The sequence below is a fragment of the Sorex fumeus genome, unplaced genomic scaffold, assembly GCF_029834395.1.
Source record: "Sorex fumeus unplaced genomic scaffold, SorFum_2.1 ptg000009l, whole genome shotgun sequence".
NCBI classification, from domain to species: domain Eukaryota; kingdom Metazoa; phylum Chordata; class Mammalia; order Eulipotyphla; family Soricidae; genus Sorex; species Sorex fumeus.
Genome location: NW_026606066.1, coordinates 5,535,379 through 5,679,557, shown reverse-complemented (window position 1 = coordinate 5,679,557; position 144,179 = coordinate 5,535,379). Strand labels below are relative to the sequence as shown.

The window sequence follows — 144,179 nt, the reverse complement described above, 5'->3', positions numbered from 1 at the left end:
GGTCCAAAATTAACTACAGCTTTGGGTCTCTTTCGAGATTTATTTACCAATCTCTGAAACAAGGTTGGTAATAGGACTTACATGGTGAAGCTAGAATTGGTTCATTGGAGTGACTGCCAGTGTTTTCAGGAGTATTGGGAAGTGGGGGAAGGTAGCCCATCCCAACTCTGAGAAAGCCTGGAGATTTCAGTCACAAAGCCCGCATACTAAAATTTTCAGCAGATTATCTTGGTGAGGTCTGTCCTGAGACAGTGATGTCAGGCTGGGATATGGAGATAAATTTGGATTGTGGAAGGAAGAGTTTGCTGGGGGTTATGCTTGGGTGGGTCCCTGGCTAACCTGCACCCCTCCAATTTACCCCAGTCTGTTCAGTCATGCTTGGATCCAATTTACCCCAGTCTGTTCAGTCATGCATGACACAGAAAGATTGCATTCATCTGGAGAACATAAAGTAACAAAATGGGAAACTAACACCCAAGAGTGGCTTAGATTAGTATCAAGAATTTTGCTCCATGACTTGGAGGCCAGCCACATGTGCTAAGGGAAAAGGGAGCTCAGATAGAGAAGGGAGCACCGAATAAAGGGTGTTGGTAGGATCTTCCCAGGATGGGAGAAGCATGCTGAAAGTAGATTATAGACCAAACATGATTGCCACTCAATGCTTCTCTTGAAAACCACAGCACACAAAAGGAGAGAGAGAGAGAGAGAGAGAGAGAGAGAGAGAGAGAGAGAGAGAGAGAGAACAAAAGGGAATGCCCTGACACAGAGGCAGGGTGGGATAGGGGTATGGGGGAGTGAGAGGAATACTGCGACCCATGGTGGTGAAAAATGGGCACTGGTGGAGGGATGGTACTTGATCATTGTATAACTGAAACCCAAGCACAAAAATTTGTAACTCTATAACTAGACCTCATGGTGTTTCACTAATAAAAACAAGGCTTTCTTTTTTCACAAAATATTTTCACAATATTTATGTAGTTTCACTTATAATTAAGGAAACTATATTGGTTTTCAGGTGTCATCCCAAAATCACAGGAACAGATGAAAATATAAAAGATATATTGTCAAGAAGACAACTTATAACTTGGGAAGTTGCTACTCTGACCAGCACTGATATAGATCAAGTTTTAGAAAGAGTAAGAGAAGTTTAGATTTTTGATCAGTAGATTTAGATGGAGTGATAGCACGGCAGTAGGGCATTTGCCTTGCATGCAGCCAGCCCAGCCGAGCCAGGATCAATTCCTCCGCCCCTCTTGGAGAGCCCAGCAAGCTACTCAGAGTATCTCCTCCGCACTGCAAAGCCTGGCACGCTACCCATAATGTATTGGATATGCCAAACACAATAACAACGTGTCTCACGACGTAAACGTTACTGGGACCGCTCGAGCAAATCGATGAACAACTGGAGGACAGTGCGGTGCAGAGTTAGATGACAAAACAGTCTGAGGATATCTAGAGTTTTTCAGGGAAATTGATCCATATTTATAAGAGTAGGTAATGAGATTACTCAAATATGTGCACACATAATTACACATCACATATACTGTGACTGAAGAATGTGGCTGAAGAATATTTGGAACATGCTCTGTAGTATGGTAATGATGAAGTTTTATTCATCAAGGATTTGATAGTATTTATCAGGACATGGATATTTATAAAATTCTGTCTCCTTTCAATGCAGCATCAAAGAATACAGAAATTTGGGTACACTAAGTAAAGAGTTCATCACCCAAAATATAAGTCTCAGGTGCGTGCATTCTTACTTTTTTAATTAGTACTAAAGAGTCCACCGATTTCCTGAATTGGACGGGAAGAAAAAGGTGTGGGCACAACTTTGCAAAAAGTTGGTTACTTTATTGGTTGGTTACTGGTTACTTTATTACACAAGCATATGTCAAGAAAGATATGAGCTTAATCAGTTTTGATCAACATTTCTTCAGATATATTCTCCAAAATGTTTTCTTGTTATAGCTTTATCCTAGGAACATCCAAAGCAAACCAGAAGATTCTCAAGTTTCTTGTGCCCACAATTCCCTGTTTGTTATTATACAAAAGTGTGTGAGTTTTGTATAAGTATAATGTTGATATTAAGAATAGCCAAGAGTTCAGTGGAGGCTTGTTACTTTTTTCATGTATATTCTAGTGAGTAAAGTGAGTCCAGCAGATCTTATGTCTTCTAAGATCTCTGTGGTTAAACTAAAGTTAGAGATTTCATTGGCAAAATGGATGTTCCTATCGAAGCTGAAAACTCCTATGTCAATTGCCATATGCTGTAAGTTCTTTTGATTATAATAGAGGGTTTTTGAGGAAGATGTAGAAACATGATAAAATAAAAAAATTATAAAATATTATAGTATGAAAATAATTTTTAAATTACATTGATCTCTTAGTCTTTTTAGCTTTAATACAACCATAAAATTTCCATAATTCCAGTGGAAATGTATAGTTAATTAAGACTCCCATGTTACTGCAAAACTAGAATTGTCTCTTTCTACTGCACACACCCCAGGTATATGAATATGCAAAAATCATTTTGAGAGAAGCAAAAACTTGTTGACTGAATGAATGATCTAGTAAATTACTGTACTTCAAAAAAACCTAATAATTAGCTGTGCATAAATATGGAATTTTAAATCTACATCTCTCATCTTACTTATGAATTTAGCATAGAAATATTGCTTCAGGATTGCTATTCAATGGGTGCTTTTATTTTAAGAATGAAATTAGCTGACATTTGTTTGTGCACTTTTCAAATATTTTCTTGTTAGAAAAAAAATTACTATGAAGCTAAAATTTTGTTTCAATTTTCTGTTTTCTGGGAAGCATCAATTAAAGAACAGTTCCACAGCCTTTCACAGAGGGAAGTCAGTTACTTATTGGTTGATTAAATACTTAGATTCAAAACAAAAACTGGACTCTAGCACAGGACAACAATAAATTCATTGGTGTAAAAATTGTGCCTGATTTGCTTGCTCAGCCATTCCTATGTTTGTCAGTCTTTCACATTAGCAATCAGACTTATGGTGCAATGATCTGAATTTGCATAATATACTGAGATGTTTGATTATTCAATATGTTTCACAGACTGGATTGATATAAATATGGTCATTAAATCTATTGTTCCTCCAGATGACTGGTTAAAGAAACTTTGATACATCTACACAATGGAGTACTATGTAGCTCTTAGAAAAGATGAAGTCATGAAATTTACATACAAGTGGTACAATATGGAAAGTATCATGCTAAGCGAAATGGGTTAGAAAGAGAGAGATAGACATAGAAAGATTGCATTCATCTGGGGGATATAAAGTAACAAAATATGAGATTAATACCCAAGAATAGCTGAGATCAGCACCAGGAGGATTACTCCATAGCTTAGTGGCCAGTCGGGCATTCTAGAGGAAAGGGCAGCTCAGATAGAGAAGGGAACAACAAATAAAGGGTGTTTGGAGGGTCCTCCCAGGAGAGGAGATGCATGTCGAAAGTGGACTATGGACTGAACATGTTTGCCACTCAATGCCTCTTTTGCAGACCACAACACCCAAAAGGAGAGAGAGAACACAGGGGATTGCCCTGCCACAGAGGCAGGGGGGGATGGGGGTGGGGGGGATATTATCCATGGTGGTGGAAAATGGGCACTGGTGGAGGGATGGGTATCTGATCATTGTATAATCAAACCCAAGCACAAAAAATTGTAAATCTACAACTGTACCTCATGGTGTTTCACTAATAAAAAAAATTTAAAAAAATGCAAAAAAAATCTATTGTTGCTCAATTGATGTGTATTTGCTTAGTTGGGTTAAGTTGCCTTTTAAGATATTAGATGAATGTTTGATTGCATTGTCTCTTGACCTAAATTTTATGTTAAGTAGTTATTGATTATGTCAGTAAGACTTTAGCCAGAAAGCAGAACAGCAGAGCAGGTACAAATACTATTAGTACAAGTATTCAGAAAGTTGTGAACAGGATGAGAACCCCCTGAGTTTTAATACTTTCCACTGATAGAAGCACTTCTCTATCCCAAGAAAGCCATAGCTTTACTTAGACAAGACCAAAGAGTTTCAGTTAGAATCTATTATCTCTATTATCCAGAACAGTCACATCAATTAAAATCATTTCATTGGAAACTTTAATCTTATCCGCAAAATCTATCCACAACAATACCAATATTAGTGTCAAATAACAAAACTAGGGACTTTAGTTAAAACAAGATAATATATCAGAGAGAAAGAGAAAAAAACAACACAACTTTATTTTCCAGAAGTAACTTCATTCCCCAAACCAGAGACAAAAAATGGGATAGGATACACAGAGGGGGAAATTCTGCCATGAATAATATCTATTTATTTCATTGCTATATATTCTACACTGCTTTAATAAGCCTCTAGCCTGAGAAGCACTCCTTGTCCAAACAAACTAAAGATTTCCTTCTACTACCTATAGAAAGGAAGTAGGCAGCTCAGCCTGGAGAATTTTTTCTGCCTACCATATCAGGGGTTTTCTGTAATCAGCAGGGATCAATGGAAACTTTCCCTTCATGACATAATATGAGAAACTTTTATATACTTCCAATTATATGGAAAGAAGACTAAAATAATCAGAACAATAAAGTTGGGAGAGCTACTAGATTCATTATTAATGTTTATAGCTACAATGATCAAGATTATGTCAAAATGAATTGATTGACATAAAGTGGTAAGTGAAGAGAAAGTTACACAGAATAATGCAAATCACTGAACAAAGAAATGGACATATATTTATATATATACATAAACATATATACATATATATATGCTCAACCAAATTTGACAAAGATGGACAAGCAAGTTCATGGAGGAAATAAACTATCTTCAATAAATTGTGTTAGGAAAATAAATAATCTAAAGTGTGTTACCATAAAACTATGATGTTTAAATTTAATAGTTTAAACAGAATTTGAACTCAAAATTTATCATGAATGTAAACAGAATTTGAACTAAAAATTGATCATACTCTTAAAGATATAATCTAGTACTCTAGAATTTTAATTTAATTTACTTTTACAGGGGCATTTTAGGCAATAGCTAAATGTACTCTGACTCAATTTGCTTAGCATGATACTTTCCATGTATTATCACTTGTATGTAAATTTCATGACTTCATCCTTTCTAACAGCTACACAGTACTCCATTGTGTAGATTTACCAAAGTTTCTTTAACCAGTCATCTGTTCTCCGGCACTCGGGTTTTGTCCAGATTCTGGCTGCTGTAAACAGTGCTGCAATGAACAAACAAGTGCAGATGTCACATCAACTATATATTTTTTCCTCTCCGGGGTATATTCCCAAGACTGGTATTGCTGGGTCAAATGGGAGCTCAATTTCTAATTTTTTGAGAATCGTACATACTGTTTTCCAAAAGGGATTAACCAGTAGGCATTCATTCCACCAGCAGGGAAGGAGGGTCCCTTTTTCACCACATCCGCACCAGCACCAGTTGCTTTTGTTCTTTTGGATGTGGGCCAGTCGCTGTGGTGTGAAATGATATCTCATGATTGTTTTGATCTGCATCTCCCTGATGATTAATGATGTAGAGCATTTTTTCATGTGCTTTTTAGTCATTTGGCTTTCTTCTATGAGAAAGTTTCTGTTCATTTCATTGCCCCATTTTTTGATGGGGTTGGATGTTTTCTTCTTATGGAGTTCAACCAGTACGTTGTATCTTCTTGATATCAACCCCTTGTCAGATGTGTATTGGGTAAATATCCTTTCCCATTCTGTAGACTGTCTTTATATATTGGTCACTGTTTCTTTTGAGGTGCAGAAGCTTCTTAGTTTAAGACAGTCCCATTTGTTTATCTCTGTTTTCAGTTGCTTGGTCAGTGGTGTGACATCTTTGAAGATACCATTAGCTTCAATGTCATGGAGGGTTTTGCCAACTTTGTCTTCAATGTACCTTATGGATTCTGGTGTGATGTTGAGGTCTTTAATGATTTTGATCTTACTTTTGTGCAAGGTGTTAATCAGAGATCTGAGCCCATTTTTTTTTTGCATGTAGCCATCCAGTTTTGCCAGCACAATTTGTTAAAAGAGGTTTTCCTTGCTCCTCTGTACTTTTCATGCCCGGTTATCAAAGATTAGGTGATCATATGCTTGGGAGGAGATGTCAGTATATTCAACCCTGTTCCATTGGTCTGCGGCTTGGCTCTTCCTTTGTTCCAGTACCATGCTGTTTTAATTATTACTGCTTTGTAGTAGAGTTTGAAGTTAGGGAGGTTGATTGCTCCCATTTTCTTTTTCCCAAGAATTGCTTCAGCTATTTGTGGGAGTTTATTGTTCCATATAAATTTCAGGAGTGTTTGCTTCATTTCTTTGAAGAATGTCATGGGTATCCTTATAGGGATTGGATTGAATTTGTACAGTGTTTTGGGAAGTATTGCCAATTTGACAGTGTTAATTCTCCCGATTCATGGACAGGGCATATTTTTCCATTTCTTCTTTTGCAAACCACAGCACCCAAAAGGAGAGAGAGAACAAAAGGGAGTGCCCTGCCTCAGAGGCAGAGTTGGATGGGGGAATGAGGAGTGTGAAGGATACAGGGATTAGTGGTGTTAGAGAATGGGCAGTGGTGGAGGGATGGGTACTCGATCATTGTATAACTGAAACCCAAGCACAAAAGTTTGTAAGTCTACAACTGTACCTCATGGTGTTTCACTAATAAAATTTTTTTTAAAAATTAAAAAAAATAAATGTGCTCTGAGTTTACTCCTGACTTGTGTTCAGGGTACCATGTGAAGTGCCATGGATCAAATGGGTGTTGGCCACATATAAGGCAAGCATCTCTACTCATATAATATCTCTTCAACCCAAATACTATAAAAGTTTTACAAGAACAGAATACCAGTAGGAGAATACTTGAGAATATAGGGTTAGACAGAAAGTTCTTCAGTTTAATAGCAAAACACTATTTCTAAAATCAAAGATTAGTAAAATTAATTTATCAAAATAAAAAAACTACTCTATATCTCTGTGTTAAGAGGTCAAAAACATGCACTGATAAATTTATTTACAAAAATCTATTAATCACTAATGTGAACAATTATCATATTGGAAATAAGGAATTTAAAAATCCACAGAGAAAAGAAAATTATCCAATTAGTAAATAAATTATATTAAACTTCTCAAATGGAATGGTCAGCTGATAAACACAAAAAGTGTTCAAATATGTTTTTAATTAGAGAATGCAAATTAGACAATGAGATAATTTGATAGAGCAAGGAAAACAAAAAATTAAACACCCAAAATGATTTGGGATATTCAGAAAAGCTGTAGGGCGTTTGCCTTGCACGCAGCCAACATGGCCGACCAGAGTTCGATTCCTCCGCCCCTCTCGGAAAGCCCGGCAAGCTACCGAGAGTATTCGATATGCCAGACACAGTAACAACAAAGTCTCCAATGGAGACGTTACTGGGCCCGCTCGAGCAAATTGATGATCAACGGGAGGGCCTTACTTTATGTCATTTATCTTTTACTATATTCATCTATTGCTTTTGGGAATGTAAAATAGTTCAGACACCATGTAAAATAATTTTGTCAATTACTGATAAGGTAATAAACACAATTACTGTATTAAAATGCAATTACTGAATTATGCCTATAATTCATTAAGTTTAGCCTTAATCACTTCACTTAATCACTTAACTTCCCGTTAGTCGTCGATTTGCTCAAGCGGGCGCCAGTAACGTCTCCATTTGTCCCTGTCGCGTGCTAGTGTAGCCCAATGGCATCTCTTCGCTCCGGGAACATGGAGGGCCTCAAACCGATCATTCATGATCTTGACAAAGAAGTCAGACCATCTGGTAGGTGGGCGGCCACGCGGTCTCTTGACATCCCGTGGAATCCAATCAGTAACAGCTCTAGTCCAACGGTCGTCTTTAAATCTCATTACGTGACCAGCCCATCTGATTTTCGACACCTTGGCAAATGAGACAGCCTCCCTGATCCTTGATTGTCGACCGATGTTCGAACTCCGGATTCGTTCTCTCATTTGAGTGAAACGTGATATCGCAAGCATAGCTCTTTCTATTCTTCTTTGGGAGACCTGAATGGCGTTCTCATCTTGTTTGTGTAGGGCCCAGGTCTCTGAGGCATATGTTAATGCAGGAAGAACAGTGGAATCAAAGAGATGTGCCCGGAGCCGGAGGTTCTTCGTCCTCTTAGCTATTTCTTCGACGTTCTTGAAGGCGTTCCAAGCTGCTCTCTTCCTCCTGCGCAGCTCGGGTGCCAGGTCATTTGTCATGTTGACCTCTCGACCTAGGTACACATAGCTGTTGCATTCGGAGATGGTCGTTCCATTGAGAGCGAATGGGGCGTCAGGAACAAGGCTGTTTCTCATAAACATTGTCTTCGTAAGATTCAGCTGTAGTCCGACCTTTCCACATTCACGGTCAAAGTCGTTCAGCATTTGTGCCGCTTGGTTGATGTTTGGTGTTATTAGAATGATGTCATCAGCAAAGCGGAGGTGGTGTAGTTGCCGACCATCTATCTTCACTCCCATGTTTTCCCATTCCAGTCGTCGCATGATGTTCTCGAGGGTGGCACTGAAGAGTTTTGGTGAAATGGTATCACCCTGCCGCACCCCTCTCTTGACATCAACGATCACTTCTTTGTAGAATGGTGAGATCCTGGTAGTGAATCCGCAATAGAGCTCACGGAGGATCCTGATGTATTGGGCTTGAATGCCCTGATTGGCTAGGGCTTCAATGACCGCTTCCGTCTCAACAGAATCAAAGGCCTTCTTTAAATCAATGAACGTTAAGCAGAGCGGCATCTTGAACTCCCGAGAAACCTCAATGAGCTTGGTTATTGTGTGGATAAGGTCGATGGTGCTGAATCCTTTGCGGAACCCTGCTTGCTCACATGGTTGTCCTTCATCTAGTGTTCTGCCAATCCTATTCAGGATGACTCGAGTGAACAACTTGTAGATGACAGACAATAGGCAGATCAGGCGATAGTTGCCAATGTCATGGATGTCTCCCTTCTTGAACAGTAGTACGGTCCTGCTGGTTTTCCACTGGGACGGAACCTTGCATTCAGACAGGTAGCGAGTGAAGAGCCGAGGCAGTGTATTGATGAGTACTGACGGCAGGTTCTTCAGGTGTTCAGGTCTGACCTTGTCTGGGCCAGGTGATGTTTGCTTCTTTACCGACGAAATGGTGTGTCGGATTTCGGAAGGGAGAACGTTGGGAACGACATACCCATCCTGTGGAATTTGGTATGTCGGCAAGTGGACATGGCTATCGAAGAGATTTGAGTAGAAGTCATGGATAATCTTCTCCATTGCCGTTCTGGAGGATGCAATGGATCCATCAGGACGTCGGAGGGCAGTCATCTTGGTCTTATAGTTGGCGAAGGACAGGCGGGCGTTACGAATACTTTTCCCGGCTTCTGCCGCATCTACCAGTACTTCTGCTCTTCTCTCTTTGAGGTCTTCCTTGATCGCATCTCTGCACTGCTTTGCAAGCTCGGACGTTAGCTTGTGGTTGCCTGAGGCATGCGCCAAACCACGCTGGCGAATTAGCTCAAGAGTTTTCGAAGATAGGCGACTTTTTGTGGCTATCTCTCTCTTGGTGTTCCTCGCACATTCATGGAGGTGCTGAACCAGTCGATCGTATTCCTCGTCAATGTTGTCAACAATGGCATCTTCCCATGTTGCCGCAATAGTGCCAAAGAGTTCCCAGTTGTTGGTCATTCTGGGAGTTCTCTTTTTGAACTTTGCAGCCCTTTCTCCCCGCTCTGTGAAGTAGAATTTTGCACGAAGGAGACGGTGGTCCGATCCCGTTCGAAATTTTGGGACAACAGCGACATCAGTCAGGCAAAACCGTCGATTGAATATGATGTGGTCTATTTCGTTGTGGAATCGTCCACCGGGAGACTCCCATGTCCATCGTTTAGATTCTGCCTTCTGGAACTGTGAGTTACCATGAATGGTCTTGGTCTACATGATGAACTCAGACAGTCTCTCACCCTGTTCGTTCCATTCTAGGCCATGGGTCCCGATGTGAAGTTCTTCAGCTGATCTTCTCGGTCCTATCTTGGCATTAAAATCACCCACAATGATCTTGTAGAAGGTGTGGTCTTCTTTATAGAACTTCTCTAGCTCCATGTAGAACTTCTCGATTTCTCTTTCATCATAATGAGATGTTGGTGCGTAGACAACGAAGATAGAAACTGCAGGCAGTGAGCCACATCTATTTAAATGTAAACGTTTAGCCTGAAGTTGAAAAACAAGTCATTCAAAATTAGTGGTTAAGTAAACTGGTATAATCCATATCATGGGATGCTACCATAAAAAAATTAATAAACTATCAACACACAGAACAGCTTGGTTGCATCTCAGGTAATTAAGAAGAGTAGAAAAATGCAAATTCTTAACAGTCACCTATTGTTTGATTCCATTCACAGAACATTTTTTAATTCACAAACCTTTGAGGAATAGAGAACTGATTAAAAGTAGGCAGGGATTAGGGGAGTAGGTAAGAAAAATGTGACTGTACTTTAGAAAGTCTATATGAGATATCCTGTTGTATTATGACTATTCTTTATTTTTGTTATATATGTCAATATTCTATCCTCATTTTGGAAGATGCACCCATAAGGGAAAACTGTATGATGAATACAGGGGATTCCTATGAATTATTATAAATAACTTATGTGTAAAAAATTAATCCAACATAAAGTTTGAGAGAAAATCATGTTAATCATGTTTTGATTTTTCCCTAAGTTTCAACTTCAAAAAATTAAAGGTAATATGAGTCATGAGTATTTATTCTTGGTCATTATTTTAGTTATTCTTTGGTCAGACACATTTTTTACTAAATTTATTAATATAGTAGATATTCAGCATTTTATATATTTCGTTTTTGTTTACTACAAACATACAATGAATTCAGTAATACATGATTCATGTTTTAAGTAAAATTAATAGATTAACACGTTGGAAGTGATCAGATAAACTAATCCATCTAATTTAAATCATAAAGCAAAAATCTACACCTACTTTTTTTTAATCTAGATTTATGAGTCTTCAGTTCTATGACCATATCAATAATTTTCTACTCTACTAAGAAAAGAAAAAGAGTAAGCACACATTAAAGATACTTTAAATATCTGATGTGCTACCATTCTCCTGAGAAAGGAAAAGAAAAAAAAAGATTTGTTTTTTTGTAAATCATTTAGTAGTGACACACGTGTAGTCCTGAGCAAGAAACAACATGGGAGCAATAAGCAATACTAATGGTCCTGCTGGCAGTCATACTCAAAGATGTGTCTACAAGATTGCTGGTCATTTTAACTGTCCTTTTCATTGCCCAGTTAGTTTGAAACTAGAGAGAATATTGACAAGTTGACATAACCTAACTACATTAATATCTTTTAGAGATGAAGTAGGAATTGACTATAGAACTTGTCTGGCAGCAAAGTTCTGCATTACTTGATTCTAAAACCTGTAGTGTTGTTGTGATTTTTGTTTGTTCATTATTTTATGTTCGTTTGAGGTTAAGCTTCCACAGCAGTGCATTTCCCTTTTATTGTCTATGAACTATTTCATAACCAAGAAGACATAAAATCCAAAGAGGAAAGAAACATTCAGAGTACAGAAGACAAGGAAAATGATGCACTCTCCATAAATAAAAATTCAGAGAAGACAGTTGCACCATTACGAAGGCATTGAGTAGAAATTGGGAATTTGTTATGGGAAGTGGCCTAGGAAAGGGGTAGAGGAGAATGAGAGGAAACACTCTGCTTTATCAGATACAGAATATAAATCACAAAACCAATAAGCTCATGCATGACAATGAAGAAAATTAGGGAGCAGGAGCCCCGAGAAGTAAAACCACTGCATGTAGCCTAGAACCCCACTCCGCAGTTTTGACATAGAGTTAAAAAAATATTTGATTTGAATATGATAAAATGGCTCTTATATCAGTCTTGTCACTTTGTTGTAACAATTGTGAGGTTTGAGGAGAGAATCAAAGATTTTCTTCTAAATCCTTTTATTCTAATATCTAGTATGCATGTAGTTATTATAATGTCATCCATATGAGTTAGTGTACAATAAATAAGGAGAGTTGTATGGCATGCATTCCCACTAGCATTCAATTCCTGGCACCATAGAGGGCTCCCTGAGTCCTGGAAAAAATGATCCCTAAACACAGAGCGAGAAGTAATAACCACCAAGTGTGGTCCAAAAAAACCAAAAGCAGAATAAAAGAATCTATGTAATTTTGGGTTTTCTTGCCCAGAATGCTTATATGTATGCATATATTCTTCAAGTTTGCTTAGGATGTGTATCTTTTATTGTTGGCAGCTACTACATAGTATGAAATATGTTATGGATCTTTAAGAAATCATTAGTATGTGGGCTCGAGAGATATTACAGAGGATAAGACACTTGCATTGAATGTGGTAGCCCAGATTCTATCTCTGGCACCCTGTAGAGAACACCAAACCCTGCCAGGAGTAAACTCTGAGTGCAGAACCAAGAGTAAGTCCTGAGCATAGCTGACTGTGGCATAAAAACAAAACAAAACAAGTCATTAGATGGATATATGTGAAAAGACTGTCATTTCCTTCACAGTTTCACTAGACCATGAAAGTAATTCTCAAGTTGTTTCTGAGTTTCACTTTCTGTCATTCACTCAAATAACGAGATCTCTTAATAAAATGCTCTGTTCCTGCTGTAGGTACCAATGACCCCCAACTCTGCTCTGAATTTAGGTGCCACCTTTGGTTCCCGAATCTTATCTTTACAGGATAAATTTTCATCTAAGTATCACATTTCTATATACTCCTTGAAAATGGTTTGTGACTCAGTAAACCCAAAATTGATGAACATAAAACATGGGGAACTTAAGTGGCTTCCACTATCAGATTATTTTTATTGGTCACCTAGCACATTTATATTAGAAATTCTTTACTCTTGTGTTTTTTTTATTTTTTATAATTTTATTTATTGAATCACCGTGAGAGCAGTTACAAAACCTTTGGGTCTAAGTCTCGGTCATACAATGAAACACTTGTACCTTCACCAGTGCCCATTCTGCACCCCCAACAACCCCAGTATACCCCCATCCCACACCCTCCCCCTACCTGTGGGGCAGATGATTTCCACATTACTCGCTCTCTACTTTGATCACATTCAATATTTTGACACCAGACCCACCATTATTTGAGATTTTACCCCAACACTCAGATCTGCTGAAAAGGCAACAGTAGACAATTTGTTTTCTATTGCTGGTTATGAATAACATATGACATTGCATGGCTGCAGTAGTGGCTGCACAATTATGAAATTCTGAGATTTTAACACTTAAATCTGGAGGGATTTCTGTCAAAACCTGCTGACTTCTGATACTTGCTCCTGAATCTCTGGGATCATGGCCATTAAGCAGCTTGATCAGGAGCCAGAGAGTCTGTTCGTGGGCTATGACTTGGGGTCTCGTTAGGGTGGGGAGGACAGGACTGGCTCCACCCCCATCCCATGAGGCCCAAAATGTCTCATCACTGCGGGTCCAAGCCTTACTCTCCAATGGCCTCTGGAGGATGGCGGCCCACCGAGCCACCAAGGGGGAGCAGGCGGAGGGACAGCACCCTTCTCCCCTGAGGTGGCCCGGTGACAGTAACATACTGCATGGTCTGGATACATTTCTGCCAAAAGTCACTGGGTTTCGAGATTTCTTTCTGAGTCTCTGGGATCATGGCCGTTGAGCAGCTTGATCAGGAGTCAGAGAGGCCATTAATGGGCGATGACTTGAGGTCTCGTTGTGGTGTGGAGGACAGGACCGGCTCCACCCCCATCCCACAAGGCCCAACAAGTTTTGTCACTGCGGGCCCAAGCCTGACTGCCCAGTGGCCTCTGGAGGATGACGGCCACCGAGCCCCCAACGGGGAACAGGCCAAGGCATGAAACCTATTCCCACCTGAGTTGGCCCAGCACTGGTAACCTACTGCAGGGACCAGACGCATTTCTGCCAAAAGCTACTGGGTTTCGAGATTTGTTTCTGAGTCTCTGGAATCATGGCCATTAAACAGTTCAATCAGGAACCAGAGAGGCCATGCCTCCAATTATATAGCTGAGCCGGAGGTGGTTTGTGGGTGTGTTTCCTACATACCTAACATTTGGCCATTTACTTTCTTGGTAATCTTTGCCCCAAGTTTTTGGGCTCTGGCCAAAGGCATAGCAGCAATTTTGGGATATCTGGAAGTCTGAAGGCGCCATCAGGCTGCTGATGCACTCTCCTCACATGTACAGATTGACCTGCTGGAGGCATCATACCCCCGTACTCTTGTGTTATTTTTTATTAATTTATATTTTAAACTTTGGGAGCCATATTTGGTGGGGTTCCCAGCTTATTCCTGGCTCTGTGCTCAGATACCACTCCTGCAGTGCAAGACTCAGGGGACATGTTGTAGTACTGAAGATTGAACTTAGGTCAGTCTCATGCAAGACAAGCACCCTGCACGTTATACTATATCTCTGACTCATGTTATTCATTTTAGTGGATTTTATTTGTTTACTTTATAATCAAATCAGTCTACTAGTTTAATAACCAATATTCATTAGAAGTAAGTCATTAATTAAAAGTGGACCCTTATTTTTTTATATTGTCATGACTTGACAATGTAAATTAAATTATGAGATGTATGTTATTCCCTGAAATATATTATGTAGCCTCACAAAATGTTACCCATATCATGATGCTAGAGTGTAAAAAGTGTCACTTGATTAATTAATCTATTTGGCCCAAAATCATGCTCTTATTATTTTTTATGGTATATTTCAAGACAGTGCTTAGGGAGTCCAGGAGAGTTCAATGCTTATGATCAGGGATGCTGGAGAATACCAGGGAAACCCTAGTTGTTCTTGGATTTCATCTGGTTCACCCCAGAAGTGCCAGTAAACTTCAAAGCTACACCTGGTGGTGCTGAGGCATTATACCTTAAATTATCTTACCAGCCCTAAGATAGAGCCATGTCAGTCAAATTATGCAATGTAAATAATAATATACATTCTTATAATATATTTTTAGGCTTTCTTTTCTTATTTTTAAAATCAGCTCCAGTACTTTTCTTTTTCTTTTTCTTCTTTTTTTGGCTTTTTGGGTCACAACTGGCAATGCACAGGGGTTACTCCTGACTCTGCATCCAGAAATTAGTCCTGCCAGTTCTCAGGGGACCATATGGAATGCTGGGAATTGAACCTGGGTCAGCCACGTGCAAGGCAAACGCCCTACCCCTTGTGCTATCACTCAACCCCCCCAGTACTTTTCTTAATTAGAAATATATTTTCTTAGAAAATTTTATCAAATTTTCCATGCATGTTATACACATTCTTGCATTCATTACATCCAGACACCATATTAGCTGCTAAAGATGAATAGAAGAAAGTCCGAAGATTTCACACTTGGCAAGTTGCAAACAGTTGATTCATGTAAAATTCACTGTGATGGGAGCTATGATAGGAGTAAGCTCAAGTAGTAGTAAAGAATACAGTAATAGAGAGGAGAAAATCCTGAAAATGGAGATCATAAAATTTCTAATGAGATTTAATCATCTGAAAAATTTTCAGGACAAGAATAGAGCTCAGAGGTTAGGTGCATGCTACTCCTATATGAGTTTTCACTCCCCAGGAAATCTAAATACACCAAGAAAGAGAGTATAAAAGAGAAATATGCATGAAATTTGTATTAGATTTTATTCTTGTGGTGGTTTAGACAGAATCTTCAGAAAACAAGTTTCTGTTGCATAAAAAGAAAATTTTCTTCTAATTTTTCTTCAATGGGGTGGAGTGATAGCACAGCAGGTAGGGCGTTTGCCTTGCATGCAGCCAACATGGCCAACCTAAGTTCGATTTCTCTGCCCCTCTTGGAGAGCCTGGCAAGCTACCGAAAGTATCGCACCCGCACGGCAGAGCCTGGCAAGCTACCCGTGACATATTCAATATGCCAAACACAGTAACAACAAGTCTCATGATGGAGATGTTACTGGGCCCGCTCGAGCAAATTGATGAACAACAGGAGGTCCGTGACCGTGAACTTTTCTTCAATGTTCTTTCTATGGAAAGATAGATTTTAGAAGATAAATGATAGATCTACTGGTAGATTCATCAATTGGTTTGGTTGATGGATAAATAGGTGATATGCTAGTTCATAAGCCAAGAAGAATTAGAAACAATGACACAAAACAATAAGCACAATTAGCACTCACAATTTAGTCTTTTTTCACTTACTTATCTGTAATATTATTGATTCATCACTGGTACAAAATATTGTGGAATTTCAGAAGTTTAGCTTCATACTAACTTTTACATATTATTCAGCTCATCCATCACCAAAGTCCCAGTGTCATTGCCATAAGACCCTTGTCCTGTTGCTTTTGTGCTTATTTTAAGATCCATCTATTCTATCCCAAAATACATAGCTTAATCTATTTTAATGGTGCTACAACTTCTTAATTCAATCACTTGCCAATGGGCATTTAGGTGGATCATGTTTTAGCTAATGAGAATAATGCTGCTATGAACATAGAAATGCAAATATTTTTTCAACTTACTGCTTTCATTTTCAATTTTTATGGAATATCTTTAACCTTTTCTACAGAAGCTGCAACAATTTGCATTCTTACCAACAGTGTACCAGAATTCCTTTTTTATTTTTCATTTTATTGCCAACAAAATTGGAATGAGTTTGTAGACCTTTCAGATTGGTTTATTTTACTTTATAATATGCATTTTTATTTCTCAAATATACCATATTTAAATTTCTCATATGGGTTCATATTTGTACATGTACAAATAAGTGATGTCACTGACATTTGTTGATCCCAATGTATTTACATAGATCATTCCGCAGGTATGAGGTTACATCTTATTATGATTTCACACCCTACCGAGGACACGAGTTGCCCCCCACAAGCAGCTCTTTGGCATGACCATGGCTCCAGAGGCAAAAGGACTTAATCCAGAGCTCGGCAGTTTATGGCAGAAAATCGAATGGACCATGCATTAAAGATATTCCCCAACAATCAGAATTGCTGAAAAGGCATTGTGAAATACTTTGTTTTCTATAGCTGGTTATGAGAACCATATAATCTCACATGGCTGCAATAGAGGCCTCGCAATTTTGGATTTCTGCAGAGAGTCAGATAATTATGAGATTGGTTCCTGTGCATCAGATATAATGGCTGTGCCAGAGAGCCGCTCGTAGGGGGAAACTCATGACCTTGGTAGGGCGTGAAGGACGAGCCAGTACTGCCCCCCTTCCCATGAGAGTGCAGTTGCCCTGTCACCGCCGGCTCATACCTGGCTTTCCTATAAGCTCTGAGGCGGTGGCCACCTTCTTACCAGGGGTTAAAAAGGCGGAAGGGAGCAACACCCTTTCCCTCCTGGGGAGGCATGGCGCCGTAGTTTAATGCATGGTCCATTCACTTTTCTGCCGCAAGTTGCTGGGCTCTGGACTAAGTCCTCTTGCCTCTGGAGCCATGGTCATGCTAGAGAGCCGCTCGTGGGGGACAACTCGTGACCTCAGTAGGGCGTGAAGGGCAAGCCGGTACCGATCCCCTTCCCATGAGACTGCAGTTGCCCCGTCACCGATGGCTCATACCTGGCTTTCCAAGAAACTCTGAGGTGGTGGCCACCTTGCTGCCAGGCGAGGAAAATGCAGATGGGAGCAACACCCTTTCCCTCCCGGGGAGCCATGGTGCCATAGTTTAACGCATGGTCCATTCGATTTTCTGCCATAAACTGCCGAGCTCTGGATTAAGTCCTTTTGCCTCTGAAGCCATGGTCATGCCAAAGAGCTGCTTGTGGGGGGCAACTCATGTCCTCGGTAGGGTGTGAAGGACATGCCGGTACCACCCCCCTTCCCATGAGACTGCAGTTGCCCAGTCACCGCTGGCTCATACCTGGCTTTCCAAGAAGCTCTGAGGCGGCAGTCACCTTGTATGTGGTCCAGATGCATTTAGCCAAAAGCTGCTGTGTTTTGAGATTTGTTTTTGAGTCTCTGGGATCATGGCCATTAATTAGCTTGATCAGGAGCCAGAGAGGCCATTTGTAGGCAGTGACTCGGGGTCTCACTGGGATGTGGAGGAAAGGGTCAGTTCCACCACCATCTGATAAGACTCCGTGTGTCTTGTCACTGCAGGCCCAAACCTGACTGTCCAGTGACCTTTGGAGGATGGGAGTCACTGGGCTGCCATGGGAAACAGACCAAGGCACGAAACCTATTCCCACCTGGAGTGGCCCAGCACCAGTAACCTACTGCAGGAACAGGACGCATTTCTGCCAAAAGCCTTTGGGTTCCAAGATTCGTTTCTAAGTCTCTAGGATCATGGCCATTAAGCAGTTCGATCAAGAAGCAGGGAGGCTATGCCTCCAAAAATATAGCTGAACCAGAGGTGGTTTGTGAGTGTGTCTCCCACATACCTAACTTTTGGCTGTTTACTTTCTTGGTAAACTTTGCCCCAAGTTTTGGGGGTCCGGCCAAAGGCACAGCAACAATTTTGGGGTATCTGAAAGTCTGACGGTGCCATCAGGTTTCTGATGCACTCGCCTCACAGGTACAGATTGACCTGCTGGCTGCACCATACCCCAATAGTGTGGATTTTTTTAATGTGTCTTTAGACTGTGTGTCTTTGGAGAATTTCCTCTTCAGATCTTTAACACATATCTTAGTTGGGTTGATTGCATAGTTGTTGTTGAGTTGCATAAGTTCTTTATATATATATTGAAAATTAAGCATTTGTTGGATATACAAGATGTAAATATCTCCTACCAATAACAAAGTTGTCTTTTTGTTCTTGTGATTATTTATTTATTTATTTATTTTCCCTTAATTTTATTTTATTTTATTTTATTTTATTTTAAAGTTGTAGATTTACAATTTTTAGTGCTTTGGTTTCAATTATACAATGATCAGATACCCATCCCTCAACCAGTGCCCATTTTCCACCACCATGGATAATATCCCTCCCACCCCAATCCCCCAATCCCCCCTGTCTCTGTGGCAGGGCAATCCCCTGTGTTCTCTCTCTCCTTTTGGGTGTTGTGGTCTGCAAAAGAGGCATTGAGTGGCAAACATGTTCAGTCCATAGTCTACTTTCAACATGCATCTCCCCTCCTGGGAGGATCCTCCAAACATCCTTTATTTGCTGCTCCCTTCTCTATCTGAACTGCCCTTTCCTCTAGGATACACGGCTGGCCTCTAAGTTATGGAGTAATCGTCCTGGTGCTGATCTCAGCTATTCTTGGGTATTAATCTCATACTGTGTTACTTTATATCCCCCAGATGAATGCAATCTTTCTATGTCTATCCCTCTCTTTCTGACTCATTTCGCTTAGCATGATACTTTCCATATTGTACCACTTGTATGTAAAGTTCATGACTTCATCTTTTCTAACAGCTACATAGTACTCCATTGTGTAGATGTACCAAAGTTTCTTTAACCAGTCATCTGTTCTTGGGCATTCAGGTTTCTTCCAGTTTCTGGCTATTGTAAAGAGTACTGCAATGAACAAACAAGTGCAGATGTCACTTCGACTATACATTTTTGCCTCTCTGGGATATATTCCCAGGAGTGGTATTGCTGGGTCAAATGGGAGCTCAATTTCTAATTTTTTGAGAATAGTCCATACTGTTGTCCAGAAGGGCTGAACCAGTGGACATTCCCACCAACAGTGAAGGAGTGTCCCTTTCTCGCCACATCCACGCCAGCATCGGTTGCTTTTGTTCTTTTGAATGTGGGCCAGTCTCTGAGGTGTGAGATGGTATCTCATTGTGGTTTTGATCTGCATCTCCCTGATGATTAATGATGTAGAGCATTTTCTCATGTGCTTTTTTGCCATTCGGATTTCTTCTTTGAGAAAGTTTCTGTTCATTTCATTGCCCCATTTTTGGATGGGGTTGGATGTTTTCTTCTTGTGGAGTTTAACCAGTATTTTGTATATCCTGGATATCAACCCCTTGTCAGATGTGTATTCGGTGAATATCCTTTCCCATTCTGTAGACTGTCTTTGTATTTTGGTCACTGTTTCTTTGGAGGTGCAGAAGCTTCTTAGTTTAAGATAGTCCCATTTATCTATCTCTGTTTTCACTTGCTCGGCCAGTGGCGTGGCATCTTTGAAGATACCATTAGCTTCAATGTCATGGAGGGTTTTGCCAACTTTATCTTCAATGTACCTTATGGTTTCTGGTCTGATGTTGAGGTCTTTAATCCATTTTGATCTTACTTTTGTACAAGGTGTTAGGCAGAGTTCTGAGCCTATTTTTTTGCATGTAGCCGTCCAGTGATGCCAACACAATTTATTAAAGAGGCTCTCCTTACTCCACTTCACATTACTTGCAACTTTATCAAAGATTAGATGACCATATGATTTAGGAGAGATGTCAGTGTATTCAACCCTGTTCCATTGGTCTGCAGTTCTGCCTTTGTTCCAGTACCATGCTGTTTTAATTATTACTGCTTTGTAGTACAGTTTGAAGTTCGGGAGGTTGATTCCTCCCATTTTCTTTTTCCCAAGAATTGCTTTAGCTATTCGTGGGGGCTTATTGTTCCATATAAATTTCAGGAGTGTTTGCTCCATTTCTTTGAAGAATGTCATGGGTATCCTTATAGGGATTGCATTGAATTTATACAATGCTTTCGGTAGTATTGCCATTTTGACAATGTTAAGTCTCCCGACCCATGAGCAGGGGATATCTTTCCATTTCCTCATGTCCTCTTTTATTTCCTGAAGTAGCGTTTTGTAGTTTTCTTTGTACAGGTCCTTTACTTCCTTAGTTAAGCTGATTCCTAGGTACTTGATTTTCTGGGGCACAATTGTGAACGGGATTGTTTTTTTCATGTTGCTTTCTTCTCTCTCACTGTTTGCGTATAGGAAAGCCATGGACTTTTGGGTATTGATTTTATAACCTGCAACTTTACTATACGAGTCTATTGTTTCTAGGAGTTTTTTGGTGGAAGTTATTGGGTTCTCTAAGTAGAGTATCATATCATCTGCGAATAGTGAGAGCTTGATTTCTTCCTTTCCTACCTGAATGCCCTTAATATCTTTTTCCTGCCTAATCGCTATTGCAAGTACTTCCAGTACTATATTGAACAGCAGTGGAGAGAGTGGGCATCCCTGTCTCGTCCCTGATCTTAGAGGGAAGGCTCTCAGTTTTACCCCATTGAGGATGATGCTTGCTGTAGGCTTGTGGTAGATGGCTTTAATTATGTTGAGGAAGGTCCCCTCTATACCCATTTTGGCTAGGGTTTTCATCATAAAGGGGTGCTGGATCTTATCAAATGCTTTCTCTGCATCTATTGATATGATCATATGCGTTTTATCTTTTCTTTTGTTGATATGGTGGATTATGTTGATTGATTTACGAATGTTAAACCATCCTTGAATCCCTGGGATGAATCCTACTTGGTCATGGTGTATGATCTTTTTTTTTTTAATTCTACTTATTTATTTATTTATTTTTTTTTTATCATTTTTTTATTAGTGAAATACCATGAAGTACACTTATAGATTTATAAATTGTTGTGCTTGGGTTTCAGTTATACAATGATCAAGTACCCATCCCTCCACCAGTGCCCATCCTCCCCCGCCACGGGTCCTAGCATCCCTCCCACCCCCCATCCCTCCCCCCCCATCCCACCCTGCCGCTGTGGCAGGGCATTCCCCCTTGTTCTCTCTCTCTTCTTTTGGGTACTGTGTTTTGCCAGAGAGGCATTGAGTGGCAATCATGTTTGGTCTATAGACTACTTTTAGCATGACTCTCCCACCCTGGGAGGGTCTTCACAACACCCTTTATTTGGTGCTCTCTTCTCTATCTGAGCTTCCTTCTCACCTAGAACGTGTGGCTGGCCTTCAAGTCATGGAGCAAAATTCCTGGTACTAATCTGAGCCATTCCTGGGTGTTAGTCTCCCGTTTTGTTGCTTTATGTTCCCCAGATGAATGCAATCTTTCTGTGTCTATCCCGCTCTTTCTGACTCATTTCGCTTAACATGATACTTTCCATGTAGTACCACTTGTATGTAAATTTCATAACTTCATCTTTTCTAACAGCTACATAGTACTCCATTTTGTAAATGTACCAAAGTTTCTTTAACCAGTCATCTGTTCTCGGGCACTCAGGTTTTTTCCAGATTCTGGCTATTGTAAAGAGTGCTGCAATGAACAAACAATTGCAGATGTCACTTCGACTATACCTTTGTGCCTCTCTGGGATATATTCCCAGGAGTGCTATAGCTGGGTCAAATGGGAGATTAAATTCTAATTTTTTGAGAATCGTCCATACTGTTTTCCAAAAGGGTTGGACCAGCCTGCATTCCCACCAGCAGTGAAGGAGGGTTCCTTTCTCGCCACATCCGCGCCAGCACCTGTTGCTTTTGTTCTTGTGGATGTGGGCCAGTCTCTGTGGTGTGAAATGATATCTCATTGTTGTTTTGATCTGCATCTCTCTGATGATTAGTGATGTAGAGCATTTTCTCATGTGCCTTTTTGCCATTCGGATTTCTTCTTTGCGAAAGTTTCTGTTCATTTCCTCGCCCCATTTTTTGATGGGGTTGGGTGATTTCTTCTTGTGTAGTTTAACCAGTACCTTGTATATCCTTGATATCAACCCCTTGTCAGATGTGTATTTGGTGAATATTCTTTCCCATTCTGTAGGCTGTCTTTGTATTTTGGTCACTGTTTCTTTTGAGGTGCAGAAGCTTCTTAGTTTAAGATAGTCCCATTTGTCTATCTCTGTTTTCACTTGCTCGGCCAGTGGCGTGACATCTTTGAAGATACCACTAACTTCAATATCGTGGAGAGTTTTGCCAACTTTGTCTTCAATAAACATTATGGATTCCGGTCTGATGTTGAGGTCATAAATCTATTTCGCTCTTACTTTTGTGCATGGCGTTAGGCAGAGATCTGAGCCCACTTTTTTGCATGTAGCCGTCCAGTTTTGCCAGCACAATTTATTAAAGAGGCTTTCCCTGCTACATTTCACTTTTCTTGCCCCCTTATCGAAGATTAGATGATTATATGTTTGGGAGGAGATGTCAGTATATTCAACTCTGTTCCATTGTCTGCAACTCTGCCTTTGTTCCAGTACCATGCTGTTTTGATTATTACTGCTTTGTAGTAGAGCTTGAAGTTAGGTAGGTTGATTCCTCCCATTTTCTTTTTCCCAAGAATTGCTTTAGCTATTCGTGGGGGCTTATTGTTCCAAATAAATTTCAGGAGTGTTTGCTCCATTTCTTTGAAGAATGTCGTGGGTATCCTTATAGGGATTGCATTGAATTTGTACAGTGCCTTGGGAAGTATTGCCATTTTGACAATGTTGATTCTCCCCATCCATGAACAGGGGATATTTTTCCATTTCCTCATGTCCTCTTTTATTTCCTGAAGTAGCGTTTTGTAGTTTTCTTTGTACAGATCCTTTACTTCCTTAGTTAAGGCGATTCCTAAGTACTTGATTTTCTGGGGCACAATTGTGAATGGAATTGTTTTCTTCATGTCACTTTCTTCTCTTTCATTATTTGCATATAGGAAAGCCATGGATTTTTGGGTATTGATTTTATAGCCTGCCACTTTACTATACAAGCCTATTGTTTCTAGGAGTTTCTTGGTAGAGGTTTTAGGGTTCTCTAAGTATAGTATCATGTCATCTGCGAATAGTGAGAGCTTAATTTCTTCTTTCCCTATCTGGATGCCCTTAATATCTTTTTCTTGCCTAATCGCTATTGCAAGTACTTCCAGTACTATATTGAACAGCAGTGGAGAGAGTGGGCATCCTTGTCTCGTCCCTGACCTTAGGGGGAAGGCTCTCAGTTTTTCCCCATTGAGGATGATGTTTGCTGTAGGTTTGTGGTAGATGGCTTTAACTATATTGAGGAAAGTCCCCTCTATCCCCATTTTGGCAAGGGTTTTCATCATGAATGGGTGCTGGATCTTGTCAAATGCTTTTTCTGCATCTATTGATATGATCATATGATTTTTATCTTTTCTTTTGTTGATATGATGGATTATGTTGATTGATTTCCGAATGTTGAACCATCCTTGCATCCCTGGGATGAATCCTACTTGGTCATGGTGTATGATCTTTTTGATGAGTTGTTGAATTCTATTGGCTAGTATTTTGTTGAGAATCTTCGCATCTGTGTTCATCAGGGATATTGGCCTGTAATTTTCTTTTCTTGTGGTGTCTTTGTTTCCTTTTGGTATTAGAGAGATATGGGCTTCATAGAAACTGTTTGGGAGAGTTTCCGTTTTTTCAGTTTCCTGGAAAAGCTTGAGAAGAACTGGCAATAGGTCCTCTTTAAATGTTTGGAAAAATTCGCTAGTAAATCCATCTGGACCTGGGCTTTTGTTTTTGGGAAGACTTTTGATTACAGTTTCAATTTCCTTGATGTGAATAGGTCTATTCAGGTACTCTATATCTTCTTGCTTCAGCTTTGGGAGATGATAGGAATCCAGGAATTTATCCATTTCTTCTAGGTTCTCTTGTTTCGTGGCATACAGACTTTCAAAGTAGTCTCTGATGATCTCTTGAATTTCTTTAGTTTCTGTTGTGATATCCCCATTCTTATTTCTGATTCGATTTATTAAGGCTCTCTCTCTCTGTTTCTTTGTGAGTGTTGCTAGTGGTTTATCTATCTTATTTATTTTCTCGAAGAACCAGACCTACCCCTGGTGTGTGGCCCCGGGACTTCCATCTCTCCCTTCGGGACCTCAGGCATCCCGGCAGACGCCTGGAGAAATGCAGCCATGAGCGGCTGCCGTCCCCTCCCCGGTAGTCACGCGGCGCTCCTCTCTTCTCAAACCTAGGTCAGACCTACCTCTGGTGTGTGGCCCCGGGACTTCCATCTCTACCTTCGGGACCTCAGGCATCCCGGCAGACGCCTGGAGAAATGCAGCCGTGAGCGGATGCCGTCCCCTCCCCGGTAGTCACGCGGCGCTCCTCTCGTCTCAAACCCAGGTCAGACCTACCCCTGGTGTGTGGCCCTGGGACTTCCATCTCTCCCTTCGGGACCTCAGGCATCCCGGCAGACGCCTGGAGAAACGCAGCCGTGAGCAGCTGCCGTCCCCTCCCCGGTAGTCACGCGGCGCTCCTCTCGTCTCAAACCCAGGTCAGACCTACCCCTGGTGTGTGGCCCCGGGACTTCCATCTCTCCCTTCGGGACCTCAGGCATCCCGGCAGATGCCTGGAGAAACGCAGCCGTGAGCGGCTGCCGTCCCCTCTTCACTACTCATGCGGTGCTCATCTCATCTCAAACCCAGTTTTCCGTAGAGGTGTGGCCTCTTCAGAAGTGGGCGTGGCTTCAGAGTAGGCATGGCTTCAGAGTGGGCGTGGCCTATTTTCCGGCCGGCTGCTTAAGCGGCCGCAACTTTTTTACTAATTCAAAGGAACCTAGTTCCCAAGGAATTTAGTCCCCAACTTACTCAGCAATATGAAGAAACAAAGAAAATCCCCACCTCAAGTGGAGGACAACAAAAACAATCCAGAACAGTCTGTCGATACAGCTCACCTAAGAGATCTCTCTGACACAGAATTCAGATATGAAGTCATCAAGATGTTCAATCAACTCAATGAAACGGTCAGACAGACAGCCAGTAACACCACAGAAAAAATCGACAAATTACGCGAAGAAATGAGAGCAGAAATGTCACGATTAAAAGACTCCATAGATGAAATGAGAAACTCAGTTTCTTCTCTTAAAAATAGAATGACCGCAGCTGAAGAGAGAATCAGTGAGCTGGAAGATCAGCTGCAACAAACCAACACGCAACAACAAACAGTGGCAAGGGACCTCAAAATGGCTCTACAGAGAATCAGAGTCCTAGCAGATGATTCCAAGAGGAACAATATTAGAATCATGGGACTACCTGAACCTCAGGGAAACAATCCCAATGAAAAAAACACCGTCAAACAAATCATTGCTGAAAAATTCCCAGAGCTCTGCAATGCAGCCATTCAGGTTCAAGAAGCCCGAAGGGTGCCAGCTAAAAGAGACCCCAACAAAAACACTCCAAGGCATATCATAGTTAGAATGATTGATGCTGCCGATAGAGACGCAATACTGCAAGCAGCAAGGGCAAAGAAGGAAATCACATACAATGGAGCACCCCTTAGATTCACAGCAGACCTATCAGAGGAAACCCTGCAAGCCCGAAGGCAGTGGCAAGATATAGTCAAAAAACTCACTGAAATGAATGCTTCACCAAGAATACTCTATCCAGCTAAACTCTCCCTCAAAATCGAAGGAACAGTACACTATTTTCTAGATAAATAGCAGCTCAGGAACTTCATAGACTCAAAACCAAACCTAAAGCAAGGCCTAAAGGGGCTACTATAAGAAAAGACAAACCCTACAACCACAACACACCCTACAGAAAATGACACAAAACCCCATAACCATACTCTCTCTCAATGTCAAAGGTCTAAATTCACCATTGAAGAGACACAGAGTGGCAAAATGGATACAGAGACAGAACCCAACATTCTGCTGCCTACAAGAAACTCATCTCAACAGCCAGAACAAACACAGACTCAAAGTCAAAGGATGGAAAACAATCCTGCAAGCAAACAGCCCCTTCAAAAAAGCTGGGGTGGCCGTACTAGTATCCGACAACATTAATTTCACATTGAAAAAGATTAGAAGGGACAGTGAAGGCTATTTTCTCTTCATCAAGGGATTCATACAGCAGGAAGAAATCACACTCTTAAATGTATACGCACCTAATGAGGGAACAGCTAAATATCTAAAACAACTGCTAACAGATTTTAAGGAGGACATCGCTACCAACACAATAGTACTTGGAGACTTCAACATCGCCTTATCAACTCTGGATAGATCAACACGAACAAAACCCAGCAAGGAATTATTGGCTTTGAAAGAAGAAAGAGAAGAGAAAGGGCTTATGGACTTATACAGGGCTTTACACCCCAAAAAGAAAGAATACACATTCTTCTCCAGCGCGCACGGAACATTTTCCAAAATAGACCATGTCTTAGGACACAAAACATACCTCAACAGAATCAGGAAGATAGAAATAGTATCAGCCATCTTTTCAGACCATGACGCACTGAGGATAGAAGTGAATCACACACTGACACGGAGAACAAAATCAAACACCTGGAAATTAAACAACTCGATGCTGAACAATGAGTGGGTCAAGAACGAAGTCAAGGACAAAATCAAAAGATACCTGGAAACAAATGAGAATGAAGACACAAACTACCAGAACTTATGGAATGCAGCGAAAGCTGTATTAAGGGGAAAATTTATAGCTCTGCAAGCATATCTTAAGTCGATAGAAACGATGCACATAAACAACTTGACCTCACAGCTCAAGACCTTAGAAAAGGATCAACAGAAAGAGCCTAAATCAGGCAGAAGGAAAGAGATCATAAAACTTAGAGCAGAAATCAACGACATGGAAAACAAAGAAACAATCCGAAAGATCAATGTATGATTTTTTGATGAGTAGTTGGATTCTATTTGCTAGTAGTTTGTTGAGGATCTTTGCATCTGTGTTCATCAGGGATATCGGCCTGTAATTCTCTTTCTTTGTGGTATCTCTGTCTGCTTTTGGTATCAGTATGATATTTGCTTCGTAGAAACTGTTCGGAAGTGTTTTTGATATGTCAATTTCGTGGAAAACTTAAAGAGCATCGGGAGTAAGTCCTCCTTAAAGATTTGGAAGAATTCACTTGTGAATCCATCCGGGCCAGGACTTTTGTGCTTGGGGAGAATTTTTATTACCATTTCAATTTCCTTGATGGTGATTGGTCTGTTCAGGTATTCCAGGTCTTCTTGGTTCAGCCTTGGGAGTCTGTAGGAGTCTAGGAATTTATCCACTTCCTCGAAGTTTTGATGTTCCGTGGCATAAAGCTTCTCAAAGTACTCCCTGAGGATCCTCTGAATTTCTGTGGTTTCTGTTGTAATGACCCCCTTTTCATTTCTGATTCGGTTTATTAGGGTTTTCTCTCTCCCTTTCTTTGTGAGTTTTGCTAGAGGCTTATCGATCTTGTTAATTTTCTCGAAGAACCAGCTTTTGGTTTCATTGATCTTTCCGATTGTTTTTTGGGTTTCCATCTCGTTAATCTCTGCTCTGAGTTTTATTATTTCCTTTCTCCTGTTCGAGTTGTGCTCCTTTTTTTGGTCCTTCTCCAAGCTCTTAAGCTGTGAGGTTAGGTTACTTATGTGTGCTCGCTCCTCCTTCCTGAGAAATGCTTGTAGAGCTATAAACTTTCCTCTTAACACAGCCTTTGCTGTGTCCCATAAGTTTTGGTAACTCGTGTTCTCATTTTTATTCATTTCTAGGAATCTTTTGATTTCCTCTTTGATTTCCTGTCTAATCCACTCGTTGTTCAATAGTGCACTGTTTAATTTCCAGGTGTTTGATTTAGTTTTCTGTTTTTGTGTGTGATTTACTTCTAATTTCAGCGCATTATGGTCTGAGAAGATTGTTGATACAATCTCTACCTTCTTAATTTTATGGAGGCATGTTTTGTGGCTCAGCATGTGTCTATCTTGGAGAATGTTCCATGTACGCTTGAGAAGAATGTGTATTCAGCTTTTTCTGGATGAAATGTCCTGTATATATCTACTAAGTCCCTTTCTTCCATTGTTTCCCTCAGATGAAGTATGTCCTTGCTAAGCTTGAGTCTGTTTGATCTATCAAGAGGTGACAAAGCAGTGTTGAAATCTCCCACTAGTATTGTGTTGCTATTGATGTCTTTTTCCAAATCTTTGAGTAGTTGTTTTAAGTACTTTGCTGGTCTCTCATTAGGAGCACATACATTTATTATTGTAAGTTCTTCCTGTTGTACAGATCCTTTGATCAATAAGAAATGGCCTTCACTGTCTCTTATGACCTTCCTCACTCTGAAATCAATGTGGTCTGATATAAGGATGGCTACCCCAGCTTTTTTATGGGAGCTGTTTGCCTGTAGGATTGTTTTCCAGCCTTTGACTCTGAGTCAGTGTTTGCTTTGACTATTGAGATGCGTTTCTTGCAGGCAGCAGAATGTTGGGTGCAATTTTCTAATCCATCCTGCCACTCTATGTCTTTTAATTGGTGCGTTTAGCCCGTTGACATTGAGAGAGATTATTGTTATGGGATTTTGTCCCATTGTTCTGTTAAAATTTGGTGTATTTGAGGGGCCTTTCTTGCCTTAAAGTAGCCCAGTTAGTTGTTCTTGTAACCATGGTTTTGAGTCTATGAAGTTCCTGAGCTGTTGTTTGTCTGTGAAACTGTGTGTTGTTCCTTCTATTATGAATGAGAGTCTTGCCTGGAAAAGTATTTTTGGGGAGGCATTTATTTCATTGAGTTTTTTTACTATGTCCCACCACTGTTTTCGGGCCATGAGGGTTTCATCAGAAAAATCAGCTGTGAATTTTAAGGATGCTCCTTTGTAAGAGATTTCTTTCTTCGATCTTGCTGCTTTCAGAATTTTGTCTCTGTCTAAGGTTTTGGTCATTTTGATCAGAATGTGTCTTGGGGTATTTTTATTCGGATTTCTTCTAGCTGGTACCCTTCGGGCCTCCTGAATGTGGTCACAAGTTTTCTTCAGCTCTGGAAATGTTGTAGCAATGATTTCTTTGACAGTTTCTTCTTCATCGAGGTTTTCTTCCTGTACCTCTGGGACTCCAATAATTCTTATGTTACCCCTCTTGGCTTCATCACGATCTTCTCTTGCCATCTGTTCCCGAATTGTGAGTCTCTTTTCCATTTTCTGCTCTTTTCTGGAGAGTCTCTGAACTTCATCTTCAAGCTCACTGATTCTGTTCTCAGCCGCTCTTACTCTGCTGCTGAGGCCTTCCACTGAGCTTTTCAATTCGCTTACGAGATTTTTCAGGTCTGACATTTCTGATTGCATTTTCCTCATTTCTGCCTTCAGATCCTCTTGTCTTCTATTGGCATTGCTTTCCATTGTTTCTTTTAATTCCCTAAGCATCCTAAGTAGCTCCCTTCTGAATTCCTTGTCAGAGAGGTTGTCTAACACTACAGTACTGTTGGTGTCATCTGGGCTAGACTCTTCACTATGAAAGTTTGGTGGGCTTTTGCGTTGCTTTACCATTGTGAGAGGTGTGGTTTAGTCCTTCACGTTCACTGTTACTATTCTGCTTGATATGCAGTGTGAGTTAAGATAGGCTTATGAGTTATTGGCTACTGTGTTTCTAGTGGCTGAGCTAAACTAGAGAAGTTTCCATCTAAGAAGTTAGCTTATGGTTCCTATGGCATATGTAGTCGGAAAATATTTCGCGGCCGCTAACACGGCCGCGGCTCCGGAAAGAGTACCTGGCACTGGGTGAGGAGTTGGGAACGTCTCCTGTTTGGAATTGGAGCCGTTCAGCTTTGTTGCCCAGAGCTGGGCCTCTGTGCCCGTCTCACGCAGATCAGGGGTTGAAAACTGGCTTTCTAGGGGCTGGTTCTAGCTGTGCGTGCCCAGAGACGGACCCAGGCCCTTGGGGCGGGCTGTACCTGTTGGAATTGGAGCCGTTCAGCTTTGTTGCCCAGAGCTGGGCCTCTGTGCCCGTCCCACGCAGATCAGGGGTTGAAAACCGGCTTTCTAGGGGTTGTTTCTAGCTGCGTGTGCCCAGAGAGGGACCCAGGCCCTTGGGGGCGGGCTGTACCTGTTGGAATTGGAGTCGTTCAGCTTTGTTGCCCAGAGCTGGGCCTCTCTGCCCGTCCCACGCAGATCAGGGGTTGAAAACCGGCTTTCTAGGGCGTGATTATTTATTTTGCTATGTAAAATAATTTCACTTTGATGTAGATGCATTTTTTCATTATTCTCCCTCTTTATGTTGGAAATGATCATCCAAATACTTTTCAGATTTTGAGAAGTAATATGTAGTAAGATGTTAGGTATTTTATCTGTATTCTTTCCTTTGTGTTGTTCTTAATTTTAGTGAAATAGTTCCTTCTTGATTGATTTCAATTTATTTTTGACTACAGTATTAATTATTTATGTAGTTTCATTTTACCCATCTGTTTAATTCAATTTCCCTAGCACTTATGAGTTAATAAAGAGGCTTTCCTTTTTCTGCTCATGGTCTTATGTATTCTGTAATACATAATGTATTATGTAATACATAAATCTGGATATTCAATGATTATGGAATACATTATTCTCTATTCTATTCTATTCTATTCTATTCTATTCCTCTGTGTGCCTTTTTTATTCCTATACTAAGCTGCTTTTCTTACTATTTTTTCTTTAACTGTTTGTAGTTTGTACTTTCTTTTTCTTATTTTTGTATTGAATCATCATGAGATACAGTTACAAAGTTTTCATGATTGAGCTTCATTCCTATAGTGATTGAATATAGTGACCATCTAGCCACCAGTGTACTTTTTCCACCATCTATGCCCCTAATAATTTTTCCGCAACCCCCACCCCATCCCAATCCCTCTATGGCAGGCACTTTCCTTCTTTCTCTCTCTATACTTTTGAACATAATGTTTGCAATACAGATACTGAAAGACCATCATGTTTGGCCCTTTGTCTGCTTTCAGCAGACATCTCGCATCCCAAGCAATCCCACCAACCATCATTAAGTTAGTGATTCCTTCTCTTTTCCAGCTGCCTTTTTCTTTAGCACATGGGGCAGGTTTCCAAGTATGGAACAATTTTCTGGCCCTTGCCTCTCCTGTCTGTGGGTGTTAGTCTCATACTATGTTATTTTATACAAATAAGTGCAGTTATTCTATGTTTTCCTCTCTTTTTGACTCTTTTTATTTATCATGACACTATCCATGCCATGACTTATAAGCAAATTTCATGACTTCATCTTTTCTAACATATGCATACTATTCTATTGTGTAGATGTACCATAGTGACATATTTTCTGACTTGGGAACCAAAGTGACATTAATTTCATCAAATGTTCTGGGATGGTCTTTCACACTTCAATTTTTGAAAGAGTTGAGTTACATGGATATTATCTTTTTCTTTTTTTCCCCTTTCCCTCTTCTTTCTATTTTTTTCTTTATTATTTCTTTTCTTTTTTTCTTCTTTCCACTCTTTTGAAAGATTTTGTAGGTTCATTCCTGATGCCATCTGGTGCTGACTTTTGTTTTTAGATTGGATTACTGATTATAGACTTAAAATTAGTATTTTCAGGTTACTTATTTCATCCTTGATTATTGTTGAAAGTTCTATTATTCTAAAAATTTTGATTCTCTAAAACCTATACAATTGATTCACAAATATACAACCAGAGTAGCTTTATTCTGATTCCTTCTGTTTCTACTGCATCCATTTTAATATTCACTTTTATTTCTAATTCTGTTCAGCATGTTTCTCTCTTTTTCTTGATGACTCTAATATGATATTTTTAAATTTTATTGATTCTTTCAAAAGATCGGCTGTTGCTTTTATTGATTTTTTATTTTTTATTTATTTCAATTTTATTTTTGTTCAAATTTTTATTATTCTTTTTCTTCTGTTTACTTTTTGTTTTCTGTTTCTCCTTTTCTATCAGTTCTAGACCATTATAAGGCGAAAACTTTCTTTATTTATTAATGTGGGCTTCTATTGCATGAAGTATCTACCTAATACTGTTTTAAGTTAATCCATAAGATTTAATCATTCAAATCTTTTTGTTGTTAATGTACCAGATTTTTAGAATAAAATCATCATTTGTTTTCTTCATTGACTGAAGAATTATGCAGAAGGATGTTATTTAATCTGCATATGATTAATATGCTCAATATAATATCAATCATCACAAATTTTATAAAAAGGTTCTCCTGTACCAGAATTTTATCTATTCCAGTCTATGAACAATATACATCTGAGAATAATATGTTTTATTTCTTTGGAATTGGGATTTCTCTGAATATCTATTAGATGCATATAATTGATTATTTCATTTGATACTACATCTCCTTATTAATTTTTTCACTGGATGATCTGCCTGTTCATGTAAGTGGTATGTTTAGTCCTCTCTAATTATTATGACGTTATCAATGAATTCATTTAGGTCTGTTAATAAATGTTAAACATATTCAGGTGTCCTTACCTTAGATGAATATCACTTTTGGTTTATTTCTGAGAGACACAACAAAACTTACTCCTGACTATGAACAGAGCTCACTACTGGCATATTTTTTGTTTTGGTTAGTGGCTCTGTACTCAGGGATCACTCCTGGCAGGCTCAGGGGAATATATGGGTTGCTGAGGATCTAAAGAGTCAGGCTTGTGCAAGGCAAGTGCCCTAACTTCTGTACAATTGCTCTAGTCAGAATTATATGTGGTGCCAGGAATAGAACTCAGGTCGAAAACACATTAGGTAAGTACTTTAACCATTGTACTATCTCTTCGCCACCTAGTAGGTGAATATCTTATATGAAAAAGTACATTGATAAATATAGAAGAAAAATAAAATTTAAAAATCACCATTTTGCACTACTATAAAAAATTTTTGACTAAAGAAATTTATGTGGTTACTCTATTGAATGAAATTTTCACGATAGCAAAACAGGTAGTGCGTTTGCCTTGCACGCAGCCAACATGGCCGACCTGAGTTGGATTCTTCTGCCCTTCTCGGAGAGCCCGGCAAACTACCGAGAGTATCTCGCCTGCACAGCAAAGTCTGGCAAGCTACCCATGATGTATTCATATGCCAAACACAGTGACAAGTTTCATAATGTTATTGGACCCCCCTGGAGCAAATCAATGAACAACAGGAGGATAGTGATAGTGTTATTAAATAGGTTTTTAGTTGCAAATTATGGATGTTCATTAATCTTATCTTATAGGGATAGATTTTGGAAATATATTTTAGAATAAGAAGCCTGTTAGAAAATACCCAGACCAAGTACAATCAAACATCATGTATCTCTTAATGTGCATTGAGAAGCAAACATTTCTTTGATGTAATATTTTTAAGTTATATGTAATTTTGATTTTATAATGAAGTAACAGACACTTTTAATGTGAGAAAAGTTATTCAAAGTAATATGTTTGCAATGTTTAAAATAACAAAAGACAGATACTAAGACACATGGGAGGATCACGGTCACGGTCCTCCTGTTGTTCATTGATTTGCTAGAGCGGGCCCAGTAACGTCTCCATCATGAGATTTGTTGTTACTGTGTTTGGCATATCGAGTACATCATGGGTAGCTTGCCAGGCTCTGCCGTGCAGGAAAGATACTCTCGGTAGCTTGCCGGGCTCTCCGAGAGGGGTGGAGGAATTGAACTCGGGTCGGCCATGTTGGCTGCATGCAAGGCAAATGCCTTTCCACGTTTGGGAGGATATATCTAGACATAAGAAAATAAAAATAATCATAAAATCTAAAACTGTGACTGCAGCTCTGCAATAGAACATCTGCTTTGCATGCACCCCAGATTGCATGTGTGAAGCCCTATACATCTAAGAAACCAAACCAAAATAAAACAAATCATAGCAAAGCACCAAAACAAAAACCATCATTTAATATGTATTGTACTGATATAAATTCAATGGAAATTAAAATGTTTTTACAATAAAAGTAGTTAAAAAGTGGCAAAATTTTGCCATTAACTGTAGTGTAATAATGTCAATATTAATTTTTTTATTTTGATTATTTTATTCTAGTTATATAAAGTTTTGTTTTAGAAAACACAAAGAAAAGCAATTATGAATAACAAATAAAGAATATTTTTGTAAGTATTTGAATAAAAAATAAAAATTAACGGTTTTTTGTAGTGTGATTTATAGATGAGATTAGTGCTGAAATATTGTATGCTTGAAACCTAATTATGAATAACTTTGTAATTTTATTGTGACTGAAAAAAATTAAAAATTAATTATGTAGTATTCAGGGTACAGAACATACTATTTTTATATTCTTTGTACTATTCTTACTACTTTTTTGTAAACTTGAAATTACATTAAAGAAAGGTACTAAAAATTAAAAAAATACAATTAGTAGATTTCTTGACTTTCATAATGTCAAACATTATAAAATTCTAAATATATGTGTTACATAAAGCAAATATAATAAACTTTCACCACCAATACTCATTAATTGTTAACACTTTAATAACTGTACTTAGTATTTTTCATAGAAAAAATAACTCACATTTTAAAAAAATACTTAACTTATATTTAACTTAATATTAAATCAGTGATGAAGTTAACTCAGTGGTAGGGCACTTGCTTTGTATATGCCAGATCATTAATTTATTTTATCTCTGTCTTGACATTTCTTTATATCTTTTCCTCCCCAGCAAAGCCAGAATAGTCTTTAGTTGCTGCTGGACACACCACAATGGTCTTGGTAGGCTCTGAGCACAACTTCACTGTGAGAACAGCAGTAAGAAGCATTTCTTGTAAAATTACATAAATATTTTTTATTTTTCTTTACATTATAATCCACACTTGCAGTCAATTCAATATCACCCTCTTTTGACAGGGCCCATCATATATCACTTCCCATTTGATATATTGAATAATTGTGCTCTTATATGACCAATATAATAACTTCTGAAGTAAAATTCAGGATCTTTATTCATTGTTTGTGGAACTATTATCTGGCACAGATTCTGTGAAAATGACATGGAAAATTCTCAATAGAACCAAGAATCATGTACAAGAACCTTGTACATTAACCTATAGAAGTAGCAATTCAACTTCTATATATCTCAACCCCCTTGGGGAGAGACACAAAAATATCAACTTGAAAAGATATATGTGCAGCTATTGTCAGTGCAGCTTTAAGTTCAATAGCCAGGATACAGAAATAATCCAAATGTCAAATAGCTGATGAGTAGATAAAGAAGTTAGAGTATATGTACACAGTAAATATTGTGGAGCTGCAAGGAAAGATGAAATCTCAAAGTTTGATGCAATTGGATACAACTGGCAGCATCATGTTAAGTACCATAGTCAAATATCTGATGACATTATTCATTTATGATAGACAGAGAAATAAAACGAAAAAATAGTCTATATTGAATCATAACTAAAACTTTGTCTTTTTTTTTACAAAATTAAGACGACAAAGCAGTGAGAGTAGTGGGAGGAAGGATGGGGATGAAGTGGTGGGCTAGAAATGACATGAAGACAGTGGTAACGATCTTCGACACTTCAGTGGTAGTGAAGTTGTAGCAACTTTATAGATCACAACCATAAACATTATCAGCAGCACTGTCCTCCCGTTCATTGATTTGCTCGAACGGGCACCAGTAACATCTCCATTGTGAGACTTGTTACTGTTTTGGCATATCAAATACATTACAGGTAGCTTGCTAGGCTTTGCCATGGTGGCAGAATACTCTTGGTAGCTTGCTGGGCTCTCAATAGAGGCGGAGAAATCAAACCTGGGTCAGCTGCGTGCAAGGCAAATGCCCTACCCACTATGCTATCGTTCTGATCCATACATTAACGGTATTATAATTTATTTAACATAACATCTTTTCTAAACTACAATAGAAATTAAAGTTTAAGTGAAATAGAAAAAATTACTTATACACTAAAGAGAAAAATACAGTTCTCAATAGAAAACAAAGTTAATCCATCTATAATGGTCATGGAAAGAATGAGATACTTTCACTGTTAAATGCAGTGCACATAGGTATAGAATTTTATGGGAAATATTTTACAACACAGAACATAATCTCTTGAGGCATTCACCTGTCCACTCACTCACTGAATATTTACTGAGTTCCTGCTGTGAGGAAAGTTCTGTGCATAGTATGTGGAAATGGTTTTTACATTGTTCTTAAATAATTTCATTGTGTATAAAAAGGACAGAGAATTGAAATAACTATACATTTGAATGTGACATTACAGTTGTTATGTATGAAGTCCTGGTAAAATTCATTAATCTGAAGAAGTTTAGACAGAAGGATCTTTTCTAAACTGGGAAACCATGAAAAGATTCTCTAAGAAAGCAATATTTGAGGAGAGATCAAAAGCATGAAAATTCAGGAAATAAAAGAAAATAATTTTGAAAGAAGGAAATAATATAGTCAAAAATCGACATATACAAGAAAAATTACATGAATGGTTTAAAAAGAAGACAGATGTTTTTAAAAAAGATTGTAGGAGAATATATGATAGCCAATGAGAGAAGGGGTCCTATATGAAGCCATATTACTTGCTGTGCTGTTTAATATAGTAAGAAGTATGACTTTAATTATAAATAAATTAAAAGTTACAAACTGGGATAAAAGATATATGTGAGTGTAGGAATAAACCTACCTGATGGGAATTTTATTTTTCAAGCAATGGCAACAGAGTATAGAATTAAGTTCATTTGATAAGCAGTAGATATTAAAAGATTAAAACTTAAGGAGCTAGTCTCAGTTTTTTGAAAATTTACTAGTGGTTTGGGTACAACATGAATGATGACTATATATCACAAAAAAGCAGTAACATCCAGTATTTTTTTCTGAGAGGATAGCTTTGACTATTCAAGATGTTTTATAGATACATATATATTTTAGTAGAATTTATCCTAATTTCTTGGTACCTGTCTAATATTTTGTATAGGATGCTCATTTCGAAAATATTAATTCTTTCAATCAATGAACAAGTAACATTTTTATTACTTATTTCTTAGATAAGTTCCTTATATGGAAGGTGCTTTTATAATTATAACATTTTATGCTTGTAATATATATCAGAAACATAGTGAATCCATTCTTTTTCATTTGAAATGTCTTTTTAAATAAAAAAAATTTTGAATAATAGACAGTTCTAATTTTTTCGGCTTTTTGTGTACCCAAGAGTATTTGCAATTCCACTATAAACCATATGGAATAAAAATTTTGTTCTCTGGGCACGCGCAGCTAGAAACAGCCCCTAGAAAGCCGGTTTTCAACCCCTGATCTGCGTGGGACGGGCACAGAGGACCAGCTCTGGGCAACAAAACTGAACGGCCCCAATTCCAACAGGTACAGCCCGCCCCCAAGGGCCTGGGTTCCTCTCTGGGCACGTGCAGCTAGAACCAGCCCCTAGAAAGCCGGTTTTCAACCCCTGATCTGCGTGGGACTGGCACAGAGGCCCAGCTCTGGGCAACAAAGCTGAACAGCTCCAACTCCAACAGGTACAGCCCGACCCCAAGGGCCTGGGTCCGTCTCTGGGCACGCGCAGCTAGAACCAGCCCCTAGAAAGCCGGTTTTCAACCCCTGATCTGCGTGGGACGGGCACAGAGGCCCAGCTCTGGGCAACAAAGCTGAACGGCCCCAATTCCAACAGGTACAGCCCGCCCCCAAGGGCCTGGGCTCCTCTCTGGGTACCCGCAGCTAGAACCAGCCCCTAGAAAGCTGGTTTTCAACCCCTGATCTGCGTAGGACTGGCACAGAGGCCCAGCTCTGGGCAACAAAGCTGAATGGCTCCAATTCCAACAGGTACAGCCCGCCCCCAAGGGCCTGGGTCCCTCTCTGGGCACGCGCAGCTAGAACCAGCCCCTAGAAAGCCGGTTTTCAACCCCTGATCTGCGTGGGACGGGCACAGAGGCCCAGCTCTGGGCAACAAAGCTGAACGGCCCCAATTCCAACAGGTACAGCCCACCCCCAAGGGCCTGGGTCCCTCTCTGGGCACGCGCAGCTAGAACCAGCCCCTAGAAAGCTGGTTTTCAACCCCTGATCTGCGTGGGACGGGCAGAGAGGCCCAGCTCTGGGCAACAAAGCTGAACGGATCCAATTCCAACAGGTACAGCCCGCCCCCAAGGGCCTGGGTCCCTCTCTGGGCACGCGCAGCTAGAACCAGCCCCTAGAAAGCCGGTTTTCAACCCCTGATCTGCGTGGGACGGGCACAGAGGCCCAGCTCTGGGCAACAAAGCTGAACGGCCCCAATTCCAACAGGTACAGCCCACCCCCAAGGGCCTGGGTCCCTCTCTGGGCACGCGCAGCTAGAACCAGCCCCTAGAAAGCTGGTTTTCAACCCCTGATCTGCGTGGGACGGGCAGAGAGGCCCAGCTCTGGGCAACAAAGCTGAACGGATCCAATTCCAACAGGGACAGACCGCCCCCAAGGGCCTGGGACCCTCTCTGGTCACGCGCAGCTAGAACCAGCCCCTAGAAAGCCGGTTTTCAACCCCTGATCTGCGTGGGACGGGCAGAGAGGCCCAGCTCTGGGCAACAAAGCTGAACGGCTCCAATTCCAACAGGTACAGCCCGCCCCCAAGGGCCTGGGTCCCTCTCTGGGCACACGCAGCTAGAAACAGCCCCTAGAAAGCCTGTTTTCAACCCCTGATCTGCGTGGGACGGGCACAGAGGCCCAGCTCTGGGAAACAATGCTGAACAGCTCCAATTCCAAACAGGAGACGTTCCCAACTCCTCGCCCAGTGCCAGGGACTCTTTCCGGAGCCGCAGCCGCTGATGCGGCAGCGAAATATTTTCCCACTACATATCCCACTACATATCCCACTAATATCCCACTACATATCCCACTACATATCCCACTACATATGGCTGGAGCAATAGCAGAGCGGGTAGGGCGTTCGCCTTACAAGTGGCCAACATGGCCGACCCGAGTTCGATTCCTCCGCCCCTCTCGGAGAGCCCGGCAAGCTACCGAGAGTATTAGATATGCCAGACACAGTAACAACAAAGTCTCCAATGGAGACGTTACTGGGCCCGCTCGAGCAAATCGACGATCAACGGGAGAGCCTTTACCTTTACCTTTTACATATGCCATAGGAACCATAAGCTACCCTCTTAGATGGAAACTTCTCTAGTTTAGCTCAGCCACTAGAAACACAGTAGCCAATAACTCATAAGCCTATCTTAACTCACACTGCATATCAAGCAGAATAGTAACAGTGAACGTGAAGGACTAAACCACACCTCTCACAATGGTAAAGCAACGCAAAAGCCCACCAAACTTTCATAGTGAAGAGTCTAGCCCAGATGACACCAACAGTACTGTAGTGTTAGACAACCTCTCTGACAAGGAATTCAGAAGGGAGCTACTTAGGATGCTTAGGGAATTAAAAGAAACAATGGAAAGCAATGCCAATAGAAGACAAGAGGATCTGAAGGCAGAAATGAGGAAAATGCAAACAGAAATGTCAGACCTGAAAAATCTCGTAAGCGAATTGAAAAGCTCAGTGGAAGGCCTCAGCAGCAGAGTAACAGCGGCTGAGAACAGAATCAGTTAGCTCGAGGATGAAGTTCAGAGACTCTCCAGAAAAGAGCAGAAAATGGAAAAGAGACTCACAATTCAGGAACAGATGGCAAGAGAAGATCGTGATGAAGCCAAGAGGGGTAACATAAGAATTATTGGAGTCCCAGAGGGACAGGAAGAAAACCTCGATGAAGAAGAAACTGTCAAAGACATCATTGCTACAACGTTTCCAGAGCTGAAGAAAACTTGTGACCACATTCAGGAGGCCCGAAGGGTACCAGCTAGAAGAAATCCGAATAATAATACCCCAAGACACATTCTGATCAAAATGACCAAAACCTTAGACAGAGACAAAATTCTGAAAGCAGCAAGATCGAAGAAAGAAATCTCTTACAAAGGAGCATCCTTAAAATTCACAGCTGATTTTTCTGATGAAACCCTCATGGCCCGAAAACAGTGGTGGGACATAGTAAAAAAACTCAATGAAATAAATGCCTCCCCAAAAATACTTTTCCAGGCAAGACTCTCATTCATAATAGAAGGAACAACACACAGTTTCACAGACAAACAACAGCTCAGGAACTTCATAGACTCAAAACCATGGTTACAAGAACAACTAACTGGGCTACTTTAAGGCAAGAAAGGCCCCTCAAATACACCAAATTTTAACAGAACAATGGGACAAAATCCCATAACAATAATCTCTCTCAATGTCAACGGGCTAAACGCACCAATTAAAAGACATAGAGTGGCAGGATGGATTAGAAAATTGCACCCAACATTCTGCTGCCTGCAAGAAACGCATCTCAATAGTCAAAGCAAACACTGACTCAGAGTCAAAGGCTGGAAAACAATCCTACAGGCAAACAGCTCCCATAAAAAAGCTGGGGTAGCCATCCTTATATCAGACCACATCGATTTCAGAGTGAGGAAGGTCATAAGAGACAGTGAAGGCCATTTCTTATTGATCAAAGGATCTGTACAACAGGAAGAACTTACAATAATAAATGTATGTGCACCTAATGAGAGACCAGCAAAGTACTTAAAACAACTACTCAAAGATTTGGAAAAAGACATCAATAGCAACACAATACTAGTGGGAGACTTCAACACTGCTTTGTCACCTCTTGATAGATCAACCAGACTCAAGCTTAGCAAGGACATACTTCATTTGAGGGAAACAATGGAAGAAAGGGACTTAGTAGATATATACAGGACACTTCATCCACAAAAAGCTGAATACACATTCTTCTCAAGCGTACATGGAACATTCTCCAAGATAGACCACATGCTGAGCCACAAAACATGCCTCCATAAAATTAAGAAGATAGAGATTGTATCAACAATCTTCTCAGACCATAATGCGCTGAAATTAGAAGTAAATCACACACAAAAACAGAAAACTAAATCAAACACCTGGAAATTAAACAGTGCACTATTGAACAACGAGTGGATTAGACAGGAAATCAAAGAGGAAATCAAAAGATTCCTAGAAACGAATGAAAATGAGAACACGAGTTACCAAAACTTATGGGACACAGCAAAGGCTGTGTTAAGAGGAAAGTTTATAGCTCTACAAGCATTCCTCAGGAAGGAGGAGCGAGCACACATAAGTAACCTAACCTCACAGCTTAAGAGCTTGGAGAAGGACCAAAAAAAGGAGCACAACCCGAACAGGAGAAAGGAAATAATAAAACTGAGAGCAGAGATTAACGAGATGGAAACCCAAAAAACAATCTGAAAGATCAATGAAACCAAGAGCTGGTTCTTTGAGAAAATTAAAAAGATCGATAAGCCTCTAGCAAAACTCACAAAGAAAGGGAGAGAGAAAACCCTAATAAACCGAATCAGAAATGAAAAGGGGGTCATTACAACAGAAACCACAGAAACTCAGAGGATGCTCAGGGAGTACTTTGAGAAGCTTTATGCCACGGAGCATCAAAACCTCGAGGAAATGGATAAATTCCTAGACTCCTACAGACTCCCAAGGCTGAACCAAGAAGACCTGGAATACCTGAACAGACCTATCACCATCAGGAAATTGAAATGGTAATAAAAATTCTCCCCAAGCACAAAAGTCCTGGCCCGGATGGATTCACTAGTGAATTCTTCCAAATCTTTAAAGAGGACTTACTCCCAATGCTCTTTAAGCTTTTCCACGAAATTGACATATCAAAAACACTTCCGAACATTTTCTACGAAGCAAATATCACACTGATACCAAAAGCAGACAGAGATACCACAAAGAAAGAGAATTACAGGCCGATATCCCTGATGAACACAGATGCAAAGATCCTCAACAAACCACTAGCAAATAGAATCCAACTACTCAACAAAAAGATCATACACCATGACCAAGTAGGATTCATCCCAGGGATGCAAGGATGGTTTAACATTCGGAAATCAATCAACATAATTCTCCATATCAACAAAAGAAAAGATAAAAAGCATATGATCATATCAGTAGATGCAGAGAAAGCATTTGATAAGATCCAGCACCCCTTTATGATGAAAACCCTAGCCAAAATGGGTATAGAGGGGACCTTCCTCAACATAATTAAAGCCATCTACCACAAGCCTACAGCAAGCATCATCCTCAATGGAGTAAAACTGAGAGCCTTCCCTCTAAGATCAGGGATGAGACAGGGATGCCCACTCTCTCCACTGCTGTTCAATATAGTACTGGAAGTACTTGCAATAGCGATTAGGCAGGAAAAAGATATTAAGGGCATTCAGGTAGGAAAGGAAGAAATCAAGCTCTCACTATTCGCAGATGATATGATACTCTACTTAGAGAACCCAATAACGTCCACCAAAAAACTCCTAGAAACAATAGACTCGTATAGTAAAGTTGCAGGTTATAAAATCAATATCCAAAAGTCCATGGCTTTCCTATACGCAAACAGTGAGAGAGAAGAAAGCAACATGAAAAAAACAATCCCGTTCACAATTGTGCCCTAGAAAATCAAGTACCTAGGAATCAGCTTAACTAAGGAAGTAAAGGACCTGTACAAAGAAAACTACAAAACGCTACTTCAGGAAATAAAAGAGGACCTGAGGAAATGGAAAGATATCCCCTGCTCATGGGTCGGGAGAGTTAACATTGTCAAAGTGGCAATACTACCGAAAGCATTGTATAAATTCAATGCAATCCCTATAGGGATACCCATGACATTCTTCAAAGAAATGGAGCAAACACTCCTGAAATTTATATGGAACAATAAGCCCCCACGAATAGCTAAAGCAATTCTTGGGAAAAAGAAAATGGGAGGAATCAACCTCCCAAACTTCAAACTGTACTACAAAGCGGTAATAATTAAAACAGCATGGTACTGGAACAAAGGCAGAACTGCAGACCAATGGAACAGGGTTGAATACACTGACATCTCCCCTCAATCATATGCTCATCTAATCTTTGATAAAGGTGCAAGTAATGTGAAGTGGAGTAAGGAGAGCCTCTTTAATAAATTGTGTTGGCATCACTGGACGGCTACATGCAAAAAAATAGGCTCAGAACTCTGCCTAACACCATGTACAAAAGTAAGATCAAAATGGATTAAAGACCTCAACATCAGACCAGAAACCATAAGGTACATTGAAGATAACGTTGGCAAAACCCTCCATGACATTGAAGCTAATGGTATCTTCAAAGATGCCATGCCACTGGCCGAGCAAGTGAAAACAGAGATAGATAAATGGGACTATCTTAAACTAAGAAGCTTCTGCACCTCCATAGAAACAGTGACCAAAATACAAAGACAGTCTACAGAATGGGAAAGGATATTCACCGAATACACATCTGACAAGGGGTTGATATCCAGGATATACAAAATACTGGTTAAACTCCACAAGAAGAAAACATCCAACCCCATCCAAAAATGGGGCAATGAAATGAACAGAAACTTTCTCAAAGAAGAAATCCGAATGGCAAAAAAGCACATGAGAAAATGCTCTACATCATTAATCATCAGGGAGATGCAGATCAAAACCACAATGAGATACCATCTCACACCTCAGAGACTGGCCCACATTCAAAAGAACAAAAGCAACCGACGCTGGCGTGGATGTGGCGAGAAAGGGACACTCCTTCACTGTTGGTGGGAATGTCCACTGGTTCAGCCCTTCTGGACAACAGTATGGACGATTCTCAAAAAATTAGAAATTGAGCTCCCATTTGACCCAGCAATACCACTCCTGGGAATATATCCCAGAGAGGCAAAAATGTATAGTCGAAGTGACATCTGCACTTGTTTGTTCATTGCAGCACTCTTTACAATAGCCAGAAACTGGAAGAAACCTGAATGCCCAAGAACAGATGACTGGTTAAAGAAACTTTGGTACATCTACACAATGGAGTACTATGTAGCTCTTAGAAAAGATGAAGTCATGAACTTTACATACAAGTGGTACAATATGGAAAGTATCATGCTAACTGAAATGAGTCAGAAAGAGAGGGATAGACATAGAAAGATTGCATTCATCTGGGGGATATAAAGTAACAAAGTATGAGATTAATACCCAAGAATAGCTGAGATCAGCACCAGGACGATTACTCCATAACTTAGAGGCCAGCGGGTATCCTAGAGGAAAGGGCAGTTCAGATAGAGAAGGGAGCACTAAATAAAGGATGTTTGGAGGATCCTCCCAGGAGGGGAGATGCATGTCGAAAGTAGACTATGTACTGAACATGTTTGCCACTTAATGCCTCTTTTGCAGACCACAACACCCAAAAGGAGAGAGAGAACACAGGGGATTGCCCTGCCACAGAGACAGGGGGGATTGGGGGATGGGGGTGGGAGGGATATTATCCATGGTGGTGGAAAATGGGCACTGGTGGAGGGATGGGTATCTGATCATTGTATAATTGAAACCAAAGCACAAAAAATTGTAAATCTATAACTGTAAAAAAAAATAAAATAAAATAAAGGGAAAAAAATCAAATGCATACATGAAAAAAAAAATTTTGTTCTCTCTTTTCCCAGCAAGAAAAATGTAAGCAACTAATTTTATCTTTTGTAAAACTAGAGGATGGTCTGTTATTTCCCAAGACGTCATATCCATTCAACAGTAATTTGCACTAGAAAAATTATGTTAGGAAAATTCTAGACTATGAAGCTTCCGGTCCCACTTGGAAACATGATGTAGACAATAAACTAAGTAAAAGAGCTTTGTGGGAACTCTGGGTGTCAGTTAATGTCCTGAAGTCAATAAATAAATTCCCGATAAAGAAAGAATACATTCAAAACAGTTGAAAATTTTTCTTTTCCTTTGCACATTGCTGCCCTATTCCTTTCTTAGTACAATGCAACTTTACACTGTTAGGAAGAAAGAATCCAATTCTCTGTTTCTCACTGGGAATGAAGAAAGAGTTAGAGATACTTGATCTGGATTTCAGACAGGAATAGATGTATTAGTTAGAATATAGGATTGTGGACTAATGAAAGCAGCTAAAGAAGCCCTTTATTATTTATTTTGTCTGAAAAAAAAAACAATGGGGATTGGAGACCTGCAAATGCATGATAAAGGTACAGGCATATTTAAAACATCTAAATGCCTGAGAAGAAAAAGAATAAGGCTCTTGGGAAAATTGATGCTTTGAAAATATCTCTGTATGTGGCTGAATTGAAAGGGGGAAGGGTAGATCTAGAAAAAAAGAATCACCAGAAAAATCTAAAAAGAATTCGGCCTTTCTGTTGAGCTAATTAGTGATTCTCCCCTGAAAGGAGCCAATCTGCAAAGACTGCTAGAGGACATAGCTGCTTCTTTCAAATTCACGATGTTTAACAAAAGAGTAGAAATCATAGAAAAAAGATCTGTCAAACATAATCTGTTCTATGAAGAAGAAAAATATCCCTGATAACTGACTCTCAGTAATAACAACATATAGGCTACTAGAAATATTTTCAAAAGTATGTCTTAAGTGTATTCTAAGAACAAAAGTTCATAAATACAATTAGAGGAAAATTTGATAACACATTTTAAATAAACTGAAAATGTGAACATAGATATAAATTATTTTAAAAAGAAATGGACTATAAATGGGAGTTAGAATATAAAAGATAAAAAGTCAATTTAAACAGTCAATACAGGGATCCCAAAACACTGAATAGCCAGGAGAAATAGTCAAGAATTTGAAGAGTGTCATCTGAGATTGATGACTCACTGTCCCTGTCTCTGTCCTCCCACTGTTCATCGATTTGCTCTAGCGGGCCCAGTAACATTGTGAGACTTGTTGTTACTGTGTTTAGCATTTCGAATATTTCATGGGTAGCTTGCCAGGCTTTGCTGTGTGGTGAGATACTCTCAGTAGCTTGCTGGGCTTTCTGAGTCGGGCAGAGGAATCAAACTCAGGTCCAGCAGATCAACCGCATGCAAGGCAAATGCCCTACCTCCTGTGCTATCTCTCCAGCCTGAGATTGATGAGTGTGGGGAAAAAAGAATACAGGAAAGTAGCAGAGTTTAATGAACATGTTGCACAACATTAGTCAAATATGGGGGTTCCAAAGTAATAAATCGGCACCCCAGATGGGGGCGGGTGAGAGCTTCTCTTGCCCCAAGGGACCCAGCTTCAGCAGCCGAAAACCTCCATAATCCAATTGCCACCACTATCAAGGCCGTTCCACACATGTTCTGGCCAAGCCTCACGCATGAGTGAGTCCAACAAAACCCAAGTAATAAGGAACTTTGTGACCCCCTGGACTCTGGGTTCAATGGAACCAGGAGAGAAGATCCTCTGCCTGTTTCCTTCCAGTCTCTGGCTATCCAGGGGTCATGCCTATTACCCACCTCCTGCCAGTGCCAGATAATCTCCTCATTGGCCACCATCCAGATCATATGACTTCCCCACCCCCCCAGAAGGGAGCAACATGATGCCTACCATAGCCATGCCACCAGACTCTGCATCAGGCTGTTTTACTTAGGGCGGGGTGGGTGAGAGTGCTTCCTGCCCTAAGGGGCCCAGCTTCAGCAGCTGAAAACCTCCAGAACCCAACTGCCACCATGCTCAAGGCCATTCCCCACACTCTTGGGCCTTATTGAATCTATTCCTGAACCACATGGCTGCATTTGTGGCAGTGAGACACATCATAAGATGGTTTTCCATAACAGACAATACAAAATATATTATTTTGGTTATGCTTTGGGGCAGGGACTGGGGCTTGGGATGGAAATATCCCGAATTTGGTGGTGGGAAGTTGTAATGGTGGTGGGATTGGTTTTTGAATATTTACTGTAGTAAAATATTGTGAACCACCTTATAAAATAAAAAAATAATAAAAAAGCAATAAATTGAGCAGATATATTGGAAGAAACAATTGCCAAAACTTTTAAATATTGAAATGTTTAATTTACTCCAATAGGAAATACTCAAAGAGATTCATACCAATATGGACTCAAGCTCCACTACTGAGTAGGAATCTGTGTGTGATTTATATGAAGTGGTAAAGATTTGTGCCAGCCATATGAAGGACATCTACTGCTTCACTCTATATCCACCTTGGTCACCCAGAAAGTGCCTGGGAAATTTATGACTAATGAGAATCTGTTATGAGCCCTTTCACAGTATGAATGCTCACATCCTGCCAACCCCACCAGGCCACTGAAGCTGGTCCACTTCTTCTGCACAGCATGGGAAATTATTCCTGCCACCTAATTTCTCAGGGAGCCTTAGACTTATGCTGGAGTGAGGAATTGCTCTCACAGGAATGGAAAGTCAGTCCTAAAAGTCACCTAGGCATTTCAGGTTCATCACTATTTCCTTACAGAAAAGAATTTCAGGAGGAGAAGAATAGTAAAGTAAAACAAGTTTACTGGGGAATAAAGGGTAGGGAGGAGAGAGGTTCATTCTTAAGAAAGAACAAAGTCTTGTCCAGAATGGAGAAAAGCCAGTATGCATCACAAACAGGGATGGGCAGGCTATTTCTCCAGAACGGGTAAATGTATCCTGAACTATGAAAGTCCATATCAAGAGAGGAGATGCTGTGGCAACTGCTGTGACTCTTTCTTTATCAAGTTAGTTTATACACAGTTTTCCCTAGTAGCCTCCAGACCCCATTCAGTTGCCTAGGTAGTTACCAAGGGAGAGAACTTGAAGGAGTTGATGGTCTTATTTGGATATTCTTTATATGGCCTTTGTTCTAGTCACCTTTTAGGAATCCATCGTTGCTTGGAGTTTGAACTATGCATGTTAATGGATTTCCAGCTCCTGAGAAGAATTTTTTGTGTGTGTGTCAATGGCCTCCATGACTTCCAGTTGGTTTAGGTTCCAAAAACTGTTCTCCACAACATACTGATAAAGAAAAAATCTTCAAACCATTAAGAGAATGGGGTTCATCATGCTCAATGGGATCCTTTTAAGCATAAGATCATTGTTTTGTATGTTTTTCTGCAAGAGTTTTACATGACATAAAGAAGTTGAATGATATAAAGTGTAAAAGAAAAATGTGAACTGTAAAACAAGAAAGTTGTATCTTAAAAATTGTCAAGAATATTATACCTAGAAAAATGAAGAACTGATTAGTATTTGAAACAGAAACAGAAACTGTTGCATGTTTTCCTCAGTAAATCAAAACTAAAGAAAGTGTATAAGCAATTTTTCTCTGAAAAAAAAAATGCTAAAGGGATAGAGAAACCCCATTAACTTGTAATGGAAAGACTAGGCAACTATTCAAAAGCCACATGAAAAAACATAGCAAAGTTTCTAAAAAAATTAAGGGGAGGGTTGTTTATTTGTTTGCTTGCTCTTTGGCCTGTTTGTCACTGTCCAGCAGTTACCTGGTCCCCTGGTGATTTAGGGTCATTAGATGATCCCAGGCTGATAAATAGATGAGGAATGGGTTGAGGCAGATCGCCAGAAAATAATCAACAACTTTCAAAATTAAAAAAATTTAATATACTAAAGAGGAACCACTAGAGAGTAGGAAACAGTAATAGAATGGGAAGCAATGCAGGGGGAAGTGTAGCACAAAGAAGTTTAACACAAGTACGAGCATTGGGAGTATCCACGGGGTGTAGATTTTTCATGGAAACACTGAAGAAAAAGGGTGCCAGGTAACTCAATTAATATAACCTTCTAGTGAGGAAAAACAGGTATATACCCAAGATGAACTACTCATTACAGAGGAACAATGTTTACAAATTATGGAGAGACAGCATCACTTTGGTACAAACCTCCATTTTTGAGGTGATGTCTCAGAAGCTCCTTGATCACTTGATAACTTGATATCCCATTACTCATTGATTTGCTCAAGTGGGTGCCAGTAACATCTCCATTTGTCCCTGTCACTTGCTAGTGTAGCCTATGGCGCCTACTCACTCCAGGAATATGAAGAGCCTCTCACCGACTGTTCTGGATCTTGACTAAGAAGTTTCACCATCTCCTAGGTGGGTGGCCATGCGAACTTTTGACGTCCCATGGAATCCAGTCAGTAATGGCTCTAGTCCAGTAGTCATCTCCAAATCTCATTATATGACCAGCTCATCTGATTTTCGACACCTTGGCAAATAAGACAACATGCCTGATTCTTGATCGTCCATGGAGGTTGGAACTCCAGAATCCTTCTCTCACTTGAGGGAAGCAAGATACTCCAAGCACAGCTATTTTGATTCCTCTTTGGAGACCTGAATAGAATTCTCATCCTGTTTTCATAGGGCCCAGGTCTTCGAGGCGTATGTTAATGCAGGAAGAACAGTAGAATCAAAGACATGAGCCCGGAGCCAAGGTTCTTCATCCTCTTAACTATTTCTTCGATGTTCTTGAAGATGTTCCAAGCTGCTCTCTTCCTCCTGTGCAACTCAGTTAACAAGTCATTTGTCACCTTGAATTCTCGACCTAGGTACATATAACTATTGCATTCGGAGATGTTTGTTCTGTTGAGAGCAAATGAAATGTCAGGAAGGAGACCGTTTCTCATAAACATTGTCTTTGTAAGATTCAGCTGTAGTCTGACCTTTCCACGCTCATGGTCGAAGTCTGCCAGCATTTGTGTCGCTTGGTTAATATTTGGTGTTATTAGAACAATATCATCAATGAAGTGGAGGTGGTGTAGTTGCTGACCATCTATGTTCACTCCTGTTCCTTTCTACTCCATCGTCTCATGATATTCTTGAGGGTGGCACTAAAGAGTTTTGGTGAAATGGTATCACCCTGCTGAACCCCTCTCTTGACATAGATGGTCACTTCCTTGTACAATGGTGAGATCCTGGTAGTAAATCCGTAATACAGCTCACGAAGGATCAGTTTGAATGCCCTGTTTGACTAGAGCTTCAATGACCACTTCAATCTCAACAGAATCAAAGGCCTTATTTAAATCAATGAACATTAGACAGAGCGGCATCTTGAACTCCAGAAAAATGTCAGTGAGCTTGATTATCATGTGGATATGGTCGATCATGCTGAATCCTTTTCAGAACCCGGCTTGCTCGCATGGCTGTCCTTCATCTAGTGTTCTGCCAATCCTATTCAGGATGAACGGGAGTGAACAGCTTGTAGATGACAGAGAACAGGCAGATCAGGAAATAGTTGCCAATCACATGGATGTCTCCCTTTTTGTACAGTAGTACAGTCCTGCTGCTTTTCCACTGGGTCAGAACCTTACCTTCATACAGGTAGCGCATGAAGAGCTGAGTCAGTATATTGTTGATTACTGACAGCAGGTTCTTCAGGTGTTCAGGTCTGACTTTGTCTGGGCCAGGTGTTGTTCATTTCTTTACCAACAAAATGGCGTGTCAGATTTTGAAAGGGAAAAATTTGGGAATGACATATTCATTCTGTGGAATTTTTTATGTGGGCAGGTGGACGTTGCTATCAAAGAGATCCGAGTAGAAATCATAGATAATCTTCTCCATTGCCCTTCTGGAAGATGTGATAGATCCATCAGGACATAGGAGGGCAGTCATCTTGGTCTTATAGATGTCGAAGGACAGGAGGGCTTTGCGAATGCTTTTCTGGGCTTCTGCTGCATCTGCCATCACTGCTGCCCTTTTCTCTTTGAGGTCTTCCTTTATCACTTCTCTAAACTGCGTTGTGAGCTCAGACATTTTTTTGCGGTTACCTGAGGCTTGCACCAAGCTGTGATGTCGAAAGAGCTCAAGAGTTTTCGAAGACAGGCATCTTTTTGTGGCTATCTCTCTCTTGGCGTTCCTTGCACAATCATGGAGGTGCTGAACCAGTCAGTTGTATTCCTCATCAATGTTGTCAAAGAAGGAATCTTCCAATGTTTCCGCAATAGCGCCAAAGAGCTCCCGGTTGGTGGTTGTTCTGGGAGTTCTCTTCCTAAACTTTGCAGCCCTTTCTTTCCACTCTGTGAAGTAGAATTTTGCATGAAGGAGACAGTGGTCTGATCACGTTCAAATTTTGAGATAACAACAACATTCGTCAGGCAAAACCGTTGATTGAATATGATGTGGTCAATTTTGTTGTGGAACCGTCCACTGGGAGACTACCATGTCCAATGTTTTGATTCAACCTTCTGTAACTATGAGTTACCATGGATGATCTTACTCGACATGATGAACTCAGATAGTCTCTCACCCTATTCATTCCATTCTAGGCCAGGGGTCCCAATGTGGAGTCATCGGCTGATCTTCTTGGTCTTATCTTGGCATTAAAATCACCAACAATGATCTTGCAGCAGGTGTGTTCTTCTTTATAGAACTTCTGCAGCTCCATGTAGAACTTCTCAATTTCTCCTTCGTCATAATTGGATGTTGGTGCGTAGACAATGAAGATAGAAACTGCTGGCAGTGAGTCACATCTATTCAAGTATAATCATCCGGTTCTGGTTGTTAGGCATTCGAATGAATCAATGCTCATGGCCAAGTTCGTGTGGTCAAGGAAATTGATGCCTCTGACGCTCTTTTGTCACATGTTCTGAGGAACAGTTCCTCTCCAGTGTCGAAAATGGCATGATGTGGTTGATGCCTTCTTGTGTCGGTCAGACAGATGATGTCTTAGTTGATCTTTCGGCTTGCGCCATCAGGTCCATGATGGATGATTCCAATGCCAGCATACATGCATTGAAAGTACAGACACTCATTTTTCTCCTTTGTTTTGGCAGCTTAGTTCAGCCTTGAGATTTTATCAGCCTCTCCTTCCTCATTCTTCTTAATGCTTCCATTTGGTGGCTTTTTCAGGGTCAGGGGAATGAGATCCATAGTATTTACTGGTTTTGGCATATAAATACAGATAAATACCTCATTGGTAGACCTCCACTATCTCCACTACCCAGCCGCCACCACACTCCAGGCCACTTTCCAGACACTCGGGCCAAGACTCATGCACAAGTGAAGCCCCACAGAACCAGGTAAGTGGAACTCTGTGACATTGGACTCCAGGCTTAATGGGACCCAGAGACTGAGATCCTTTGCCTGCTCCCACCAATCTTCGGTGACCCAGGGATTAAACCCAGAAGCCCCACCCTACCGTGCCCTGCTTGCTTCCACCAATCTCTGGTGACCCAGGGATCACACACAGAAGTCCCACTCTACTGGTACCAGATAAATACCTTATCGGCAGACCTCCACTATCTCCACTACTCAGCTACCGCCACACTCATGACACATCATAAGACACTTAATACCCATCTTCCAAGATTACCAAACCATATTTGATGGGGTTCAAATATGGTTTGAACCATGGGAACACCTGTAAGGGCGATTATAGGCAGCCCTAAAAGCCTCTATACCTCTTGGAGAGCCTGGTAAGCTATCGAGAGTATCTCACCCACACTGCAGAGCCTGGCAAGCTATCTGTAGCTTATTTGATATTTGGAAGCTCCTTAACCTCAAGAATTCTCCAGATGTTGAATCAAAAGGGTGGCATCATCCAGATGGCTCAAAGTAGTGCTAAAGAGGGATCCAACATTGGGCCATACCCAGGGGTGCTCAGAGTTCATGCTGGTGAGGCTCAGGGATCCCAACTCTACTGAGTGGTCACTCTTGGTGGGTCTAGGGGACCAAATGAAGTGCCATGGATAGAACATCTTACCCACCATACTGTTGGGTCAGCCACTAAACACCAAACAAAGTTTTTAGTTAAGATAAATATATTATTCCAGGATGTTCTGGTAAGACTAAGAAACATGGAGCCTTTATCAGGAAGCAGATTTATTAAATGTGTCAACACAGGTTCAGAGGATTCATATCTAGAGTCCAAGTCCCATGAACAGAAGGAAATAGCTTAAATACCTTAAGCAAGCCTGGTTCAAAAGCAGAAAATGGATTATACTAAAAAAGGACATTTCTTTCCCCCTGATTGGTTTGCACAAGACTGCGAGGGGGTTGGGTGTTGCTGTTAAGCATCTGAGTGTTGTAAGATCCACCCCTCCGTTTCCCCTCTCAGCATTGTACACTCCACACTTCTATTAATTGCTATTGCACTATAAATAGATACAAAATTCTTTTCAATTTATGCAATAGCTCTACCTCCACACCACCCCCTCCCCCACTAGAACTTCATAGAGAAAAGCATACCAATTATTGCAACTCTATAATTGGGTTCATGTAAAGATTAGTATGTGACAAAACACTGGGGAGGATATTTATTTGTTTTTTATTTTATTTTATTATTTTGCTTTTTGGGTCACATCTGGTGATGCACAGGGGGGACTTATGGCTCTGCACTCAAGAATTACTCCTGGATGTGCTTGTGGGAACATATGGGATGCTGGGAAAGGAGCCCAGGTCCACCGAGTGCAAGGCAAACACCCTACCCACTGGGCTATTGCTCCAGGCCCAGGGGGAGGATATTAAATTGGAAAGAGGACAATAATAACATTTCCTGAAAGTATACTTGTATGTTAATCTTGTTCTTTAATTTAAGGATCAAACTCTTTTTCTCTCATACTCTTTATAAGAAGAGTTGGATAAGTAATCTTATTGAAAATAAAGTTAGTGTCTTATATTGTTGGGATCAGGAGTTCCCTAGCCCTGGGAGGCACGGAGAGACCAGATAGACACAATTCCTGCAGGAGTACAAACGGGGTTTATTTAGGCCAGCATGCTGGGGCTCCACAGCATACCTCAGAGAGGGCAGCGGCTGAGAGAGCCCCGAGCTTCTTCAAAGGGGATCTTATATAGGTCTTCATCAACCGTTACAACAAAGCCCGCGCATGTCATAGCCAATAGATTTGTAACAACATATACTTTCTTGACCAATCCATTTAAAATTACATCACTCCTTAGCCTATAGATTCAAAGATCAGCCTTTACGTACACTGATTGTCAGCACAAGCAAGGTTATAGCCAGAATCATTAAGCCTTAGGTCATCTCCCGCATTTTGAGTTATCCATTACCCACAACATTTACAAGGGTCGTAGCTAGAACAATACATTCCTGGATCGTGGGCAGTCTGCACGCATCCTAAGTTATCCTTTACCCAAAACGTCGACAGGGGTCTTTGCTGAGACAATACATCCCTGGGATGGTGAATGCACCTGAATCCTACCATACTTGGGTTTACAAGAAGTTATGCCCAGTTCACATTCCAGGTTCCCTCCCTTCCCCCAAGTGCGAAGCAGCCAAGCAGTTTTACAGAAAGCAATGTTGCAAGTTAGCTGAAGCACGCAAAAATTTGATGCCCTAAAATGGATTCTTTCAATATAAGAAAAGTTAAAAAATTAGTGAGACTTTTAAACAACTGTTAAACTGGATTGGGATGCCTTAATGTACTTTGTTAATGTAGGCGTACCTTCTCCTGGCAATAAAGAAAATTAAGTAAATGCTAAAATCCCACCAAAATGTATTGAAGGCAACTTCAATTTTTAGAAAAGCAGGGCAATATGCAAAGGTCACTATTTGATTTGTGGGTTCTAAAATCAGTATCTTTTCTTTTTATGAGAGCTCTGAACAGAACTTCCAAAGATATTTTAGGGTTTTTTTGAGCAATTTTATTTTCTTTTGTTAGTAATGGATTGAATCTATGCAGGCAGGCATTTAGATAGGAAAGCATCCCACCCCTGCCTTCCCCCCCCCCCCCCACACACACACCCTCACACACACCCTACCCAAGGCAATGGCAATGAATTTCCCGGGAAATAATATTATCAATAGCCTGGAAGTTGTGAAAAGTCAACTTTGTAGAAAACAGGAAGCAAAACCTGATAAGATGTTCAACTGGCACCAGCAACAGACCAGAGAAGGCTGAACCCTCCCTGCCCCCCCCCCCCCAGGAGCTCTAGAAGAAACAAAAGGCCAGGGAAGGATTTTTTTAAAAAGGACCATAGACCACTTCCAACTCCACCCTTCTTGGTAACCTCCCTAGCAATGGACATTTACCTAGGTAGAAGCCTCACGTGGGGGGCAGGTTGGATAAACCCTGTAAAAGTCATCTTGAACAAAGGAAGCGCCTGCATATACATCCTGAGCCCATGTGCTGCTTGTGTCCATGTGGAGGAGCACATGTGGTAGCCGAGCATATGTGGTGCCTGCATCTCCCCAATTGAGATGTGTACTTTCATGCTTACATATCTGATACTGGGGTGTGTGTAGGGAGGACTGTCTCTGCCTTCAGAGAAGTCCATGTTCTCTCTTGAGGGTATTATTCTCTCTCACTTTCCCTCCATCCCCTTCCCCAAAACCTCCAAATAAAATTTGTTTTATGTCACTGCTCATCTACTCCTGAAATTATTTTCCTTGAGGAGAGACAATATCCCCAAAACACTGGGTCCCGGGTTGGCAGAGGAGAGAGAAAATGACCATCTTTCTTCTCCCCACTCATATCTGGGGATGTGAGTCACCTCTGGGCCTCACTGACTTTAAATCTATTGAGTCATATCTTCCTCACCCCCCCTCCCCGGAAGCTTTGATGGGTTCTTTTTTAATAAATGCACCAAAGAATCATGCAATGCTGCCTGCATTAGAAGAAACCCTGGGCCAAAAGTCTGCACATTCCTTAGCAACTGGTCCAGTGATGGCAGAACCTATATACGTTCACTTTTAAATCTTTTTTCTTTTGGGATTTGGGGCCATGTCTGGCTGTGCTCAAGGCTTTCTATAACCTGGAGGTGATTTGGGACCAAATGGGGTGCCGGGAAATAGATATAGGTCAGCCACATGTAAAGCGGGTGCTTTATTTGTTATTCCCTCTCCCGTTTTTAATCATTTCAAATTCTGAGTCAAGTGTTGTTGGGGATGACGCACTTTCTTCTTTTTTTTTTTCCCCCTTTATTTTATTTTATTTTTTTTAAAGTTGTAGATTTACAATTTTTTGTGCTTTGGTTTCAATTATACAATGATCAGATACCCATCCCTCCACCAGTGCCCATTTTCCACCACCATGGATAATATCCCTCCCACCCCCATCCCCCCATCCCCCCTGTCTCTGTGGCAGGGCAATCCCCTGTGTTCTCTCTCTCCTTTTGGGTGTTGTGGTCTGCAAAAGAGGCATTGAGTGGCAAACATGTTCAGTCCATAGTCTACTTTCGACATGCATCTCCCCTCCTGGGAGGATCCTCCAAACATACTTTATTTGGTGCTCCCTTCTCTATCTGAACTGCCCTTTCCTCTAGGATACCTGGCTGGCCTCTAAGTTACGGAGTAATCCTCCTGGTGCTGATCTCAGCTATTCTTGGGTATTAATCTCATACTTTGTTACTTTATATCCCCCAGATGAATGCAATCTTTCTATGTCTATCCCTCTCTTTCTGACTCATTTCGCTTAGCATGATACTTTCCATATTGAACCACTTGTATGTAAAGTTCATGACTTCATCTTTTCTAAGAGCTACATAGTACTCCATTGTGTAGATGTACCAAAGTTTCTTTAACCAGTCATCTGTTCTTGGGCATTCAGGTTTCTTCCAGTTTCTGGCTATTGTAAAGAGTGCTGCAATGAACAAACAAGTGCAGATGTCACTTCGACTATACATTTTTGCCTCTCTGGGATATATTCCCAGGAGTGGTATTGCTGGGTCAAATGGGAGCTCAATTTCTAATTTTTTGAGAATCGTCCATACTGTTTTCCAGAAGGGCTGAACCAGTGGACATTCCCACCAACAGTGAAGGAGTGTCCCTTTCTCGCCACATCCACGCCAGCATTGGTTGCTTTTGTTCTTTTGAATGTGGGCCAGTCTCTGAGGTGTGAGATGGTATCTCATTGTGGTTTTGATCTGCATCTCCCTGATGATTAATGATGTAGAGCATTTTCTCATGTGCTTTTTTGCCATTCGGATTTCTTCTTTGAGAAAGTTTCTGTTCATTTCATTGCCCCATTTTTGGATGGGGTTGGATGTTTTCTTCTTGTGGAGTTTAACCAGTATTTTGTATATCCTGGATATCAACCCCTTGTCAGATGTGTATTCGGTGAATATCCTTTCCCATTCTGTAGACTGTCTTTGTATTTTGGTCACTGTTTCTTTGGAGGTGCAGAAGCTTCTTAGTTTAAGATAGTCCCATTTATCTATCTCTGTTTTCACTTGCTCGGCCAGTGGCGTGGCATCTTTGAAGATACCATAAGCTTCAATGTCATGGAGGGTTTTGCCAACTTTATCTTCAATGTACCTTATGGTTTCTGGTCTGATGTTGAGGTCTTTAATCCATTTTGATCTTACTTTTGTACATGGTGTTAGGCAGAGTTCTGAGCCTATTTTTTTGCATGTAGCCGTCCAGTGATGCCAACACAATTTATTAAAGAGGCTTTCCTTACTCCACTTCACATTACTTGCACCTTTATCAAAGATTAGATGAGCATATGATTGAGGAGAGATGTCAGTGTATTCAACCCTGTTCCATTGGTCTGCAGTTCTGCCTTTGTTCCAGTACCATGCTGTTTTAATTATTACTGCTTTGTAGTACAGATTGAAGTTCGGGAGGTTGATTCCTCCCATTTTCTTTTTCCCAAGAATTGCTTTAGCTATTCGTGGGGGCTTATTGTTCCATATAAATTTCAAGAGTGTTTGCTCCGTTTCTTTGAAGAATGTCATGGGTATCCTTATAGGGATTGCATTGAATTTATACAATGCTTTCGGTAGTATTGCCATTTTGACAATGTTAAGTCTCCCGACCCATGAGCAGGGGATATCTTTCCATTTCCTCATGTCCTCTTTTATTTCCTGAAGTAGTGTTTTGTAGTTTTCTTTGTACAGGTCCTTTACTTCCTTAGTTAAGCTGATTCCTAGGTACTTGATTTTCTGGGGCACAATTGTGAACGGGATTGTTTTTTTCATGTTGCTTTCTTCTCTCTCACTGTTTGCGTATAGGAAAGCCATGGACTTTTGGGTATTGATTTTATAACCTGCAACTTTACTATATGAGTCTATTGTTTCTAGGAGTTTTTTGGTGGAGGTTATTGGGTTCTCTAAGTAGAGTATCATATCATCTGCGAATAGTGAGAGCTTGATTTCTTCCTTTCCTACCTGAATGCCCTTAATATCTTTTTCCTGCCTAATCGCTATTGCAAGTACTTCCAGTACTATATTGAACAGCAGTGGAGAGAGTGGGCATCCCTGTCTCATCCCTGATCTTAGAGGGAAGGCTCTCAGTTTTTCCCCATTGAGGATGATGCTTGCTGTAGGCTTGTGGTAGATGGCTTTAATTATGTTGAGGAAGGTCCCCTCTATACCTATTTTGGCTAGGGTTTTCATCATAAAGGGGTGCTGGATCTTATCAAATGCTTTCTCTGCATCTATTGATATGATCATATGCTTTTTATCTTTTCTTTTGTTGATATGGTGGATTATGTTGATTGATTTCCGAATGTTAAACCATCCTTGCATCCCTGGGATGAATCCTACTTGGTCATGGTGTATGATCTTTTTGATGAGTAGTTGGATTCTATTTGCTAGTAGTTTGTTGAGGATCTTTGCATCTGTGTTCATCAGGGATATCGGCCTGTAATTCTCTTTCTTTGTGGTATCTCTGTCTGCTTTTGGTATCAGTGTGATATTTGCTTCGTAGAAACTGTTCGGAAGTGTTTTTGATATTTCAATTTCGTGGAAAAGCTTAAAGAGCATTGGGAGTAAGTCCTCTTTAAAGATTTGGAAGAATTCACTAGTGAATCCATCCGGGCCAGGGCTTTTGTGCTTGGGGAGACTTTTTATTACCATTTCAATTTCCTTGATGGTGATAGGTCTGTTCAGGTATTCCAGGTCTTCTTGGTTCAGCCTTGGGAGTCTGTAGGAGTCTAGGAATTTATCCATTTCCTCGAGGTTTTGATGTTCCGTGGCATAAAGCTTCTCAAAGTACTCCCTGAGGATCCTCTGAATTTCTGTGGTTTCTGTTGTAATGACCCCCTTTTCATTTCTGATTCGGTTTATTAGGGTTTTCTCTCTCCCTTTCTTTGTGAGTTTTGCTAGAGGCTTATCGATCTTGTTAATTTTCTCGAAGAACCAGCTTTTGGTTTCATTGATCTTTCAGATTGTTTTTTGGGTTTCCATCTCGTTAATCTCTGCTCTCAGTTTTATTATTTCCTTTCTCCTGTTCGGGTTGTGCTCCTTTTTTTGGTCCTTCTCCAAGCTCTTAAGCTGTGAGGTTAGGTTACTTATGTGTGCTCGCTCCTCCTTCCTGAGGAATGCTTGTAGAGCTATAAACTTTCCTCTTAACACAGCCTTTGCTGTGTCCCATAAGTTTTGGTAACTCGTGTTCTCATTTTCATTCGTTTCTAGGAATCTTTTGATTTCCTCTTTGATTTCCTGTCTAATCCACTCGTTGTTCAATAGTGCACTGTTTAATTTCCAGGTGTTTGATTTAGTTTTCTGTTTTTGTATGTGATTTACTTCTAATTTCAGCGCATTATGGTCTGAGAAGATTGTTGATACAATCTCTACCTTCTTAATTTTATGGAGGCATGTTTTGTGGCTCAGCATGTGGTCTATCTTGGAGAATGTTCCATGTACGCTTGAGAAGAATGTGTATTCAGCTTTTTGTGGATGAAGTGTCCTGTATATATCTACTAAGTCCCTTTCTTCCATTGTTTCCCTCAAATGAAGTATGTCCTTGCTAAGCTTGAGTCTGGTTGATCTATCAAGAGGTGACAAAGCAGTGTTGAAGTCTCCCACTAGTATTGTGTTGCTATTGATGTCTTTTTCCAAATCTATGAGTAGTTGTTTTAAGTACTTTGCTGGTCTCTCATTAGGTGCATATACATTTATTATTGTAAGTTCTTCCTGTTGTACAGATCCTCTGATCAATAAGAAATGGCCTTCACTGTCTCTTATGATCTTCCTCACTCTGAAATCGATGTGGTCTGATATAAGGATGGCTACCCCAGATTTTTTATGGGAGCTGTTTGCCTGTAGGATTGTTTTCCAGCCTTTGACTCTGAGTCTGTGTTTGCTTTGACTATTGAGATGCGTTTCTTGCAGGCAGCAGAATGTTGGGTGCAATTTTCTAATCCATCCTGCCACTCTATGTCTTTTAATTGGTGCGTTTAGCCCATTGACATTGAGAGAGATTATTGTTATGGGATTTTGTCCCATTGTTCTGTTAAAATTTGGTGTATTTGAGGGGCCTTTCTTGCCTTAAAGTAGCCCATTTAGTTGTTCTTGTAACCATGGTTTTGAGTCTATGAAGTTCCTGAGCTGTTGTTTGTCTGTGAAACTGTGTGTTGTTCCTTCTATTATGAATGAGAGTCTTGCCGGGAAAAGTATTTTGGGGGAGGCATTTATTTCATTGAGTTTTTTTACTATGTCCCACCACTGTTTTCGGGCCATGAGGGTTTCATCAGAAAAATCAGCTGTGAATTTTAAGGATGCTCCTTTGAAGAGATTTCTTTCTTCGATCTTGCTGCTTTCAGAATTTTGTCTCTGTCTAAGGTTTTGGTCATTTTGATCAGAATGTGTCTTGGGGTATTTTTATTCGGATTTCTTCTAGCTGGTACCCTTCGGGCCTCCTGAATGTGGTCACAAGTTTTCTTCAGCTCTGGAAATGTTGTAGCAATGATGTCTTTGACAGTTTCTTCTTCATCGAGGTTTTCTTCCTGTCCCTCTGGGACTCCAATAATTCTTATGTTACCCCTCTTGGCTTCATCACGATCTTCTCTTGTCATCTGTTCCCGAATTGTGAGTCTCTTTTCCATTTTCTGCTCTTTTCTGGAGAGTCTCTGAACTTCATCTTCAAGCTCACTGATTCTGTTCTCAGCCGCTCTTACTCTGCTGCTGAGGCCTTCCACTGAGCTTTTCAATTCGCCTACGAGATTTTTCAGGTCTGACATTTCTGATTGCATTTTCCTCATTTCTGCCTTCAGATCCTCTTGTCTTCTATTGGCATTGCTTTCCATTGTTTCTTTTAATTCCCTAAGCATCCTAAGTAGCTCCCTTCTGAATTCCTTGTCAGAGAGGTTGTCTAACACTACAGTACTGTTGGTGTCATCTGGGCTAGACTCTTCAATATGAATGTTTGGTGGGCTTTTGCGTTGCTTTACCATTGTGAGAGGTGTGGTTTAGTCCTTCACGTTCAGTGTTACTATTCTGCTTGATATACCGTGTGAGTTAAGATAGGCTTATGAGTTATTGGCTACTGTGTTTCTAGTGGCTGAGCTAAACTAGAGAAGTTTCCATCTAAGAAGTTAGCTTATGGTTCCTATGGCATATGTAGTGGGAAAATATTTCGCGGCAGCGTCAGCGGCCGCAGCTCTGGAAAGAGTCCCTGGCACTGGGCGAGGAGTTTGGGATGTCTCCTGTTTGGAATTGGAGCCGTTCAGCTTTGTTGCCCAGAGCTGGGCCTCTGTGCCCGTCCCACGCAGATCAGGGGTTGAAAACCGGCTGTCTAGGGGCTGTTTCTAGCTGCGCATGCCCAGAGAGGAACCCAGGCCCTTGGGGGCGGGCTGTACCTGTTGGAATTGGAGCCGTTCAGCTTTGTTGCCCAGAGCTCGGCCTCTGTGCCCGTCCCACCGCACTTTCTTCTTAGACATAAAATTGCTGTGCCATAGATGACAGGTGGTGAGAAGCTGAGTCAAAGAAATGAAAGAAAACCAAGATAAACTATATAAAGGATACTTTAATAAACCAAGCAAGATATGCTTCTAAAGGATAGTTAAGGACCTCTACTGATGGCTCAAGATTTCCACACTTTGAAAAGTCCTGAGAATCTAATTGGCTTTGGCATGTTTATGCAAGATAGCTACATCACTTAAGCGACTCTTCGGTTTCTCACACTTTTACAAGATTGATATTTCTTTTGCAGGTTTTGTGACCTTATCTATACTAGTTCTACTTGAAAATAAAGGTGGTCTCCCAAGTGGTGCTCTGAATATGGGTTGGGGTACTGGAGACCACCTGTGATTCTTGACAGCTAGAATGGTGACTCAAGGCAAAGATTCAAGGATGCTTAGTTGCCCACAACTACAGTGCTGTACTGACACTTGGGTGGATCATTTTGTGCCAGGATTGAACTCTGGTTGAGTAGATGCTCCTAACTCTTGTACTATCTTACGAGATACTCATTGTTCCATTTTCTATTTGTATGAGTTTCAATGCATATGCATGACCACTCAATAAATTTGTGCTATTGTAGAGCATATGTTTGGGCTAAGATCTTTTTTTTTCTTTTGGGCTACACCCACGTGGCCACAGGTTACTCCTAGCTCTGCAATTTGGAATTACTCCTGGCAGGGCTGGGGCATCCATATGGGATACCAGTATGAAACCGAGGTTGGCCACATGTAAGGCAAAAGCCCTATTCTATCACCTGTTCTCTCTCTCTGACCCCATATGTTCTGGTTTAATTCTAGCCAGTTTTTCCTTCACACTGCTTTAGGAACTTGCTCCACATTGCAATGCCCTATAGGGGGTGATCTACTTTGTATCTCTGTTTAGACTATAAAGCATTTGGTCCATTTTGGAGAAGCTTGTGGGTGAACTTTGGACAGAATTCTGGCAGGGGCGTGACGTGGTAAAACATTCCAGTAGGGGCCTTTCCCTAGTAGTCTCAGCAAATTCAATAGAAACAGTAAGTTGCTGAAAGTTCTATGTTTAAGCCTCTCTCCTGAGATTCTGCTTTCTTAGTTTTACATAATTATTTCTTTCACATTTTCATTCATTTTATGAATCCTATTTTTTTAAATAATGTAGAAGTACTGCTATTAATTCAGTCATTGATTAAGCTGCTTGAATTGGGCATGAACTCCACATTACTTTTTTTTATTCTATTCTGAATGTTAATTTTATTATTTTATTTTTCCCCATTATTTAAAATTTACTGTAAGATACAGTTAAAAAGCTTTTATGTTTGAGCTTCGGTCATACAATCCTCAAACACCCATCAGTGCACATTTTCCATGATTAAAATCCCCAGTATTCCCCCACCCTACCCCCATTCCAATCCTTTCCCCTGCCTGTGCGGCAGACAATTTCCCCCATACTCTCTCTACCTAGTCTACATTGGATATTTCCACACAACTTTCACCACTACTCAAACCTGCCGAAAAGGCAATGCTAGATGATATGTTTTGTATTGCTTGTTATGGATAGAATATAATGACCAGGAAATTCTGTGTCATTCTCTTCTCGGAGTTTTAGTTTATAGTCTCTGCATCTTGGCAATTGATGAGAATACATGGCACCAGCGCGGGGGGGAGGGGGGGGGACGGTCCATGAGTGGGCAGTCCATGAGTGTGACTACCAAGCTACTGGAAAACTGGGAACATGGGGGGAGAAGACCCAGTCCTGATCCAAGCGAGCCTGGACCTCTCAGTCGGGTTCCTGCCTACCTCAGCACTACAGGCTATAACTTCATCTTTTGATCTCATTTAAAATTTATAGGTGTCTGAAATAGCACTGTAGCACTGTATCACTGTCATCTCATTGTTGATCGATTTACTCAAGCAGATGCTAGTAACATCTCCATTCATCCCAGTCCTGAGATTTTAGCAACCTCTACTTAATTGTCTTTCCCAATGATTAGAGGCTCTTTCAGGGTCAGGGGAATGAGTCCTGTTATTGTTACTGTTTTGGGCATATTGAATATGCCACAGGTAGCTTTTAGGCTATGCTGTGTTGGCAGGATACTCTCAGTAGCTTACTGGGCTTTCCCTCTATGATTTTTGCCTACTGTCTGAACCCCATCAAATATGGTATCATAATTATGGAAAATGGGCAGGGAGTGTGTTATGATGTGTCCAGGAATACGTTCACTCATATGTAATGCTAAGCCCAAGCATGTGGAAAGCAGTCTGAAGCATGAAGGCAGTTGAGTAGTGGAGTTCGGCTGCCAGGGCTGGGTCCCTTGGGGTGGGGAGGGCTCTCACCATCACCCTCTGGGGAGCCCCGAGTGAAAACAGTCTGGCACAGAATCTGGTGGCATGGTTATGGGGGCCTCATTTTGTGCTCCCTTCTGGGAGAAGCAGCCATGAGTTCTCTGAAATAAGGCCAATAAATGAGCTTATATAGCTGAGCCAGAGGTGATTTGTGGGTGTGTCTCCTACATACCTAACTTTTGGCCGTTCAATTTCTTGGTAAACGTGGTCCCAAGTTATTGGGGTCTGGCCAAAGGTACAGAAGCAATTTGGGGGTATCTGGAAGACTGAAGGCATCATCAGGTTGCTGATGCACTCATCCAACAGGAACAGGTTTATCTGCTGGCGGCTTCATACTCCCTATGAATTCTATATTTCAAATTCCACATCTTACTCTACTTTTTATTTCCACTTAACATTTAGCTTTATATTATATTTGCTCAGTAAACTGACATTCATTATCTTTTTATTATAAGATTTTGAAAATTCTTATTATTTATCTGATGAGTCCCTGTATAAAGTTGTTTGTCTTAAGAGTCTAAATGATAGGTTCTAAGGAGTTCCACTAGATTGGTTTGTAAGTGGAAGAATTAATCTCTTATGAGTCATATTTTTCTAAGTACATATGGGAACCACTCTGCAAGTCCTCAGATCCGCATTTATGAGGAAGACAGTGAGTCTGGTCATTAGATTCACTTAAAATATCAGATTTAAGGAACCAACACAAATGTTTCTTTTAATGAGAAAAGTCATGAGACTTTTAATACCAGTTAATACCTCTCTGCATATCATTCTGCTCATTTATACATAAATGTTTATAAATCTGGTAAGATTAATATTCCTCCCCCCACCCTTTGAAAAGTCTCCCTCTGGGCAATATTCTGTCTTTTCTGACAGGTGGAATAAATTAATGATTATCAAGTAGCATTCTAAAAATGAAAATAAATTGGGAGAACACAAGTAAGAAAATGTAGCACACATCTATTGGAACATTACACAGTAGGATTTTGATGAACTCAGGCACGTGAAATGCATGACATTTTGTTAAAAGGGATGAAATCCATATTATCCTTTCTAGGTCTGCTAGTACAGAGACAGCTGAACATAAAAAGTCTTGCCTGGCTTGACAGGAAAATAGAACTCAACATAGAAGCTGCATAATCACAGGGTTGAAAGAATTGGAATTTGTTCTTCCACTCAGCATCATAATGAATTATATTTAAAAAATACAAATATATGTAGGGAGAAATAGAAACAAAATATTTTGAAATGACAAACCAAAAACAGTTGGATTATTTCAGCATGGTTGATCCTATTTTCTTGCACTGCAATGTAATTTATATTTTAAAATAACATTTGATTATTAAAATAACCATGGCAATTTTTAATGCTTTTATTTTTTTTCTCTTTGGGTCCCACCCCGCAATGTTCAGGGGTTACTCCTGGCTTTGCACTTAGGTATTACTCCTGACTCGCGGTACTATATGAGATGTTGGGAATTGAACCCGGGTCAGCCACGCGCAAGACAAACAAACATCCCTACCCACTGTACAATCGCTCCAGTCCAATGGTTTTAATTTTATTTGTAATAATAATTTTAGCAACAATGATCACTTAAAAACACACACACTTATGGAATGTCATTGTTTTCCTCTGTTGGGGTCTCACTCACCAGCCAACTTGAGACCCTGGTCAAATCCCCTTCCCCTGGAAACAGCAGCTGGCTCTGATCACAGGGGCCCAGGGCCTTGTGCCAGCACTCCACTAAGAAAGGCACTCTGGTTGAGAAGATAATGGGATGTAGGACCTTACCAGCTGCCCGTGTTAACACACCCAGCCCTGAAGGCGGGGAATGTAAATCATCAACTAACATCTGTACTGAGTCTGACAATGTATACGAGGTTTATGGAGGTTTATGTGATATACGTGAGGATTGCCCTGGGAGATATATGTATAAATACCCCTGTGTGAGAGCTCATAAATGGAAAGGTGCTTGAACTACAGCTCCCCCCCACAGCCCCATGTAGTCCTTTCTCTGTGGAGGCGGTGACCCACCCTGCTCAGAACATGGATGAGGCTTCTCCTACCATCTCAGTCCCTCTCCTACAAGGAGTAAGTCCAGCGGCTTGGGGAATCAAACTCCAGCATGCCAGAGTTGACTAGCCAGGACTCTCACATTCCTCTCTTTCAGCTTTTTATAATTCAATATTAACTATTACTTAAGGATAATGAAAGTTCACTGATTATACTCTTAAAAGCAACAGAGTACTATACAGTTCTTATGGTGGCCAACCTCACTTAAGTAAAGAAAACAAACATTTTGTGAAGTGATCTTATCAATCAGGGCCTATAGATTAACACAAATTGAACACTAATGATTAGTCACTTTTACTTTTTACAATGACTATTCTAATAGGTCAAGTAATTGAGACTAGTATTACATATATGTACATGATGGATACATATCATTGTAGCACTGTCCTCCTGTTGTTCATGGATTTGCTCGAGCGGACACCAGTAAAGTCTCCATTGTGAGACTTGTTGTTACTGTCTTTGGCATATTGAATATGCCATGGGTAGCTTGCCAGGCTCTGCCATGCAGGCAGGACACTCTTGGTAGCTTGCCAGGCTCTCCAAGAGGGATGGAGGAATCCAACCCCAGTTGGCCGTAAGCGAGGCAAATGCCCTACCCACTGTGCTACAGCTCCAGCCCATGATGTATACATATACAAGTTATATATGTGCATGTATTTACTTTGACTAATCCATACAACCATCCATTTTAAATATTGATTTTAGATATGTATGCAAATGCTATTAATTGGTGCTAATATTAAGACATATAGGATAACTATATCGATAACTATATTGAAGGTATAAACAAAAGTCTCAGTAGAATATAGATCTGAAATTAAAGGACAAGTGTCAACAGGTTTTACATTTTCAGCCGTTTAAACATGAATTGTCATCTAGTATTCCAAGAATGAACAAATAGATGGATTAAACTATGGGTGAATGTATTTTATTAAGAAGATGATTCATTCGCTCATGCTATACTCTGATTTCACCATTCCTCTTCTATTCTATTTCACCATTCCTCTTCTCCATAATTCCTTTCCTTAAGAAAATGCAAAGAATTTAGGAAACCTGAGAGAAGATTGAGATGGACTTTTTCTTTTCCTCAGAACCTTGCCTCAGTCTGAGAACTGCATAGTTTCACCAAAATTCATGTAGTAGGGACCAGTTTCTATGCTGCACAGAGCAAATGGGTCTCAAGTACAGTTTGATGAATGCCTTAGTAAGACTTAGAGGTTTGTAATATATGTCTCATGTATAAGGTCATGCCGGTTTTTCCCTAGTCTGAAATGTCCAGGGTACTTTGTCAGCAAAGTCTTGGCAAACAAGCAGGAAGGTCATATCAAGGACTGTTCTGACTGCCTCTTCCCAACGTGCTTCCCTCCCGATGACACCACATTCCACTTCTGCATGTATGTTCCTTTAGCTAGTAAAAGAACCTTGTTTCCTGCTTTCTAAGCAGTTTCATACCTAGTATAAAGTGTGCAAATATCACTACCAAGTTACACAAAATAATTATAAAGGCTGGAGCAATAGCACAGCAGGTAGGGCATTTGCCTTGCATGCAGCCAACATGGCCAACCCGAGTTTGATTCCTCCACCCCTCTTGGAGAGCCCGGCAAGTAACTGAGAGTATCTTGCCTGCCACTGGCAAGCTCCCTGTGATGTATTCGATATGCCAAACACAGTAACAACTAAGTCTCACGATGGAGATGTTACTGGGCCTGCTCGAGCAAATTGATGGACAACAGGACGACAGCGACAGTGACAGAACTCTATAGCATTGAAAATTCTAGGGGCAGGATGATTGTCCATTAAACTAAAATCTCCTTGAGGGTAAGGGTATTGTCAGATTAATTTTACTACCCTACCTAAGGACTCAGTAGTGCAGCTCAATGAACAAACAATGAATATATGTTTTTAAAATTGAATTTTAACTGAATGTATTAGGCATAGAGAAATAAATTCAGATACTTACAAAGCAGATTTTTTTAAAAAGGGGATTATGCTTTGTTGATTATTCATTTTAGTCTTTTACTTAGTGCTTATTTTGAAAGATGAATAAACACAAGTAGGAAGCAGAAAACGGTGAAGATGTAGAAGTAGGAATAGTAGCTGAATATTTTTAAAATACTGGCACTTTGGCTGGCCTCAGTGTATATAGGATTTGCATTACACACTGAGCTGTGATAATGTTGGGTATCAAGAGGAGGGACATAGCATAAGCAAAGGATGTAAAACTGACTATGAATAAATACCCTATGCTTTTAAAGGCTGTTTATAATGTTTTGTAAACAAAGTTTCAATTAAACTGCAGGATAATTTTTGAAAAAAATGGGCATTAGTTGGGAGTTATTTGACTTTTAAACAGTTGCTGTGCAATTTAATGTTTCACATCACCAGAGTGAGAATAATTTCATACCCAGTGCACTCCTTTTTCTGAAAGAATATTATGTATATTCAAAATGCAGTTCTTAGAACTAGAGGGTATACTGTGTTTGTAACTTAAGTTGCATAATGGAAGTTTCTGATTGGCTGCCATAAAGTCATGCCCACGTACATCATGTGGAACTGCATGTTGTACGCCTTATTTTTAATTTATAAGCTCAATTTCAGAATATCAGTAAAACATGACAGGCAGGGCAGTTTTCAGAAATTATGACACTTTACAAGTAGTTAAATTTCTCAAATCTATAGCTGCTGTGCCTTTTTTTGCAGCACCTAAAGCAAGTAATAGTCACACCAATGTCTTTATGATCCAGTCAGTCTTATCACTTAAGTATGCTGTATCTGTTCCTTTGTATACCAAAAAAGTTTACTGAGAGACTTATGGGTAGCAAAAACTGATAGATGGTTCTTAAAGGGTCTCTCGGGAAATGAATTAATTTATAGTGACTTTTTTATTCAGAGAATGATGAATATTTAGTCTGTTAAAAATGAAAAAGAAGTCAGAATAGAGAAAATAGACATTTCTATACTAGGATTGTTTTAAAAGCCTGCTAGGTGATTTGGAAGGTTCAGGAGGAAGCAGAGTGAAAAACACATGAAAGGTCACTTTCTGCTTTAAATATATAACTTGTACAAGTTTGCTGACTTCCTTAATTCTTGTTACTTCATGTGAATGTTAACTCATGATAGGGTCATGTGACTATAAATTATAAAACTAAAGTGTATCCTGTCATGGTAAACCCACAATAACTAGTTGCTACCTAACCACATCATATTATTCAGTATTCTTTTCACTGTATCCTATTGAAAGAGGAAGCCTCAGTTTCCCCTTGTCAACAAGAGCAGAATCCACAGTATCCCCTCGCCAGCAGTTTCATTTCTCCCCATTGACTCACCGTAGCACATTTCCAAAGCCCTATCTTTAACATTCTTGGAGTTTCCCAGGACCATATTCTTCTGTCCCAGGACTAGAAGTCACAAGACTAAGATAATGAACAATACCCAAAGCAGGTGACCAGAAAGACAAACCAGCCCAAACACCCTGTAGATTTCCTGCATTCTCTGTAACACAAAGGCCCAGTTTTCTTAAAACAATCTCACACAAAGAGCCATAGTTGGTCCTTTACCAAGTTCCTCCCCACTTGGGGAGCTCCTTTTCTTTTCTCTTCTACTTTTGAATAAACTTTTCTACTTTCTAACCCTGAGTCTGAGCATCTTAATTATTTAATATTTTCATTCTTGAAAATGATGAAGAACCTGAGAATCACGAAGGAACAGAGACATCAGCCGCTTCCACTTCTGCCATACCTGCATCACTATTATACAAACCAAACTGAAATATAAGTAGTAGCATGTATTTTCTCAGGAGTCAGTCAACATGCTCCAAGAAAGGAATTCTTGGTCACCTTTGCCAACAAAAACACTCAGAGAATATCTTAAGATGTTTCCTAAAATATTACATCATCCGTCCAGGTACATCTGATATCAAATAGAGAAGATAAAACCAGAGTTTGGGATATGTGGTCCAAAGGGGAAAATGGAAAACAAACAAACAAACTAGGCTTCAAACTATGAACCTAGAAGACTGAGTGAGAGGAGATACCTCAAAAGGTAAGCTTTGTTTTTACATCTTATTGCAATTACTAAAACAAATTAAACTGGGTTTAGTTTACATTGAAACTGACTTGAATTCACAATTTATATTCTTTAAAGCCAGGGATGGCAAAGGAAAATACCCAGACAGATCGGAGCCTGAGTGAGGTCCTCTTCAAGAAAAGAACATCACCCTAGAACAATACGGCAGTTACTGGGAAGAAATTCTAAAGTATAGACTTTATCTTGTGGGGTGGGGGCACTGCACCGAATACCACACCACAATTCTGTGATTCATTACACAACTCTAGTTTGGGAGTACTGAGAAGGTAAATAATATTGAAATAGACACTCTGGAACCTAAACCTGCCCAAGGCATGAAGGCTTTTGGGACCCATATAAGGAGATGTGGGGCCTTGGGCATTGACATGCAGAATTTCAGGCCCAGAGCCTGATTGGACTCCTGGGAGGAAAAGCTTTACTGCTGAAACAAAGTCCATGGTAAGAATATCAAAGAAGACCATCAAAAACTCTAATCCCTCCTCTTTGGTGGCTATCCTAACAATACTCTTTGAGGACTAATTGGGAAAACTATGCATGAAGTAATTTGGCAGATGAAATCTCTGTCTCTGTCTCTCTCTGTCTCTGTCTCTCTCTGTCTCTGTCTCTCTCTGTCTCTGTCTCTCTCTGTCTCTGTCTCTCTCTGTCTCTGTCTCTGTCCCTCTCTCTCTCTCTCTCTCTCTCTCTCTCTCTCCCCCTTCCCCATCTCTCATTTTGAAAATAAAGTTTTTTTTTACTTCACTATTATTTTCCATTTATTTATTCATTTATTAGGAAAATCCAAGAGCCTGAAAAAGCCTGGGTTAGAACTGAGTTTCCTTTTCAGAGGAGAATTTTCTTTCCTTGCTGCAACTTGAGTTCCTGAGAACTCCAGTGGGAGGGATCATTTCCCATGTGTAGAACAAGTGTGATTCAGGGGGCAGTTTGAAGACTGCCTTGTGGGACTGGTGAGACTGCAAGGTTTGTACAGTGCAGGTGCTCTGAGAAGTCTCTAATCAGTCCTAAATTTCCCCAGTTGTGCTCCCTCAGTAACTGATCTGGGTATAGAGAAAAGTATAGACAACTTTCTCTTGGTTGTTATCACTCAGTTCCCCTGGAATCCTGCTTCTTTAGTTGAGAGTCACCTCTCCCAACCACAGCCACTGGAATGGCTGGTAAGAAACTATGCAGTGTAAACAAACAGTGCCTGAAATTTCTGGCAAGTACCCTATTGATGAACGCTCTCAACTTCACAGGTGACAGTTTATTGGATTTCACTCTGGTAAAAGACCCTGGGGACAATTCCTGGGTTAAGCTCTACTCAGTTACAGCAAATAGCTGAACATGTTTGGGACTGAAGACAATTATCAAGAATCCTCATTCTTACCAGAGAAATAGATCCTGCACTTACTGGTTCAGATCTGACCACTTGCAAGCAAACTGCACTTCTGTAGTCAGAAAGAACAGTGGACCTCCCAAAGCACAGCTGATTTGTCAGAAGCTCCTCCACATGCTATTTTTGCCAGTCCAAGACATTTTCTATTCTTCTTTCCTTTATCATCCAGCTAGGAACTGCCAGCAGGAGCCCCCAAATAAGTTGTTTTTGTAGACAGAGGAATAGGAATAGATATACTCTTGACTGGTAGAAAATCTTCTTTAATGTTTATTTATTTTCTTTTTTTTTTTTTGCCCTTGACCAGTACTATTTCATGCCTTGCACATTGATGGGTATCTACTCCTGAAGTTTGACAATGACAAAAACTTGAAACTTCACAAGACAACTTATTCCTCTGACTACATAGTGATTAGGAGGCAAATAGAAATATAATACCATCATTGACAAGTAACATTACCATTCCTTGAATACAATATAATGGTTAGATAGATAGATAGATATAGATATATGTGTATGTGTTACATTATACAAACAGACACACATACAGATCTCAGACTACAGTGCTCAGACCAGATTAATCATTCCTAATCTTAGCAAGGTCCTAATCTAGTTGTTGCTTTTTGTATCATGACAGAATTTGTCCACGACCATGATCTTAACTTATAGTTAAGTATCATGGAGCTTTGGCCTGGCCCATTTTGATGCCCGGGTAGCTCACAGCTTGCCCTGGGTCCATCCAGTCCCTCATTGAGATGCTGTATTTGGAGTGCTAGAAAATAAGGGCATCTGAGGCTTACAGGTGCCCAGGAGTGAATATCATTCAGAGTCAACTAATTCCTAAGTTTAAAAAAATAGCATTAACTGTCTCTGAATTAACTATGCAAAGGTCTTAAGCAGAAGAGAAAGCTATATTTACAAGTTAATAGAGTTTGATTAGGAGATGAAGGTGATTATCTAGATGGAAAGGCAGATCAAAAGGAAAGAGGTTACAAATAAACACAGAGTAATGGGAGCACTGTGATGGGAATAATCCAATAAACCTAAGCCCCCTGTGGCAAGGCAGACAGGACAAACTAATGTTGTCCTACGTGTATACATAAACCATTATCTTTGAATATTTTCAAACCCTTTCCTCTCTTTTTTCTTTTTCTTTAGTTTTTGTTTTTTCTCTCTCAGACCCATGTTCTCCTTGGAACAGGAATTTTTCTTGCTTGTCTCTGCCTCTTTGTGTCATTTTTTTTCCTTCCGCTCTGGAGAAGCCCATATTCTACCTTGAAGACATGTTTTCCTCTCTTTCTCTCCCTTCATATATCTCTAACCAAATTTTGTTCAATAAAATTATCTTGGGTCTGAACATATATTACTGCAGGTAGGGTGATTGCCTTGTATACAGCAGACCCAGGTTCCATCTCGGGCACTCCATGTGTCTCCCACACTTCACCAGGATTGATCCCAGAAGACTGAGCCAGAAGTAAGCCCTGAACACCATCGAGTGTGGCCCAAAACACCAAAAAAAGAGAACAAAACAAAATGATATTTCTTTACCATTTTACATCCTGATTTTTTTGTTTTTTGCAAGAGAAGGACTTGGAGCCTGAATGCCTGTCCTGATGTTATGACTGACCTTCCTTTCCTGTAAAGAGCAATTCCTCACTCCTAGCTGTGTCCAAGCTCCCAGAGAACTCTCTCATGTCCTGCAGAACAAGTAAACTTAGGTGTAGTTTGATGATTGTCTTGTGCGGCTGTTGCGATATGAACATCTGTGCTATGTAGGTGCTTGTAGCAGGTAGATTGAGCAAAGAGATGGAAGCACTCTTTTCACCAGTCTACCTTACTCACTACACTCTTTACAGAACCAGTGAAATTTGTCTACAGCTTTTCTAGTGTTGGGGAATTTTTTTCTGACTATCACTTGTTTATTTTTTTATTGAAACTGAACATTTTAGAAAACATTTTGCAGAATGTCTGAACTTGATACATGGACTAATTATTGATTGATTCTTCTTCATGTATTTGTGCAGGTGTCATATGATTTTCTTTTTGTCAATATCTATTTTTCTCTCAAGGAGAAAGCCTTTAGTGTTATTTCTCATGGAATATAAGCTTCTTCCAAATATCTAAAATTACTTTGAAAAGACAGCTGTTAAGGCTCCGTATCTCTAGTTTCCTGATTGTACATCAGCTGTGGTATTCTACTATTTGCTAACTTACTGTTTCATTATTTTTAATACTGCCTTGCGGAATACATTGTAGAATATACTTCAATTAAAAGGTGGAGTGTTTGCAGGAATCATTTTTGATGTCAGTTCTTGGTATTTACTAAGGATCCAGGAAGATACAACTTAGTGGATTTATCCCTTGTTCTTTTCAGCAAATACCCTGACCTGAAGTCCAGCCTGCATCTTTACTCTTCTTTTGATTGTCCTTTAATACCACTTTTGTTTTTAAACAGAGCCCTTGGACTTGAACTTCTTTACTCTCTATTGCAAATTAAATCAGTTCCTTTGGGAGGAGATGAAAAGTTATTTGTTTAATCACCTGCTTTTACTCCAGGCCAGTTCTATGATCCACAGTTTAGGTATAGAATATGATAAGATAGCAAGCTCTCCTCTCAGCACATTTCTGTTCCAGGAGTGGAGTTGGCAAGAGATCTTTTTGGCTGACTCTCTAGACATGAAATCATTGTATCATGTACCAGGACAAGTATAATGAGACCTCCCAGTCTTCTCAACTATGCTGACCCCAAGGAGGCTAATAATATAATCTCCATAATGTAAAAGGTAACTAGGCAACAAGAGACACCCTACTTCTTAACTGCATTTACCCAAAACTTATATTCAGCAATAGGAAGTAGGTACTGTGTGAGAAATTCTTCACAGGAATAATTTTTTTCACCACTGACATATAAAAGAAGAGGAATCATGGCAAAAGTGATCAAATGGAGTCCCCACCTCAGTAGGTGGGAGAAGACATAGAGAAAATAGTCTTGTTCAGATACAACAAATATTTACCTTTCTCACAAAACGTTTGCCTTTGATTTAGATTGGGCTACTTATTCTTAGGCCATGTTTAGATTTTTTACAAAGTAAATTTTTGAAAATATAGATTATATTAGTTTTTTTAATTTTATTGATTCACCGTGAGATATAGTTACAAACTTTCATGTTTGAGTTACAATCATACAAATGATCAAATACCCATCCCTCCACCAGTGCCCCCACCACCAATATCCCAAGTATACCCCCACCTTTTCCACCCTCCCATTGTCTCCATGGCAGACAATATTCCCCATTCTCTCTACTTTTGTGCATTATGGTTTGCAATGCAGATACCTAGAGGTTATCATCTTTGGTCCTTTATCTACTTTTGGCACACATTTCCCATCCCGACCAGTTCCTCCAAGCATCATTTTCTTAGCAACCCCTTCTCTATTCCAGCTGTCCTCTCCCCACTCGCTCATGAGGCAGGATTCCAACTCTGGAGAAATCTTCCTGAACCTTCTATCTACTAAGATTATATTACATTTATCAAGAAAATTATTAGTGAGCAAACCTCCAGCACAGTCATATAAGCAGTAGTCGAATGAGATTTTATATTTATAAATCTTAGATTTTATACATAAAGTAATTTCTTTAGAAAAATAATATAATGATTACATATAATTCAAAATGTTCTACTAGATGTTTGAGATTATCAATTTAATAGATTTGAACAGATTACAATTGAGTAAAGTAACAGGAGAGTTACTATGGTAGGTAGGATGTTTGCCTTGCACAAACACAACTCGGATTCAATTCTCAGCATACCTGTATCTTCCCTCTAGCATGTCCAGGAATTACCCTTGAATGCAAAGTCTGGAGTAATAATGGCGCATCACTGAGTATCTCCCAAAAATGTATAAAGGAATAAATAAAAAATAATGATGAATAAACAATGAGTTGAGTTCATTAAATCATTATTTTCCTCTATCCCTCCCTGCTTCTCCCTCTCTCTCTCTCTCTCCTCCTCCTCTTAACTTTCAAATATCATGTGTCTATACACACATATATATGTATTATTTGTATACATATATTTATATGTGTATAGTATTTGGTATTTTTATGAAATTTCAGACAACACTTGAGGGGCTTGTAAAAACATTTAGAAGTATCTCCTTCTGAATAGATAACTTACTGCATATATTTAAGAGAAATTTACTTTTTAGGATACACTATTTATCCTAAAATGTTTTAAGTAATTCTGAAATCTTCCAGAAGGGCAATGGAGAAGATTATTTATGACTCCTACTCATATCTCTTAGATAGCCTCATCCACCTGCCCACATACCAAATTCTGCAGTATGAATGTTGTTCCCAAAATTCTCCCTTCTGAAATCTGACACTCCATTTTGTCGGTAAAGAAACGAACAGCATCTGCCCCAGACAAGGTCAGACCCAAACACCTGAAGAACCTGCCATCAGTACTCATCAATACACTCCCTCGGCTCTTCACATGCTACCTTTCTGAATGCAAGGTTCCATCTCAATGGAAATCCATCAGGACTGTACTACTGTACAAAAAGGGAGACATCCATGGAATTGGCAACTCTCCCTCAATCTGCCTGTTGTCTGTCGTCTACAAGCTGTTCACTCGAGTCATCCTGAATAGGTTTGGCAGAACACTAGATGAAGGAAAACCATGTGAGCAAGTCAGGTTCCGAAAAGGATTCAGCACGATCGACCACATCCATATGATAACCAAGCTCATTGAGGTTTCTCAGGAGTTCAAGATGCCACTCTGTCTAATGTTCATAGATTTAAAGAAGGCCTTTGATTCTGTTGAGACTGAAGGGGTCATCGAAGCCATTGCAAAACAGGGCATTCAAACTCAATACATCAGAATCATCCGTGAGCTGAATTATGGATTCACTACCAAAATCTCAGCATTCTACAAGGAAGTGATCATCTATGTCAAGAGAGGGGTTCGGCAGGGTGATACCATATCACTGAAACTATTTGAGTGCCACCATCAAGAAGGTCATGTGATGACTGAATTGGGAAGGGATGGGAGTGAAGATAGACATTTGGCAACTACACCACCTTCACTTCGCTGATGACATCATTCTAATAACAGCAAACATTAGCCAAGTGGCACAAATGCTTGCCGACTTCAACTGTGAGTGTGGAAAGTTCGGACTACTGAATCTCATGAAGACAATGTTTATAAGAAACAGTCTAATTCCTGAAGTTCCATTCGCTCTCAATGGAATGAACATTTCTGAATACAGCAGTTATGTACACCTAGGTCGAGAACACAACATGATGAATGACCTGGCACCTGAGTTGTGCAGGAGGAAGAGAGTGTCTTGGAACACCTTCAAGAGCATTGAAGAAATAGCTAAGAGGACAAAGAACGTCCTGCTCTGGGCACATCTCTTCCATTTCACTGTTCTTTCTGCATTAACATATGCCTCAGAGATCTGGGTATTATGAAAACAGGATGAGAATGCTATTTGGGTCTCCCAAAGAGGAATCAAAAGAGCTATGATTGGAACATCACGTTTCACTCAAGTGAGAGAAAGAATCTGGAGTTCCTACCTCCATCTATGATCAAGAATCAGAGACACTGTCTTGTTTGCCAAGGCATTGAAAATCAGATGGGCTGGCCACGTAAATGCGATTTGGAGACAACCAATGGAGTAGAGCCATTACCAACTGGATTTCATGGAACGTCAAAAGATGGCATTGGCAGCCCACCTATGAGATGGTCAGACTTCTTCGTCAAGACCCTGAACAATCAGTTTGAGGCTCTTTGTGTTCCTAGAATGAGCGTGACAACATTGGACTACACTGGCACACAACAGGGAGAAATGGAGATGTTACTGGCTCCTGCTTGAGCAAATCAAAGAGTAATGGGATGTCAAGTAATCAAGTAATCAAATGAGAATTCTGAAATGTGTCATATTTAAATTGAATATTTATTAAAATGTATTAGTTTATTTTTGTCATAGAAAGTATAACTATTTATAACCTATCCATCTGTTTTTAGTACAGTCAACATTTTGATCTAGAGCCTTTGACTTTTGAATCTATTTCAATGTTTATGCAAAATTAGGGTATCAGTCCAATTTTCGGACAAATTTATTCTATTGTTCAAAAGAGAAGGATAGGGCTAATTAATAATTACTTGAGAACACGCTGTTATATCATCTGAAGAATCCAGATTAGTGCATACCTACCTCACACAAAGTTGTAACTAAAGATTTACTTTGAATTAAATTACTTTTGGAGGGAAAAAATGTGGTTATGAGCAGGGAAACTAAATCATCTTATCAAGATGAGCCTACATTGTGACATCCACTGATTGTGATCTATATCTGCCTAGGTAATATATTTATTTAACTTAGACCTCCAGAATGAAATGAATCTTTTTTGTAATTTTTCCAATAATAGCAATAATAATGATATATGTGTTCTTGAGAAGTCATGCATTATAAAATCATAGACTAAGCATAAATGAGATATTTAAGAACTTTAATAAATCTTAAATATTCCATAAAATCTCCATATTTCACTGGTGCTCAGATATCACAGAAATACTATAATGTTTAACAATCAGACCTATACATTTTTTAAAAGGTTGTGATTTGTAGTATTTGTCAAATTATATAATATACACACTCTGACTCTATTCAAATTCAATCTACTAATAGATTGACAATTTCTTACAATATTCCTACAAATTTAATAGTCATATTTTCCCAGCTTGTGATATTACCCCTAGAATATCAATGGATTTCATTTCCAAATAGAAACATGTACTACAAAATTAACCTAAATTTTAGGCTAGGTTTTTCAGGTATAAATAGTGACACTTCGAAAAATGCTGGCAAATTTTACAGGTCAACCTGACTGGGTCATTGGTGCCTGGATGTTTGGCAGAACATTATATGGATAATATGGATATATCTGGATGAGACAAAGATGTGAATTGGTGCCCTGAAAAGACATATTCTCCTTTCAAATTGGCCTTAGGGAATCAAAAGAAGACCTAAACAGAAACAAGAAGAGAATATACATTTTGCTTGTGATATGGGAAATTTTATGTTATTAGAGTTAATTGAAAGTATTATTGTTTGTCTCCAGTTCCATATATATGTATACACATATATAAAATCTGATGACTGCCCTCCGACATCCTGATGGATCTATCACAGCTTCCAGAAGGGTAATGGAGAAGATTATCCATGACTTCTACTCAGATTTCTTCAATAGCCTGATGGATCTGCCACCTGCCTACATACCAAATTCCGCAGAATGGATATGTTGTTCCCAACATTTTCCCTTCTGAAATCTGACACGACATTTCGTCGGTAAAGAAGCGAACAGCATCCGGCCCAGACAAGGTCAGACCCTAACACCTGAAGAACCTGCCGTCATCAATACTCATCAATACACTGCCTCGGCTCTTCATATGCTACCTGTCTGAATACAAGGTTCCGCCCCAATGTAAAACCAGCAGGATTGTACTACTGTTCAAGAAGGGAGACATCCACGGCATTGGCAACTATCTCCCGATCGGCGTGTCGTCTGTCATCTACAAGCTGTTCATTCGAGTCATCCTAAATAGGATTGGCATAACACTAGATGAAGGACAACCATGCAAGCAAGCCGGTTTCAAAAAGAATTTAGAACAATCGACCATATCCATACAATAACCAAGCTCATTGATGTTTCTGGGGAGTTCAAGATGCTGCTCTGTCTAAAATTCATTGATTTAAAGAAGGCCTTTGATTCTCTTGAGATGGAAGCATTCATTGAGGCCCTAGCTAAACAGAGCATTCATTTTCAATACATCAGGATCCTCTGTGAGCTGTATTGCAGATTCACTACCAGGATCTCACCATTCTACAGGAAGGTGATCATTGGCATCAAGAGAGGGGCTTGGCAGGTTCATACCATTTCACCAAAACTCTTGAGTGCCACCATCGAGAACGTTATGTGACTACAGGAATGGGAAGGAATGGGAGTGAAGATACATGGTTAGCAGCTACACCACCTACGACATCGTATTTATGACACCAAACATTAGCCAAGTGGCACAAATGCTGGCCAACTTCAACCGTGAGTGTGGAATTGTCGGACTACAGCTGAATCTCACAAAGACAATGTTTGTGAGAAATGGTCTTGTTCCTGACATTCCATTCTCTCTCAATGGGATGAACATTTCCGAATGCAACAGCTATGTGTACCTAGGTAGAGAAGTTAACATGAAAAATGACCTGGCACCCGAGCTGCGCAGGAGGAAGAGAGCGGCTTGGTACGCCTTCAAGAGCGTCGAAGAAATAGCTAAGAGGATGAAGAACCTCTGGCTCTGGGCACATCTCTTTGATTCCACTGTTCTTCCTGCATTAACATACGCCTCAGAGACCTGGGCCCTAAGCAAACAGGATGAGAATGCTATTCGGGTCTCCCAAAGAGGAATCGAAAGAGTATCACTCTTCACTCAAATGAGAGAAAGAATTTGGAATTCCAACTTCCGTGGACGGTCAAGAATCAGGGATGCTGTCTCGTTTGCCAAGGGGTTGAAAATCAGATGGGCTGGACACGTAATGAGATTTGGAGATGACCGCTGGACTACAGCCATTATTGACCTGATTCCACGGGGCTTCAAAAGATCGCATGGCTGCCCACCTATTAGATGGTCAGACTTCTTTGTCAAGACCCTGAATGATTGGTTTGAGGCTCTTTGTGTTCCTAGAATGAGCAGACACCATTGGGCTACATTAGCATGCTACAGGGACGAAGAGACATTACTGGCACCCACTTGAGCAAATCGATGAGTAATGGGATGAAAAGTCATCAAGTGATCAAGTGATATATATATCATATACATATGATATATATATGAATTTATCCAATCTACTTTCCTAGTGATTTCAAGTCTTTGAACTTGGACTAAAACTATATCATCAGTCTTAGAATTGCAACTTGCCAAAAACCAATCTGGATAATTCTTACCCTCTTTATTTTTAAAAGCCAATTATTTATAATTGTCACCTACATCATCCATCCATTTATCTATTTATCTATATATCTATCTATCAATTTTCTCTTTTCTTTTGAGAACACTAATCAATAATCAATATTAGCATTCTGCCACTCTTCCCTTGTTCAGAATTGACCTCTTCTCCACAATTTATTTAAACTTTTTAATGTGATTTTTACTTTATTTTAATCACTGTCTTAGTATTGACTTACAATGTCAATTGTTTTACAATGTCAATTAATTAGGTAGCTTTCTCACATAAATCATTCAATATCACACACTCCACTAGAATGTCAGATTCCCTCCACCATTATCCCACTGTCCCACTCCAATCTATTCTTCCCTCATTCTTCTCATGTAAGTTTCCTATGAGAGACTTTATATTTAATTCAAACTTTATCTTATGAGATTTTTTTCTCTTGTCTTAACAGAGAAAAAAATCTTTTCCTCTTTATATGTCAAAGTACTTTAAATCCTTTAAGTCTTAGTTTAAGCTTGTTTTTGTCATAAATTCATTTATGCTTCTATTCATCAATAATTATTGTTATCCTTTCTAAATTATGGAAAAAATAGCCAACATTATTATGACTAGGTGAGGGCCTACCATGGCAACTCTTGGATCAGATGCATTAACTATTTTGAAACATTTTGAATTTAATTTGAAATATTTTACACAGCCCATGCACTATGTGTATATCTTTTTCTCATTGGATAGCCTTGGCATTTTCTTCAATGTACACAGTTTATTAATGGGGGAGTTTCCCCACCAGTGCTTCAAAGATTGAGGACCATCACTTATGGCACTTAACTAAGCATAGCAGGTATGATGTTTTCAGGGTTCACTACAGTGATGCTGTGCTGCTCAACTCTTATGTGGCTGGGTCCATGAAAATCACATCTGGTAAGATTGGAAGCCCATGCGGTATCAAGAAACAGACTCGGGTTCTTTTCTATGCTTTATGTACATGTATTCCAGTTTTTTTAGCTTTCTCCTTAGCCCCCGTTTATTAAATGATATGCTTATTATTTTTATGGTCTGTTTTCCAATTTTATAGAATATGGCAAAGTGACATCATTCTCATAGCTGATTAGCATTCACTGGGTTATATAAATATATCTATCTTTTTATTCAATAATTTCTATGTATATTTTGTTGTTTTTATATTTCAGCTATTTTCAGTAGCATACATAGAATATACAGGGAGGTGTAACCTTTTCTTAAACTATTGTTGGCAATACTTGGCAATCATCAGGGCTTACTCCTGCCTCTGTGCTCAGAAAGTACTCCTGACAAGGCTCAGAGGACTGTATAGGATTCTGGGGATAGTACCTGGGTTGGCTATGAACAAGGCAAGCACCTTACCCAGTACACTATATCTTCAGCCCATGATATAATACATGTTTTGATGTTGTAGTAAATAAAGGAATGCCTGAACGTATGTAAAAATACTGAGAAAAGTTTTGAAATTAACACTTGATTGCTGGGTATATTATGGCTCTTTTTTAGCTTCTTGTTAAAGCTACATGCCATTTTTTCATGGTTTCACTTATTTATATTCCCCATAGTAGTTTAGGATAGTGCCTTTCTATCCCCACCCTATCTAACACTAAGACATTTTCTTTCTCAATAGGCTGATTATTAATTCTGTTTATGTGTTATTATTTTGCACTGCAAAGTATTTTAAATTTAATGTAACCATGATTGTTATCTTAATCATAATTTCCCTTGTTGAGATCAAGTCATCAAATATATCTCTAATGCTGCTATAATGAAATGTTTCACATGTCATATTCTATGCACTTTAAGGATTGGACATTAGATCAATGTCTTTCTTTATTCTATTTTATATTTCTTTATAGTTAGAAAATTATGCAGTTTCTTAGTTTTTTATTTAAAAGAAACTGAGATTTTGTGGTTTATAATACAGTTAATAAGAGTTTATATTATTTTTAAATACTTTTTTATTGGAGAGGAAAGGGAACTTTGTGCCACACCAAGCAGGCCTTACTGTTGGCTTTATGTAGTATACATGGTCAAGCCCATGACACCCTCATGTGAGGAAATTACCTGACTTGATGTACTATCTTTCCAGCCCCTATGCACAATTCTTGACATAAGAGCAAAATTTTAAAAAAAGAAATATGTCGGGGCTGGAGAGATAGCACAGTGGGTAGGGCGTTTGCCTTGCACGCAGCCGACCTGGGTTCGATTCCCAGCATCCCATGTGGTTCCCTGAACACCACCAGGAGTAACTCCTGAGTGCAGAGCCAGGAGTAACCGCTGTGCATGGCCAGGTGTGACCCAAAAAGCAAAAAATAAATAAATAAATAAAATTAAAAAAGAAATATGTGGTATGATTTTTATGATGTCTATGGCAATAAAAAGACTTACGTAAAATGTTGTTTGAGAAACAAAGAAATAATATAGGTATAAAGTGTTCCCTTGCACTTGACCTATCCCAGTTGAATCATGAACACCCCACATGGTCCCTTAACCACTGCAGGAGTGATTCCTGAGGGCAGAATGAGGAGTAAGTCCTGAACAGACTTACTCCCATAAGATATGTGGCATCCTTTCCAAAAAACGTTGAGTAAATGACTGAAATGACTGCATCAAATTTTTATTTAAATTTTTGGGGAGCATACCCAGATTCTTTGGAGATGACTGTGTGTTATCAAGGGCTGAACATAGAATTCTGTACATGCAAGTGTTTTACCACTTCAGCCTCATCCCTTCCCTTTATGTTATCTAAGATTTGGCATATACGTGAATTTCTTTGATTGGTATGGCAAACTTTCAAGAAGGTTTTGTATTTATCTTGGCTCTATGGTCCAGACTATGAGTATTATAAATGGAGTGTCCCCTTGAGCATCAAGGTTATGAATTAGCGATGGCAGCTTACTTCTTGAATATTTCTCTAGCAGGTTTCTCCACCAAAAGGGAGAATAGGAAATTAAGCAAGGAGTTTAAATATGTATGCTATTGGAAAATTTACAAAGATATTTACAAATATTTAATCTAATCTTTGGTCACTCTAAAACCCATCTTTATGCATCTATTATTCATATTGTCAGACTTTTTTAAGCTATGGGGTATATCCTACCATTAGATACTGAATAAAAGATACTGAACAAAGTCAATTTACTTGACTTTGTAATTAAGTTGTTTTAGCACATAGTTTTCTTTAAGTATATTTGGCAAACTTTCTTGTTCCAATTCAATTTTTTATGAGGTCATGGAAATAAAATGCGACTAATATTTACTTGCTATAAATAGAAGATAATGGGTTATAATGTGCATAATTTTTTCTCAAGAATGGCTATGCAGAAATATATTTTATACATTAAAAATTCTCATTGATATTGTGGAAAAATTTATTATAGAAATAGTCACTAATGAAGTATGAAAAATCACTAGAAACCATATCATCCCACTTTTTTCTGCTGATGTTAACCCTGTAATAGGCATGATGCAGCTTTGTCACTGATAGAAAAATCAGACTTGCTAGAATGCAACTTAAGAGAGCACATACTATATTGCTCTGTTGGAAATGTCCAAAGTGTCTTCAAATAATACTTCTGATGATATTGGATAAAATTCTCATTATTTTTCTTCTTCAAATATGTATGATTATTTCCAATGGTATAATAAATGATTTGGAGCAGGAGCTTCACTTTGAGCTGAACTTATTCCAAGAATTGTCTAGCTAAACAATTGTAACTATACAATTCTTGGAGTACTACTAGTATGAACTCAATTACCATTGCTGTGGTTCTCCTTTCAATATAGAACTGACTTTCTCTAGTATTGTGTTTTTGTTTTCCTTTTTGTTTGTTTGTCTTCAGATGAAGTCTCTGAACAGTAAAATTACCAAAACCAAATTGCCTGGTAGTAAGAAATTAAAGAATGATAAAAATAGCATGCTTCTTTATTAAACTCATAGCTTTAATTATAGAAATCATATAATAAAATTTCCCCCTGTAATATAGAAAAAGTGAAGAAATCGTGCTATACATTCAGCTCTTATGTGCCCAGGATAACAAGTATTGGTTAATTTATTAAAATAAAGCCTCTGGATGTTTTGCAAAACATCCTTGTAACTTATAATTTCCATTATGATTGGTGGGAATAGACGCTATTTCCATATGCATGGAAATTTCTAAGATTGTTCTAAAGAAATACTGATTACCTTAGCTAAAGCCTGATAAGGCTTCACCTGGTTCCAACAGACCCAGAGAAGTCTGGACCCTGCTCTGAGAGAAGCTCCAGCAGGAACAAAGTCCAGGAAAGAAATTTCAAAGAGAACCATAAACTACTCCAATCTCTACCCCCTTGACAACTATGATAGCAACGGAGTCTTACCAAGCTAGACATTCTATATGGGGAAGTTTGGAGAAATCTTATAAAAGCCAGCTTGAACAAAGGAAGGATGTGCATATACTGTCTGAGCCCATGTGGATATGTGGATAAGTACATGTGGAGCCCTAGCACGTGTGTTGCCCTCATCTCCCCTCTTGAGGCTTTCTCCACCCTTGAAGAAGCCTATGTTCTCTTTGAATGTGTTACACACTATGCCCCCCCCCCTCTCTCTCTCTCTCACACACACACACACACACACACACACACACACACACACACACACACTTTCTCTCCTTCCATCCCCTTCCAAATAAAATCTGTTTTTACTTCCCTGCTTGTGTACTCATAAAATTATTTTCTGTGAGACAGGACAAAGTACATGGAAATCCTGGTTAAAGCATGAGACTGATATTTCTTTACTACAAAGAGCAATCCCTGGCTCTAGCCTGAGTCCAATGCTCCCTGAGAAATTGGTTAGTGGGTCTCCTCTGCCAAGAAGACCAAACGGATGTCAGTTGTAGCTTGACAGCCAGCTTGAGATCCGTACCTTGCAGTTGCTCATTGCAGACTTCATCACACCCTATCTTGGGATGTCAGAGGTGGATTAGGAGAAAGTGACCATCTTTCTCTTCTTAACCTCATGTAAGCCACCAGTGGGTGCCGATCCACTTCATTTGGTCTCTCCAGAATTCCAGCTGTATCACCGCAGTGTGAAACAAAGCTATAGTATCTTTGGGTAGTTTCTAGTATTGAAGTCTCAGAATTGTCTCTAAAATGGAAAATGATACAGCTGCATAGCTTCTATATCCTGTTTTTTTTTCTAATAACCAATTCCTATTGTCTATTGGTAAGTGTCTTAAAAAACATTCGGGTTGAAGCAATAATATAGTAGGTAGGGTGTTTGCTTTGCACACAGCTGAGCTGAGTTCAATCCCTTATACCTGATGTGGTACCTGGAGCTCCCTAGAAGTGATCTCCAAACAGAACCAGGTGTAATCACTGAGAACTACCAAAAGTGGCCTTGAAACAGAAATACAACCCCCAAACATTCTTTCCTAATATTTTTATAACTTTTTTATTTCATGGAGAAGAAACTCACTTATGATTCCCCAATATAGGCTATGAATGAAAGTTCTTTATTTGTTTTGTAGTGCTTTTGTTAGTGTATTATATGTTTCAAAATTTCTCTTTTGATTTAATATTTATACCTAATATTTCCCTATTTTAGTAAATGGATGTTACCTCTGACCTATGTCCTGTGAAATAAGCCTTGTATCATAAAAGCACCTTTCTTTCCTTTTGTTCTGATATCTTTCTCAGCTTCCCATGCCTTATGTGATCTTAAATTTCTATTTTTTTACATAACTATTTCATTAGTTTACTTCCTTATTTGTTCATTTTACTTTTACTTTACCTAAAAAATCTTTTTTAATTTTACAATTCAGTAAAGACTGTGCTAGGCAGAGCAAGTATTCAGTGTGGATCAGACACAACCAAATTCAAGCGACATCTTATTAAATGGCAAACAGGAGACAGAGTAAATAAGCAATATAGGTGTTATCACGGGAGTACCTACATGTGATTGAAAAATATTTTTCCTAGTTTTATTACTAGAAGCTGGGGAGTAAGATTACTTTGGTAAAATGAGCATACCTCAATAAACTTTAATTTTCTTCTCTTAAATGCAATAATGGGGTAACTAGATATGAGGACAATATTTTAAGGAGTGAAGGAAACATCAACTATTAAGCAAAGCAAAGAAGGAATAAAGCTATGAGTAAGAGTCAGGAACTTACCGGATTCATTGTTAGATTGAGATGTGTGTTTTTTCGTCCCTTCCTTTACTATTTGATTTGTCCAGCCGCACCCCCACAGGCCAACAAATAGAAAAAAAATGTGGGATAAGGAATAAATATTTTTACGCCCATACCTCAAATATTGAAACTTTCTACTTACTGATTTTTGGATTACTCTTTCTTGAAGCCAAGCCTTAATTTGAAGAGAAACTTTATATTTTATATGTTTAGTTTTGTGCCACACACATCTGTCTAGGGTTCATGGATCACTTCTGTTGACCCCAAGGGTTCCACGTATGATGCCAAGGATCGAACTCAAGTCAGTTGCATGCAAGGCAAGCATCTTACTTTCTGTGCTGCCTCCTTGGCCCCAAGCTCATTATTCTATGCTAGAAAATTCATATGCGTGCTTTGCATTCAATAGTCTTAAGTGAATATTTTCCCAGAATCCTCATCAGTGTGACAAGTACATGACTAAAATCAGCAGTGACCAAATGAATCAATCTACTTAGCTGAAAATTGCTGAGTGATTTCTGTGGATGTCAGGTAGAACAAAAGAATTCTTAGCATAATTATGCCAGAACTCATCTCCACTTTTGATCCATTCATGTTGCTATAATTAAAAATAAAATACTCTGGTGGGTATTTTAGTGACATATAAAATGGATTCATTAAAAATAGTTTTGAATGCTTAGAGATCAAGGTCAATTTCTGATATATTCCTTTCAAGTGAGGGACTATTTTCAAGATCTCTGAGAGGTTCCTGTTGTTGCATTTTCACTTGGTAGAAAAGATAAAGGATCTCTCTGGGTCATTTAATTTGTTTTTAAACAAAATAATCTTATTCAAAATATCTCTGCCCTCATGACTAAGTCAACTTCAGAAGTCCAACCTAATGACATCACCTTGGAATATTATATATTTAAAATTTAGATTTTGAAGGGAGGAGCCAAATATTCAGTTTATAGTATTAAATTCTGAAGAGTAAGAAGATAAAAGTTTTATACTAATTGTGGAAAATAATATTGACTCTCTAAGATTATGATATTTTTACCTTATATCTGTCATCAATGAATACTTTACTTTCCACAAACCCCTGTCTATAATCTATCATTTAAAAAACTTTATCACAATCATTTCTAAGACCAAACCTAAATAGGTAAAAAACTAAGTCTGGTGACACATTCCTGGTCTTATTTTTGAAAAATTTTAGCCTGTCCTGATTATTACAAAATCAGAACATTGAGTATATTCATAATACTTCTAACAACAATCATCAATTTACATATCTGTTATTTCTTGGTGACACGTTCTTCTCTATCTCTATTTCTCTATCTCTGTATCTCTGTGTCTCTCTGTCTCTTTTAATTTGTAAGCATGATCCCACCTAATGGTTTTAGAGCTCATTAATGGACTAGTCGCAATTTGCTAACACCGTGCTTGTATATAGCCTTCATCTTTGCTTTTGGTTGGTCAGCAAACAATAAAAAGCATATTATTCCCTTTTGGGTTGTTAATAAATTGACATCTGCTTAATCGAAATCTCTCTAAAGTTACTCTGATCTGGAAGTAAAATGCCATCACTCTCAGGGAATAATAACTTAAGACTCATACTTCTTTAAAGTTCTGATGTAAGTTTCAAATATATATAAATGAATAGTTAAATTAAAGAAGACAAACATTAGACACAATTTTTTTGCAGTTCAATAACAATTTTGTTACTTTGGAAAGTATCTAATTGCACTTATCAATCTATCACAACTGAATATTTATTAAAGCTCTGCTTTGAAATGAACTCTAGAAGCTTTTGAACACACAGTCTAGCTCTTCTGGTAGAGAGAGAATGTCCCCAGTGTTCAATTGTATGTTATCTATATTGGCTAAAGATGAAACCAAAGTGATGAATGCAAATGGGGGCGGGGATTTGGGGGTAGGCAATTTTTTCATCATCATCCTTTTCTTTATAAAAAATTACAATAAACGTTGGAACATGGTATGTGCACCAGAAGGGCTAAAAGGCTTCGTTATTGAGTATCTGATTAACAGAAAAAATTCCCATTGAATTCTGTAAACTATATTTTTCAACCAAGAGTTCATGAAGGGAAGTTGAACAGGTCAGTGGTAATTGTGCATAGAAATGGTAAATTCTAAAGTTAAAGCCATGGGATATTAATAGTAAATTTTCATAAAAATATTTGACTTCTTGGGGCTGGAGTGATAGCACAGCAGGTAGGGTGTTTGCCTTGCACGCAGCCAACATGGCCTACCCAGGTTTGATTCCCAGCATCCCATATAGTCTCCCGAGCACTGCCAGGAGTAATTCCTGAGTACATGAGCCAGGAGTAACCCCTGAGCATCTTCGGGTGTGACCCAAAAAGCAAAAAAAAAAAAAAAAAAAAAAAAAAAATTGACTTCTTCGGTTTATTTTCTCATGAGTAAGCAAAAAATAGACCAATGCAGTGTTTGAGAACACTTTTTAAAAATTAAGTATACCTTCTTGAAACATTTAAAAATTTGAAGTTCCAAAAACTCTTGCCATGCATTGAATTTTCTGTACAAAAGTGATATGTAGGAAAGTATATAATTATATTCATAAGGGATTTTATAAATATAATAGTTGCTGATTTGGGAATATGTTATGGTGTTTAGATATAAAGTATTCAAAATTGTAAAAATTAACACAGAACACTCTCTTTGAAAGTAGTTTTTTTCAAGTAAACATGTTTTTGTGCCAAATGGGCATAGAACTTTTACTCTTAATATTTGTGAATTGAGAAACTAGTAATTAAAGAAAACTGAGTTTATGAGTAGAATTTGTGTTTAAATCAAAGTTAAATGAATTTTATACACTAATTTAAACTCTTGCTTCTTAATTCTAGGTGATTTTTAATGACTTTTTATTGCAGAACAAATAAATCATCCTTTCAACATAAAATAATTTTCTTCATAAGGACACATTTATCTTTAATATAATTGTTCATTGATATTTTATAGATTTGCCACTATAAATATGAGAAAAATATAATTGACAGTAGATTATATTTCTGAGAATCTAACATTTAAATTGTGACAAATAGGGAACTGAAGAAGTACATTGGGCAAGCTGCTTGTCTTATACTTGGCCAACCTGGGTTTTATCCCTAACACCCCGTATAATTTCCTGAGTCCCACCAGGGAGTGATACCTAAACACCTTTGGGTGTGGCTTAAAAGTAAACAAAAAAATTACAACAAATAAACAAAAATATTTGAATCCCTCCTTGTTTGTTACCCTTTGAAATATGGGACAATATTTAAGAGATGAAATATTTAGCCCATATATAATTAATCCCCCCCAACTTAGTACTCATAGTGAATATATAGCATATGCAGGACACAATATTTTAGCTCTTATAACTTTTTGTTATTTTCACCAATCCTTTTACTGTCTGTGAGGATATAAATTTAAGATTAAAATGCATTAAAGTCTATTTAATTATGCACATATATTTTGTTTGTATTATTTGCTTTTTACAGCAAGATTGTAATTAATATTTAAATTTTATTATTCAAACTCCACTTATCCATCTAAATCCCAATTGCCAAGTATAAGTTTCTGATCAAAATCTTGGCAAAGGCATTGACTTATGCAGCATCTGGAGTGCAATTTTCTTTCCTTTATGCTAATAATATCATTTATATTGTTTTGAAAGGTAACATGTTAGCTGTTCATTCTAAGGTTCAGATAAGTCATTGCATTTGCTTCCTTCAAAAATTATTAGCAAAGAGATTTTACTTAATTTCTCTGTTAAATTACCCTCCCAGTTGGTGGTTTCTTTAGGAACTAAAGTTGGTAGAGAAAGTAAAGCAAAACAAAGGCTGTAGTTTATTTTATAAAACAAATTCATATTTTAATTTAGCATTTTAATGTTAATGTGATGTCTAATATTTTAAAAGATTTGTTTAAAAATTATAACCCTTATATTTTTAATGTGATCATGTCTAGAGTGAACATGATGAATACTAGAGATAATCAGTATAGTAGAAATAAACATCTGCAGATGTTTTCCTATATTCTTCCTATATTCACAAAAGTTTCCTTGTCTATTCCAATAAAATACAGTGGCAGGTAACTCATTTTATAAAATAACAAATCAATGCATTTTATAAGGAATGCCATTCTGTAAAGAGTAAGAGTTATCAGGCAGTAATATCTAAGTTTAGGCTTGACTATATAATTGATTTAATTTTTGACTTTGAAAGATAAATTAGAACCAGAGCAGAGACTGAGGTTTACAAGATTTATAAATGGTGTTTAAAGAGAAATAAATGTTAATTATAATATAGTTATATATTATATAGTAGTTCTCAGAACTACTTATCTTCCTCAAAGCACTTCTCAGAACTACTATATAATGTTAATTATAATTCATGTAATTATAATATGAGGGGTTTTTATAGGGGGGTTGTTTGGTTATTGTTGTTCATTCCATTGTAGTTACTTGTAACTGGCAATTATTAGTGAATTTCAAATTGTTGGGTTTTTTAAAATTTTTGTTTTAACATTGATGGGGGCATTGCTTTTGTCTTAGCTATGCCAAATTCAAATAGGAGTCAATAATGGTATGTGCCAATGTTGTATTAAAATGAAGAAATTGAAAACAAATAGAATGATATAGTCTAATCAATTAAGCATATTTTCTGTGTATGTATAACTTCTAAAGATGTGGACTGAAAGTGTCATTGGTATAAAGTGTTAGGCACTTTCATGGTGATGGGGATAAACAACTGAAAATCACTACCATAAGCCTTATTGCAAATTTGTTACTTCAGCAAAAATAAAATATTAATACAAAAATGAACTAAAAATTATTTATTAGAAAGAAGAATTCGGACTGTTTGATTCAACTTGATTTGAAGTTTTCAATGTCTAAAAATGACTCCAGTTAAATGAGTAATCCTATATAAGGATGAGTTACTGAGAGAAATAAATGTTAATCAGGAAGGTTCTGAGGTTTGTCCTAGAGCATGGAGCTATTTAGTGTTAGACACAGTGTTAGTATTTTTATTTTATTTTGTTTTGTTTTGCTTTGTGGTTTTACCTGAGAGTGTTCATGGTCTACTTTCATGTTTGCATGGAGGAATTGTTCTGAGAAGTGCTTTGAGGAAGATAAGTAGTTCTGAGAATAGACTCCAAATAGCAAACCTGCACTCAGTCTTTTAAGCTATCTCTCAAACTCAAAGATCTTAATTCCTCAGAGTTACTATAATTAAAATGCATCTTAATAAAACAGAACATAGATAACTAAACACAGAACAGATTATTAAGTGATTTTGTATTTTTTTCATTTTTGTTTTCAAGTGCAGAAACCTACTTATTTAGTAACACACTATATGTTTTTCTTTCTTTTTTTTTTCACCATACATCATCACTTTTATTTTGCTGTTAAACTGCAAGTTACAATATACCTGTGTTCATTAAAGACTCCGGAGCTTTAGAAAGGGAAAGGATCCCTTCACAGATTGTACAAAGAGAGCGACCGCTCTAGAGAGAAGAGCTGGAAAACAACCACCAGCCTTCTTGTGAACATCAACCACACACCCCAGATTTGGGGCACAGCGCCAAACAAATGCCAGTCACATCCTTCCTTTCAATAAAGGCCATTTATTTTAAAACACAGATAAAATGCTTTTGTTCGATGACATGTGTGGACTGATTTTGCGGTTCATTCAGAAAACATACTCATCCAATTTGTATATTCACTAGCTAGGAACTTTTCATGGCTTCATGTTGTTTTCCAGGAGCAGTGATAGACTCCTGGGGTGCCCGCACACTTGGCACCCTAGTACGCCAGGAGTCAACAATAGCCATGCCCTGCAGCTGCCACAAAGAAGGCTGCCAGGTCCAATCCATGAAATTCAGCATGTGCTCACTACATCAACTGATGTCCACACACAAGCAGAATACTCTGGGGACTCCCCCAGATGCTGCCCCCATCTGGGATTATTTCTAATTTTATTCTAAATCTTAAGCTAGCCACATAGTTAGCTCGTGGGGGCAAGAGCTCTGTTGAAAGCCAGAGTAATGACAGAATTTAAGAAACACTGAAGAAAACAGAAGCATTTAATTTACTTCCAAAAACCTGCCTCCTTTTTTTTTTAGACTTAAGAAATTTTTGTGCTTGGGTTTCAGTTATATAATAATCGAGTACCCATGCCTCCACCAGTGCCCAATCTCCACCACTAATGATCCCAGTATCCCTCCCACCCCCATCCCCCCCATCCCACCCTGCCTCTGTGGCAGGGCATTCCCTTTTGTTCTCACTCTCTCCTTTGGGGTACTGTGGATTGCAAAAGAGGCATTGAGTGACAATCACGTTTGGTCTACAGTCTACTTTCAGCATGCATCTCCCAACCTGGGAGGATCCTCACAACAACCTTTATCTGTTGCTTCCTTCTCTATCTGAGCTGCCTTTTCTCCTAGCATGTGCTGCTGGCCTCCAAGCCATGGAGTAAACCTCCTGGTACTTACTTAGGCTATTCTTGGGTGTTAGTTTCCTATTTTGTTACTTTATGTTCCTCAGATGAATGTAGTCTTTCTATGTCTGTCCCTCTCTTTCTGACTCACTTCCTGTAGCATGATACTTTCCACCTAGTACCCCTTGTATGTAAATTTCGTGACTTCATCTTTTCTAAGGTAAGGTAAAGGTAAAGGCCCTCCCGTTGATCGTCGATTTGCTCGAGCGGGCCCAGTAACGTCTCCATTGGAGACTTTGTTGTTACTGTGTCTGGCATATCGGATACTCTCGGTAGCTTGCCGGGTTCTCTGAGAGGGGCAGAAGAATCGAACTCGGGTCAGCCATGCTGGCCGCTTGTAAGTCGAACGCCCTACCCGAACAGCCATATAGTACTTCATTGTGTAAATGTACCAAAGTTTCTTTAACCAGTCATCTGTTCTTGAGCACTCAGGATTTTTACAGATTCTGGCTATTATAAACAGTGCTGTACTGAACAAACAAGTGCAGATGTCACTTCAACTATACTTTTTTGCCTTTCTGGTATATATTCCCAGAAGTGGTATTGCTGGGTCGAATGGGAGTTCAATTTCTAATTTTTTGAAAATCGTCCATACTGTTTTCCAAAAGGGCTGAACCAGTTAGCATTCCCACCAGCAATGAAGGAGGGTCCCTTTCTCATGCCAACATAGGTTGCTTTTGTTCTTTTGGATTTGGGCCAGTCTCTGTGTTGTGAGATAATATCTCATTGATGTTTTGATCTGCATCTCCCTGATAATTAATGATGTAGAGCATATTTTCATGTGCCTTTTTGCCATTCGGATTTCTTCTTTGAGAAAGTTTCTGTTCGTCATCCCATTTTTTGATGGGGTTGGATGTTCTTTTCTTGTGGAGTTCACCCAGTATTTTGTATATCCTTGATATTAGTCCCTTTTTGGATGGGTATAGGACGAATATCCTTTCCCATTCTGTAGACTGTCTTTGTATTTTGGTCACTGTTTCTTTTGAGGTACAGAAGCTTCTTAGTTTAAGATAATCCCATTTGTCTATCTCTGTCTTCACTTGCTTGGCCAGTGGCGTGTCAATTTTGAAGATACCATTAACTTCAATGGCATGGGGGTTTTTGTCAACCTTGTCTTTAATGTACCTTATGTATTGCAGTCTGATGTTGAAGTCTTTAATCCATTTTTATCTTACTTTTGTACATGGTGCTAAGCAGAGATCTGAGCCCACGTCTCAGGGTCCTAGAGAATGCCTTAGGCGTGTATGCAGAGAAAGCCAAGCCCTGGGTTTGAATACTGATGGATTAACTGACCTGGAGGGGGAAGAAGACCCGCTCAACATTGGGGAAGAACCGTTTTTCTTTCTTCTTATTTGCATATAATGTGCTCTGCTTAGAAAAGACCTAAGCAGATTCTTGAAAACTGAACTTGTTAAATTCAAATAATTTTTAATGAGTCATTTCTTTGAACTCAAATATTAATATGATATTTGAGTTTGTAATTCATCCTCTGCATAATACTATTTGTCTTGTTTATCCCTCTATCTTTTTGTTTCTACTGCTCACTTTTTGTCACTTCATGCTCAATGTTCAAGAAATCTTTGCTTTTGGCTCTGCTCTTAACTTTTTTGTCTTCACCTAAGATTTTCATGATGATTTTGAATTATTATTATAACTTCATAAATTTCTATGTAATTATGATCTTTCAATGTATATTTATCTCCCATGTATATTTGTATTTTCTCATGGATTTCTTGACAGCATCTGATATTATCCTAATGAAAATCTTATTCATATCAAGTCTGTTTTTCCTCTCATTCTCCCCGACTTGACTAATATCATAGGTCACTTAATCTTAATCACTTAACTTCCCGTTAGTCGTCGATTTGCTCGAGCGGGCGCCAATAACGTCTCCATTTGTCCCTGTCGCGTGCTAGTGTAGCCCAATGGCATCTCTTCGCTCCGGGAACATGGAGGGCCTCAAACCGATCGTTCATGATCTTGACAAAGAAGTCTGACCATCTGGTAGGTGGGCGGCCACGCGGTCTCTTGACATCCCGTGGAATCCAATCAGTAACAGCTCTAGTCCAACGGTCGTCTTTAAATCTCATTACGTGACCAGCCCATCTGATTTTCGACACCTTGGCATATGAGACAGCGTCCCTGATCCTTGATCGTCGACGGATGTCAGAACTCCGGATTCGTTCTCTCATTTGAGTGAAACGTGATATTCCAAGCATAGCTCTTTCTATTCTTCTTTGGGAGATCTGAATGGCATTCTCATCTTGTTTGCGTAGGGCCCAGGTCTCTGAGGCATATGTTAATGCAGGAAGAACAGTGGAATCAAAGAGATGTGCCCGGAGCCGGAGGTTCTTCGTCCTCTTAGCTATTTCTTCAACGTTCTTGAAGGCGTTCCAAGCCGCTCTCTTCCTCCTGCGCAGCTCGGGTGCCAGGTCATAGGTAACATGTCAATTATCTTTGTTAGAAAATTTAGAGATTATATTTGACTTCTCAAGTGTATTAGACTTTGCCCTCTTTTACAAACAATCCCACTCACCCCCTCCTTGTCCTATCTTTTCTAGATCTGTATGCTAAGATTGTTTTGTATTCTGTCATTATTTAAATTAAACTAAGTTCCGTCCTGTAACTAAAATTATAAAGGTAAAGCAATGAGATTAAATCAAATTTAATTTTAAAGGAATAAAAAAGTGATGCAATTCCATTGTTTTACCTTTTTTGTGTATCATTTTAATGTAAAATTAATGTAACATAAATATATGTTTATCTTTTAAGTGTAAAACTAAGTATCTTTAAGTATAACCTTACAGTTACATTATGTTTCCACTATCCAGCTCCAGATTTTTTTCTTTTTATTGCAAACAAAAACTTTATAGGCCTTAAGCTATAATCCCCCCATTATTTAATAAATCACTATTTATCCCATAACTATTACTCAAAACACTCTAAGTTCCCTCATATAACTGAAATCATATCTTTTTATTCTTCTAAAGTGTAACATTTCAGGTTTTTATTTTGTTTTGTTTTTGTTTGGGAGACACAAATGGCTATGTTCTGAGGTTACTCTATGTTTTACGCTCAGGAATTACTCCAGGCAGTGCTGAAGGGAGAATGAGGGCCCATAGGGGAAGCTGAAGACTGAATCTGGGTAAACCGCTTGAAAGGCTTGTGCCCTACACTCTAATATCTCTCTGGCCCCATATTTCACTCTTTTGTTTTGAATTATGTAGAAACGTTCTTCTTTTTAAAAGTTATGTAACATAATGACTTAGTCTATGAGGATACCACACAACAGTCAGCACTAAAGTTTTGATAGTCCTTTACCATGGTCCAAAAGACTATTCCTTCCACTCCCCTTAGATGATATTGATTGTGTTTTTAGAGTTTATGAACTTACTTTCACTGGATATTGTTTATCCTCCTTATTTTATATATATATATATATATATATATATATACATACATACATATATATAGTACTTATGAGTCAGGTCATTAAAAATTGTCTTTATCATTCTGATGTATTTCTCTTAGCCTCCAATTATATCCATGTTTAATAAAAAGCAAGACTTCATTTTTTCCCTTGTAACTGAGCATTATCCCATAACTTTATGTGATCATCTGCCACTATGAACAGTGGTTATTTACCGATCTCGGCTATTATAAATAGTGTTACAAAGAACATAGTTGTGCATGTATCTTTTTAAATTATAGTGTTCTTATTCTTGGGATAAATACCTATGAATGAAATGCTACATCGTATGGTAGATGATCAAAATCATGTGGCAGTTAATCAAAAGTTCTCTAATTCTTGAAAAAATCCCTAAGATGTTACTAGGCTTGCTCAAGCAAATCAATGAACAATGGGAGGACAGTGCTAAAGTGCACTGAACAATAAACAATTTTACATTCCCACCAACAGTGAATAAGAGGCTCTTTTTCTATACATCCTTGCCAATATTTGTTTTTGGTCATTATTTTACTTTTAGTGTTAGTGTTTTATCAAATGGTTGTTATGTTAATACTACTTTCAGTAGAATGAATTTTTAAATAATAATTTTATAGCAGTGCAGCCATGTGTCAGTTTGATTTAATTTTACTTAATTTTACTTCTGTTTTTCTTATCAGTGGAGTTAATAACACATTTATACATACAAATAGATATAGCTACAAATATTCAGATAATTAACTACTATTCAGCTACTAAAGGAAGATGAAATTTTGGCATTTGCGACAAGATGGATGCATTGTATGTAGAGGGTGTCACTGTCACTGTCCTCCCGTTGTTCATTGATTTGCTCGAGCGGGCCCAGTAACATCTCCATTGGAGACTTTGTTGTTACTGTGTTTGGCATATTGAATACATCACGAGTAGCTTGCCAGGCTCTGCCATTCGGGTGAGATACTCTCAGTAGCTTGCCAGGCTCTCTGAGAGGGGCAGAGGAATCGAACTCAGGCCGGCCATGTCGGCTGCATGCAAGGCAAATGCCCTACCGCTGTGCTATCGCTCCAGCCCTTATGCTCAATATAAAAAAAGTCAGATCTATAAAGACAAACATTATATAATTTTACACAAAATGTACTAAACAAAAGAAAATGTTATTTTAGAAATTAAAAAAAAAATCCTGAGATTAAGCTATCTGAAGGAGTTTGCACATCTCTCTAATGACAATCCTGAGAATCAAATCACTGTATCACTGTGATCCCGTTGTTCATTGATTTACTTGAGCGGACATCAGTAGTGTCTCATTTGTCCCAGCCCTGAGATTTTAGCAGCCTCTCCTTACTTGTCTTTCCCAATGCTACCGTATTGGAGGCTCTTTCAGGGTCAGGGGAATGAGGCCTGTTATTTGTTACTGTTTTTGGCATATCTAATACACCACGGGTAGCTTGCCAAAGTCTCTGAGAGGGACAGAGAATATAAGCAAGTATGTTAAACCCAAACACATGTGTGCTGCTTTAGGTACATCAGTGGAGTAGAGTATAAGAGGTTGCATTGAAGGCCATGCACTCCAGGAAATAGTGAGTTGCTCTTTTCCGGGAGCCCTGATTTATAGTCTCTGGATTTTGACTGTTGATGAGATTACATGGCACCAGGGGCAGTTTGTGGGTGTGGCTACTGGAAAATGGGGAATCTGGGCGGAGGGGGCCCACCCAGCCCCCATCCAAGCAGGCTTGGAGATCTTAGCCACGGGACCCTCATACCTGGGTTCCTCTACTGTGAGGCTCTTCTGAGCGTGTGGACAGTGGTCTTGAGCATGACTATGGCTGGGTTCTGGAGTTTTTCAGCTTCTGGTGTTCTGCTTGGGGCAAGGAGGGAAACTCAACCCAACTCCTTCTGAGGGGCCCTGGTAAAGAGAGCCTGGTGTGGGGGCAAAGGGTTCTGAGAATGGAATACAGATATAATTTTTTTCTGTTTTTAAATTTTTCTTTATTTCATTTATTATTATTATTATTATTATTATTATTATTTTATTAGTGAAACACCATGAGGTACAGTTGTAGACTTACAAACTTTTGTGCTTGGGTTTCAGTTATACGATCGAGTACCCATCCGTCTACCAGTGCCCATTCTCACCACCAATGAGCCGAGATTCTCTTATTTCTGGAACCAATTAAATTACTTAGTTCATATATTTTTGAATACATTTGAAACAACCACTAATATTTTATTCATTATGAGATATACTTACAAAGCTTATTATTGAGTTTCAGTTATACAATATTCCAATTACCATTTTTTCACCGGTGCATATTTCCTGCACCAATGTCCCTAATTTTCCTCCTGCCTGCACTCCATCCTGTCCCTGAAGCCTGACTCTATGGCAAATACTTTTCTCTCAATCTCTCTCTCTCTCTCTCTCTCTGTTCGTCTCTCTCTCTCTCACCCTCTAACTACCTCTCTTTCTCTTATTTTCCATTGAGACACTATGGTTTTAAATACTGTAAGTGAAAGGGTATCATGCATATCATTTTACCTCCTTTCAGTACTCAATTTTTGTCCAGCATGATAATTTCCAAATATCATTGTCATAATGATGTCTCCTAACTGCGCTCTTTTCCCCTTTTTTGTGGCAAGTTTTCTACCATGGATGGACCAGTCTTCCTGCCCCTAGTTTCTGTGTCTCTGGGTTTTATTCACATACTATTTTTCTTTTTTATCGCCCACAAATGAATGCAGTCAATCTATGTTTTTCCTTCTCCCTCTGATTGATTTCACTCAGCATGATACTCACCATCCAGAACATTAACTTTTTAACACAATTCAATAATTAATATCAAGATATGCTCAAAAAATGGTAAATAACCATTAAGTGGAAATTGGAATTTATGAAGAAATATTAATTTCTGTGTTAGAAGTATTTAAATTAAAACTGTCAAACCTTTGAAACTATCATGGAAATTTTGACTGGAAGACAAAAAAAATTTCAATGTTTTTATTTTCAGCAGTTGCAACCAAAGATTTAATTTTCAGAAAGACAGAATATAACATCCTTCTTTTCTTTCTTATTTATGATTTGGAGTAAATTTTTGTCTATTCTATCAATACTTTTAAAAATACCTAGTTTCTATTTGTCTAGATGTCTATTTTGTTAATTTCTATTATTGTTTGTAGGCCGCATTCAGAAAGTTTGGGGTATATTCTTGGCTCTGTACACAGGGGTCACTCCTGATGGAATCAGGAACGTATAGGGTGTCGGGGATCAAAGCAGGAATAGTCAAGTGCAAGATTAAGGCTCTGCTGTTGCTTTTTCTATCTGACTCCATCTATTCTTCTTTTTAAACTTTGCTTACATCTATTGACGTTTTCTTGTCCATTTTTTTCATTTATCTCTTTCATGTTGTGTGTGTGAGTACAAATACTGAAGTAATATTGTTATTTTAGTCAAATCTTGACTGGAGGTTTATAGTGCACGTATTGACTCAGAAATCCTGGCCATGTCTTATCCAAATGTTTGGAAAAGAGATGCACAACTTTTGAAATTTTAAAATTTGTAATCTGAAAAGTGGTTGCTAATTCGCTGGGGGAAAAGAAAATGCTAGAATATTATTTGCTATGCAAAGCAAATTCTGACTTAAAAGAAGTCATTTACAGGGAAGAAATAAGGTAGGGTTATCTTTGCTTTTCATTTATTACATTAAACATGGGGATACCTCAATTGTCAAAGAAAAAATTAGGTCATTTCTTTTCTGGATTTGAAACCTTAAAAGGAGTCTCAGACTATCTTCTTAAGGAAAATTTAGCAAATGTAATTAGAATGAACATTTAAATTTTATGTAAATGTCCAAGAGCAGAACAGGAATGGGACATGCTGTAAAGGACTGAACAAATTGAATCTCATAAATAAATGCATGCTCCAAGATCCAGTATTTCCAGCTTTTTCTTTTCAAGAAGAGAATAATCCTTGACATTAAAGAGATAGATGATCCGTTTGCAAAAATCTTTACTTTTAAGAGTAAATAGAAGCTAACTTTCCAATTAAAAGTTAAAATAAGAGAGTAATGAAAGCTTGACTTTTAAAATTCCACTTTCTTTGTGTTTAATTTTATCTGCTAAGACAATTATAATAGCATCTCATCTTTGCATAATGTCAGATAATAGTTCTTATGTTATTAAATACTGACAATGATATTAACTTAAAAACAGCAAACTAATGGCTCATTAGGCATCAGAGACTGTATGATCAATAGTTGAGTTATTCAGGAAAGTATCTAAAAATCATGAACACAGTTGACATGTAGTCAATCATACTTTTTAATGCCTTTCATTCACAGGCTGCCCTTACTGTCTTATATACCTCATGTCTCTCTATAATATATTACTTTAAATGTTTGTCTTCTTTCTGCTCCTCAATATCTGCCTTCCTTGCCTAGCTATGTTCTTGTTTATCATTCTATCAGTCCTTTTTCAGTGTCACAAATTGCATTAAGTGAATGCAGTCTTTTTCAATTTTCTGTTAAGGGGTCATGTTATATGAATACTGTCCTCACTTGTCATCCTGCCCATGGCCTTGATATAAATTTGCATCTGGCAAGCAGACCAGAATGAATCTTGAAGGAAGTGCATGCCGTACTTGCATTCAAATGGCTTACCTGGTGAAGATTCTTTCTAATTACAAGCCAGCTTAGTGTGTCATTCAAGTAAGAATAACATGATGTCTCTGAAAAGGAAGGCATATTTAATGCCCTGTAATTCTCTCTCCTTTCAGAGAATGATAAATTCCTTAAATTTATTTGAATCCAAAAGGAGGCATTAGAGGACAAAGCAGCCCTCTCAAAAAAGTCTCCTAAATTTAGACCTCCACATTTGAGCTGTTCAATCTTGCTTTGTCAAACACTTGAATATTAATCAAAAGAGATGGCAATTTTATAGCAACTTCCTGCTTTGCATCATCAGTTAAGACAATCACCTTAACTTATTTGTCCTTTTCATCTCTCTTTTACTGATTTTTTTATGCCAAGTGATTACTTTGTATAGGAAGTGGATATGATGGATGTATTGAATAATTTGTCCTTCTAAGTAGCATTTGTACATATTTCTCCATATGAAATGAGCCATCAAATGTGATGATAGTTATTTTTAGGTGATGGTAAAATCAATTATTCTTTACAGGTAAATTTTCAGAAATGTAAACCAGAAACATTGCAAAGAATCTGACCTCAATATCAGAACAAATGTATCCTCCTTCATAAACAGTCAGTGAATTATCCTTTCATTTCAGGAAAATGATTCTGTTACTGGTTATTATATATTGACAAAGGAACCCCAGAAGCAATAGTGATTTTTATTGTTTCAGGAAATGTGGGTTGCTGTGGAAACTCTATACTTTCTCTATGTGATTTTATTACCACTTAGAAGGCCAAGAGGAAAGGACAGTGGCTTACCTTACATTAGCATAGCTCCTTATTTATTTAAATCCAAACAGAAAGGCATTTAGTATCACATGTGAAATGGCTTATTGAGAATTATATTTGAGATGTACAAATAACTGACTCATTTAGTTGTTGACTGAATTTTGATCCACATAAAAGCTTAACGTTCTGAATTTATGACATTAGCCAAAAATAACAATTATAGGAAGCTCATTATGTGTATCAAAAATTTAATTGAAGTTTTGCAGCTAAGGCAAATTTGCTAAACCTCTGGATTGATCAATCATTTAAGTCATGCATAGTGTATGTGTATATGTAATTTGACATATATGAATAAATATAAATTTAAAAATAAATAGATGCCAAAATCCATGGAGAAAAATACTATTATTTTTGTTTTAACTGGGCTTTTATATTGAAAAAAGTTTTAAATTACATAGATTGTTCAGAAAAGTTAGATAACCTTAAGTAGATAAAGAAGTGACATGTTAAGGGATCATGAAGACAGAAACACCAAGTGAAAACTAAATGGGGAGGGTCAGAGAGATAGTATAATAGATATGCAGAGAGATAGTACAATAGGTATGATACTTGCTTTGCATGAGGTTGACCCTAGTTTGATTCCCTGCACTCTATGTGGAACCCTAGTGATCTTTGAGTATACAGAGGTAAAACTAATACCTTGGCACAGGTGGGTATGGACCCCAAACAAGATAACCACAATGACGACAATTTAAGAAATCCTGATGAGGGCCAATGCCAAGTCTTTGAAAGTAGATAAATTATGTTAAAGGTACACTTTTTGATTTCAAGTTATTTCTAAGCTATATGTTAATGAAGCTAATGTCTTCAACTGGCTAAACTAACATATTCTTTAACATCCTTGTTTTCATTTCTATCTTATTGAGGTATGTACAGATAGAGCAATGACCCTGACATCATGATACCTATTGTTCAAACTGTTAAGGACATTGACATTTTATGTCTCTATGGATGAAAAGTCAGGTGGGACCAGTGAGATTGAGGGCATCCTCCTGATGCAGAGACTGGGGCATTAAGAAGAGTGACTAATGCTAGCAATATGAATAAACACGTGAAAGAAAAGAATTGATGAAGATATATTTGTGTGAGAGGACCCACCTAAGTGAAACAATATAGTTCTGATAATGCATATCTGAAATATGATAAAAATTTGTATATTGATTTTAAGATGAGTTTTAGATCTTCTTATTGTGGTACCAAAATGTCCCAAATAAGAATGTTTAAGAAGACTAACTCAAAATTAGAGGTTCTTCTATACCTAGAAATGAAAATCTATGGAGGAAATCCTGAGATATCGATGATTAGTTTTTATCTAGCCTAATTGTCAAATCTTCTTCTTAACTGGTTTATTCACCTCTATATACCTTTTGCTAATAATTGAATTACATGTAATTGGCTTAATTCCCAAAGTTAGACCTGCACATGCAAAAGCTTGAGTTAGCACACATTAGACTGACATGAATATTTCAAAACAATAGATACAATGTTAATGTCCCAAAACCTATGGCATCTAACTTTATGGATTTGTCTATGCCCATGTAGAAGACAATAAAATTGAACCATTCATCTTGCTAAAACTAGGGAAACTAGTTCTAGGACAGATACTTTAATTATCAAAATCAGTTAAGCTTTTAACTCATCAGTCTCTATCATCATATGCAACAAATTGCTATGATGGAAAGCATTTGTGTTAGCACAATTCTCAAGTAGTTTTGAGTGTTTGTACCAATCATACTGGTTGTGAGTTGATATTTATTTAACATGGTACAACATGTCTAGCATTTCGAGTTTACAAAAATATTTAAAATAAGTCTTGTTGGGACTGGAGCAATAGCACAGCCTGTAGGGCGTTTGCCTTGCACATGGTCAACCCGGGTTCAATTCCAAGGATCCCATATGGTCCCTTGAGCACCGCCAGGAGTGATTCCTGAGTGCAAAGCCAGGAGTGGCCCCTGAGCATCGCCAGGTGTGACCCTCTGCAAAAAATAAAAATAAAATAAGTCTTGTTTGGGCTGGGGCGATAGCACAGAGGGAAGGCATTTGCCTTGTGCACAGCAGGCCCGGCCGAGCCGGGTTTGATTACTCTGCCTCTCTCAGAGAGCCTGGTAAGCTACCAAGAGTATCTGGCCCCCACAGCAAAGCCTGGCAAGCTACCCGTGACATATTCAATGTGCCAAACACAGTAATAACAAGTCTCACAATGGAGACGTTACTGGGCCCGCTTGAGAAAAATGATGAACAATGGGAGGACAGTGACAGTGCTAAGTCTTGTTTACATAAATAATGACACAATTTGTTGTTTACAATAAATAAATTACCAATAAAATTTTACTATTAAATGAATTAAGTTGTAAAGTTTTTAAATGTTTGTTTTTTCAAAAAAAGCAGAAGAGAACATTTAAATTACACAGGAAACTTTCAGACAGTTAATTTCTTTTCCTTACCACATATCCACCACCTTAACATTCTGTTACACCAGCAAGAATACCAGTTTTTTTTAATTCTTCCAAGGTTAAAAAGGTAAAGAATTAATTTTCGTGTTCCAATATAATTAAAAACAACTGACCTAAGTCTACCATTAATCTATTTTTCATGTCAATACTCTTTCTGAGCTTGAGCATATGAATCTCAGATATATAAACCGAATTCCCTTAGGTTAAGACTAAAAATCTGTACATTTATTTAATACTTCGGGTGACCAAAGTGTGCCATCTGGGATATTTTTAGACAATCTTCAGAAGTCACTGGCTTTATAAATCAATTATTTATTATTGGGACTTAATACTGTAGCAATGTCCTCCCGTTTTTCATCAACTTTCTTGAGCAGGCACCAGTAACGTCTCCACTGTGAGATTTGTTACTTTTTTTGACATATCAGATACACTATGGGGAGTTTGCCAGGCTCTCCCATGCAGGCAGGAAACTCTTGGTAGCTTGCCGGGCTCTCCTAGAGGGATGGAGGAATTGAACCTGGGTCAACCACATGCAAGGCAAACACCCTACCCACTATAATTTTCCTTATTTGAATCTATATAAATTTGTATTAAGTCCCACTGTAGCACTGTAGCACTGTCCTCCCATTGTTCGTAGATTTGCTCAAGCGGGCACCAGTAACATCTCCATTGTGAGACTTGTTATTACTGTTTTTGGCATATCAAATATGCCACAGAGAGTTTGCCAGACTCTGCCATGTGAGTGGGATACTGTCGGTAGCTTGCCGGGCTCTCTGTGAGGGAAAGAACCGGATATTAACAAAAGAAAATAATTACTAATGTATCTCATGATATTTTTGTGAAAAATGTAAACAATTGAATTTGAATGAAAACTCAAATCGTGTATTGTTCAGTGAAGCATTACCTGTAGTTAGAAAGAGGATATATGTCCTAGACATACATTTAATTTTCTAATGACTGGGTCAATTTCTTAAATTAGCATCCAATAAAATGGAAAAAAAATATACACTTTCATCATTTACATACATATGTCAATATAAATTATAGTGTAAATAGGGCAGGGCAAAATTTTATTCTTAGATGACAATTTGATAAGGTTTGTGCACTCAAGAAGAGAGGAGAAACACCCACAGATTAGAAGGAGACTCATATGATAAAAACAAGATGATTTATATGTACACTTGTCACATCATACTTATAGGCTTATCTGCTGGAAAGGTTCTTTGTAGTTAACATTCTAATTATGGTAGCAGGGCCATATTTTTGGGGGGAGAAGTCACACCTGGCGATGCACAGGGGTTACTCCTGGCTCATTAATTCAGGAATTACTCCTGGCGGTGCTTGGGGGATCATATGGGATTGATTCCCAGCACCTCATATGGCCATTTTTTTTTTATCGTCAAGGGTAGTAAAGGATTCCCTTGAGTGTAACAAGTTTCAATAGATATTATCTCAAAATAATCCACTTGACAAAGTAACATGTCTTTGAAAGAGATATTATAACATCTTACATAGACCTATACTTCTGTCTCTACACATAATAACACTAACCTTTATAAGTATTATCTGTAACATGTTCATTATATTTTGAGCTCGATGATAGTAACTCCATTTAATGTTATCACTATCTGCTTTATATGCTACTTGTCCATTATTAGTTTATTGGGCTCTGATCCACATTTTTTTCTTTGCTAGAAACATAAAATAAAAGACTGCCTATTATTTAGAAAACTTCTGGGTGAAATTTTATGGAAAATAGGTATAAAATGTTCAGGTCACATGTTCTTTTGACTAGTAGACTTCTCATAACCCTTACTCCAGATTGCAAATTTGCTAGAATAACTCACGGATCCCAGAGGTTAATTTACTCTCAGAGATTCGTTAGAAATAATATTGAAAATATGCAAATACAGTAAAATAAAGAGTTACACAAAATGAGCTTAAAAGGGTACATACCAGTAGCCAATAACTCATAAGCCTATCTTAACTCACACTGCATATCAAGCAGAATAGTAACAGTGAAAGTGAAGGACTAAACCACACTTCTCACAATGGTAAAGCAACGCAAAAACCCACCAAACTTTCTTATTAAAGAGTCTAGCCCAGATGGCATGAACAGTACTGTAGTGTTAGACAACCTCTCAACAAGGAATTCAGAAGGGAGCTACTTAGGATGCTTAGGGAACTAAAATAAACAGTGGAAAGCAATGACAATAGAAGACAAGAGGATCTGAAGGCAGAAATGAGAAAAATGCAATTGGAAATGTCAGACCTGAAAAATCTCGTAGGTGAATTGAAAAACTCAGTGGAAGGTCTCAGCAGCAGAGTAACAGCTGCTGAGAAAAGAATCAGTGAGCTCGAAGACGAAGTTCAGAGACTCTCCAGAAAAGAGCAGAAAATGGAAAAGAGACTCACAATTCGGGAACAGATAGAAAGAGAAGATCGTGATGAAGCCAAGAGGGGTAACATAAGAATTATTGGAGTCCCAGAGGGACAGGAAGAAAACCTTGATGAAGAAGAAACTGTCAAAGACATCATTGCTACAACGTTTCCAGAGCTGAAGAAAACTTGTGACCATATTCAGGAGGTCTGAAGGGTACCAGCTAGAAGAAATTCGAATAAAAACACCCCAAGAGACATTCTGATCAAAATGACCAAAACCTTAGACAGAGACAAAATTCTGAAAGCAGCAAGATCGAAGAAAGAAATTTCTTACAAAGGAGCATTCTTAAAATTCACAGCTGATTTTTCTGATGAAACCCTCAGGGTCCTAAAACAGTGGTGGGACATAGTGAAAAAACTCAATGAAATAAATGCCTCCCCAAAAATACTTTACCCAGCGAGACTCTCATTCATAACAGAAGGAACAACACACAGTTTCACAGACAAACAACAGCTCAGGATCTTCATAGACTCAAAACCGTGGTTATAAGAACAACTAAATGGGCTACTTTAAGGCAAGACAGGCCTCTCAAATACACCAAATTTCAACAGAACAATGGGACAAAATCCCATAACAATAATCTCTCTCAATGTCAATGGGCTAAACACACCAATTAAAAGACATAGAGCGGCAGGATGGATTAGAAAATTGAACCCAACATTCTGCTGCCTGTAAGAAACACAGCTCAATAGTCAAAGCAAACACAGACTCAGAGTCAAAGGCTGGAAAACAATCCTACAGGCAAACAGCTCCCAGAAAAAACCTAGGGTAGCCATCCTAATATCAGACCACATCGATTTCAGAGTGAGGAAGGTCATAAGAGACAGTGAAGGCCATTTCCTATTGATCAAAGGATCTGTACAATAGGAAGAACTTACAATAATAAATGTATATGCACCTAATGAGAGACCAGCAAAGTACTTAAAACAACTACTCATAGATTTGGAAAAAGACATCGATAGCAACACAATACTAGTGGGAGACTACAACACTGCTTTGTCACCTCTTGATAGATCAACCAGACTCAAGCTTAGCAAGGACATACTTCATCTGAGGGAAACAATGGAAGAACGGGACTTAGTAGATATATACAGGACACTTCATCCACAAAAAGCTGAATACACATTCTTCTCAAGCATACATGGAACATTCTACAAGATAGACTACATGCTGAGCCACAAAACATGCCTCCAGAAAATTAAGAAGATAGAGATTGTATCAACAATCTTCTCAGACCATAATGCGGTGAAATTAGAAGTAAATCACACACAAAAACAGAAAACTAAATCAAACACCTGGAAATTAAACAGTGCTCTATTGAACAACGAGTGGCTTAGACAGGAAATCAAAGTGGAAATCAAAAGATTCCTAGAAATGAATGAAAATGAGAACACGAGTTACCAAAACTTATGGGACACAGCAAAAGCTGTGTTAAGAGGAAAGTTTATAGCTCTAAAAGCATTCCTCAGGAAGGAGGAGCAAGCACACATAAGTAACCTAACCTCACAGCTTAAGAGCTTGGAGAAGGACCAAAAAAAGGAGCACAACACGAACAGGAGAAAGGAAATAATAAAGCTCAGAGCAGAGATTAACGAGATGGAAACCCAGAAAACAATCTGAAAGATCAATGAAACCAAGAGTTTGTTCTTCGAGAAAATTAACAAGATTGATAAGCCTCTAGCAAAACTCACAAAGAAAGGGAGAGAGAAAACCCTAATAAACCGAATCAGAAATGAAAAGGGGGTCATTACAACAGAAACTACAGAAATTCAAAGGATCCTCAGGGAGTACTTTGAGAAACTTTATGCCACGGAGCATCAAAACCTTGAGGAAATGGATAAATTCCTAGACTCCTACAGACTCCCAAGGCTGAACCAAGAAGACCTGGAATACCTGAACAGACCTATCACCATCAAGGAAATTGAAATGGTAATAAAAAGTCTCCCCAAGCACAAAAGTCCTGGCCCGGATGGATTCACTAGTGAATTCTTCCAAATCTTTAAAGAGGACTTACTCCCAATCCTCTTTAAGCTTTTCCACGAAATTGAAATATCAAAAACACTTCGGAACAGTTTCTACGAAGCAAATATCACACTGATATCAAAAGCAGACAGAGATACCACAAAGAAAGAGAATTACAGACCGATATCCCTGATGAACACAGATGCAAAGATCCTCAACAAACTACTAGCAAATAGAATCCAACTACTCATCAAAAAGATCATACACCATGACCAAGTAGGATTCATCCCAGGGATGCAAGGATGGTTCAACATTCGGAAATCAATCAACATAATCCATGATATCAACAAAAGAAAAGATAAAAAGCATATGATTATATCAATAGATGCAGAGAAAGCATTTGACAAGAACCAGCACCCCTTTATGATGAAAACCCTAGCCAAAATGGGTATATAGGGGACTTTCCTCAACATAATTAAAGCCATCTACCACAAGCCTACAGCAAGCATCATCCTCAATGGGGAAAAACTGAGAGCCTTCCCTCTCAGATCAGGGACGAGACAAGGATGCCCACTATCTCCACTGCTGTTCAATATAGTACTGGAAGTACTTGCAATAGCAATTAGGCAAGAAAAAGATATTAAGGGCATTCAGGTAGGAAAGGAAGAAATCAAGCTCTCACTATTCGCAGATGATATGATACTATACTTAGAGAACCCAATAACCTCTGCCAAAAACTCCTAGAAACAATAGACTCGTATAGTAAAGTTGCAGGCTATAAAATCAATACCCAAAAGTCCATGGCTTTCCTATATGCAAACAGTGAGAGAGAAGAAAGCAACATGAAAAAAACAATCCCGTTCACAATTGTGCCCCAGAAAATCAAGTACCTAGGAATCAGCTTAACTAAGGAAGTAAAGGATCTGTACAAAGAAAACTATAAAACGCTACTTCAGGAAATAAAAGAGGACATGAGGAAATGGAAAGATATCCCCTGCTCAAGGGTCGGGAGACTTAACATTGTCAAAATGGCAATACTACTGAAAGCATTGTATAAAGTCAATGTAATCCCTATAAGAATACCCATGACATTCTTCAAAGAAATGGAGCAAACACTCCTGAAATTTATATGGAACAGTAAGCCCCCACGAATAGCTTAGGTAATTCTTGGGGGAAAAAGAAAATGGGAGGAATCAACCTCCCGAACTTCAAACTGTACTACAAAGCAGTAATAATTAAAACAGCATGGTACTGGAACAAAGGCAGAACTGCAGACCAATGGAACAGGGTTGAATACACTGACATCTCCCCTCAATCATATGATCAACTAATCTTTGATAAAGGTGCAAGTAATGTGAAGTGGAGTAAGGAAACCCTCTTTAACAAATTGTGCTGGCATCACTGGACGGCTACATACAAAAAAATGGGCTCAGAACTCTGCCTAACACCATGTACTAAAGTAAGATCAAAATGGATTAAAGACCTCAACATCAAACCAGAAACCATAAGGTACATTGACGACAAAGTTGGCAAAACCCTCCATGACATTGAAGCTAATGGTATCTTCAAAGATGCCACGCCACTGACTGAGCAAGTGAAAATAGAGATAGATAAATGGGACTATCTTAAACTAAGAAGCTTCTGCACTTCCAAAGAAAGAGTGAGCAAAATACAAAGACAGTCTACAGAATGGGAAATGATATTCGCCGAATACACATCTGACAAGGGGTTGATATCCAGGATATACAAAATACTGGTTAAAATCCACAAGAAGAAAACATCCAACCCCATCCAAAAATGGGGCAATGAAATGAACAGAAACTTTCTCAAAGAAGAAATTCGAATGGCAAAAAAGCACCTGAGAAAATGTTCTACATCATTAATCATCAGGGAGATGCAGATCAAAACCACAATGAGATACCATCTCACAACTCAGAGACTGGCCCACATTCAAAAGAACAAAAGCAACCGATGCTGGCGTGGATGTGGCGAGAAAAGGACACTCCTTCACTGTTGGTGGGAATGCCGACTGGTTCAGCCCTTCTGGAAAACAGTATGGACGATTCTCAAAAAAATTAGAAATTGAGCTCCCATTTGACCCAGCAATACCACTCCTGGGAATATATCCCAGAGAGGCAAAATGTATAGTCGAAGTGACATCTGCACTTGTTTGCTCATTGCAGCACTCTTTACAATAGCCAGAAACTGGAAGAAACCTGAATGCCCAAGAACAGATGACTGGTTAAAGAAACTTTGGTACATCTACACAATGGAGTACTATGTAGCTGTTAGAAAAGATGAAGTCACGAAATTTACATACAAGTGGTACAACATGGAAAGTATCATGCTAAGCGAAATGAGTCAGAAAGAGAGGGATAGACATAGAAAGATTGCATTCATCTGGGGAATATAAAGTAACAAAATATGAGATTAATACCCAAGAATAGCTGAGATCAGCACCAGGAGGATTACTCCATAGGTTAGTGGCCAGTCTGGCATTCTAGAGGAAAGGGCAGCTCAGATAGAGAAGGGAACACCAAATAAAGGGTGTTTGGTGGATCCTGCCAGGAGGGGAGATGCATGTTGAAAGTAGACCATGGACTGAACATGATTGCCACTCAATTCCTCTTTTGCAGACCACAACACCCAAAAGGAGAGAGAGAACCCAGGGGATTGTCCTGACACAGAGGCAGAGGAAATGGGGGGATGGGGTTGGGGGGGATATTATCCATGGTGGTGGAAAATTGGCACTGGTGGAGGGATGGGTATCTGATCATTGTATAATCAAACCCAAGCACAAAAAAATTGTAAATCTACAACTGCTCCTCATGGTGTTTCACTAATAAAAAAAGAAAAATTTAAAAAAAAAAATTAAAAAATTTTTAAAAAAATTTTTAAAAAAGGGTACATACATGCCAGAACTCTTGAGCAGCAGAGCTTAGGTGTTCTACCCATCCAGTATACAAAAGGTTTCAACATGGAAACTTTAAACTATGGACCCTATTACTTGGGATATTTATGGAGTTTCAACTGCCTATGGAACCACTGACCATTATTATATCCTTAGTTTCCAGAATATCTTTCTTTCTCTGAGTTCTAAGCCCTGTCTGAAAATTTTACCACTCCAATCACATAGCTGTTGCTTTTCACAAGAAATATTTTGAAGCTAAGTAAGGAATCTCTAAGAATCCTTCAACTGGCATTAGTGAGATAGCTCTAAGGACTCTATATGTACTTTGCTTTCAAGAATGGGGTAAAATTGTCAACTCTGAACCGAACTGGACACAATCCCAAAACACAATCCCCAAAGTCATAAGTGTCACTAATTACTCTCAGGTATGATCCCAAAAGTGACTTAGTGAAAGGGAGAGAGAGAGAAAGAGGGAGAGAGAGAGAGAGAGAGAGAGAGAGAGAGAGAGAGAGAGAGAGAGAGAGAGAGAGAGAGAGAGAATCTTCATTGGCATATAAAGAATGGTGGAAATGGTTTCATGTAATATTTAAAAGAGACACCCTCAATTGCATCCTTCAGTAAATTACTGGAATTATAGAATATATGTCCCAGCAATGGGGAGAGGGTAGCAGGAACAAAATTTATTTTTCTTATTATGTCATGAGTCAGGAAAGACATTTCCTTTAAATCTAATCTTCACCTCATTGACTGAAATGAGTATTGCAGTCATTCTGAGTCTGGAGGAAAGTAATTATTCAAGGACACAGAAAGGGAGGAACAGAAATATATCTAAAATCAAATCAACCGATAATGTTCACATTTATGTACATAAGTTGTATTATGTTGTTATTATTAATTTAATATACTAAATCTTGAATCTCAAGCCACTCTATCTTTTACACAAGATCTAAACTGATGTTAGAATAAAGAATATGCAGCACTGCATTGTAGCACCATCCTCCCGTCTTTCATCCATTTGCAGGAGCGGGCACCAGTAACGTCTCTGTTGTGAGACTTGTCGTTACTGTGCTTGGCATATTGAATACGCTACAGTGAGCTTGCCAGGCTCTGCCGTGCGGGTGGGATACTCTCGATAGCTTGCCGGGCTCTCCGAGAGGGGAGGAGGAATCAAACCCGGGTCAATAAAACTCTTGGGGCTGGAGAGACAGTACCGTGGGCAGAGCATTTGCCTTGCCAGGTTTGATCCCCAGCATTACATCTCCTCCCGGAATCTGTCAGGAGTGCTCCCTGAGCACCACTGGGTGTGGGGCCCTGAAACAAACCAAAATCTCAGTAGATGGACTCTGCATGATCCAACTGAGCTGAGTGAGCTACGCTGGCGGGTCAGTCCTGACTGTGGTCCTCACCTGCATCCTGCTGGGCAAGCGCCCAAGACACGGCACAGCTGACACTAGAGATTTTCCAAGACCCCCCACAAACCAGGCCACCTGCTACAAATGCACGCTCAGCTGCGATTCTCTTCTTTGGCTTTCGGGTCACACCTGGCAACAGTCGGGGATTACGGGGATCACTCCCGGCCGGCTCACAGGACCATGTGTGTTGCCGGGGACTGAACCCAGGTTGCAGCGTACTTATTTAAAAAAAAATTAAGTATTTTGGGTGTTTGGGGTTAAGGGAAATGCATACCTTCTCCTATTCTAGATCAATATTTCAGCATAAGATCTACACTTAAGAATTATCTTCAGTAATTTTAGGAATACAGATCTTCTCATGAGCCACAAATCAATTAAAACAGAAAAGAAAACTTTTCAATGGAGCATAGTACAGAATTGAATCGATTCCACTCCATGGGTTGAAACTGAAAAATATGTGAAGGTTCACTTGACCAGACACTACAAAATACGTTCAGTTAGACCTGAGTATAGGCCAAACTGTTGCTAGGAAACATACTGTATGTCCCATATGGTAACCTACTCTAATAAACATGCATCAGTAACTGCTCTGTTTATTCTAGTAATAAAATTGAAGTCATCAAAAGACTGTCGAGGTTAGAAATAAAGAGATTTTCTGATAGTATCACGTCTGTCAGTGGCTTTTTCACTTTAATCAGAATAATCTTCACTATACCACTATGTACTATACTTCCTATAGATGGATTTGTGCAATTTGTATCCTATAAATTGATAGAATTTTTTTGCCCTCAGAGTTATTGTCATTCTTAGGATAAATAGCAGATAGTGTGAAGGAATTTCAAACATTCTATTCTACTTGATGATCTTTGAGTCTGCTAATAAAGTTAATTAAACAATTATTTCTAAAATCCTTATTGTGCGATTAGGCAAAAAAAAGATATTAAGGGCATCCAGATAGGGAAAGAAGAAACTAAGCTCTCACTATTCGCAGATGACATGATACTATACATAGAGAGCCCTAAAACCTCTACCAAAAAACTCCTAGTAACAATAGGCTTGTATAGTAAAGTGGCAGGCTATAAAATCAATACCCAAAAATCCATGGCTTTCCTATATGCAAATAGTGAAAGAGAAGAAAGTGACATGAAGAAAACAATTCCATTCACAATTGTGCCCCAGAAAATCAAGTACCTAGGAATCGCCTTAACAAAGGAAGTAAAGGATCTGTACAAAGAAAACTACAAAACGCTACTTCGGGAAATAAAAGAGGACACGAGGATATGGAAAAATATCCCCTGTTCACGGATGGGGAGAAACAAAATTGTCAAAATGGCAATACTTCCCAAGGCACTGTACAAATTCAATGCAATCCCTATAAGGATACCCACGACATTCTTCAAAGAAATGGAGCAAACACTCCTGAAATTTATATGGAACAATAAGCCCCCACGAATAGCTAAAGCAATTCTTGAGAAAAAGAAAATGGGAGGAATCAACCTACCTAACTTCAAGCTCTACTACAAAGCAGTAATAATCAAAACAGCATGGTACTGGAACAAAGGCAGAGTTGCAGACCAATGGAACAGAGTTGAATATACTGACATCTCCTCCCAAACATATAATCATCTAATCTTCAATAAGGGGGCAAGAAAAGTGAAATGGAGCAGGGAAAGCCTCTTTAATAAATTGTGCTGGCAAAACTGGACGGCTACATGCAAAAAAAAATGGGCTCAGATCTCTGCCTAATGCCATGCACAAAAGTAAGATTGAAATGGAATTATGACCTCAACATCAGACCGGAATCCATAATGTTTATTAAAGACAACGTTGGCAAAACTCTCCACAATATTGAAGTTAGTGGTATCTTCAAAGATGTCACGCCACTGGCCGCGCAAGTGAAAACAGAGATAGACAAATGGGACTATCTTAAACTAAGAAGCTTCTGCACCTCAAAAGAAAAGGTAAAGGCCTCCCGTTGATCGTCGATTTGCTCGAGCGGGCCCAGTAACGTCTCCATTGGAGACTTTGTTGTTACTGTGTCTGGCATATCGGATACTCTCGGTAGCTTGCCGGGCTCTCCGAGAGGGGCGGAGGAATCGAACTCGGGTCGGCCATGTTGGCCACTTGTAAAGCGAAAGCCCTACCCGCTGTGCTATCGCTCCAGCCCCTATCTTAAACTAAGAAGCTTCTGCACCTCAAAAGAAACAGAGACCAAAATACAAAGACAGCCTACAGAATGGGAAAGAATATTCACCAAATACACATCCAACAAGGGGTTGATATCAAGGATATACAAGGTACTGGTTAAACTACACAAGAAGAAATCACCCAACCCCATCAAAAAATGGGGCTAGGAAATAAACAGAAACTTTCGCAAAGAAGAAAGCCGAATGGCAAAAAGGCACATGAGAAAATCCTCTAGAACACTAATCATCAGAGAGATGCAGATCAAAACAACAATGAGATATCATTTCACACCACAGAGTCTGGCCCACATCCACAAGAACAAAAGCAACAGGTGCTGGCGCGGATGTGGAGAGAAAGGGACCCTCCTTCACTGCTGGTGGGAATGCAGGCTGGTCCAACCCTTTTGGAAAACAGTATGAACGATTCTCAAAAAATTAGAATTTGATATCCCATTCGACCCAGCTATAGAACTCCTGGGAATATATCCCAGAGAGGCAAAAAGGTTAGTCGAAGTGACATCTGCAATTGTTTGTTCATTGCAGTACTCTTTACAATAGCCAGAATCTGGAAAATACCTGAGTGCCCAAGAACAGATGATTGGTTAAAGAAACTTTGGTACATTTACAAAATGGAGTACTATGTAGCTGTTAGAAAAGATGAAGTTATGAAATTTACATACAAGTGGTACTACATGGAAAGTATCATGTTAAGCGAAATGAGTCAGAAAGAGCGGGATAGACACAGAAAGATTGCATTCATCTGGGGAACATAAAGCAACAAAACGGGAGACTAACACCCAGGAATGGCTCAGATTAGTACCAGGAATTTTGCTCCATGACTTGAAGGCCAGCCACATGTGCTAGGTGAAAAGGAAGCTCAGATAGAGAAGAGAGTACCAAATAAAGGGTGTTGTGAAGACCCTCCCAGGGTGGGAGAGACATGCTAAAAGTAGTCTATAGACCAAAAATGATTGCCACTCAATGCCTCTCTGGCAAAACACAGTACCCAAAAGAAGAGAGAGAGAACAAGGGGGAATGCCCTGCCACAGCGGCAGGGTGGGATGGGGGTGGGATGGGGGGTGGGAGGGATGCTAGGACCCGTGGTTGGGGAGGATGGGCACTGGTGGAGGGATGGGTACTTGATCATTGTATAACTGAAACCCAAGCACAAAAATTTATAAGTCTATAAATGTACCTCATGGTATTTCACTAATAAAAAAATGATAAAATAAATAAATAAATAAATAAATAAATAAAAAAGAAAAATGCCATTTGAACAGAAATTCTACTTTTGCATGTTCAAGTCTAGATATGTTGCTGCCAAGATCAGTTACTGCACCTTGTCTGTACTTTCTTCAGAACCTGTCATCCTGTTGACAGACAGGAATGGAAGTTCATGTCTCCATATAATTAAAACACTTCTAATCACAAGAAAAAAAAAATCCTTATTGTACTATCAGTATTTTAAAGTATTAAATATTTAAACATATTTAAATATTTGTCACTATATGTGAAATAATGTAAAAATAATGACTTTTTAAACTCCAGCCTCTACCATTAATTATTTTATTATCCTGATCGTTGAACTTCTCCGAGCATTGGTCTTATTTATAAAATGCCACTTATAAAATTATGCAAACATAAAAAATACATAACACATAAAATCTCTTTCTCATCTAAGTTCAATAGATGACATTTTAATTTATTGTACATCTCAATTAAAACAATTTATTAACCATTTACTAAATAATATATTTTATTCAACCACCATCATGCTGAGACTACTCTCTGCATACATGAAGGTACTGGCAGATGGACAAAGTCACGCGGGTTCCGGGGCCGAGATCTCCAAGCCTACTCAGATTGGGGCCGAGCATCCTCCACCCAGATCCTCCAAATTCCAGTAGGTGGGGGTCACACCCACTAACTGGCCCCCTGGCGCCGTGTAATCCCATCAACAGCCAAGACTCAGAGACTATAAAAACCAGCTCCCGGAAGATGAACAGTGCAGTCTCCTGCCCCCGCGCCTGACTGCCCTCGCCTCTGGGGCCCCTTGGAGGGAGCGGGTTGAGATTTCCTCCCCGCCCCGACCAGGGCTCCAGCAGCCAAAGACCTCCAGGACCAGCCACCACCATGCTGAGACCACTCTCCACACACATGAAGGTACTGGCAGATGGACAAAGTCACGCGGGTTCTGGGGCCGAGATCTCCAAGCCTACTCGGATTGGGGCCGAGCATCCTCCACCCAGATCCTCCAAATTCCAGTAGGCAGGCGTCACACCCACCAACTGGCCCCCTGGCACCGTGTAATGCCATCAACGGCCAAGAATCAGAGACTATAAAAACCAGCTCCCGACATCCTATTATAACATCTTATTATCTCATTCCTACTTTGGACAAACTGGCAGGCTACCGAATGTAGCCTGCCCACATGGCAGAGTCTGGCAAACTCCCTGTGTCGTACCCAATATGCCAAATACCAGTAACAATGATGGGTCTCATTCTCCTAAAAAGCCTTAAATATAACCTCAGGGCTAGGATGAAGGAGACGTTACTGGGGCCTGCTCGAGGCAATCGACGATTAACAGGATGATTTGTGATATGTGATTGTGATATTTTTTCTAGATTATTGAAAGTATAAGTAAAATTATTTAACATTTTTATTTTTATAATCTGTATAATATAGGTGCTGAAGTAATAGCACAGTGGGTAAGGCATTTGCCTTGCAAGTGGCCAACATGGCCGACCTGAGTTCAATTCCTCCGCCCCTCTCAGAGAGCCCGGAAAGCTTCCAAGAGAATCTCGCCCACAAGGAAAAGCCTGGCAAGCTACCCGTGATATATTCGATATGCCAAACATAGTAACAATTGTCACAATGGAGACATTACTGGGCCCACTCGAGAAAATCAATGAACAATGGGAGGACAGTGACAGTGCAGTATAATATAGAAGTGATTTTGACAAACTTAATATTTCTCCCATTTCATCCTCCTATTTTAATCACCATTAAGTCAATTTCATCAACTTGGCATTCTTCATTTGTTTCAGGAAAAGTGAAAGACAACAAAATCAAGATTAAAAAAAGTCTTAAGTTTTTGAATTTTCATTTTAAGTTCTCAGGCATAAACATTAGAGAAGTGTTTTTAGATACTCAAGTAATGACTCAAAGCAAATCTCTGTTACATATGAAGTCAAAGGTAAGTCTTCTTAAGAGACTTCCTACTTTTTTTCTCAATATATACATCATAATATATAAGTGACCTTTTACTTTTACACTATGTACAGAGACTTAGCAGAGGATATAAATAGACATATTGAAAGGAAAATATTGACCCAGGGAAAGTGGTTCCACAGCATAATGCCTGCCTTTCAGGTATGCGACTGTGAATTTGATTCCCAGAACCATTCCACATTGCTGAGTAGGGTGCACGGCACTGCTAGGTGATATCTTAGTAAACTGCAAGAAGCATATCACTACCATAAAATAACAGTGAATTAAGCTTAGACAAAGAAAACAAATTTCTTTTATCTACTATAGTGAAATTTTTATTACCTATAACTAATTCAATGTGTGTTTGTGTGTGTGTAGTGATAAAACTTGATATGTGTGTAGATACAAAGCTGCCTTACAACCATATTCCCCTGTGTAACTATACGGTCTAGAAACAATAGCACTGCACTGTCCTCCCATTGTTCATCGATTTGCTCGTGAGGGCCCGGTAATGTCTCCATTGTGAGACTTGTTGTAACTGTGTTTGGCATATTGAATACTTCATGGGTAGCTTGCCAGACTTTGCCATGTGGGCAAGATACTCTTGGTAGCTTGTCGGGCTGTTTGAGAGTGGTTGAGGAATTGAACCCAACTCTCAGCCAGGCCGGTGTGCAAGGCAAATGACCTACCATTGTTCTATAGCTCCAGCCCAACAATATTTTTTTTAAAAAAATATTTTTACATTTTATTTTAAATACAAAAAAATTATGGAAACTTTTTACCTTAGAAAGTGACTATACATATATCATAATGCTGATCAGTGTATAGGGTATTCATAGAACCAATATTATTTTATAACTATTAAAGTCATGCAGTTTGATATATTTTGTTTCATTAAAAATTTTTACATATAAGAATAAAATAAAAGGAACATGAGTATTAACATTGAAGAAACTGTACTTTGAATTTGCAAATAACTGACAATCAATTCCATTAGGATTTTCTAGCTTTCTTCGTAAGAGTATAAAAATGAAATAAAAGAGTTCAATTAGTAATTATAGGGATATTAAATACCATTTGTTATAAATCATAGGACACCATGACTAATGTTCAGCAATATCTTCTTTCATGTCATATTTGGAGCAGAACTGATTTAGGTGAAGATAGAAGTATGAAGTATGTGCAGTAATTACTGAACTTATTAGAAAAATAATTCAACAGTTAGAGAATTACTTAGAGTATTATTTCAATTCTTGCCAGCCTCTCTTCCAGTGAGTAGAAGCACTGAATCATTAGTACATTTCTCCATAAAACTGATTAATTTTGATAGACAGGACTAATTTTATGGTTTCCGATTTTGTGATGCCTCAAATAAGCTGTTTCTATTAGAAGTTTTAAGTTTTCAGAGTCATTTTCATTTTATTTTCTTTAAGTCTAACTGTTAATTACAAAACTGCCTACCTCACCATCGTATACTTATAAATCACAGTTTTTAAACTTTTTATCCTATGCCTTAACACTTAATATTCCTGATTCAAGGCTAGTACAAATTTTCTTTTTTGTTTTCATCTCCCTCCATGCCACTTACCATTATATCCTGAACTAATGAAATAATTTAAACCTAACAAAATGTTTTATATTTATATAAATGAGTACACATAAATATTTGTATATATTCATTTAAATAGACCTTATACATTTTCATTTATCAGCTATGATAATACAGGTTAAATAAGGTGCATGTCTAGTGCAAGGCCAATCCCAGGTCAATTGTTGGAACCATTTGATCCTGAATATCTCAGGGTACAGTTCTGGAGAGCCTACCCCTTCCTTAGCACTGCTAAATATGATCCTGGAGACCTAGAATTCTAATAGTATGCCTATTGGACATGGTGAAAGAGTGAATGCTATTCTTTGTAATACATGAGAAACAGAAGGATGTTTCCTCTCACTGCTTTCATTTATCTTGAGGTTGGTATCTCTAGCTATTGTAGAAAGCCAAATTATATACACATATACAAACATACATATATGAATCGCTTAGAAATTAGAAAGATTTAAGATTTTCCCTTTTTACAGAAAGCATAATCATTCATGTTAAAGACACATTGTAATATATTGAAATAAGCAACTAGAATTAATAATTAAATTTAGCCTATGTAGTCACTAAATTGTCAAACAAAAAATGCAATCACAATTTTCTATAACAAATAAAAAATTAAAACCATAGCATTTAAAATAGCAACAAAACCGTGAAATAATTAGGGATGGGTCTGACAAAATGATTATTGACCACTACATTGAATATTAAAGGCCATTGCGAAGGAACTGAGAGATAGTATAGGGCTTAACGGGGCACATGAGACCAATGAGGATTTAATCACCAGCTCCACTTGGTCTCCCAAGCATTACAGGTTGTGTCCCTGGAGGCCCAGGAATACTTCTTCAATGGCCTTGGTGATTTCTGGCTTCACAGGGCCACATCAGCTCCCCATTCTCCAAACCTAGCACTGACCCACCAGCAAGTCAGCTGAGTATCTCCAGAAATGGCTTCTAAAGCACTCCCTCTGCTTGGAGTTCAACTCTTAATATATATCATTAAGAGAAACTAAAAAAATAAAAATAGCAATAACAAGATCTGATGTTTCTAAGGATTGAATCAGTATTGTAGGAATAATTTTGGATTCAACCATATTAATCAAAATTATTTCTATGGATGTCAAAGCTGGAAAACACCATTGGATGAAATAAACTGCAGACATAGATCTGTACAATCAGTTTATTGTTACTAATGACAAAAGCAACAAATTACTCATTAAAAATCTTTTGACAGAATTGGAACTGTTAACTAGTACACAAATTAAAAGTGAACCTGAATTTTGACTAAAGACCAAATTAACTCAAATGAAATAGCACTAAAAGAATGTAGGATAACATTGGATTGTCACTTCTCACTTGCTACAGGGGAGCGTAGGTTTATCAGGATACACCCATCACAGTGCTTCTGCTTCACTCCCACTCCTCTGTGCTTATCCGTAACTTCTCTGTGCTCTCTTCCCAGACCAGTTAATCAGTTTCTCCCCCCTAATCAGACTCTGTTAACTTGTAAGGTCAGATCCTTCTAAGGACACTGAACTTTTACTGTAAGTTAATACTGCCTTTCTCCTCTCCTTATATCTTTTGAACTGGTTAAAGCAATGTCCTTTTGGTATGGACAAAGGAAGACAGTATTATGCTTTTGTAAATTTTGAGTTAATTGACTCAGAACAATATGTACTTTGTGGCAACTGCTTTCTGCACTTAAGCCTCAGTTGCCCTTAGTTCCTAGCATCCCAAAATCAGGGTCCCGACAAGGGACTGAACGGACCCAGAGCAAGCTGTGAGCTACCCTGGCATCAATATGGGCCAGGCCAAAGCGACACGATACTTAACTATAAGTTTAGAGCTTGGTCATGGACAAATGCTGTCATGATCCAAAAAGTAACGACGAGATTAGGATCCTGCTAGGGTTAGGAAAGACTAATCTGACCTGAACACTGTAGTAGAAACCAGATGTGCCCAGGAGATCAATTCTATAAGCTTCTATCTCTTACTCTGTCCATACAAAATGATTAATATTATGAATGTTTGTATGTTTGTTGGAGAAGGAGAGGAGAAACACCCATGGGATTCTTCTGCTGGGAATTCTGAATAAGAATTACTGAATAAGAATTCTACTGAATGAGAATCTGTCCTAGAAGAAGCTTCCCCCAAGGGAAACTTTACCTCTGTTGATTGTATGACCACACCTATGTGTAACTATTACCCCAACTTCTCATGATTTGGGATTTAACTAGACTGTAAGAGGAGGCTAGGAGATCCAGAGTGAGAAGGAGAATGAAGGGGGATTCAGAAAGAGAATGAAATAGCATGGGGGAGGAAGAAGCAGGAGGAGAATCAGAGGAGAATGGAGATGAGAAAAGAATAAACTGCAACTGACACCAACCAGCCTGGCCCTCGTTCCTTCCTTCCCCTGCCCCTTGCCATTGACCTGCCAATGCAGGCAGCAGAGAGAGATCCTCTGCGCTGAGGCCAGGAATGATAGCACAGTGGTAGGGCGTTTGCCTTGCACGCAACCAACCTGGCTGAGCCAGGTTTGATTCCTCCACCCCCTCAGAGAGCTCAGCAAGCTACTGAGAGTATCTCGCCTGCACAGCAAAGCCTGGCAAGCTACCCGTGATGTATTCAATATGCCAAACACAATAACAAAAAGTCTCAAAATGAAGACTTTACTGGGCCTGCTCCAGCAAATTGATGAACAACGGGAGGACAGTGACAGTGCTACATTAGTAAATACACAAAAGACTACGTAAGCTATAATAATGTTATAAGACAATGAAAGTAAATCTAAAACCTTGGATTAAATCGATATTATTCAGTCACAGCATCAAAAGCAATAAGTACAAAAAAATTGTCTTACAAGAGTTAAGAAAATTGGTTATTATGTTATTATGTGGTTAAGAGCAATCAAATATAGGCAATAAACCAGGTAAACCATGAATTACATATATATGTAATTCATCGAGTAAAGGTCCTCCCATTGATCATCAATTTGCTCGAGCGGGCCCAGTAACGTCTCCATTGGAGACTTTGTTGTTACTGTGTCTGGCATATCGAATACATCACGGGGAGCTTGCCAGGTTCTGCCGTGCGGGCGAGATACTCTCGGTAGCTTGCCGGGCTCTCCGAGAGGGGTGGAGGAATCGAACTTGGGTCGGCCATGTTGACTGCATGCAAGGCAAATGCCCTACCGCTGTGCTATCGCTCCACTGCCACTGTCCTCTTGTTGTTGATCAATTTGCTCAAGCGGTCCAATAACATCTCTATTGTGACACTTGTTACTATGTTTGGTATATTGAATACCTCACGGGTAGCTTGCCAGGCTTTGCTGTGTGGGCGAGATACTCTCGGTAGCTTGACGGACTCTCTGAGAGGGGCAGAGGAATCGAACTCGGGCATTAAAAAACAAAATATATGAACAAAATTATTAACCTAGAATATATAGTTTACATCAAATAACCACTTAAAATGTTTAACATCACTATTGTTTATGAAATTTAAGTTGCAACAATAATATACTATTATGCACATATTAGGATACATAAAATAAAAATTTTGCAGGTTAAGTTTTAACAATGTGGAACAAGTAGCAAACTATCATTGGAAAATTAATATTCAATTATTTTGAAATGTACTTTGTTACTTTCTGAAAAATCTAAATATATTACTGCTAGGATATCTAGTCTTTCCATTAGTTGCATTTATTCAAGAAAATGAAAGTATATGTTCTCACTGCAACTGTTTATAAAATTTACAATACTTTATCTCGCTCGCACAGCAGAGCCTGGCAAGCTCCCCATGACGTATTTGATATGCCAAACACAGTAACAAAAAAGTCTCCAATGGAGACGTTACTGGGCCCGCTCAAGCAAATCGATGATCAACGGGAGGGCCATGCCATGTTTATAACAACCCTAATTTAGAAACAATTTAAACATCTATCTGATGGTGAATAGGTAAATAATATGTGGCAAATACAACTCAGGAATCAAATATAAGGAACCAATGTTACACAATCCAAATGGTTGCATCTCATCCAAGTATAACTAGCAAAAAATGTTACAGAAGAAAGTTCATAGTGATTTATAGATTTTAATAAGACCTTATAAATAATATCTACAGTCACAGAAAGAATATCAGTGATTGCATGGAAACAGGAAAATGGAAGTGCTCAAAAGGGAGAAAATACTTTAATGTGATATATCTTATTTTTCTCTGCTGGTAATTACTTTACAAGCTTTTAATATTCCAAATTTATGAAACTGTACACTTTAAACTATGCACTTTATATTGAACTTCAACAAAACAGAGTTCATTCCAAAAATACTGTAAGAATATCACTCTTTTGATTAGTTTGGACATGAATTTTAACTTTACCTTTTCTTAAAGCTGCAAAAAAAATTATGACTCTTTAAGACTTCTACAAATAGGTTCTGTATTTCAATGTACAGCACAATTATCAAGTAATTTCTCTATCTGAATTTACTTTTGTAAGACCCTAATCTGGTAAGGTTGAAGTGAATAACTATATATTTCTCCCATACTTTTTGGTATCACATATAGATTTTCCAATGACTTGTGACTCATTTCAATTAATTACATATGAAAACTTTTAGACTCTAATAATACTATAGGCAAGAGGGAAGTCTGATGACCAAGGATAGGGGTCGTTCTCATATAAGTAGGTAAAACAATCCAAAATGCTATCATCAGGGTCTGCTTCCTAGAACTACATCTAAACCATTGTGTTAGTTTGTGTTTTCTAGAATACATAGTTGAAGACAAAACTTAGACAGGGAAGCATTACAGTAATGGGTAATCTACAGCAGCAAGAATGGGTCAATAAAATATGAGGAAAAATAAATACAAATATAAGACTGAACATTATTTTACCAAGAGAGACATTATTCCTTCTAAAAGTTATTTAGAGGGCCAGAGTGGTATTACAGAGACAAAGGTCCTTGCCTTGCATGTAGCTGACCCTAGTTCAACCCCCAGTATCCTGTTTTATCACCCATGTTCACCAGAAGTGATCTTGGAATGTAGATCCAGAAGTAGACCCTGAGCACTGGTGTATATTGCCTCAAATCCAAATGTATACATATATTCATACATATATGTATATTCATACCTATACATATATATATAAATTTAATAAAATAAAAGGTGTATAAAAAGTAGGCTTAAGACTACCCAATAGAGGTAATGCCAAAAGGCAATTTATTCATCGATTTTCTCTTGTCTTCTGTGACACCCACTATTGACACATGCACATATTTCAGAGGATATCATATATAAGCTCTCTGGCTGTACTTAATAAATTGCATTCTATCTTTTTATTGTGATTTTTGTGCCAGGAAGTAACAGGAGAAGGCAGAATTTTGGGACTTTGACTTCAGATAGTGAACTCACATATCACAAGATCATTGCCTCTCAATCTTTAGTCAAAGAAATGGTTATTCACCAGATATGTATATAAGGCACGCTTTCTTTCTTTCTTTCTTTCTTTCTTTCTTTCTTTCTTTCTTTCTTTCTTTCTTTCTTTCTTTCTCTCTCTCTCTCTCTCTCTCTCTCTCTCTCTCTCTCTCTCTCTCTCTTCTCTCTCTCTCTTTCATGTTTGTTTGGTTGCTTTCTGTATCACACACAGTGGGTTCAGGGCTTAATCCTGGCTCCCTGCACAGGGTTCACTTCTGATGGTGCTCTGGGCACCAAATGGGGTTCTATTCACGCCATCCAAATGCAAGGCAAGAACCTACCCTGCACTACTTCTCAGGTCCTTGTAATTTAAAATTGACACATTTTCTAGCTCTTTAGATCACTTAACATCTAATTTGATCTCTGGTGAGTAGCAACATCTGTTTATTTCTTTTTGTTTCCACATGGTCTTAACAAAGCTGGCCAGCTTTTCTTTGTAGGTTCTCATCTGTGTTCTTTCCTATGTAGTTGAAATCCTGCAGTGATTATTGCCTACTTGTTACTTCCTCTTTGTCCTGGAAGTTCTTGGTCATTTTGGCTGGAATTTCAGCTGCATATTCTCTCTTTAACCTTCAACCTTTCTAGATTTCTCTCCAGTAATATCCCTTCTGCAACTTATTTACCTAGCTATTTCTTTAAAAAAAAAATAATACTGGCAACAAATAGATAGGATCGCTCTCCCATTCTTTTCTTCACTAACTGGATTCAGGTTAAATTTGATTTTTACTTTTTAAAGAAATTCCCCATCATTAAAACCTAAATTTCCATGAGTGATTCTCCTGCTCAAACCAGAAAAATAATATTAAAATAGAATATATATTTGATAGTTAATAAGCTCTTTAAGTATTTAAGAGGTATGCGAGATCTCCTTACTCATCACACTAAATTTGCGGAAAAAAAAAGATTTAAATATCAAAATATAAATACATTAACTGTAGTTGGACCATGTTATATAAGTCTTAAAACTCTCTGTTAAAAAATAGCTTGCATGAACTGCTTCACACAGCAAGTTGTTTTACTAACAATTGGTGGATATACATAAAGAACATCTTTGATGCTTTACTCAAACACCGAACTTATCAGTAAAAAGTCTTGTCTGTCAATAACTTCAGTGGACACTGCTGACATTGTACTTATTGAACTGCGAGTTGGCCCTTTAATGAGTAGGCCTGGTACCTCTAAGGAAGTATGAAATGCATATGTCTAGACTAAAGATACAAGTTAGAGTCATATTTGTGTCAAAAATAATATAATTATACCTGATTAAATATATTTATTATGATTTATTAATCATTTTGTATGTGCTCTCCGCAGTGGGTCCCTGCTACTCCGAAGATTGACTAATTGACTTTTTTATTAGTTGTTGCGTATTTTTTCTCTAGGGCTTTGTGCAGGTAAGATCAAGCCACTTGTGAAATAGCATCTTTAGTTTTTCAAACCCCTCAACCTCGTCTTCCCCTTCATACTTTTAAATTCATTGTCTTCTCTAATTTTCTTTGTTAGAACCTCTTAGTAGAGTATTGAACTGACCTAACAAAATAAATTAATATATATTTTCTGTTACTTTTTGAGAGGGCTGGAGTTATAGCACAGTGGTAGGGCATTTGCCTTGTATGCTGCTAGCCAGGCCGACCCTGGTTCGATTCCTCTGCCCCTCTCAGAGAGCCCAGCAAACTACCGAGAGTATCCCGCCCACACAGCAAAGCCTGGCAAGCTACCCATGATGTATTTGATATGCCAAACACAGTAGCAACAAGTCTCATAATGGAGATGTTACTGGACCCGCTTGAGCAAATCGATGAACAACAGAAGGACAGTGCTGCAGTGCTACATATTTTGTTTATTAATGAATAAATATATAGATTGAAATTTAGTAGTAACAAAATCCTAATTGTATTACAAATTTTATTTAATCATAATAAAAATCACCCTACTTTCTGAGATGACACAAACCTCATTTTTTAACAAATTATTGCCTCTAACTCAATTTTTAGGCAGAGATATTTTAATAATGGGTTTTTTTTTTGCACATATACGGCAGGTACTCTACCACTTGAGTCACTTCAGGTTTCAAATTGACTTAACTTTTAAATATGTAGTCAATTTAGTCAAATAATTCATTAAATGTTTCACGTAGGAGTATTAATATTTTAATGATTCAATAATAAATATTGAGGTGCAGGAAAATACAATGTGTTGAATGTTAACTTTATGGGGATGTTGCAGTAGAAACTTTGCTTGTTTCCACAAAAACAATGTTCTTGAGAACCCCTAGAAGTAAATGTGAGAATTTTCTATTTATTCTAGGGCACTTGCACTAGAAAAGCTTAATTTATGACCCAGAGTGTCTCAGAAGTAAGAAATCAAGTATTCCATGGAAGTGACATGAGCGTGTGATTTTATTGAAATATGATTTAAGACAAATTTCAAGTAAAATCTTTAGTTGCCCTTTGGAATATATTGGTCCATAAAGACAGTTCTAAGTCAAATTGGTTCATCACTGAAATGGGTTCTTGATATTTGTCATGATAGTACTCAACTTTGCAAATTCTGCTCTCGAAGAATTTCTTAATAGACTGGTTTGATTATAAAATGTATATATTTCACTAATAACAGGTCCCTTTTTAATTATAAGAGACTAGAATGAAAGCAAATCTGTCTTTTTATTTTTCAGTTGGTGCCTAACATGCTGGCACTCAGCGGGTGGTGATTTGTATCACTGGGGTGCTTGGAGAACATTATAGTTTAGTACTGCTGGGTGAAAGAGATATGCAATACTGGTATCTGACTCAGGATTTTGTACTTGCAAGGCATGTGTTTTGTCACTTGAGTCACCTTAGGCTCCAAATTGACTTTTAACTCTTGCGTATGAAGATGTAGTCAATTTAGTTGCATAATTTTACTAAATTCATTTCAAATAGAAATTTTGTGTACTGTTTGAAAAAAACCACTGTGTGAATATTTACAAAAACTGTTAAGATGTTTATTTACATCATCTGTGTATACAATTGCTGCCTCCCAATGACTTGAAAAAAATTTGCTCTTAGTCCTTGCATCAAGAAATACAAATGGAGTACTATGATTGGTACACAAAATACTATTTCTGATTTTTTATTTGAATCTCAAATTTCATTTTCTGTCACTAATTTTACCCTCTTCCCTGTAGTGAAATGTTTTATACATCTCTGAAGCATCTTGTTTTGTTTGTTTGTTTTTGAATTTGTATACCAAACTGTGTAAGGTCACTTGGCATTTGTGATATATTTTTGATTTGTTTCATGAAACATGACATCCTCTAGATTTATCTATATTGCAGAAAAACTCAAGAATGTCTTTTCTTACAGAATAATGACATTCCAATGATATATATATATATATGTATATATATATATATATATCACTGTCACTGGCCTCCCGTTGTTCATTGATTTGCTCGAGCGGGCCCAGTAATGTCTCCATTGGAGACTTTGTTGTTACTGTGTTTGCCGTACCGAATACATCACGGGTAGCTTGCCAGTTTTTGCCATGCGGGCGAGATACTCTCGGCAGCTTGCCTGGCTCCCCAAGAGGGGCGGAGAAATCAAACTTGTGTCAGCCATGTTGGCTGCATGCAAGTCAAATGCCCTACCTGCTGTGCTATCACTCCAGCCCAAGTGTGTGTGTATCTATCTATCTATCTATCGATCGATCTATCTATCTATATTATACTTTTATGCACTACTTAATTTTGGGTACTTGTTTCAAGAATTTCAAGAAAAAAATTGTAAAATTTTTGCAGTGAGCATAAATAAGCAAATATCATTTTGCTGTTTAGGGAATACACACACACACATATGGAGTTTCTTAATAATATAGAAGTATTGTTTAAACTTTTTGAGAATTATCCCTACAGATTTACATAAAGGCTGAACCATTTTATATTTCCAGTAACAGTAAATGAAAATTCCATACATTTCATACTCTATATTTATCATTATTTCTTGTTTCTGGCCTTCTTAACATAAGATATTACTGGCATAATAGCTCATTATTTTTATTTATATTTGCCTTATAATCAGTAATACTCAGCACTGTTTTCCATGTGCTGGTGGCCATATGAATGTTTAAAGAAATATCTATTGAACTCTTCTGCCCATTTTTGAATGGAGATTTTAAGATATCTTTATGGCGGCCACATGGGAGCCTTGTGGAGAGCAGGTATGAGCTGGGGGTGGGGCACGACTGAAACCTCATGGGAAGGGGGGCATTCTGGGCCGTCCTTCACGCCCTACCGAGGTCACCAGTTGCCCCCCACGAGCGGCTCTCCGGCACGGCCATGACTCCAGAGCACAGAAACCAATCTCTTAATTATCTGACTCTCAGTAGAAATACTTCCAGGGTTAATAAGTAAAATAGCAGAAATCCAAAACCGTGCGGCTGCAATAGCGGCTGCGCGACATCATTTAATTCTTGAAGCCAGCTGTAGAAAGCAAATCACTTCACAATGCTTTTTCAGCATGGCTGATTTGGGGGGGAGGTAAAGTCTAAATAATAATGGTGCAATTTTTATCGAAACAATGAAGCTAGTCAAAGTAGATAGAGTGTTAACTAAAATTCATCTGCCCCACAGGCATTGGGGGGATGGGGAGTGGGGTTTATTGGGGTTCTTTGTGTTGAAAAATAAGTATTGGTAAAGGGAAATGTGATTGATATTTGCATGACCAAGACCTAAACCTGAAAGCTTTGTAACTTTTCCCACAGCGATTCAATAAATAAATAAATAAATAAATAAGAATATCTTTATATATCTTGGATATTAGCATTTTGCCAAATAATTAGTGACTATTTCTTCAAGTAAATGTAATTTATTTTTTAATAATAACAATTTTTCAATGCAGGAACTTTTTATTTTGCACTGAATAATAATGTAATCCTATGTGCTTATTTTGCTTTTGTCTTTGTTGCCAATGGAGGCAAATCACTGGATACACATCTAAAAATTATTTTCAAGTTTTTAAGCCAAAGTAAAATATTAGCTCTATGAAAATAAAAATTACAAGATAGAGAAATTCTATCACTGATATCTAGATACATTATTGCTCGAGCGGGCCCAGCTGGAGCGATAGCACAGCGGGTAGGGCGTCTGCCTTGCACACAGCCAACATGGCCGACCCGAGTTCGATTCCTCTGCCCCTCTCGGAGAGCCCGGCAAGCTACCGAGAGTATTCGATATGCCAGACACAGTAACAACAAAGATACATTATTAAAATAAAGAAATTAATTTCTAAAAACAAAAAAATATTCAGATGATATTAGAGTAAATAAAATACTTCTGTATGGAAAAAGAAAATATGGATTAAATGATACTCTACTGAATTGGAGAGCCTTTTTGCATGCTATATGTCTATTAAAGGGCTAATATATACATAGAATACAAAGCTCAACAACAAAACAAATCCAACAGCCATCAAAAAAGGGGAGAGGAAATGAATATACAAGATCTCAAAGAAGACATATAGGTGACAAATTGTCATGTGGGAAAGTGTTTTTCTTCACTTATTATCAGGAAAATGTGAATCAAAAAGACTATTAGTTATCACCTCACACCCGTGACAATGACCTTTCAGGTATTGATTTGTTTCATTTGCTTCTTATTGCTTTCTGCTAAGCCTTTTTAATTTAAAGTTAGTGTGGCTTACATCTTAAGTTTTCAGCTCATTTCCTATTTTAAGTTTTAAACACTTATGCCTGTATTTTAGTCAAGAAAGCCCCTACATTACTTACTCTCCAATCTCCCCCCATTTATCTTTTGTGTATCTTTCATCATCTGAATGGAGTTTTCTTTTCTCTTACAGACAGTTAATATTTCTTGAAGAGTTGGCTTAGAGACAATAAATGCCTTTTGTTTCTGTTTTCCTGCAATGTTTTTATCACTTCCTCAAATACAGTAGGATAGAGGGGTTTTTTTTTCCAGGAAGAGTTCATTTTGACTCAAATATCATTGAGAAATCTGATGTCAGTATTCTGGATTACCTTTATGTCCGAGATTTAGCTTCTTTCCTACTTTTGTTATATCTCTCATTGTTCTTGCCATTTTTGGTTACAGTGTAACTTTGTGCTTTCTTGGGGTTTATTAATTTGGGGGGATGGGGAGTCTATGTGATTCCTGAATAAGTGCACTTTCATAAAAGTGTTTTCTACTGCTATTTTTTACCGTCAGTAATTCTTCCCCACCATCTGTTTCCTTTTCTTCTGCTATTTCTATAATGCAGATATTGATTTTAATACTATAACATGTACCTCTTATATTCCTTTCATTTTTATTCATTTTTGGTTGGAGGGGTTGTTTTTTATTTTGGGGGTCACACGGGTTGGTGCTTAGGGACTAGTTCTGGCTCATGCATAAGGTCATTTCTGATGATGCTTGAGGGATGAGATGCAGTGTTGGGATCAAACTAGATAGGCTGCATGCAAATCAAGTACTCTGCCCACTGTACTATACTCTGGTCCTCTGTTCCCTTCATTTTTTAATTATTTTTTTCCTTTTTCTTTAATGATATTGTGTAGCTCATGCTTGCTGTCACAGAATCAAGTTTTAACTTCTTCCGTTCTATGCAGAGATCCCCAAAAGTATATTTAACTCAACTACTCTTTAGTATTTCAACTAATTAGAGCTTTTATCTGTCTGGTTGATTTTTTTTCATTTTGCTGTCACATTTTATCTGAGCATATTGATGATTGCTTCTTCTAACTTCTTCAATTGGTTGAGCAGCAAGAAGACTATTGTTTTGCAGTCTTCCTTAGGCAGTATAGAAAATGTTGCTGCATTTGAGGAACTTTCCACCAATTGATTAAACTACTTATCTTTTCTTAATTAATTACTAAATTATTATTCCTAGTGTTATGGAACTGTTGGGAATGGAGTTCTGAGAAAAAGCTGTAATGAGCAATGATTAGGTGTTAAGTTTGCAAGATGGATTGCTGCCTGTGACTCTGAGTTAGTGTCGCTTGGACAAGCCACTGAGAATTTGTGGGAACAAATGCTCTGTAGCTGCTCAACTACAGTTTGATGCTAAAATTGCTTAAGAGGTTTTTGGAATCAACTTAATGCAACACACAAGAGTTTGGATTCATGTAAAACCATAGATGGCTGTAAGCCAGATTTATTCTGCATTTGATGCCTTCCAGTCAGAAATATCTACAAACTGTCCAAGTATCTGTATTAGGAGAGCCAGCTTTGCCAAAAGGGACTCTGTATTAACAGAACTTGGCAGATGTCTATGTGTCTTGTTGAATGCAACACAGAGCTCCTCCTGTCTCATAGTCCCTACTGCTATTTGAAGAGCCCAAAGCGGGTGACATGATTACCAGTTTGCTAAAGTGAGCATGTGTCAATGAGGCTGATTTGCTACTATTGACTAAGTTCCCATAAGACTGCAAATGTTTGACTGTGCAAGAGACCGAAAGGGCAGAGCACACCTCCCTCATGAAGGAAGGCCCAGCTGTTTGAGGCAACAAAGAGACTATTCATGGTACCTCCTAGGCAGTTTCCTACTCAACTTGTCAGAGCACAGAATCTCTGTGGAAATCCATGCACTTAGCATATCTCCACCACTGTCTCATGAAGTTACTGAGGTCTGTTCCCTACACACCTGAGATGCCTAAGACAGCTTGTCCTTCCCTGATCACCTCTTTCTGCCATGGGACTTTCAGTTTCACAACTTATGTTATCTCTTAGTTACAGTATTCAGTCTCCTCCAGAGAAATGCATGCCTAGTGCATGCTCAGATCCAGTGATTTATACTCCAGAAAGTTGGGGCATACTATACAAGCACTTCATTTCTTCCTGAAGACTTTGCCATGAAAAAGTAACAGACAGGAACTCTTCATTTGACTATCTTAACTCTTCCCCCAGATCAATATTTTTACTTGATTTTGAAGGTTTAATAGATTAAAATGCCAGTCTTTCACCCCATTTGTAACTATATTAAAGTTCTTAGCAATAACTCTAGTACACAAATCGAAAAACTTTTACATAATTATTAACGACTGAGGTATTTTCTTTTGTAATAATAAATAATTCATATGACTGATATCTATTCTCCATATAAATCACAAAAGAATATTCATCTAAAGTTACATCAGTGGCAATTTCCCTTACTTAAATTAGACAATGATATATTAACAATAAATCACATACACATTTGCTTGTAATCCTTACATTGTCCTGATAATTAAATATGATGTTTACATGATCACATAGTCATTGATCATATAGAATTTTATCTATGTTAATGATTATAGGTTTGCATTAGATTTTTTAGTTACCAAGAGTTCTTGAAAATAGCTGAGGTAGCAAAGAACACAAAGATAGCCAAACGAAATTTGGTGGCATTGATACTGGGTATTCTATGATTATTATTAGCAAAAAGCACATGTAGAAAAATATGTACTTAATGGAAATTTCTGCACATTTCTGATGTGGAAACTGATATATTGTGTGAATATGGATGCACAGGTACAAGTTCTGGTTGAAACTTATTCTCGCATAGATCACTATCTTATAAGGAAGGCTGTATTGACTGTATTGACATACAAAAGTTCAAACTGACTTTCTCTGTTTAACTTACTCAGACCATAATTATTTTTAACACTAATTTTCACAGTGGTCTGACAGCAGATCCAGTCTACTGCATTCTCAAAATGGTTCCTTTATTTCTGGCAGGGGCTACAAAGAGTCTTGAAACTAGGAGACAGATGGTAAGTTCGCACATGTGCATACAAGCTCTGAGTATCCCTGTAGCAGTTAGGGAAAGACTACTTAATTCGTGTGCTATTTAGACAAAATTTCAACTTTTTAAATTGGTATTATGTGATACCTAGTTTGAAATATTTTTAGGGGCCTGAGGTGAAGTCCTTTCCAATCAAGATGCAAATTAATTACAGTTTTCAACTGGGAGGTAGGCAAAAAACAAAACTAAACAATAAGCAACTAAAATCTCTATATTCTAGTTAATATAGTATTTATTTGTGATAATGGATTTATTTTTTCTCAAGATATAATCATTTATTTAATTAACCAAATTTAAGGTTGCAATTTTTATTAAGACTGCAGAAGTATGTCCTTTTCTAAGGAAAAAAATGAAGAATATTGAAAGTCAAGGGATATATGACAATTTTACAGGGAAAACTTATTAGTGTAATTTGAGATTATTGTGAGTGGGAACTTAATTTATGGGTGTATATAGTGAGCTCAATGTCTTAAATATTTTTTGAATAGAAGATTTCATCTTTTATCTAATTTCCTCTGACAGTGTATAAGATATATATAAAACACACTATAATATGGTAGAGAATTATTTATATCTATCCACATTTGTTTTATTTTCAACTAAATACTTTTCAGGATATTGTGCTAATAACACACTGTCATATGTGACCTCTACTAAGCTTTGGTGATTTAAATAAAACTTTATTTTCTTTATGTATCTACCTATATCATGTATTTTGCAGATTTTCATCTGCTATACATTCCTTATTTGACTGTTTGCCTAGATTATTAGAGTTCTAGCAGCATTACTTAGAAGTAAAACTAAATATGACTACACATTAAGTATAAGTGAAAAAATATTTGTTAAGTGGTACTACATGGAAAGTATCATGCTAAGCAAAATGAATCAGAAAGAGAGGTGCAGACATAGAAAGATTGCATTCATCTGGGGAACATAAAGTAACAAAATAGGAGACTAACACCCAAGAATAGCAGAGAAAAGTACCAGGAGGTTTACTCCATGGTTTGGAGGCCAGCTGCACATGCTAGGGGTAAAGACAGCTCAGATAGAGAAGGGAGCACCAAATCAAGGGCGTTGGGAAGATCTGCCCAGGATGATTGTTCCATGCTGAAAGTAGACTATAGACCAAACATGATTTCTACTCAATTCCTCTTTTGCAAACCAAGCACCCAAAAGGAGAGAGAGAACAAAAGGAAATGCCCTGCCACAGAGGCAGGGTGGGATTGGGCGGGGGGGTGGGGAATGGGGGATGGGAAGGATCCTGGGATTCGTGGTGGTAGAAAATGGGCACTGGTGGAGGGATGGGTACTTAATCATTGTATAATTGAAATCCAAGCACAAAAATTTGTAAATCTACAACTATACCTCATGGTGTTTCACTAATAAAAATTTAAAAAATATATTTGTTAAACTCAATTAAAAAGAACTAAGTAAATTCCTATTTTATTGGTTGTATAAACATACAAATAGTGAACCATAAAGTTTATAAACTTTATTTTACTGCTCCATTTGTTCAAAAGTATTTTAAGAAAAGGATGCATACATTATGCATACATTATGTTCCTTTTAAATAGAACAGTGGACAAAGTAGCAATGACCTTTAATCTTCTAAATCCTGAATCCTTAAATTTAGCAATAGAATCTACCAATAAATAATGAAAACAGCAGGGGCTGGAGCAATAACACAGCGGATACGGTGTTTGTCTTGCATGCAGTCAACCCAAGTTCAATTCCCAGCATCCCATACAATCCCCTGAGCACCGCCAGGGTTGATTCCTGAGTGCAGAGCCAGGAGTAACCCCTGTGCATCGTCGGGTGTGACCCAAAAAGCAAAAAAAAAAAAAAAAAGAATAAAAACAACAAATTGAGAATTGACAAACACATTAGGGTGTGATACATGGTATATAGGAAAAGTAGACCAAAAGTGTTTCAGAATTTTAGATAAAAGAATTGATAATAATTGTTAAATATATTAGCTCAAATATGCCCTTCTGAATCAGTAGCATTGGGGCAAATGCTTGAAAAACTGTCTTCACCATATCCAGTAGATAATACCTTCAAGTAGTGCAATAGCCAGCTCAAGGTACAGGGTATGAAATTCTGAAAAAATATCAATAATTAGTTGGCTGAAACAGAATAAAAGTAAAGAAAAACTGATATTTGAAAGTACACAATGTATGTATGCATGTATGTGTTTGGTGAAGGGAGTCCAAGAGTTCAATAAGCCCTTGTAGACTACTTAAAAGGCTTAGACTTTGATTGTTTGGAAAACATAGAGTCTGCAGAATTTTGAGAGGACAAGTAGCATGATTTATTATGCATTTTTATAGAATGTTATGTTGAGAAAGGATTTTTGAATAAAGATTAAAAGGCAAGTAAGTTATAGGTGAATATAAATGAGAGGTGTTAAAGTCTGAAAATTGGTTGGCAGCAATAAATTGTATGAAGAGTTTTCACTTGGAGATACTTTAAAGTAGGTTCATGGGCCAGGAGACTACCTTACCAATCCCTGCATGTAAAAGTCTAGGGTTAGATCCCTAGAACTCCACCATCTCCCAAGTGCCTCAGATAATGCCCCCTGAGCACTCAGTACATAATAATCCTTGATCACCCTCAGGTATGGCTCAAAAGCCTAAAGCCCCATTATAAAGGAGTTAATTAGATATATTAATGTGGATTTAAAGATTAAAAGGGGTCCAATGGTTCAAAGACTTTTTTTGGAAGCAAGCAAAAAAAAAAAAAGCTCACCATAGGAAGGCTCACTTCCACGCATAAAAGAAGAGATTTAGAATTCATTTTTTAAGACAAACTAATTTTAGGTTGTATACAAGATATCCATATAGAATGTCCATGTTACATTTCTCTAGAAGAGAAATGTAAACAAAAGAAAAATGGTGATTTCAGGAAATTTTAATCATAAAATGAGACAAAATCACAAGAAATGTTCCTAATTCTCCCCCTATCTCTATGGCAGACAATTTCTCACAGACATATTGGGATGTTTATGAGAAACAGCCTTGTTCCTGACGCCCCATTCGCTCTCAATGGAACGACCATCTCCGAATGCAACAGCTATGTCTACCTAGGTCGAGAGGTCAACATGACAAATGACCTGGCACCCGAGCTGCGCAGGAGGAAGAGAGCGGCTTGGAACGCCTTCAAGAACGTCGAAGAAATAGCTAAGAGGACGAAGAACCTCCGGCTCCGGGCACATCTCTTTGATTCCACTGTTCTTCCTGCATTAACATATGCCTCAGAGACCTGGGCCCTACGCAAACAAGATGAGAACGCCATTCAGGTCTCCCAAAGAAGAATAGAAAGAGCTATGCTTGGAATATCACGTTTCACTCAAATGAGAGAACGAATCCGGAGTTCTGACATCCGTCGACGATCAATGATCAGGGACGCTGTCTCATATGCCAAGGTATCGAAAATCAGATGGGCTGGTCACGTAATGAGATTTAAAGACGACCGTTGGACTAGAGCTGTTACTGATTGGATTCCACGGGATGTCAAGAGACCGCGTGGCCGCCCACCTACCAGATGGTCAGACTTCTTTGTCAAGGTCATGAACGATCGGTTTGAGGCCCTCCATGTTCCCGGAGCGAAGAGATGCCATTGGGCTACACTAGCACGCGACAGGGACAAATGGAGACGTTACTGGCGCCCGCTCGAGCAAATCGACGACTAACGGGAAGTTAAGTGATATTGGGATGGTTGGGGGGGGGGGGTACTGGGGACATTGGTGGTAGGAAATGTGCACTGGTGGAGGAATGGGTATTATGACTGAATCTCAAACATGAAAGCTTTGTAACTTTATCTCACAGCGATTCAATAAAAAAGGAGAAGACTTTCTAAAAATAAAGGAAAAAATAAGTAATGACTGAACACTGGGGTACTTGAGGCTAAAGGAAGAATAGGAATGGGATGATTAGCAGAATAAAGTCCATTTGAAATAAATTTGTTTTAAATGACCCCCTCCAGAGAAAATAAATCACTGGAATATGGAATGTCTGATAGGAGCTGCAGAAGAACAAATTATGATCAAACAACTGCTACTGCTGTCAAGGAATTTTTTTTTATCAAATTTGGAAGCAAGTACAAAAAGGAAGGCAGAGCACATGCAAAGGACTACATCAGCAAAGGAAAATAGTAATGCATTATTAGCAGAATGGAGAAAAAAGAATACAATGACACAGATTCATAAATTGATTGAATCTTGGAGGAAGAATATACTCCATAACCGGAGAAGAAATTAGAGTCAGTGAAAAAATATATGAATGAGGAAGCACATATGCCAGACTATGACTCTTATGTATCTGTGAAAGAGGTCAACTATTGATGTGGAGTGGAAGGAAAATGGTGAGAACTCGGAACGAATTGCAGATTACAATTAAATCATAGAAGACCAGAAATACAGGTCAATGGGTTAAAGCACATACTTTTTAAAATAGGGATCTAATAATCCCTTCATACCAAATGATTCCAAGAGCACTGCTGCAATGATCTCCAAGCACAAATCAGAGTAACCCTTGATCAGATCACTGTTAGCTAAATCCTGAATGTAATAAAAACATATATATATATATATATATGTATATAGAGTGATATATAGTTTGGGGAAATGTTTATAGATTTGAGGATCTCTTTATCTATCTAGATACCTCTATAGATAGACTATCTAGGTATAGTTTTTGGAAATATATATAGTTTTGAGGAACTCTATCTATCTATAAAGATTATCCATATGTAGAGAGAGCTAGAGAGCAAGAGAGACAAAGAGAGAGAGAGCATCTTAGAGCAAAATAGATCTGAAGGTCTCCTTGAGCCAATCTACTAAATAAAAGTAGAATATACGAAGACGTAAATCATCATTCTCTATGAATATAAGGCTCTTTTGCTTTTCTTATAGTGTTTTTGTAATTCCTGGCCTGCTGGTATCATATTTTGTCCTCATATCTTTTCTTTGTACTCAGTAGTAAAAAAATGGGACTGAGCTGGACTCTGAATCTATTTATAAAAAAATGAAATTATAGAGATTTGGATAACCTATTCTAGGAACTTTTATCTCAAATCGCTCCATTTTAAATCTCAGAGCATAACTGGGATAACATTTTTCATATCAATTCAGTTTTGGTTCAAAAAGCATTCATCCTAAGCTTCTACTATAAACCTACATCTTTACTCAATATGCACAAATTATTGACTTAATATGGTCAGTATTCTGAAAACCCATATTTTAAATGTGTTGCAGACTAAAACAGAAGACGTACACACAGCAAATATAGAAAAACAGGGATATGACAATTTTTCTGAGGAAGGACAGTTCTGATAATAATGATACCCATCCACTTTAACTTGATTTTATTTGGGGGCCATTCCCTGCTATTACCCGAGCTGTGATTTGGTCTTCAGGAATCAGGGAATCACTCACATAAGGACCTTTTAGATCATATGTATTGGCAGAGATCTAATTCAGTTCAGCTGACTGCAAGTCAATTCCCTTACCTAGTATATTAACTCTCCGTCCACTATATTTTGAGGACAATAAAACAAGTAGGTGTATAGGTACCCAATTAAAAATAATATCTCTTTTACAGAGCTGGGATTATATGGGTGATGACTTCCCATTTTTATAATTTAAAAATGCTTTATTTTAAATTTATATTTTAAATGCAAAGCTGTTAAGGTCTTATACTAAAGGAAAGATGCCAAATTCTTCTGGAAGAGTGACTACATTTGTTATATCTCAAATTTAATGATATTTATAATTTAACTTACATTTCACAGTGCATTGAAGAGAAAATTCCAATAAATACAGGAAAGGGCTTCCAGAGTGTTAGAAACAGCTGTCAACAGGAGACTCGAATCAGAGAGCAGCAAAGTGCGCCAGCTGTTGCTCCAACAGGGGCTGCCAAATGCGATGGAGTTGAATATCCAGAGTGGGGCATGGCATTGCTGGTTTCTTTGCAAATTTCACTGGCCAGAAAAAAGAGAACATGCTTCAGCGTAAGTAATTCTCTATTTCACTTTATATTTTAGAAATGTTTGTTTCATTTCATTTAGAACCATTTTCCTCATCATGTACATCAAGAAGATGGATTTAACATGTGCTATTTTCTGAACTTTCTCTTATTTGTTCTTTTAGATTGTCTGGGTCTCTTAGATTTAAAAAATGCTCACAGCATCAGAAATAATAAAGATTCCTATGATGTAATAAATAGAGTCAAACAATGAGTTGATAATATTTCCTTTCATGATGTTCTAAATTAGAAGCATTTATAGTTTTGGTTTTTGAACCCCAAGTTCTTTGCATTTTGACAAATGCACCTATCTGACAAAATAAGATTGGTGATTTGTGGCCCAGAATCCCAAGAGAAACCCTTAGAATAATCAAGCAAGCAGATTTTTAAAGAAAGATAATGACTCTCAGGTTGTAGAGGTTCTACTGATTCTCCTAAATTATTACATATTCTTCAGTTATAGTGACATAGTACATGAAGAAAAAAAAAAGATGAAAATAATCCAATTTACTCTAAAGAGTCAAATTCATTAAGATTAAATTAGACCAGAAAGTGATGGTGGATATGAGTGTCAGCACATTGCCACCTTCTAGATACACACAGAGTTCATAAGAAAGTAACCTTAAATAATAAAACATCAGATTTAATGAAGTTGAAACAGTTTTGATTGCTATTAAGACCGTAGTAGCCATACTGTTTTTCCTACTTTAACATTATTTTATCTGGTATCTAAGACTTGTTTCCCTGGAAACAGATTCTGCGGCTAAGATTTTCCAGCAGAGAGTTCATTGAGGGACATACTTAAGCAACACACTAGCAAAAAAAAAAAGATGTGAAAAGCAGAGAGCTTAGCCATAAGGATACTAAACCTTAAGTTTCTATAGAGTCTATAGGAACCTGTGAAAAACAGTCTTTTGAAGTCATTCCAATAAGAGCATTATGGAGGCCATCTTATTTCTATTTCTTCAGGGTATAATCACTTGCTATGAACTGCAATCAGGTCAGTACAGGAATACTGCAAAGGGGGTTGTATCTTTATGATGCTCGAAGAACTGTCAACAATCAATATTTCAATAAACCAGGGCTGGGTATACTATCTGTGTTGAGCAATAGATTTGGGATATTGTAATAAAACTACTTATGTTTTCTGACAACTAGTGTTCTGATTAGTGTCATAATTTTTTCCAAAAAAAATTGATGAGAAAAGTGAAAAGTTTAATCATTTGCCTATGTAGGATTTCATCTGACCTGATTCAGTGGGTATTTGTAATCCCTATTGACCCAAGGTGAAAACTTAAGGCTAAGATTTTATTTTATTTGAGAGATTTCTCTAAAACTAGTTTTCTACATTTTGATGCATCTTTCTTCTATCTTGACTGTTCTTAAGCAATTATTAAGCAATGGGGGAAACAAAAGCAATGGGGGAAACAAAGAGAGAAATTAAGCAATGGGGGAAACAAAGAGAGAAAACATTAATAGAAGACGTGCTTTGTGAGTTAGATTTATTTTACTTTGAAGTCAGAAAATTTCTATTTATAAATCTGAGTCCTTTAGCCTTGGTCTGAGTCAGGCAGAAAATATAAAAAGAAGCTGAGAGTCTAGCTTAGCTGACTTGTTTTGCATACATAGAATAAATAACAAAAGAAAACAAATATGTCTGGTTTAAACAAAAAATGGGGAATAAATATTTCATTGGATGAGTGCTAAAGAAGCATTGGAGAAAAAATGGAAAATCAAAAATTAGAGTTTTAGACTCTCATAGTTTTGGATTCTATACTTTTGATTATGACATTTTATTTGGGCACATCATATTTTTTTACAGTTATAAAATGGCATTGTTTGAGACCTCATGTAACAAACAAAGTCGTGATGATAAGATGATAGGACTGTATAAAGGATTTTCAAATTAAAAAATCACTGAGCATTGGGACTAGCAGGATAATGCATTTGCCTTACATGCTCTGACCTGAGTTTGATTCCCAGTACCTCATGTTGTGTTCTGGTACCACAGGAAGTAGTCCCTCAGCACAGAACCAGGAGTGTCCTAAAACAAAACAAAACAAAACAAATGAACAAAAAACATTAAGGATCAATTTATGTAAAATAAACTCATGTCCACAAAAATCCATGTTAGGGGATTTAAAATAACTGGTTACAAAAAGTCTAAAGTTCAAAATGAAAATAAAAATATTTTTATTTGTTGTGAATTGTTGAAGTGGTACTATATATAAAACATAAGATACTAAGCTTACCCTCAGAGCAGTATATAAACATTAGTATGGTCTATTTTGTTGTCAAAGTTAGGGTCAAAGGCACATTGAAGATGCAAAATTGTTCATTTAGAGAATTGACTGCTTATTGGGCTATAAATAAATAAGTATATTTTGTGTATTTTTATAATTTTTCCATTTTGACCCATAAACCAGTTGAAACTGCTGGGTAAGAAGTGCTGACACCTTCTACTTCCACTACCATGAGAATACCACTATGAGATATTTATTTCAACATTTAGTATGTACTAGTCTCTTTATAGACAAAATTCATAAAACATAATGACAAATAGTAGAGATTAATAGCACATCCTTAAAATAATTTTCCCTCCACTCCCAGAAACCCAGGGTTTCATACAATACAATTGCTATTTAAGACAAGTTTTAAGAAATATATTCTATTTGATTTTAATGATGCACAATTTTCATGTACTTGTAATATGCATGAGAATCTGTAAATTAGCAAGAAAAAATTAAATATGACATATATTTTACTTCAGATTGATGAAGAATTTTTTCTTTAATAGCCTGATGACTTTCTGTGTAGATTATGCCCTTTCTTCAAAGACAATGGAAGAAAAATGAAAGCAATTTCAAAACTTCCAGTATTTTTGCAATATTATTATGGGTGATAAACTTTCTCTTAACTATTGATAAAAGTGACCTCAGTATACTTAAATTTGGCATGAACAGAATTTCACTCACTTTTTCTGCTCCCAGTGAAAGTTGCTAGGCACAAACATAATTGCTCAAGTGGCCAGTGAGAGACAGCACACTTGACTGACAAGCACCAAGGGATAAGCTCAAACATGAATTCTACAATGCAGTGGCCGCATACCATGAACATCATAAACAAATGCAGATGAAAAGAATGCTTATGAATAATAGATGAGGAATTCATTGAACAGCATTAAAATATGCAGACTTTCCTTGTTGACAGATTCCAGGTGGAATAGTTCCAAAGGACAGGCAAGTCAAAGATAAGGCCAACCAGAGGAAGTTGATTAAATGATGATATAAGAAGTTTGAAAAACAGAAAGATTTTTG

At 38.4% G+C, this 144,179-nt stretch overlaps 1 non-coding gene across 1 annotated transcript; it reads right to left on the bottom strand.

The window, feature by feature from the left end:
- Nucleotides 1-88,110: 88,110 nt before the first annotated feature.
- LOC130019828 (small nucleolar RNA SNORA72) lies at nucleotides 88,111-88,244 on the bottom strand. The gene has a single exon (XR_008791898.1). It is a non-coding gene; the product is annotated as a small nucleolar RNA SNORA72 (small nucleolar RNA).
- Between the last annotated feature and the right edge of the window lie 55,935 nt (nucleotides 88,245-144,179).